The sequence below is a fragment of the Papio anubis genome, chromosome 19 (assembly GCF_008728515.1).
Source record: "Papio anubis isolate 15944 chromosome 19, Panubis1.0, whole genome shotgun sequence".
Classification (NCBI taxonomy): domain Eukaryota; kingdom Metazoa; phylum Chordata; class Mammalia; order Primates; family Cercopithecidae; genus Papio; species Papio anubis.
Window position 1 is genome coordinate 38,023,555 of NC_044994.1, and position 134,621 is coordinate 38,158,175.

The following is a 134,621-nucleotide window of genomic DNA, read 5'->3' on the forward strand; positions in this document are numbered from 1 at the left end:
CAGCTGGCTGAGAACGCAAATCTTACACTAAGAGATATTCGCTTTACGGCAAAGGTGGTACAACAATGGACAAATGCCCATCAATTCCCCTTTGTCTACTGTGTACCGCATCACCTAGAAGCTGCTGTCCTGACAGAATCACTGGAATGTCCTCTTAAAGGTGCAACAGCTTGAGAATGATACCTTGCAAAGTAGGGTTGCTGGCCCTGATGATGAGGTATTGGTGTTTATATGGCCACAATCTGGTACTGCATGTTATGACTCCAATAGGTGGAAAACAGTCTGGGAACTGAAGAAAATTATGTATACAGTGGTCCATTTCCAAGACAAAGGGCCTTGAACTGGCTTAGATCAGCAAACTACAAAAGAAACAGGATATGTGAGGCCTCTGCTTGGATAGCCAACGCCTGCTTGTTGGCCTCTGCCTTCCCCATAACTTAGTTGCCCTCAGCTGAACCAAAGCAGTTTAATCTAGGATGAAAGTTTACCAACCTGCACAATAGTTCATTTTGTCTGTTCTTGTCAGCCTGCCCAGCTATTTAGGTTATAAGTCCAATACTTGAACAGCGCCTGAGCTAGGACTGCAATGCATTGTGGGCTGCAACAAGATGCAGCAAGACAACCCTAAAAAAATACCTAAAACCTTTACCCAACAATCAACTGGCGATGTCCAGGAAGATTGTGACCCCATAATACTCAGCCTGTGAGGAACCAGGGGATGGACCTGTGCACTAGGGGATAAATTGCCTGTTGAAACTGTGCTGGGTATGCCTGCCCATCAGACACCTGATCTTGCAAGACCGTCATTAAAAGTCTCACTTGTGATGTTCTCCAGGTCTCTGAGACCATTCTTTGGGTTTGGATGGGTGAATTTGTTTCTCACAGACACCAAGAGGTAAGAGTGGTGTCTGTCACTATAGCTCCCACTGACCCACAGGGGCAATTTGTGCTTCCCATCCCTTCAACTTTAGGCTCTGCCAGACAAAAACTCCTGACTTTAGGAGGTTGGCAGGGGATACCTATACTAGGGTATATAGAAAGGGTTCCATAAAACTATGGCCAATGCCTGAGCTATTGGGATTCCTCATACCAACACACCAGCAGATAAAGAGAGGCATACCAATCCCAACAGGAGTTAGTGAGTATCATGAGAAAAAGGGGGCAAGGATGAATATATCTGGAATGCAGGAGTTTCCCTGGGGTGCTTCCTTGTGTTCCCATGCCTGGTAATTAACATAAACTGGCAATTTCAGCAAACAGGACAAAAGCCTGATAACCAGGGCTAAGACCACCTCCCCCACCACTGCCGCCAGGGAGGAAGATGCAGGTTATCCCACCAGTCAAGCAACCTAGACAAGCAGACGAACTAGCCAAGTTTAAGAGGATTCTAGAATGTCTGTGCATTAGTTCACTAGGGCTGCCATAAAAAAAAAAAAAAAAAAAACCACAGATTGGGTGGTTTAAACAACCAAAATTTATTTTCTCTCTGTTCCAGAGGCTGGAAGTCCAAAAGCAAGGAGAGCAAGGTGCAGAGTTGGTTTCCTCTGAGGCCTCTTTCCTGGGCTTGTCACTGGCAGATGGCCACCCTCTTGCTGCCTCTTCACACGCTCATTCCTTTGTAAACATGTGCTCCTGTTGTCTCTTTCTCTTCTTTTTTTTTTTTTTTTTTTTTTTTTGAGACAGAGTCTCCCTCTGTCACCTAGGCTGGAGTGCAGTAGCATGATCTTGGCTCACTGCTGCAACCTCCGCTACTGGGGTTCAAGTGATTCTCCTGCCTTAGCCTCTTAGGTAGCTGGGATTACAGGTGCCTGCCACCACACCCGGCTAATTTTTGTATTTTAGTAGAGATGGGGCTTCACCATGTTGGCCAGGCTGGTCTCAAACTCCTGACCTCAAGTGATCTGCCAGCCATGGCCTCCCAAAGTGCTGAGATTACAGGCGTGAGCCACCGCACCTGGCCTCTTCTTCGTCTTAGAAGAACACCAGTCACTAGGATTAGGGCCCCACCTCAATGACCTCCCTTCAACTTAATCACCTCTTTAAAGGCTCTATCTCCAAACATGGTCAAATTCTGAAGTACTGGCTAGCGGTTGGGACTTCAACATATGAATTGTGTGTGACGGTGGGGTGCACGATTCATCCATAACAGGGGGTGGAGGAAGGAGATGATGAATATCAATTATGGATTTAGGATTATCTCTAAGACCAGGAAATATAGCTGGTCCTGCTAACTGTTTCATTTATATGTATGTGTGTTGGCTTTTGGAAGTTGGGACTTGAAGAAGTAGTGCTAGGATGGAGTAAAATGTGGGGTATGGATGCGTCTGAACCACGTGGGGGTCAGATGCTGTCAACGTCCCATCCACATCCCCTCAGTACCTCTCAATTCCTTAAATACACAGTTCCAACTGTCAGGAACTGTGTCCCTGCCTAAGGACCCTCTCAGACCATTCTCCAGCATTGGAGACAGTCCAGAAGTGCCAGGAAATTAATGCCTCCTGGGAGTATTCGCAACCAGTGACTGACAAGAGTTGGTGAATAAATACTCCAGCTCCCTTGCGGCTTAGGTCAATATCTCCTAAGTGTGTGTGTGTTCTTTTGGGGTTTTTTGTTTTTGTGTTAGCTTTTCTGTTGCCCGTGCTGGAGTGCAGTGGTGTGATCTTGGCTTACTGCAACCTCCACCTCCCGGGTTCAAGCGATTCTTCTGCCTCAGTCTCTTGAGTAGCTAGGATTACAGGCACGTGCCACCATGCCCGGCTAATTTTTTATTTTTAGTAGAGACAGGATTTCACCATGTTGGCCATGCTGGTCTGGAACTCTTGACCTCGGGTGATCAGCCCACCTCGGCCCCCCAAAGTGCTGGGATTACAGGCATGAGCCACCGTGCCTGGCCCCAATTTTGTGTTCTGCACTGTTTCCCGGGAGTCTTCAACAAGAGTAAGCTCCAGCTGCCTGCCATGTAGCTTACTTCATAATGCATGCTTTCTTTGCCTTTCTTCTTTTCCCTATCTCATGTCCTCACTTCCATACTGGTACTTTTTGGAAAAAGTACTTGCACACAAATCCTTATCTCAGGGTCTGCTTCTCATGGAACCCAAATTAATATACCAACAGTCTATAGAATAGCTCACATTTACTAAATTTAACACATGTACTCATTTGGCTTCACTCACTTTGTACTTCTTATTTCTCTTTCAAGTGGTTGTTTCTCTAGCTATGTTTTCTTATAGGCCACTAATTCTTTCATTGTCACTACTACGTGCCAGGTGCTGGAGATACAGCAGGAAAAAGAATAGACAACGGCCCTGCTACCATTGGGGTTCCAGTCTAAAAAGGCAGACAGACTTTGAACAATTAATTTCAAAGGTGAATCATATCATAACAAGGAAAATGGAGGGGCAGGAGAGATACAGTAGTTGGATCCAACCTAGTCTGAAGGCAGAAGCGGTGTCTCCCAGAGGAAGTAACACTGCAACTGACCTCTGAAGGATTAGTGCAAAGTAGTTTGGCACCCTCTCCATTTGGCTTCCCTGACCAGGAGTTTGTCTTTTTGAAGCCTAACAATCACAAATGTGGCAAGGGGTCAAATAAAGCTTGGAAGAGCAATATGGTCAACACAAAAATATGAAACAAATCCCAAATTACCAAGAACCTTTATTTAACCTACCAAACTAAAAGAGCAATAAAATAAAAATATTTTCCATCCACAAAACAGTTTTACATCAACTACACTGACCAATACAGAGAAAAGGGAAATCCCTGAGGAACTGCCAATAATAAATAATGTACTTAAAAATAGAATGTTCTGAGTGTGAAGGAACATTTCCTGAGCCCGTTCAGTTTGGAGAAGTTTAGCCCTTTGCAAAATTCAGTTTCTCAAAAGGATATCCAACTGATGCAAGTTTCCTGCCATGAGAAGAAGCTGTCATGTTCAGTGGCACCTTACATGAAAGGTGGGGAAATAGGCCGGGCGCAGTGGCTCATGCCTGTAATCCCAGTACTTTGGGAGGCTGAGGCAGGTGGATCACCTGAGGTCAGGAGTTCGAGACCAATCTGGCCAATATGGTGAAATCCCATCTCTACTAAAAATACAAAAAAATTAGCCAGGTGTGGTGGCAGGTGCCTGTAATCCCACCTACTCAGGAGGCTGAGGCAGTAGAATCACTTGAACCCGGGAGGCAGAGGTTGCAGTGAGCGAAGATTGCACCACTGCACTCCAGCCTGGGGGACAGAGCGAGACTCTGACTCAAAGAAAGAAGGAAAGAAGGAAAGAAGGAAAGAAAGAAAGAAAGAAAGAGAGAGGGAAAGAGAGAAAGAAAGAAAGAAAGAAAGAAAGAAAAAGGGGGGAGAGAGAGAGAGAGAAAGAAAGAGAAAGAAAGAAAGAAGGGAGGGAGGGAGGGAGGGAAGGAAGGAAGGAAGGAAGGAAGGAAGGAAGGAAGGAAGGAAGGAAGGAAGGAAAGAAAGGAAAGAAAAGAAAAGATGGGGAAATAATCAATCTTCTTTCAATCAATTTGTCCATAGTTCTGGAAAAGCTACTGCACAGAGCTGGAGAGGAAACTATTTGCTCTCTGTAATACTGAAAAACTGAGAGAGCTATTTTAACTTGTCAATAACCAAAGAGTACCATTTTCTCACAGTGCACAGATGTTGTACAAAAAGTACATGACTTCCCTGCTGTTTGTGAGTGAAAAAGGAAAACCCAAATATTTGTGAAAGTGTAAGACGGATGCATTTAAAATTCTGGGGTCTAGCAAGGGAAAGATTCTCTGTGAAGACCCAAAACTGAGGACTGGTTTTGTAACTCTAAAATGATCTTGAGGAATGGAATCAAAATATGGTACTTCATTGATTCCAGGATGTATTTTTTTTTCATACTTTAGCATCTTAAATTCAAATGGGCTTGGCCACCAATGGTCTGTCACAAGTTTATTGGCAACTCCTCGACCCCACCTTCTTAGTACAACATAAAATAATGGCATGTTTTACAATCAGTGGCTCCTTAGATTAGATTAAATATCATGCTGTGTAGTTCAGTACACACAGTGATCCACATAAAAATAAATCTGACATTTAAACCCTGGTGATTTTCCCAATTGAAAAAGTGCTGGCAAAAATATTTGGCATCTTAAATTTCAGCATAAGCATCACAACTTCAGGAAGGGTTAGAGGAATAGTGATGTGGGTTAGGCTTGGGCTCTAGTTCTGGTTCTGTCCCTAATCAGCTAGGAAAACTGTAAGGAAATTAATTTCACACTTGTAGGCTTTGTTTCCTTATCTGTAAAATGAGAAAGTGTGATCAGGTGGCTTCTAAGTCTTCCAGCCAAAAAGGAAGGTAATTTTAAACCTTGCACCACTGAGGCTGTGTGTCGCCGTGGAAACTCCACAGCCAGGCTGCCCAAAGCCAAAGGAGCTACTACTGCAGCTGGTGGCTCGGAATCCTCTGCTGCCACCTCTGCTCCTCAAGTGGACACTCCAAATCCAGAAGTGGATTTCATGCTTCCCATGTTGAAAACCTAATTCATTCACAACCTGAGTAACTGGGAAAGAATAATTCTTCAGAATGGGGCAATATGTAAACTTCAAAAAACTGCAGAACTCTACTTGCTTATGTTGTCCTAAATATCTACCATAAATTTTAAATCTCTAAAAAATTATAGCAAGGGTTCACTTCAAAGTCGTCATGACTGACATAACGTGGCTATAGGTCCTGCTGCTCTGGGTGCCCTTTCCATGTCATAGAAGCACTTGCCGGAAAAAGCTCTGGTTTCTGAAAGAAAATAACAAAGAAATTTCATATGAATGAACAGTGCTTGTCAACACTCTCTCCTACCTTGAGAGTATATTCAACAAGAATAAGGGTGCAGGCCAAGGAAAACAAATAGTGAGGAATGGGTATTCCAAGCAATGAGAAATGGAATGATACCAGCATTGCTTTGTGGTAAATAATGCATACATTTACATTTTTATACATATTTTAAATTTGAAATTTTCAATCTATCTTTACCTAAACATGTTAGAATTAACAACAGGAATAGCAGCTAAAATCAGCAACTACAAAACAAATCACAAATTCCTAACTTTTCCTGTTTAAATTTTTTTTTTCTTTTTTTGAGAGAGAGTCTTGCTGTGTTACCCAGGCTGGAGTACAGTGGCGCAACCTCAGCTCACTGCAACCTCTACCTCCCGACTTCAAGTGATTCTCCTGCCTCAGCCTCCCAATTGGCTGGGATTATAGGCACCCGCCACTGCACCTGGCTAGTTTTTGTATTTTTAGTAGAGATAGGGTTTCACCGTGTTGACCAGGCTGGTCTCAAAACTCCTGACCTCAGGTGATCCGCCCATCTTGGCCTCCCAAAGTACTAGAATTACAGGCATGAGCCACCGTGCTGGGACCCTGTTTAAACTTATTTTCCAAAAGTTCACTCAAACTATTTTAATTGTTGTGATAAGTTGCTTAGTAAGTTACTCACTAAATTAGACTCCCTTCTTTAAAATTTTCTGAAATTCAGTATATGTTGTATATTGAATATGAATGTGTTATATACTCCCTTTTCTAAAATTTTCTGAAATTGATGTATATGTTGAACCCCAACTCACTGAATGGGCACAGATTCCAGTGAACTCCAGTGAAATGATATAACTCAAGTAAATGTGTTGGCACTAGCATCTTGCATTCAAACATCACACTCTTCGACTCTGAGGAACTACAGTTGTTGGGTCAAGTGGTACTATTAAGCTACCAGAATATATTCTTTACCCAAACAAGTAAGGACAGAAAAGAAAGAGGTAAAAAATAAAAAGAAACACTTAGGACTGCCAATGGCCTGCCCATTATCTACACAGTGCTCCAGAGAGCAGGTGCCACCTCTGAATTCCAAGTCGTTGATTTACCAGGTTTCCACTCTACCTTCACTAGGGCCTTGCCCCTTTCCATGAGAAAGAGGGAGGCTTATGAAACGAGGAAGAAATGATGACTGTAAAGACTAGAATTTATTTGTAGATTTGTAGGTCCGAAGTTATATACAGTTAGAGAACAGGGTACTTTATGTCTTCAAGTTCCATATATTTTATAGCAAAGTTGCTTAAATATTAAATATATTAAGCAATTATGTTAAGCAATTTAAGGACTTATGTTTAAATATAATAGAAACTAGTTGGTTTTTTTTCTTTTTTTTTTTTGACTGAGTCTTGCTCTGTTGCCCAGGCTGGAATGCAGTGGCGCGATCTCAGCTTACTACAACCTCCACCTCCCGGGTTCAAGTGATTCTCCTGCCTCAGGGTCCTGAGTAGCTGGGGCTACAGGTGCCCACCACCATGCCTGGCTAATTTTTTGTAGTTTTTTGTTTTAGTAGAGATGGGGTTTCACCATGTTGACTAGGCTGGTCTCAAGTGATCCACCTGCCTCGGCCTCCCAAAGTGCTGGGATTACAGGTGTGAGCCACTGTGCCCGGTCATTAGCTGATTATTTTTATGTAATTAGGACAAGTTGGCATCTGTCCTAGATAGCCAGTTGGCTATAAGTCACAAAGTAGGTGTTTTTAGAGGACCGGAGACAAACAATGTTTGATGTGCTCACTTTGGTGGTATAGAACACTATAGAAAATCACCCTGGAGCACTGTTAAAATCTGTTTAGGTTCATAAAGGACAGTATATGTAACCAACACCAAATCAGGAAGCGTGAGAGAGGGGCTGCTGCCTTTCTCAGTTGACTTCTGGCATCCCACCCACCCACTGCCTGCCACTTTGTCTTCTGACACTGTTATCCAGGGCATAAAGTAACAAGAAATGCAAAGACATGTAGTTCAGACGTGTAGCTCAGTCCACACTGAGATCAGGAATATGTAAGTGGACCAACTCTTTAAAACAGTTTTTAGTCAAAGTAGTAACACATTTTCATTGCAGACAAATTCAAAAACAGAAAGGAAAAACATTACCTGTTTAGGAATATATCTCTTCAGACCTTTTCTTTCCTCGTGTGTACCTATATAATTCTTTTACCCCAAGATAAGCCCATTGGGGTAAAAGAATGATACTTTATGAAGAGTTTCTTTTAGTATCGCTACTTTGGCTTCTGAGGCATTTCTTCACATCTATGAAGAATGATTTTGATTGGGAGAACGTTCCAAGCACCTCAGTGCCTAAGAAAAAGAGTCACCATGCAGTATATCTTTGCAGGTGCAGTTGGCTTAGCAGTGTTCAGTCCTTTTCTAAGAAAAGCTCGTTCAGAGCATTAATACTCTGCAGGATGACCTCTGTGATGACCTTGTGTGTACAGTGAGTGTGATATCATTTGCACTTCTTTTTATTTGACTTTTCCTCTTTTAGATGGTGGACAAGTAAACTAAAATCTAAATTACTTTAACAGTGAGGATGATGTGTGTTTTGTTGATGAGCACTGCCTTAAATCCAGGTGTGTAATAACTATAAAAGAGCTTAATAAGAGCAGATAAAGAGGGCCGGCGATGGTGGCTCATGCCTGTAATCCCAGCACTTTGGGAGGCTGAGGCGGGTAGATCACTTGAGGTCAGGAGTTCAAGACCAGCCTGGCCAACATGGTGAAGCCCTGTCTCTACTAAAAATACAAAAAACATATTAGCTGGGTGTGGTGGTGTGCACCTGTAATCCTAGCTACTCAACAGGCTGAGGTGGGAGGATCACTTGAACCCAGGAGGTGGAGATTGCAGTGAGCTGAGATTGCACCACTGCACTCCAGCCTGGTGACAGAGCGAGACTCTGTCTTGAAACAAACAAACAAAAAAAGCAGATAAAGAGTTACTATGGAATAATCAACAAAGGAAAAATAGCCTCATTTAAATAGGTATGGAGGGGTCTCCAGTCTGCTTCCAGCTGTGGGATCCAGAGAGGCATCCTGAAGGGACAGCATGCTGGCCAGTGTGCCTGCCTGATGCAAGGCCTTGCTAGTTTGTGGTGGTGTTATAAAGAAACTTCAAAGGCCTCAATAGCACAATTACCAGTCTACACGTGACTCAATTCAATAAAGGTTCTTACCATTGATGTTACTGATAGAGCAAACTGTAGTCATCAACCAAAGAGTAATCAGGATCATCTGCAAAAGGCAGAACAAAGAAAACAACAGTAACATCAATTTTTCATAAGAAGATCTCAGCCCTTCTCAAGCCAGGGCATCTCCCTTAGAGATTCTGGTGACTACCATTTTGTACGGAGAAAATAGATCTGCCAACAAAAACTATAAATGGTAGTCACTACTCCAAACCAGAGGACATTCTGGAAATCACTATGCTGACTTCTTTGCCCTCTTTCATCCATGCTCAGGTACAGTACCCACAGTAAAATCATATTTAAAAATGGACAGAAAAAGCATCCTACATTACCAAATGGTAATTCTAAAGCAATAAGAAATAAAATACCTTAAATCTTCATATTGTTCAAAGATAGAATTTCAGCCACTACATTTTTTTTTTCCATCACTAAATTTTTAGTAAACTGTTAAGTACAGCATAAGCTGAACTCCTCCCTTATTGATAGGTTTTGGCTCTGTGTCCCCACCCAAATCTCATCTTGAATTGTACCTTCCATAATTTCCACCTGTTGTGGGAAGGACCCAGTGAGAGATAATTTGAATCATGGGGGCAGCTTCCCCCACAACGTTGTCGTGGTAGTGAATAAGTCTCACAAGATCTGATGATTTTATCAATGGTTTCTGCTTTTGCATCTTCTTCATTTTCTCTTGCCACCACTATGTAAGAAGTGCCTTTCACCTCCCACCATGATTCTGAGGCTTCCCCAGCCATGTGGAGCTGTGAGTCCAATTAAGCCTCTTTTTCTTCCCAGTCTCAGGTACGTCTTTATCAGCAGCATGTAAACAGATTAATACACTCATTCTCTTGAATATGGATAGGTATATCTTTTCTTTACTCAAATAATAAATATATGTTGAACACCTACTATGTACTCAGAACCGTGTCAAGTGTTGTGGGTAATACAGAAGACAAAGTTGTACCTGACCTCGGGATCTTATTAATATTCAAGGCATACAACTAACGAGAGCTTGTTTGGAGTAGCTGCAGGGGAATGCAGCTATTTGTATACTCTTGACCAAAGACTGACCCTCCTCTATCAGGAATGGTCATGCTCTTTGAGCACGTAGCTTCGGCAGGGACGCACATGGACTGGTGAGAGAGGAAGTGGACACCCGCCTAGCCAGCCAGATGTGCCAAATCAACCCTAGCAAACAATAGGCTGACAGATGTTGCAGCCAGACTGCCCTCACATCCCATAAAACTAATAAGAAGTGCTAAGATGTGTACTTCTATCCCAGAGGTATCATAGGAGTTCAAAGAAAGAAAGAGACTACTGTGATTAGTGAAAGTTCTCATTAAAGATAACATTAAGTGACATGTTTCCTGACGTCCATGCCTTCTATAAATTGTATTTCTATGTAACCCAAGGGGAACTACATCTCAGTTCTGCTGTTCTCACAGTCCAAGTTGAAATAATCTTTTAGGTAAAATTTGCTTGCAATAAGTTTATTTTGGTATTTCAGTAACACAATTATCTTGGATAAGCTATAAAATAGACCACCAGTTATCATATTCCACTCTGTGACAAGTAGTATTATAGTAAGATTCTAATAGAGGCTCATTCCCTTGGGAATTTGATTCTATTTAATCCTTTCATTCCCTTTATTTCAAAGTTCTAGCTATTTAATTTTAAAGAAAACCCAATATAAGAATTTTATTGTTGTTTTTTGTTTGTTTTGTTTTGTTTTGTTTTTGACACAGTTTGACTGTGTCACCCAGGCTGGAGCGCAGTGGTGCAATCTCGGCTCACTGCATCCTCCACCTCCCAGGTTCAAACAATTCTCATGCCTCAGTCTCCTGAGTAGCTGAGATTACAGGCACGCGCCACCACACCCAGCTAATTTTTGTATTTTTAGGGAGATAAGGTTTCACCATGTTGTCCAGGCTGGTCTCGAACTCCTGACCTCAAGTGATCCGCCTGCCTTGCAATATAAGAATTTCAAAAGATCTTTTTTAGTGGCATACCTGGTGAGGTTTTAGGAATTGGGAGGGGTCCTCTCCTGTAAGAAATGAAAACCAAAGTATTTTAGATAAGTTCTTGTTATTTTTATAATTTTTTTACTTCTTGCTACAAGCCTATTGTACTCTAATCAGATCTGGTTTCTGCACTGGAGGGTCAAGAAAGCTCACCTGAAGCAAATGATCTGTAGCACTGACCTACGGAAATCTACGTTGCAGACGTTCTATTACGGCAAGAGGCAGCATGCACAGTGATTAGTAGCACAGAGCCTTATCCCCACAGCCTAGACTGGCAGGATTAAAATCTTAGCTGTGTGGGAAAGACTCCCTGCGTGCCTTGAACATCCACATCCTCATACGTAAAATAGGACGTATAAACAGCTCCTACCTCACTGTGGGGATTAAATCAGCTAATTCACACTAACGGTTTTAAACAGTGCCTGACATGCTTAAATATTGATAATGATCATGCAATCCTTCCCAGGCGCTCCTCATCTTTAATAAAACTGGAGTGAAAATTCAAAAGCTTAGACTGCAAGCTGACTATGTCAAACAGAAGTTTCTCTTCCCGCAGGATCCTTTACGTGAACGGCAGCGAACTTTTTGAGTAAAGGGCCAAGTAGTAAATGATTTAGACTTTGCTAGCCACATACCGTCTCTCTTGCAACTCTACTCATCTCTAGGAAGGCAGCTATGCTAACCACTATACCACCAACGCCACGGTTCTACTCATCTCTAGTGGCAAAGCAGCCATAGACAAAACCTCAGTGAGTGAGGGTGCTTGTGTGCCCATAAAACTTGATAGAGCAACACTGAAATTTGAAATTCAAATAATTCTCACATGTCACAAAATAGGATCGTCTTGACTTCTTTCCAGCCATTTAAAAATGTAAAGACTATTCTTAACTCACAGGCCCTACAAAAATGAATTTAACTCTCAGGGGCCATAGTTTGCTGACCCCTGCTTTCTACAGGCTGTAAGAGAAGTATAGGATTCATACATGAACAGTAATGATCAAGTTCAAGCATGATATACTCCTCCCTAAACTATGACTATTAAAATCCACTTAATATTTGTCCTAAAAATACTATTTCCAAAAAGCAAGCAGCCTTATTAAGCAGATGCAGTAGTAGATATATTCCAATTCTAGCAAGTCTTAGAACATTCATGATAACAATGTTTGCTAAAAGTAATTTTCTTCATGTGAAAAGCAGCTGGTTATTACCTTGCCAAATTAGGCGCTGTAGCCTTTCCTGGTGGGACTGCATTCTTCTGGGGGGAGTAGAAATTCTCATACATGATGGGTGCTAGGAGAGTCACCAAGAAACAGGACATGAAGAGGCAGGCGTCTTTCATCCTTAATGACATCTAACAAGAAAGGCTAATAGAATTGTGTAAATAACACTCCCCACCCCACCACCCCATTCACCTGGTGGAATCTGTCCAGTTTTGCGTTGATTCACAAAGTATTCAATGTCCTTCTGAATGCTGCACATTTCTAAACTCTTTCGGACTTGTTCGTACATCTAATAAAAAAGAAGGTCAATTAATAGGTAGAAGTATGTTGAGATAATTGTGACACAGCTCCTTAAAGACATGGGTTTGAGGCAGGGCGTGGTGGCTCATGTCTGTAATCCCAGCATTTTGGGAGGCTGAGGTGGGCGGATCACAAGGTCAGGAGTTCGAGACCAGCCTGGCCAACATAGTGAAACCCCATCTCTGTTTAAAATACAAAAAATTAGCCAGGTGTGGTGGCGGGCGCCTGTGGGGAGGCTAAGGCAGGAGAATTGCTTGAACCCAGGAGGCAGAGGTTGCAGTGAGCCAAGATCGTGCCACTGCACTCCAACCCCAGGCGATAGTGCGAGACTCCATCTCAAAAAAAAAAAAAAAAAAAGAACAACAACAAAAACATGGGTTTGATAGAGAGCTGACTCTTCCAAATTTTCTTGTTTTGAAAAAAGAACACATTCCAAAGTCCCAGATTCATATTAGAGCTTTTCTCTGATGCACATCTGCTATTAATTTATTTTTTTTTATTATTTCTTTTTTTTTAAGATAGAGTCTCGCTCTGTCACCCAGGCTGGAGTGCAGTGACACAATCTCGGCTCACTGCAACCCCCACCTCCCTGGTTGAAGCAATTCCCCTACCTCAGCCTCCCGAGTAGCTGGGATTACAGACGCATGCCACCACGTCCGGCTAATTTTTTTTGTATTTTTACTAGAAATGGGTTTCACCATGTTGGTCAGACTGGTCTCGAGCTCCTGACCACAGGCAATCTGCCTGCCTTGGCCTCCCAAAGTGCTGGGATTACAGGTGTGAGCCACCGTGCCTCACCTACATCTGCTATTAATATTTTAAAGATGACAGAAAATGTATCTTTGTGGCAGGACAGAAGCCTTGGCTGAATTATTATTATTATTATTATTATTATTTTTGAGACAGAGTCTCGCTGTGTCACCCAGGCTGGAGTGCAGTGGCACAATCTTGGCTCACTGCAACCTCTGCCTCCTGGGTTCAAGCAATTCTCCTGTCTCAGTCCCCCAAGTAGCTGGCACTATGCACCACCATGCCTGCTAATTTTTGTATTTTTAGTAGAGACGGGGTTTCACCATGTTGGCTAGGCTGGCTCAAACTCCCAACCTCAGGTGATCCGCCCACCTTGGCCTCCTAAAGTGCTGGGATTACAAGCGTGAGCCACCGCACCCAGCCTTGGATAAAATGTAAAAATACTGATGGAACCAAAAAGTAGATATCAAATCCTATGGCACAAAACCAATGCCACACACAAATGCAAAGACAATTACTTAAAGAAGAGTTTTCCATTCAATCCTATCGGTTTTCTGGGTGTTTAGTTGTTCTTCTAAGGTGAATGTCTCATCTAAGTGAGAGTGGCTACTCCTTAGCAAAGAAGGTTGTGATAACTTGATTTGACGCCTCTGAGATGTGGGGAGCCCATTACTATTGCTGTGTACAGGTTAAGCCTGGACAATGGACCAGCGAATACTGTTGAGGTAAGTCTGAGCCCTGGAGCAACCATTAGCCTGGGAAAGGGTCAGTGTCCTAGTACTCGGTGCTGTCCTGGAGCGACCCCATTCCAGAATGGAGCCGTGTCTGGGATGCACATACATGCTGTGACATCTGTCTTCCGTACATGAAACTATATTCGGATTCTATCTGTTCTCCTGCCCTAACTCTGAATTTACTTTGTGCCCTAACTATGAATTTCTTTTATATATATATATATATATATATATATATATATATATATATAAAGCCACCATGCCCAGCTAATTTTTGCATTTTTAGTAGAGACAGGGTTTCACCATGTTGGCCAAGCTGGTCTCAAACTCCTGACCTTGGGTGATCCACCTGCCTCAGCCTCCCAAAGTTCTGGGATCACAGGTGTGAACCACCGCTCCCAGTGGTGAATCTCTTAATGAGAAAATCATGGTGGCAAAAGAGCCAGGAGTCAGGTTACATGTTATCTGGATCCTTCTATGAACTCACTGTATGGCCTTAGGCAAGTCACCTTACCTCACCAGGGGCGAAGTGAACCAATCAGTATCTATAGTTCCTTCTACTCTAATGTATCCAACATGCACAGGACAATCCTCAGTGGATGCCTCTGACTTACTTCATCACTGGTGACACATTGTTGTGACAGCTGATTCACATGTAACCACAATGCATTCCGGAAGAAGTTTATTCGTTCACATTCTTGAGCCTCAAATGCCTACAGAAAAATAGCTACATGTACATAAATATGCAAGGAAAAGGGCCGTTCATTTTGGCTGACTGTGACTTAAGAAACAGTGTCAACCTTTAGTTATCTGTAAACTTACTGTCCAATTTAGAATACTTCTCCACCACCACTCAGGATGCTCATAAACTCATACCACAAAGAATGCAAACAAATCCTAATATAGTAACACAAACAGGCTTGGAAATAGTTCTGAGGATAAAAAGTAATGATGATCCCAGACACCAATGTTCTAACTGAGTTCCTACTGACATTTCCAAATATCTAACATCATCTCCACCTGGGCAGCCTGCCAGAGCCTCAGATTCAACATGCTGCCCCTCCCACCCTGGAATGAATGAGTTTAACTGGCAAGATGGTCATAACTGTTGATGCTGGTTGACGAATACATGGGAGGCCATGTACTTGTCTTCTACCTTTGTGTATGTTTAATTGTTTTTCCTTAATAAAAGGGTTAAAATAAAAGTCATTGCCTGAGATAGTTTTTTGGATATAAACAAATACCACCTTTTAGAAAAATCAAGCTATTCTACGAAGCAGATGGCATTCTATTCAACAGTGGATGTGATATATCAGTGTATTTTAAAAATATTGAATACCATAGCTATTTTTAACATGAATGAATTTTATATTCCATAGCTTTTATATACCACAGCCCCTTTGCCACTCTATGAGGAGAAAAGGATGGGGACAGGCGTGGCTATAAGTGGTTCTCATACTTGAATTCACATCAGAATCACTTGCAAGGTTTATTAGCATAGAGATTGCTGGGCTCTACCTCCATAGTTTCTGATTCAATTTCATATCTCATACTATAGGTTTTATTCAAAACCATAAAATTTTGAATGCCTTTTAAATTTTGCTACATTTTAAAACTTATTATAAAATAAAACAAAACTTCAAACATATACAAGCGTAGAGAGGTACAGATAGTATGATGAATCCCTACGTACTCATCACCAGCTTAAACATTTATCAACTCACAACCAATTCTGTTTTATCTATATCTCTACCAATTACCCTACTGTCTGGAGTATTTTGAAACAAATGCATTATTTCACCTGTAAATATTTTTATGTCTATATAACATAGTATAATAATTTATTAATATTACATTAGTTTTGTTATGGGATATTTCACATAGAATCAGATAGCAGTATCATAAATATCTATATACCAACTACCCAGCTTTGTCAAAAACTTCAGCCATATTTGTTTCAGATTCTGTAAAAGCCCCTGTGTGATTTACCCAGTTTCTATCGCCTTCTTCCTTCCCCAGATAGCCATTATCCTGAATTGTATCATTCTTATGCAAGTGTTTTGTTTTGTTTTGTTTTATGGGGAAGGGGTTGTTTTGTTGTTTGGTTTTGGGGGGTTTTATTTTGTTTTGTTTTGAGACAGGGTCTCACTTCGTCACCCAGGCTGGAGAGCAGTGGTATGCTCATGGCTCACTGCACCTTCAAACTCACGGGCTCAAGCAATTCTCCCGCCCAGGTTCCCAAGTAGCCTCTGCCACCATGCCTGACTAATTTTTATATGTCTTTGTAGAGACAAAATTTCACTGTGTTGCCCAGGCTGGTCTTGAACTCCTGGGCTCAAACAATCCACCCGTGTCATCCTCTGAAAGTGCTGGGATTACAGGCGTGAGCCACTGTGCCTGGCCTTTATGCAGGTTTTTACATTATATATGTATCCATAAAATGTATATGATACTGCTTTACATGTTTTTAAACCTTATTTTAAAATGGCCTCATTCTAGGCTTTTCCTTAAGAGTGTGGAGTTACTAAAGTAAAGCAGAAAACAGTGTTTTAGGAGAAGCATAATGACCCACAGTATCAGATGGCAAAGAGAGGTCAAATAAGATTAGAAACTGCAAAGGCCCACTGGCCCTCATGCCAAGGGATTGCTGGTGCCCTCCAAGACAGTAGCTGCAAGGAAGCAAATCCCAGATGCTGTAGGCTGGGGACAGACAGGACAACAAGGACTTGGAGACAGCTCCTTCAAAAAGCGTGGCTGTGAAGAAGGGTGGGGGTAGTAGCGGTCGTAGATAGAAAAGCAAGAACTACTGGGGTTTTTTTTTATTTTGGGGGTTTTTTTGAGATGGAGTCTAACTCTGTTGCCCAGGCTAGAGTGCAGTGGCATGATCTCGGCTCACTGCAAGTGCAGTGGCATGATCTCGGCTCACTGCAACCTCCACCTCCCGGGCTCAAGTGATTTTCCCACCTCAGCCTCCCAAGTAGCTAGGATTACAGGTGCTTGCCACCACACCCAGTTAATTTTTGTATTTTCAGTAGAGACTGGTTTCACTATGTTGGCCAGGCTGGTCTTGAACTCTTGACCTCAGGTGATCTGCCTGCCTTGGCCTCCCAAAGTGCTGGGATTATAGGCATGAGCCACCATGCCTGGCCAAACTGGTGGGTCTTAAAGCTAGGAAAGAGCTGAGTCTGTGTGTAAGATAACAGAAGTTGACAAATTCTCTATGTCCAAGAAGGTGGGGAAAGGCAAGATGGATGAAAAAAGATCTTGAACGAGGAAGGAATAGCCCCTTTTCCATGCTAAGAAGAAAAAAGGAGTGGGGCAGGCATGTCTGCCAACGATTCTCATACTTGAATTCACATCAGAATCACTTGGAAGGCTTATTAGCACAGAGATTGCTGTGCTCTACCCCTAGAGTTTCTGATTCTGTAGGTCTGAGGTGGGTCTGAGAACCTGCATTTCTAACAAGTTCCCAGGTGATGCTGATGCTACCGGTCCTAGGACCTCACGTTGAGAACCACTGGAAGAAAATGTGCAGGCAGGGTGACAGAAAATTAAGGAAGCTTCCAAGTTACGCTTTTTATTTTCTCTTGGAAATTGTGAGGTCATTTGCAGCAAAAGAAGGGGAGCAGCGATGAAACTGAAGGTAAGAGGAGGGTAAAAAAAGAAAAAAAAAAACCCTCCAGCCTTGCATGGTGGCTCATGCCTGTAACCCCGACAACACAGGAGGCCAAGGTGGAAGGATTGCTTGAGACTCAGGAGCGCAAGACCAGCCTGGGCAACACAGCAAGACCCTGTCTCTTTAAAAATAAAATAAATAATAAATAATTAACAAGGCATGGTGGTGCATGCCTGTAGTCCCACCTACTTCACTTGAGCTCAGGAGTTTGAGACTGCAGTGAGCTCTGATCGTGCCACTGCACTCCAGCCTGGGTGACAGAGTGAGACCCCGACTCAAAACAAACAAAAAGCAAACAAACCAACCTCCAAAGCCTGCTCACTTGCTGTCGGCGTTCCCTTTAGAGCGTATTGAGTACAGGCCAGGCTCTCCGAAGGTAATTATGTAATCGACCATTAACTGATGGAGCTATTCTATGCCTGTGCTATCCCAACATGAGACTAAAGCTTTGAGTAGTTGGACAGCATGGTCAGGATGGGAACGAGGCAGACAAGGTTTGGGGAAAACTATTCCAGTTCCTTCTATTCTTCACTTAAATTTCTGATTTCTTTTGTTGTTTGTTTGTTTTTTTGGAGAGAAGTCTTGTTCTGTCGCCCAGGCTGGAGTGCAATGGCGCGATCTTGGCTCACTGCAACCTCCACCTCCCAAGTTCAAGTTATTCTCCTGCCTCAGCCTCTAGAGTAGCTGGGACTACAGGCGTGTGCCACTACACCCGGCTAATTTTTGTGTTTTTAGTAGAGATGGGGTTTCACCGTGTTGACCAGGTGGTCTTGAACTCCTGACCTCAGGTGATTCACCTGCCTCAGCCTCCCAAAATGCTGGGATTACAGGCATGGGCCACCGTGCCCCACCAAATGTCTGATTTCTAATTTGCCCTCAAGCTCTGTAACTCTATGAGAATCGGGGCAGATCATTTCTACAAAAGTAGACTCTCCAGGTTCTGGGCAGAAGACGGGCCCCTGCCCCCCCATCTCCCCCTCCCCGCTCCCCTCCTCCATTCCCCGCCCAGTTCCCCCCACCCCATCCTGAGCAGCTTCCTGTTACACCCCCCGCACCCCCGCACCCCAGTCCTGAGCAGCTTCCCGTTACGGGTACCTCACAGGCCTTGATGTGCTCACTCTGCCACTCTTCTCGGACCTTATCCAGGGTGCTGATGTGCAGCATGTATGCTTTGTCTGCAACAGAAGGGAGAGACCTGGATCAGAAACTAGACAGGAAGATGGCTCGCAGATACCCCCACAGGCTCATCTCAGATGGCAAAAGAAACTCATCCGAGTTGTGCTCAGCTCACAAGGCCCCCAGGACTCTGAGCACTGGGAGTTATTGCATCTCTCACCCTCATCATATTTGGTGAAGCAGGTGAAGCAGAGTATCACTGTCTTTTTAAACATTGGACCAAACATTGAGAAAGAAATGTTCTAAGGAAGGAGAAGTGAAAGCTGATAAGAAACCTCAGCCAAGTTTTCTTTGTCTAATTCCACCTCAATACTTCCCATCACTTTTCATTTTCAGAATTGTCTGATGAAGGGTGCAGAGAAGAGAACTACCTTGAGCCCTAAAGGGGCACCAAGTTACTTTCGTTTCGAATGTAAAGATTAAGATCTTACATGACCACAGTTACGAGGGATATTTCCGGCAGGATATTCTGGGAATTAGGAGCTTTTGCAAACGCCTGGTTTGGGTCTTAGATTTCAGTGATAACAAGGCCTTGCAGCTTGGCTGTTTCACAGCAGATAAGGGCTACCAATACATCAGAGGAAGGACCTTATTGCAAAGCCGCTACCACATGACTGCACCATCACCACTCACTCCCATGTAAGGCAGCAAGATCTAAGCAGACAGCGGTCAGAAACGGCTGCTTCATAGCCTCCTCCCACCTTCTGGGATTCTAATACACCCTCCCTTCCTCTCTCCTCTTCTTTCCTTTCCTCCCTTCTTTCCTCCCTGCCTTCCTTACTCTCTCCCTTCCTTCCTCCCTTTTCCCCTTCTGATATCTCACTAATCCTGCTGAATATCCTTATATTCTCTCTTTAAGGTATATAAAACTCCCTTTCTCAGGGACACATTTAGGATAACATAGACCCCACTAGCAACCCTCCCCCATTCATAGGAACTGCCCCTCACCGGAGTCCTCTACTGCAGTCTTTGAAGTTGCCAGTTTCACAAAAAGCTGTGAAAACAAACAGAAAAAAAACATAGCAAGCATTGGGAATGCTGGACAAGGCTTCCATAGGCAAAACAGATTGAAAAGCAGTAACTATGAAGAGACCAGGTCTAGTGCAAGTCCTATGTACATCTCCCTCGTGAGCAAATAATTCAACGTGCCCTGCAATCTTATCAGTCTTGAAAAATATCCATAAAGCATCTTACCCAGTGTCTTTCTAAAGACACATCCAGTCCTCTCATTGCAGAAATCTTGTATCTAGATTTTACAAAGTTAAATTTGTAGTCCACCCAAGCAAAAAGCAACCTGACTACAAAGAATACATAAGCTGAGTATTTAAGAAAAATGAAAACAACTGGGAAACCCCTCCAACCTCTTATCACCCCAACTCCCTCCCTCATAGCCGTGCTTCTATCACTCTTCCCCCAACCCCCAAAAATGTGGCAGTGGTTTTTCAGGTTCAGAAGACCCCAATACGTGAAGGAAGATATTGCCAGGGGTTTAGGGTACAGGTTCATTTCTTATGAATATTCATAACTGGCTTTAGCCTGATATTGGTCAATCTCAGATTTTTTGGGTTGTCAGCCCTCCTGGGTACCTTTTCTTGTTGCTTCGGGTTCACCAGGTTGGCACTCCGGCTGACAGCCTGTTCTGCCTCATCTTTGTCCCGGCATTTCTGCTCATAGTTCTTCTTTGCCTTTGTCATTATGAACAAAGAGAAGCAAAACAAATGAACAGAGTGTAACCCTGAAATGCAGCCCCCTTGGCCCAGGAAGTCCAGCATGGACAGGGCCCTCTGATTGTCTCTAAGTCTTGGGCTCCCAGAGGGCAGATGCTTTTTTTTCTAAGTCTTTGAAAGCTCACTCTCTCTCTCTAGCCCTTTTTCAAATTATGTAATAGCGGCAACCTGATCAAGGAAGTAATAACTCCTATTTGGCAACATAAAGTACATGAGCTTTAAAAATGGACTGAAATGAGGTCGGGCACGGTGGCTCATGTCTGTAATCCCAGCACTTTGGGAGGCCGAGGCGGGTGGATCATAAGGTCAGGAGATCAAGACCATCCTGGCTAACACCGTGAAACCCTGTCTCTACTAAAAATACAAAAAAAATTAGCCGGGCTTGGTGGCGGGCGCCTGTAGTCCCAGCTACTCGGGAGGCTGAGGCGAGAGAATGGCGTGAATCCGGGAGGCGGAGCTTGCAGTGAGCTGAGATCCAGCCACTGCACTCCAGCCTGGGCAACAGAGTGAGACTCTGTCTCAAAAAAAAAAAAAAAAAAAGGACTGAAACAAAAGATGGAATTTGAAATAGACAAAATTAAGGCCAGGCACCACGGCTCAGGCCTGTAATCCCAACACTTTCACAGGCTTAAGTGGGGTGGATTGCTTGAGCACAGAAGTTCAAGACAAACCTGGGCAAAGTGGGTGAAACCCCATCTCTACAAAAAACACAAAACTTAGCTAGGCATGGTGGCACACACCTGGGGTCCCAGCTACTTGGGAGGCTGAGCTGGGAGGGTCGCTTGTGCCCAGGAGTTCAAGGCTGCAGTGAGTTATGATCATGCCACTGCACTTCAGCCTGGGCAAAAGGGTGAGACTCTATCTCAAAATAACAATAATAACAACAACAATTAAAATATTTATGTAACTCTAAAACGTGTGGTCTAAAATTTATAAAACATTCATAATCCTCAGAATGCATGTACAATCCCTTGGTTATTTGGTACCAACTCACTCTAATTCTAATGAAGCCTCTATATTCACCACAGCATGTGAACAGTGGGCAGGGTACCAATGCCATCATTTATTTTGCTTAAAGATAGTCGTTTTCCTTATTTATTTACTTATTTATTTAGACAGAGTCTAGCTTTGTCACACAAGCGGGAGTGCAGTGGTGCGATCTCGGCTCACTATACCCTCTGACTCCCAGGTTCAAGTGATTCTCCTGCCTCAGTCTCCCTAGTAGCCAGGACTACAGGCAAGCACCATCATGCCCCTCTAATTTTTGTGTTTTTAGTAGAGACAGGATTTCACTATTTTGGCCAGGCTGGTCTCAAACTCCTGACCTCAGGTGATCCACCCGCCTCGGCCTCCCAAAGTGCTGGATTACAGGTGTGAGCCACTGCGCCCAGCCAGTGTTCCTTTTTTATTTAAAGAATTCTGTTTTATGTAGTTTAAACGTAGGCCATGGTCTATCATGTGCTACCATTACCACCAGTATTATGGAAACAGTTCACAAACTATATTCATTAGTGGATCATAAAAATAATTTTCTGTTTCAACTATGAAAGCAAAGACTTTTTTAAACACCAAAGCTGCTTTATCTTAATTCCAGGAAGTAGGAAGAAAACCAACAAAGCTGTGAATCAAACAGTTAGCTAATAAATAAAAATGATGAGAAAGAATGGTTGACTAAGATAAATAAAGAAAATATGGCACATACACACAATGGAACACTATTCCACTATAAAAAGAATGAAATCCTGTCATCAGTGGCCACACGGATAAGCCTGGAGGACATTATGTTAAGCAAAATAAACCCTTTGATATACCGATTTCCTTTCCTTTGGATAAATACCTGATAGTGGGACTGCTAGATCATATAGTAATTCTATTTGTAGTTTTTTCGAGAAATCTCCATACTGCTCTCCATAGTGGCTATGCTAGTTTACATTCCCACCAACAGTGTGTAAGAGTTCCTTTTTCTCTAAATCCTTGTCAGCATTTGTTATTTTTTGTCTTTTTGATAACAGCCATCCTAACTGGGGTGAGATGGTACCTCATTGTGGTTTTGAGTTATAGTTTTCTGATGATTAGTGATGTTGAGCATTACAAAATATATTTGCTTGCCATTTGTATGTCTTCTTTTGAGAAATGTCTACCCAGATCCGTTGCCCATTTTTTAATCCAATTGTTTGTTTTTTTCTTTGCTGCTGAGTTGTTTGAGTTCTTTGCGTATATTCTGGATATTAGTCTCTTGTCAGATGAATAATTTGCATATTTTCTCCCATTGTAACCACTGTAAGTGTTCAATTCAGTGGTATTAGATACATTTATAAAGTTATGTAACCATCACCACAATCTATCTTCAAAATTATCTTTACCTTATAAAACTGAAATTCTATGCCCATTAAACAATAACATCTCAACTTCTTCTTTCCCCAGCCCTTAGCAGCCCTTTCCCTATTCTATTTTCTGTCTCCCTTTCATTATTTTTTTAATTTAAAAACATTTTTGCAGGTACATAGCAGGTTTATATACTTATGGGGTATATGAAATATTTTGATACAGGCATGCAATGTGAAATAAGCACATCATGGAGAATGGGGCATCTATCCCCTCAAGCATTTATCCTTTTAGTTACAAACAATCCAATTACATTCTTTATTTAAAAATATGCAATTAAGTGATTATTGACTATAATCACCATATCATGCTATCATCCCCTTCATTTTAGAAGATATTGTCACTGGATATAGGGTTATGTCTTAACAGTTCTTTTCTTTCAGCATATGCGATATGTTGGGCCACTTCTTCATGGTCTCCATAGTTTCTAATAGGAAATCTGCTGTCATTGGTTTTCCCTTTTAGGTTTTCCCTTTTAGTTAAGGTGTCATTTCTCTCTCATTTAGTTTTCAGAAGTTCGACTATATGTCTTGGTATGGATTTCTTTGGGTTTATCTTGTTTACAGTTTAATCAGCCTCTTGGATATGTAGGTTTATGTCTTTTGCTAAATTTGGAAATTTTTCAGCCATTATTTCTTCAAATAATGACTTAAAGCTAGGCTTTTTCAGCCCACCTTCCTTCTCCTCACCTTCTAGCATCACAGACACATTAGTGTTAGATCTTTTCTTATAGTGCAAAAAGTCCCTGAGGCTCTGTTAATTTTTTTCAGCTTATTTTCTCTCTGTTGTTCATGGCGGGTAATTTCTATTATTCTGTCTTCCAGTTAACCAACTCTTTCTTCTGTCTCTTCCATTCTCTTCTTAAGCCCATATAATGAGTTTTCTAAAATTTTGATTATTTTATTTTTCAGTTCTAAAATTTCCATTTGGTTCTTCTTTATATCTTCTATTTCTTTGCTGAGCTTTTCTATTTCTTTGCCAGTCCTTTCTTTGTTTCTTTCATTTGTTTCAAGTGTGAATCAGGTGTAGTGGCACATGCCTGTAATTCCAGCTACTCAGAAGGCTGAGGTGGGAGAATCACTTGAGTCCAGAAATTGAAGGCCAGCCTGGGCAACACTGTGAGACTCCTCATCTCAAAAAAAGTGTCTTTGTAATTGCTTGCTGAATATTTTTATAATGAATGCTGTAAAATCTTCGTCGCATAATTCCAACATCTCTGTTATCTAGATCTTGGCATCTATTGATTGTCTTTTTTTTTCCAGCAGTTTCGTATCTTTCTGGTATGAAGAGTGATATTCGATTGATTTGGGGGAATTTTTGGTATTACGTTACAACACTGTGGGTTTTATTTAAGGCTTCTGTTTTAGCTAGCTTCCTCTGCACACCACTCCAGCAGGGGAAGGTGAGGCATCATCTCATTACTGCTATGTGAGTGTGAAAGTCCAGGTTTCCCCTCCTTGGTCTCCACTGACACCACAGAGTGTGTGTGACCTAGTTACTGCTGGAAAGTGGTTAAAGTTCTCACTCTCCATTAGACCTCCTTGGACAACATCCCAGCAGGGAGAGGGTGTACGTCATTATTTCCTGGTGCAGGTGGAATCAGGGTTCCCCACATGGTTCCCACTGACACTGTGTAGAGGAGGCTCTGTTACCTCCTGGTGGGAGTGAAAGTCCTGGTTCCCTATTTGTTCTCTGATGCCACCTTGGCAGGGGAGTTGGGTGCTCTCTACAGCCTGGTGTGGTGGAAGTTTAGACTCTCCACTTGGCCTTTGCTGATGTGTGGAGGTGGGGCCCCCGTTTTTTTTATGTGGTGTTTGGCTGCAGTACAATGGTTATTTTCTAAAGTTTCTGTCCTGCTAGGCTGCCCCTTTTCTGGTCTTTTGGCTGGAGAGAACAGGCTTTTCTTGGAGCTTTTTAAAAAAATAATAATTATTATTATTATTAATAATAAAAATATTTTTTTATTAATAAAAAATTATTATTATTACTATTTTGTGTATGATCGTTGGCATTTCTGGGATGCCTGCTTCTTTGGCACTCAGCCTGCGACAAATGAGGCAAAAAGAAAGCCCAGGGAACTCCTTGTCAGGTTGCTCTTTGAGTCCAAGGTCACTAGCCAGTGTGCCTTCTTCTCTCCACCTTTCAGAGCTGTTTTTGTTTTGTTTTGTTTTGTTTTTTTGAAACAGAGTTTCACTCTTGTTGCCCAGGCTGGAGTGTGCAATGGTGTGATCTCGGCTCACCACAACCTCCGCCTCCTGGGTTCAAGCAATTATCCTGCCTCAACCTCCCAAGTAGCTGGGATTACAGGCACACACCACCACGCCTGGTTAATTTTTTTTTTTTTTGGTATTTTTAGTAGAGTCGGGGTTTTGCCATGTTGGCCAGGCTGGTCTTGAACTCCTGACCTCAGGTGATCCACCTACCTCGGCCTCCCAAAGTGCTGGGATTACAGGCGTGAGCCACTGTACCTAACCAGAAAGTTATATTTGGATAAGCCTTTCTCTTTAATTATAAAAAAGCTTGCCCCAGATTGCTTAAAATATAAAGGTCTGGGAAAAATCATCTATCAACCAACACTATTTCTGTATTACACTGACATCATTCCCTATTTATCAATTGTTTTTGAGGGATTTCTGCATCAAAGAGAAAAAGAATGCAGCAAAACAGATTGCATATGTTATCAACCTGGTAACACTTCCCTGTTATGTCCTACTCATAGAGTATCATGATGATACTTCTGTATCAAGATGGAGTCATACATGTTCTAATAACAGAGTTTGTTGTATCCAGAGTCAATAGATTCATAAAAGCTAGAGAGAGATTTCTAGCAACTTGTCCAATCTCTATCTTACCAAGCAGTTTTTAAACAAACTACTTCAAGGAAAGGTTTTTATAATTTTCTTTCTTTTTTTTTTTTTTTTTTTTTTTGAGACGGAGTCTCGCTCTGTCGCCCGAGCTGGAGTGCAGTGGCCGGATCTCAGCTCACTGCAAGCTCCGCCTCCCGGGTTTACGCCATTCTCCTGCCTCAGCCTCCCGAGTAGCTGGGACTACAGGCGCCCGCCACCTCGCCTGGCTAGTTTTTTGTATTTTTTAGTAGAGACGGGGTTTCACCGGGTTAGCCAGGATGGTCTCGATTTCCTGACCTCGTGATCCGCCCGTCTCGGCCTCCCAAAGTGCTGGGATTACAGGCTTGAGCCACCGCTCCCGGCCGGTTTTTATAATTTTCAGATACCTTAAAACAGAAAGGGATCACTCAATAAAATAGTAAGCAATCAAGATTCAAAATAGTAACAGGGTAAAATTGCAAATTCAACAAGATAAAGGTATTGTACACTATATATGTTTTTATATATTTGCCTAAAATATTTGAACTGACTTGCTATATTTTCTCGGGTTACCAGAAAGATAACCCCGTTGCATTTCCACTATCAGTGTCACTTTCAATCTTTCCAAGGCCTTAAAAAAACAAAAACATATACACTGTTGGTGGGAGTATAAATTAGTTCAACCACTGTGGAAAGCAGTATGGAGATTCCTCAAAGAACTAAAAGCAGAACTACCATTTGACCCAGCAATCCCATTACTGGGTATATACCCAGAGGAATAGAAAGCATTCTACCCTAAAGACACACACACGTGAATGTTCACTGCAGCAAGATTCATAATAGCAAACACACGGAATCAACCTAAATGCCCATCAATGACAGACTGGATAAAGAATATGTGGTACATACACACCATGTAATACTATGCAACCATAAAAAAGAATGAAATCATGTCTTTTGAGGAAACATGGATAGAACCGGATGCTATTGTCCTTAGCAAACTAATGCAGGAACAGAAAACCAAATACCACATGTTCTCACTTATAAGTGGGAGCTAAATGATAAGAACTTTAAATATAAAGAAGGAAATAACAGACACTGGGGTCTACCTGAGAGAGAGGGTGAGAGGAGGGAGAGGAGCAGAAAAGATAACTATTGGGTACTGAGCTTAATCTCTGGGTAACGTAATAATACGTACAACAACAACAAAAAAGAAAACCCAAAGCATTTAAGGTTGTTTTCCCTAAAACACTGCACTAATAAATAATAACATTTTTGAAACGTTATTTGAGTAGGAATATGTTCATACACAGCACAGGATTTCAGAAAATGTCACCATTATTCCAAAAAAGACAATAAAATGTGACTCACATCCATGGTTTTCTTGAATTGTAAGCTCTTTTGTTTATGGATGGCATCCATTATAAGCTCTGTCTGTAAAGAGATCATAAGCACTATTAATAAAAACAGAAATCATTACTAAAAACAGAAATCATTATCAATAACAGTTTATCTTGAGGGTTAAGTGTTCAAAATGATTACCCACATTTCACAATCTTCAGAAAAGAGAGACCAAACATTTTGCCCAAGGTCTTATTCCTAGCTAATAATGGGGCCCATCTTTGAACTTGTACAGGCAAACACCAAAGCCTGAACTCTCAGACACCGTGGAGAGTCACTGATCAACTCAGAGCAGTCTCTTTGGTAAAATCTGGAATCAAGGAACTTTGGTTTCAAAAAGGAATTTTAAAACTTTTCTTAAAGTGCCATTTATATTTTAAAGGGGGTCTTTATTCTTTAAGTATACATCAGCACAGTTAAATTCGGTACTTGTATCACTTCTGCAGCCCATCAGTGACACATCCATGACCATCAGGGCGCCTGGTCAGTATGGAGGAAAAAAGAGTTTGTCAGACAACTAAAAGAAACTGTTCTGTTACTTTTTTATTTTTTTATTTTTTAAGACAGAGTCTCGCTGTGTCGCCCACGCTGGAGTGCAGTGGCATGATTTCATCTGACTGCAACCTCTGCCTCCTGGGTTCAAGCAATTCTCCTGCCTCAGCCTCCAGAGTAGCTCAGATTACAGGCCTGCACCACCACACCCGGCTAATTTTTGTACTTTTAGTAGAGATGGGATTTCACCATGTTGGCCAGGCTGGTCTCGAATTCCTGACCTCAGGTGATCCACCCGGCTCGGCCTCCCAAAGTGCTGGGATTACAGGCGTGAGCCACCGCACCCAGCCCTGCTACTTTTTATACCCCATCCAAGTGAGGTAAATGCCTTGCTGGGAGTAAATCTTTTATTGTGGCTGTGCTGTTAATACTTGTTATCAAAAATAATGGTGTTAATAATAAAGATGTACCTCCCAGACATAATCGTAGTAGCTTCCATTTATCAAGCACTTACATGCTAAGCAGTTTTCATGCATCACAGCTATGTGAGTACTCTCTCCCCCATTTTCCTGATGGTACTGAAGTTAATTAACATACCCCAAAGTAACACAGTCAGCAAGTAACAGAATTGAAATTTGAACCCAGGAGCCCTGACCCCAGTACCCTTGTTTCTCACTGTTACCCTAGACTATCATTATCCTTATGATAGCTCTGTAAAACCAAGCTGTAAACAACGAAAAGACACAATAATTCAAAATGAGCAATGACACTAATACTGTGCCAAAATAATATTGAAAATACAATCCAAATGTAGTTCCTTTCAGACACACAAAACTTAAGTTTTTGTCTGCTACTATAACACACAAACATCGTTTGAAGAATTTTGAAGATATCTGAATGGAATATTGGGAATGGTCTCACTTCAAATATGAGCTTTGTGGAGTACATGAAATTCCCTTGGAGGAGCTTCAGATGAGCCCTCAGAGAATCCAGCAGTCATCTTCCAGCCCACGTGAAAGTCAGCTGCCAGGTGCTGGCCATTCGCCTGCGAATGGCGAAGACAGCAGAGACAGAGAGAATAGACAAGGTTCCAAGAGGAGCCCAGCATGAAAAGTCACATGGCAGATCCCTGCCACTGCAGTCAGGAACCTGCAGTCCACATGCATAACTGTGTCCCTCTGCCAGGAGGAGAAGCTGGGTTTATTTATTTCATAATCTTTACCGATTTTCCCAGGCTACACAGAGCAGATCAGTTAGTAACGCTGGTCTGTTCCAAGGTCTTTTCTAGTCTAAATACACATATGGCCACTGTTACAGTTGGGAGCTGCTACTGTATTATATTTTGTGGCCCCACCTAGGCCACCTTACCTGTAAGTTCTACATAACACTTGCTTCAAACACCTCTCAGGTGGCTGCAACATTCCACCAGCAGCCAAGTCTGTTCACCTCCTATCACTCCTCTCTCTGCCTTCATGGATTCCTGGCCTTTGAAACTTGGCAGGAATCTAGAAAGCATCCCTCCACCTCCCTAACCTAACAGGCGTGGACCCTAGAGCCCAAGAGGTGAGATGCTTTGCTCAAGGTCACTCGTGAGTTAGTGTCAGAGACATCAGGTCCAGCTCTGTCTGCTACACTACCTGGATTTACGTGTCCTTACGTCCATATTCACTTATAGGGTGACTTATTTGTGGTGACCCCAATAAGACAAAGGTGCCCTTTCAGAGCTCCTCAGTGTCTCTTCTGAGACTCAGACTTTCTGCTCAGACCAAATCCAGTGAAAATATGATTGGGTTTTATTACTGACAACACAAAGGAATGCAAAAACACAACAAACTCTGTCATAGGATGGGGAAAAGCAAGAGCGGGGAAAGGAAGAAGAGATTTGCAAGTGGCCCTATAACCCTGAGAGAAACTATTGGAATAGCTGCTTCATGGCCCATTTTTCTCTCTACTCACACTCAAGCTGTATTCTATTTTTCATTTTTATTTTTTGTTTTTTTGAGACAGAGTGTCACTCTGTTGCCCAGGCTGGAGTGCAGTGGCATGATCTCTGCTCACCCCCCACCCCAGTTTCAAGCGATTCTCCTGCCTCAGCTTCCCGAGTAGCTGGGATTACAGGCATGAGCCACCACACCTGGCTAATTTTCGTATTTTTAGTAGACATGGGGTTTTGCCATGTTGGCCAGGCTGGTTTCAAACTTCTGACCTCAAGTGATCCGCCCACCTTGGCAAAGTGCTGGGATTACAGTCATGAGCCACCGTGCTCAGCCTTAAGCTGTATTCTAGAAACTGGAAGCATCGTCTCTGTAACCACAGAGGTTCCTTTCTTTGGAGATGGCTCTCCACACAGGCAGCACGAAACTCTCCCATGACCATCCCAATTTCAACTGAGGGGATAAAACCATGTGGGCACCAGAGGACAGAGTGTATGATCATGTGTTGTCATTGTCATGCTACAGACAGTTATGGACTGGGGGAGAAACCTCATGACCCTCAAGTGTCAAGACCGCTGAGAATGGCTCCTACCCTGCCAACCCCCTGGGGTGAGTGTCTCACTCCTCTGTACAGCCTTTCACCCCAGTGGTTTTAGCATCAATGTCCTTCCTCCAGGAGGCCTTCCCAAGCCTCCAGATGACATTACGTGTTCCCACTGTGTGTTCAGATGGCGTCTTCCTCCTTCCCTGCATCATGTAAGGCATATCAGGCTTTACCATGATTCCTGGGTCACATCCACCTGTCTGGCCCCGCTCTCATGCTTAGTGAGAGAAGGATGACCGTGTACGCCTTGGTCACCACCTTCATAAAACATTAGCTGCGAGGGAGCACACCACGAACTTCTGGCCAGCCCTTCCAGGACCTGCACCTCCTGTGCCCTCATTTACTGAAAGAAACCAACTGATGGCTTTCCTTAAGTGGAAATGGCTTAATTTCCAAGAAGTGAAAGACCAAAGCGTGCGTCCGACCAGTGAAAAATGAGAAGTTAGCGTTGGCACATTTTCTCCAAAGTTTTATGTTAAAAAAAAAAAGAAAAAACTAGCTAAATACGGAAGTGGTAAAACCCAGAGTTCATTTTGACAGAAGTAATTACAATTTTATTAATAAAATTTGGACTTCTCAAAGAAAGCTAGCTTTGAAGGCATTTTCCCACTGTAGAGAGCACACAGAATAAAGGGAACTTAGAGGGTGGCAGGGGACTGAGCACAGGTGACTTACACAATTGCTTAACATAGTTCACAGCAGAGTTCAGGTCTAGCTTAAAATAATTTGGTCTGTGTAGCTTATTAGGATGAGGAAGTTTCAGAAACCTTGCAAAATTAACAAAACTCTCCCTGAAAGGACTAGGGCTACCAAGGGCACTGAAAACATGCAAGGAAATGATTCTCGTCTCCTCTGAGGGCAAATCAAGCGTGCACAGATTCTGGTTGTCTAAGGCATTTTTGATTCTGAAAAATTATAATTCCCCTAGAGGGGTGAGCAGTCCTGGCTATGTCAGCCAAAAGGGTCTGACCATCCAATGGGTTTAATACACATGCTAGTTCTGCTCTGAAAAAGGCTTCAGAGCCTTTTTTTCAGAGGCACTCCTCAAACCTGATACATCAAGCTTGAGAGAATATGTCAAAGCACCTGACAGAGTGTTCCCATGTTCATTTCTACCCTTCCTTCCTGGTAAAAGGCACAGCACAAGTACAGGTGTGAGATGGAAGAGGCAGTAGTGTGCTAAAGGCAGCTGGTGAAACAGCAATAGGGGTAAGGCAGGCAGGTTCTCAGGATGCTGCCTCCCATAATAGAGGCCAGTGGCCGCCAGGGAAGCTAGACCTAGACTCCAACTTAGAGCCACAGGCAAAGTTGCTGAGACTGAGGTCAGGGTAGAATCAGCCTTAACAGCTGGCTATTTATCGGATATGCTCATTGTAGACAGCAAGCTCAGGCCCAGGATAAGAAAAGGTTTTCAAAGGGACCCCCAGGAAGGGTGAAAGAGGTCACCAAAAGTCACGCAGAGCTGTGCCGGGAGACCTGGGTAGACATTTTTGGGTGCCAGATAGAGGAGAGCTTGTCTCCCATGTGAGGCCCAGGTTCCAGTCTTCAAAACTAGACACAGAAAAAAATTCTATAAGGACCCTACATGGCTGCAGGATCAGCCTGAATATCCAGTTTTTCAGGAACAAAATAGAAAAGAATAGAGTTGTGGCTGGTCTAGTCTAACTAACACTTTGATATAAACCTGGACTTCTTTTCTTGATCCCAAACATTTGTCAGTTTTGTTAACTCTTGTTCACCCTTGTCTTCTTCCATGTAGTTGGTTAGAGTAAATCTCATGAATGAAAAAGAGCCTATGTAAAGCTGCTTTGAAGACAAAAGGACTTGGAGTTCCCAGGCCTTCCGTTTTCCCATTTGTACAGTAGAGTAGTTGGACTACATTATGGTCTTCAGGGGGAGCGGGACTCTTCCACTACTTCTCCCTTCCCCTATTGCCTTGTCCAGGATGAGGAGTGTGGTTTGGGAGCCCTCCAGCTGGGATGTGCTAGATTCTACTGAAGTCAGAGGGTTTCCCCTTTCCATTCATAGTCTGAATAGTGGCAGTAGACCTGAAAAGAAGAGGAATGCAAGCTGGACCCCTGAATCCTACATGAACTTTAAAAAAGGACAACTGGCCTGGGGTATAGAAATGCATATACCCATCTGGATTGAGTCCCCACGTGGGGACTCCAATAAGTAACGTCTCAGGTCATGATTGCATGATGGTAGGAGCTGAGCTGAGGAGTATAACGAACAAACAAGCCTGTAGTTTTCTACAGGAGCAAAGGAAACACCTTAACACATATGCAAATCCAACCTTTTTCCGTTGTAGTTTTTGCTTTTCCCTGAATTCTTCCATCTTCCTGGCCTCTTCTCTTAAACTCTGTGCAAGCTGAATGTGACATTGTGCCACACTGTCTACTTCTGCAAAAAATAATTTTAAAAAATCAAAGTCTACATATGTCTGAATTAAAATACATAAAATCATACAAAATAAATATGTATATACAAAATACTGGAGTAAGTGGTAAAATCAACATCACTTCATTTGGTCACCAACATTTATTGAACCTCTCCATACGTCCAGCATTGCCCTGGCCACCAAGGTCAGAGCTAGAAAATCTTTGGCTTTGCCTCCTACCGCTAACTGTTACTAACCTAGGGTGCCCAGGACTAGGGAGAAAAGCAGCCAAAATCCCATTTCATGAAGGTTACATCCTAGGAGACATTACCAACGCCACCACAATTTCAAACCTGATTCTTCATTCTCTGTAGATGACCTCTAAGGTTCCTTCTATCTCTAATGTCTCATAAGCCTGAACATTTATAAGAAAGGTCATATGCCAAAATGTTGGTTACCAATAGTTATCTCTGGGTAGAAAGATTATTTGTGATTTTTCCCCTTATTTTTTAAGATCTTTTCAAGGAGCATGGCCTGCCTTTGTAATAGAAAAGAATAAATTCTTGTTCTAAGAAAACAAATCAAAGCATGGCATTAAAGCTAAAAAGACTGACAGATAAAGCTAGAAAGACTGAAAGATGGTCAGATTGATCGAAGAAAAAAATTTAAACTTGTGGGTATCAAAACAACCTTGAAGAAGGTTAAAAGATATATGACAAACTGGAAACATATTTGCAATTTTCATAACAAAGAGCAAATAGTTATATCCAAAGAGCTTCCACAAATCAAAAGAAAAATACATATTCCAGTATTTAAAAACCAGTTAAAGAACATGAAATTCAAAAAAGAGTGGCTAAATGGCCAATAAACATTTGGAAATATACCCAGCCTTAAAACTATTGAAAAAAAAATGCAGAACTTTAAAATGCAAACCTTTCAATTGGGCAAAATTTTTAAAGCACAAAAATTCTTGATATTGGCAAGCATGGAACAAAACATCATTGTTGGAAAAAAAAAAAACAGCGCAACCTTTCTGGAGGAAATTTGGCATTTTTTAGAAACAAAATTTTTTAAATGTAAAAGAATGAGGCAGATCTATATGAATTGAAATGAAAAGTTGTCTACGATATATTGTTAAGTAAAAAAGCAAACTATAGAGAGATATGTATAGTATAACAGCATAAAAACTCATTCATGTCTATATATATATGTGCATCTACAATTAAAGGAGAGAGAGTTGGCCGGGCACGGTGGCTCACACCTGTAATCCCAGCACTTTTGGGAAGCCAATGTGGGCAGATCACGAGATCAAATGATTGAGACCATCCTGGCCAACATGGTGAAACCCCGTCTCTACTAAAAATACAAAAAATCAGCCAGGCATGGTGATGGGCGCCTGTAGTCCCAGGTACTCAGGAGGCTGATGCAGGAGAATGGCGTGAACCCGGAAGGCAGAGGTTGCAGTGAGATGAGATCGCGCCACTGCACTCCAGCCTGGTGACAGAGCGAGACTCCGTCTCAAAAAAAAAAGAGAGAGAGAGAGAGTTGTAAATGCACAGAGAAAGGTCTGGAAAGATATACACCAAACTACTAGCATGATTTTAAAATGATCGTTTTCATTTTAAAAACAATATAAAAACATATCTGGCCCCATCCCAGAAATTGCGGATCACTGCCATGGTATAATACTATTTATGTATATGAATAAATACATATATACTATACATATATGTGTTTAATTGCATTAAACTGTCTGGAGACAATCACTGAGAAGTGAAAATTCCAGTGCTTACTATCTTCTTTGCAGCTAGTTGTCTCGTTTGAATTTTTAAGATAAATATATATATTATTTTAATAAGAAAATAAAACTTATTTTTTTTAGAAAAAGAAAACAAGTAAAGGAAAGGCAAAAAAAAATTTTAGGAGACCCAGCCTATGCTGAGGTTTGACCTTGGGCCACACCATACTTGGCCTTACAGTGCATATAAGGGACGTGAAAAGATACTGTCTCTACCTTGAGAAATGTATTCACTGACAAGTTACAGAGGGAAGAAGACACCTTCTATGAAAACGTTAAAATGAATATTGAGCTAACATTTGCAAACGTCTAGAACTACTCAGTGAGCTACAGAAACACTTTAGGCACGCGTTAAACATACTATGCTGTGTTAAAATCCTTAGCTTGGAAGGGCCAGGTATTCTGGAAAACAGAAAGCTTTAGAGGCAGGTTCTGAGTAACAGGCCTGAAGAATATTAGAACTGGATAGGACCCCTTGAAAATCACAGTGCCGGCCGGGCGCGGTGGCTCAAGCCTGTAATCCCAGCACTTTGGGAGGCCGAGACGGGCGGATCACGAGGTCGGGAGATCGAGACCATCCTGGCTAACATGGTGAAACTCCATCTCTACTAAAAAAATACAAAAAACTAGCCGGGCGAGGTGGCGGGCGCCTGTAGTCCCAGCTACTTGGGAGGCTGAGACAGGAGAATGGCGTGAACCCAGAAGGCGGAGCTTGCAGTGAGCTGAGATCCGGCCACTGCACTCCAGCCTGGGCGACAGAGCAAGACTCCGTCTCAAAAAAAAAAAAAAAAAAGAAAACCACAGTGCCAGGGTCTCACCCTGGATCGCCCAACTTCTGCTTGTCATCACATTAGAATAATAGGAACTAAATAAAAATCTGTTGACTGAATTCCAAGTTGCAGTTATAACCAAAGGCCACCAAGTGCAAATGAGAACTGAGAAATTAAGAAAGGATGCTGAGGACACTATGACTTACGTCTTCCATTTCCCCTCCAGACTCATACCAATAAATAAAAATTTCTCATACCAAGAAAAGCAAAGACGACCAACACAGGAAGTAAATGACTCCTTAGCCTCAAAAAGATGAAGGGAAATAGAACTTCACCCCAACAGAGATGAACTCTGACAATTGTGACATTGGTGTTTCCAAAGACTTTCTATTTCCTTTCTAAATTAGCCTTTACCACTCTCAAGAAGTATGATAAAATTAGAATGCCCCATTCCAAACAAGAAAATAAATCCAAACATGAGGGAACTTCCCACTGGGTTCTCCTCTTAAGACGCTGAAGGAGAGGCTGAAGAAGGGATTTTTTTTTTTTTAAACAGTCTCACTCTGTCGCCCATGCTGGGGTGCAGTGGCAAGATCTCTGCTCACTACAACCTCTGCCTCCCAGGTTCAAGTGATTCTCGTGCCTCAGCCTCTGGAGTAGCTGGGACTACAGGCACATGCCAACATGCCTGGCTAACTTTTGTATTTTTAGTAGAGATGGGGTTTTGCCATGTTGGCCAGGCTAGTCTTGAACTCCTGACCTCAGGTGATCTGCCGGCCTTGGCCTCCCAAAGCACTAAGATTACAGGTGTGAGCCACCGCACTGGGCTAAAAGAGATCATTTTTAGGACATAGCATCCTGACCCTGGGAAGAAAACAATAAATAAATAAGAATTCTTAAGGAAACAACAGGATGTGGTTCTAAAAACACAGATCTCAATGGCTGAGTACAGTGTCTCACACCTGTAATCTCAGCACTTTGGGAGGCCAAGGCGGGAAGATCACTTGAGCCCAGGAGTTCAAGACCAGTTTGGGCAACACAGTGAGACCCCATCTCTATGAAAAGTAAAAAATTAGCCAGACGTAATGGTGCATGCCTGTGGTCCCAGCTACTCATGAGGCTGAGGCTGGAGGATCGCTTAACCCTGGGAGTGTGAGGCTGCAGTGAGCTGTGACTGTGCAGCACTCCAGCCTGGATGATAGAGTGATGTCCTGACTTTAAAAAAATAAAAAATAAACAGATCTCAAACTTCCTTAGGCAATCAGCCTGTAAGATCATGAATTCAGCTGCAAATATTTTGAATTTAAGGTGCCTTTGAAACACCCAAGAAGAAATATTAAGTAGGCAACAGGATGTAAGTTCTGGTCCTTAGAGAGTTCGGGACTGAAAATATAGAACTGTACATTCTTTATGAAAAGATGATAGCTGGTGTCAGGGATGAGGATGTTTATCTAGGCAGACTGAGAAGAGAAGGGCTAGGACCAAGTTCTGAGGACCTGCAATATAGAAAGGGATAGAGAAGTAGCCAGAGAAGCAGGAAAAATCCAAGGGGGTCAGAGGGATGCTGGTTTCCAGAAGCAAGAAATGCACAACAGTGCTGAATGCTGTTGAAGAGTCAAGCTAGAAGAGGCCCAAAATTGTCCCCTAAACTTAGTGACCCAAAGGTTGCTGGTGTCCTTGGAGAGGGCAGTGCCAGGTGAGTGGTGGGGTCACAGGCAGATTAGAGTAAGAGGTGAGGGAATAGTGACAATACTTCCTTCGATGCTTACTGTAGTTCACTTTATTCCGGATACAAATGTCTGGTGATCTGGGAGAAATGGCAAGACACGCACAACACAGTCCCAAAGTCTGAAGCCCTGCAGAGATGGCTCTGGGAGAAGGAAGCCAGACTGAGCATAAGAACATACCAGGGGTTAGGTTGCTAGACAGTCTGGCAGGTGTGGGTGTGGAGGAGCACTTGGATGACAGTGTCTCCGTCTTAGAACCAAGAAGTATAGACAATTCTCTGAGGCAACCATTCTCCCAGCATGGTCCCTGGACCAGTGGCCTCAGCAACACTTGGGAACACGAGAGACACGCAGACTCCCAGGCCCCACTCCAGACTTCCTGAATCAGAAACCCTGGGGATGGGTCTCAGGAATCCGTGTCACTAACAAGCCCTCCAGGTGATTCTGATGCTAATGCAAGTGTGAGAAGCACGGCTCTGAGTAAGGCAAACACACATCAAGATGTGCAGGTGTACAGGTTCTCCAGTTCATTTCAAGCCTGCAGCACTTTGTCTCACCTTAGGAGTTGCTCTAATTTTTTTTGACCCACTATGAAACTGCTGTTCAAATTAGAACACACCTTTGACAACAGACACAGGGTTTGTCAAGGGCGGTGAATATATATTTTTTAAAAAGGGGTTGTCAAGGGCAGTGAATATATATTTTTTTAAAAATCACTTACGCTGTTTGAAGACTTCAAGGGCCCGCTTCAGGGTGCTAAAAAGACAAGTACATATATAATTTCAGTTCTGGAAATTCTCTGCACAATCTTATTATAATGCCTTTGCATGCTTCTCTCTGCCTATATCTTAACTTAGGACCTACAGACCAATTTTTGCCCATGAGCTAGAGAGACAGCAAAAGACCGAGACTTCTTAAGTCCAGTTTCCTCAATCCCAGGCACAAGAAATTCTTCAACTGTTCACTTGGGGAGAGCAATATGCCAAAACTCTTTGTGTTTCATTGTCTCCGATGATAGTATAGGAGTTATGACCCTTTCTCATAAGAATACCAGTGATTCTTTAAAGTATGACAAGGAGGCTGAGGCAGGAAAATCACTTGAACCCGTGAGGTGGAGGTTGCAGTGAGCCAAGATCGCACCACTGCACTCCAGCCTGGGCAACACAGCAAGACTCTATCTCAAAATAAATAAATAAATAAATAAATAAATAGTACAGCAATTCAAAATATGAATACAAGGCAACAAAGGAAGGGTTCAAACCTAGTCCTGATTGCCTCCTTTTTCATTAATTTACATTCATTTAATCAATCATCATATATTTATTGACCATAAACCAGGGGCCAGGCATTGTGTCAGATGTTAGTAAATCAATTGTACAAGACAGACCTCATCCCAGACCTCAGAGTCTAATGGAGGAGACAGACATTAAACAAATTGTATCCATTTTTTTATTGCTGCATGACAAACTTAGCAGCATAAAACAACACATATTTATTATCTCACAGTTCTGTGGATTGCCAGTCTGAATATGGTTTAGCTGGATCCTGTGCTTAGAGTATCACAGGCAGCAATCAAGGTATTGGCCAGGCTGCATTCTCATCTGGTGGCTTGACAGGGGAAGAATCTGCTTACTCAAGGTTAATATTTTACTTACCCTTGGCAATAAAATACCTAAGAATGTTTTAACTCTGATTATCCTTCCTAACAAGTTATAAGCTTTTAATGTCCAATATTTTGGCTCCATCTTGTTTTTTAAATCACCCAAGTTGACATTAATACCATTTATTTATAAACTGTTTAGATTTATCCATATGTGCCATATTCTTTGCTCACTATTCCTTCTTGCACTCCAGACCTTTTGTCCCAGATTCTTTTCCTTCTTCCTGAAGTATATTTTTTAGAAATTCCTTTATTGAAGATCTGCTCATAGTTAACTCTAATTTTTTGTTGGATAACATCTTTATTTTTCCTTCTTTCTTGAAAAATAATTTATCCAAGAAAAATAATTTTTCCAGGTTGATAGTTATTTCCTCTCAGTACTTTAAAGACATAATTCTGCAGTCTCTCGCTTCATCATTGCTGTTGAAAAATCAGCTGTTGCTCTAATAAATGTTCCTTAGTAGGTAATCATTCTTTCTGAATGCCTTTAGGACTTTTTCATTAACTTGGATCTTACTCAGTTTGACTGTTCTTGTGTACTTGTGAATTTCCTTTTAATTTATCATTCTTGGGATTTATTTTGCTTCCTGAATCTGAAGATTCATGGCTCCTATCAATTATAGAAAATTGTTAAGCTCTGTTGCTTTAGAAGTTTTTTCTCATTGTTTCTGTTCTCTCTTCTGGAACTCTAGTTAGGTTTGCACTGAACTTCTCATCCTCTTCTCCACGTCTCTTAATTTTTCTTTACTTTTAACCTCTGATTTTTTTTCTGTGATTAATTCCAGATAATTTCTTTTCTTTTTTGAAATGTATTTACTTACTTGACAAAAATTGTATGTGTTTATCATGTACAAAATGATGTTTTGAAATATGTACATTGTAGAATGGTTCAATAGAGCTAAGTTACATATGTATTACCTCATGTATTTACACTTTTTGTGGTGAGAACACTTAAAATCTACTCTCTTAGTGGTTTTCAAGAATATAATACATTGTTATTATTATAGTCATTGTGTTGTACAATAGATCTCCTGAACTTATTCCTCCTAATTGAAATTTTGTATCCTTTGATCAACATTTCCCCAAACCTTGTCCCCAGTCTCTCCTAATTTTTTCATTTCTAATTTTTGAATTCCCTCTTCAATTATAGTTAATGTGTTACTTAATGCATCTCATATACTGAATTTTTATTTTAAGTATTTTCTATTTTATTTATATAAGTTCTATCTGAATCCCTTTCAAAATTTCTTGGATACCTCTGAAAGTCACCCTACTCATGCTCTTAATTCACTCTTTTATTTTCTTTAAACATACTATATATACTTGTTTTTTAGATCTGTTAGTTCTAGTATCTACAATCTTTGCATGTCTAATTCTGCTATTTATTGCTTCTGTTGACACCCAGGACCACTCTAAACTAAATTTTTAGCTTAGGATTCTTCAGACCACTCTGATGAAATTTGGTAATTTGGAGCTCCAAATCTGCAAGATAACTGAATTGTAATTACAGATTCTCAGGAGATACAACCTCTTCCATCATTCATAATCAAGGCTTAGAGAGGTATCTTTCCTTGTTATCTTTTTTTTTTTCTGCAACAGAGTCTCACTCAGTCACACAGGCACCCAGCTTCTGCCTCCTGGGTTCGAGCAATTCTCCTGCCTCAGTCTCCTAAGTAGCTGGGATTACAGATGCCCACCAGAACACCCAGCTAATTTTTGTATTTTTAGGAGAGACAGGGTTTTACCATGTTGACCAGGCTGGTATCAAACTTCTGACCTCAAGTGATCTGCCCTCCTCGGCCTCCCAAAGTGCTGGGATTACAGGCATGACTTGATATCTTTTATTGAGATTTTTTTCTCTAGTTTAGCCTTTCATTAAGACATTATTTCTCTTCCGGTTTCTAGGCTTTCTCTGGGATTTAGGAGATGAAGAAAAGCTTGAATCCAGAGAGCTAAGTGAGCACTGAAAGACATCTCTGATTCATCTTTGGCCTGGAAGGATTTTCCTTACTTTCTTGACAGCATAGTCATATATTTATCTTAAGTCATTAAAATATATTTTAAACTAGCATTTTAAGTGTTTTATGATGGGAGGGCTTTCCCAGTATCTAGTCTACCATGTTGTGGATATGGAAGACCGTGATTCATTTTTCATACCTTCTCTCAATCTCCCCCATCCTCTCCCTTATAATCAACTTCCTTTTGCCCATTATTGCAGTTCTCCCCCAACCTACACTTCCTTAAGTGAACCCCCTCGGAGGTGCCTTGGCCCAGATAATTTTCTTGCTCACTGCTACTCTCACGGAGGCTGATCTCATGGAACTGTGGACTGTGCTCGCTCAACCCACCCAAACAGGGTTGGGATTTTGTTAACTCATAGTCCCCTACCACAGCAGCATAAGATCATGCATCATTTTAGATACGTGTGTGTGTGTGTATATATATATGGCATATATATATATGGCAAATTCTATTATTTTAGAAATTAAAGGCCCTGCATTTTCCAACTGGCCCCTTCTTTCAACTACCTCACTTTCCCCCTTCTATCTCAAAACAAAAGTTCTTTCTCTCTGCCTTTTCTCACATGAACACTTGCACCAGCTATTACAAATACACTAAGCAGGACAGTCTAAGTGCACATTCTCCATTCACTTTACCCATCTTATGATACAATTTTTCAAGGTGTACAATGCATTATAATAGTGTCCATATCGAGGCCGGGTGCAGTGGCTCACCCCTGTAATCCCAGCACGCTGGAAGGCCAAGGCGGGAGGATCACTTGAGGTCAGGAGTTCGAGACCAGCCAGGCCAACATGGTTTAACCCCTTCTCCACTAAAAATACAAAAATTACCCAGGTATGGTGGCACATGCCTGTAATCCCAGCTACTTGGGAAGCTGAAGCACAAGAATCATTTGAACCCTGGAAGCAAAGGTTGCTGTGAGCCAAGATTATACCACTGCACTCCAGCCTAGGCGACAGAGTGAGACTCCAGTTCAAAAACAAAAATAAAAATAAAAGTGTCCATATCCAAACAAATGCACCAATGGTCAACTGGAACTAATAAACCCACTCTTCAGTGATGCTCATTTGTCTTCAAAGTATGGGGAAAAAAAAGACGGATATTATAGGAGATACAACTGGAATTATTTCCCTATAGTGAGTCATAGGGTTGAAAGGCCAGCCTTCCAGCAAAATTGTCTGTTCCAAGTTTAAAACTTTTCTCCCACCACAGTGACTGACTGAAGGGCCCCTAAAGAGCAGCCCCATTTTCATTTCCTTTGTCATCGCTTTGTTGTCTCCCATCATCACTTCATTGTCATTCCTCATGTTCAGGACAAAATGACATTCCAGGAATGGAATCTGAACCATGGGAATGGTGGCCTAGCAACATTCACCCTCTCTTCTCCACGGTGTTCTCCCTGACTGTGGAAAAGGAAACTATTCTACAACTCTTTTAAAAAGGACGTTGGCCTTAAGCCCTAACAGGTCCTGTCACAGGCTTGAGTCTCTCAGGGTAGCCAATGAGGTGGAAGATCCTAGCTAGTCCCTGGATAAGCAAAATCATCCAGCTGGGCGTGATGACTCACACCTGTAATCCCAGCACTTTGGGAGGCCGAGGCGGGTGGATCACGAGGTCAGGAGTTCAAGATCAGCCTGGCTAAGATGGTGAAAGCCCGTCTCTACTAAAAATACAAAAATTAGCCGGGCGTGGTGGTGAGCGCCTGTAATCCCAGCTACTCAGGAGACTGAGGCAGAGAATTGCTTGAACCCCAGAGGCAGAGGTTGCAGTGAGCTAAGATCATGCCACTGCACTCCAGCCTGGGTGACAGAGTGAGACTCCAGCTCAAAAAAAAAAAAAAAAAAAATCATCTGCTGTCATCTAGAACATCTTCCTAAAGATCATGTCATGAGGTGACAAAAACAAGTCACCTAAACAGCGTTTCACTTCAGCCTTGGAAACGATCCCAGTTCTCCTATCTTATTACTACTTCCTCTCTGAGGTATACTCTTAGAAGGAAAACTGACTGGCTTTTATCAAGCAACAGAAAATAACTGTGTTACAGTCTCTCTGAATTTACCAAATAACAAGGCAAATGTCAAATATGTAAGGATATAAGAAATATCATTTCGGGTCAGATTCATTCCGCTAAGTATCTTCTGCAGGAAGTAGTAGAGAGAATATGCCCATTTTCCATCACATCACCTCAAAAGTTTCTGGGTATATTGCCAACAGCTTATGCTTTCATTAGAAACAAAAAAGTTTTTTTGGTCAACTGACCCACTTATCTTCCATGAAATGTTCTAAACCATTCTTTAATTACAGTGAAACTTGTCTAAGTTGATGTAGTTTGGACCCTTGGACATGCAAATGTTTTACATATTCAAAAAATAAAACTAAATCAAACAGGAAAAAGAAAACAATCCCTATAATTTAAAATAAACTGAAACAAATAAACTTAACTATAAGTAAAATTGGTTACATAATCACGCAGAGAAAGTAAATGTTTAAGTGACCTACATGGTCTAAGATCAAAAGGAACTGCAAAGAATGTTAAGCTTTATTCAGGAGTTTTATTGTTAGTAGCAATATTGTATTATCTTAAAATAATTTTATATATATAACAAAATAAAGCAAATAATTATACTAATATTGTCAGGTCTTCAATATAAGATGAAAGAAATACAAACATAAAATTTTAAACATTACGTAAAGCCCTATAAAGTTAAATTAGAATTGGAAATATCAGTATGAACTCATACTTTTAAAATCCGTTCCCTGCCAGGGCCTACATACAATGATGCCTCTGTGACAATGATCAACATTAAAACTGAAAATTTGGGCCAGGCACGGTGGCTCATGCCTGTAATCACAGCACTTTGGGAGGCCAAGGCAGGCAGATCACTTGAGGTCAGGAGTTCGAGACCAACCTGACCAACGTGGTAAAATCCTGCCTCTACTAAAAATACAAAAAATTAGCTGGGCGTGGTGGCAGGTGCTTGTAATCCCAGCTATTCGGGAGACTGGGGCAGCAGAATTGCTTAAACCCGGGAGGTGGAGGTTGCAGTGAGCCAAGACAGCACCATTGCACTCCAGCCTGGGTGACAGAGCAAGACTCTGACTCAAAAAAAAAAAAAAAAAAGAACTGAAAATTTGATCTCTAAATATAATTAATCACTAAAAGGAATGGAACCAAGTATTCTTGGAGAAAGAGCTGATTCCAGATTTAAATTTAAAGCATTTACATTGTTAATAATTGTAAAATCTTGGTGACAAATATGAGTAACTGCAAAATCTAGGTGATAGGTATATAGCTATATAGCTACTTACTATGCTCATTTTTAACTTTTCTGTGATTTTTTAATTTTCTTTTCTCTCTCTCTCTTTTTTTTTTCTTTTGAGATGGAGTCTTGCTTTGTCGCCCAGGCTGGAGTGCAGTGGCGTGATCTCGGCTCACTGCAAGCTCCGCCTCCGGGACTCACGCCATTCTCCTGCCTCAGCCTCCTGAGTAGCTGGGACTACAGGCACCCACCACCACGCCCGGCTAATTTTGTTTTGTATTTTTTAGTAGAGACGGGGTTTCACCATGTTAACCAGGATGGTCTCGATCTCCCGATCTCACGATCCACCCACCTCGACCTCCCAAAGTGCTGGGATTACAGGTGTAAGCCACCGCGCCCGGCTGATTCTTAAATTTTCATTTAAAACATCAAAAATATATAATTAACCAATGAAAAAATAAACCTTCCTTGTGCTAATTTCCTATGTCTGAGGGTATCAAGATTTTTAGGTTTATGTAACTATTAATATTTTCAATATCTCCCAATGTTTTCCTCCTCAGTAGTTCAATACCTTTCTTTGTGGTCTAGGATGAGTGTGTGTGTGTGTGTGTGTGTGTGTGTGTGTGTATGTATCTGTGTTGTATGTGTGTTTGTTTTAGAAGCAAGAGAAGACAAGAGCAAGGGCAATGTCCTATTTGTCCCTATTAGGGCCTCTGAGGGGACACAGATCTCTGGGCATCTGTGTTGATAGCACAGCCAGAGCAGGATACAGGAAAGTATGTTATGTGGTTAGGTCTGCAGAGAGAAAGCCTGACTTCCTTCTCCAAATCCTCCCTCAACATATTGGGGAAGGAATCTAGAACTTTTCAAATGAGTCGGACTGGCTACATAATTTGTGAGTCCTACTGCAAAATGAAAATGTGAGACCCCTTGTTTATAAATTATTAAACATTTCAGAATGGTGATAGCAGGGCATTAAACCAATTATGAAACCCTTCTAAGTGTGAGTTGCCATAGGATACCAAGGAAACCAGCCTTGTATAAGAGGGAGTGTATTCCTAACGTAGGCACCATGTCCTGGTCATTTCTGTATCCTCAAAGTATTAAATGAATGACTGAAAAATAAAAATTATGGTACAGAAATCTCACATGGGTGGTGACAACTATAAAATGATGCAAGGAAGACATGAAATTGACCTAAATGCCCACCAATGATAGACTGAATAAAGAAAATGTGGTACATATACACCACGGAATACTAGGAAGCCATAAAAAAGAATGAGATCACGTCCTTTGCAGGGACATGGATGGAGCTGGAGACCATTATCCTCAGCAAACTAAAATAGAACAGAAAACCAAATACCACATGTTCTCACTTATAAGTGGGAGCTAAATGATGAGACCACATGGACACGTGGAAGGGAACGACACACACTGGTGCCTATCAGACGGTGGAGGGTGGGAAGAGGAAGAGGATCAGGAAAAATAACTAATGCGTACTGGGCTTAATACCTGGGAGATGAAATAATATGTACAACAAACCCCCATAACACATGTTTACCTATGTAACAAACCTGCACATGTGCCCCTAAACTTAAAAGTTTTTTTGCCAGGCGCGGTGGCTCACGCCTGCAATCCCAGCACTTTGGGAGGCCAAGGCAGGCGGATCACCTGAGGTTGGGAGTTCGAGACCAGCCTGACCAACATGGAGAAACCCCATCTCTACTAAAAACACAAAACTAGTCAGGCATGGAGGCGCATGCCTATAATCCCAACTACTCGGGAGTCTGAGGCAGGAGAATTGCTTGAACCCAGGAGGCGGAGGTTGTGGTGAGCCAAGATCGCACCACTGCACTCCAGCCTAGGCAACAAGAGCAAAACTCCACCTCAAAAAAAAAAAAAAAAAAAAAAAAAGTTTTTTTAAAATAGTGCAAAATCTCCTATAGTTATCACAAACCAAAAAATACATGTGCAATTTTATATTTTATATATAATTTTACAGGTATTTTACTTAGGATAGACATTATAAAATAATATCAACACAGCCCTCTGGGCACCTCTGCTATCAACACTTGCACAGACGCCCAGAAGTCTGTGTCCCCTCAGAGGTCCTAATGGGGACAAATAGGACATTGCCCTTCCTCTTTTCTTCTTTTGCTTCTAAAACACACACACATACAGTACACACACATACATATACACACACAAGAAGCCCTTCTATTAAATTTCTAGTATAAATATATATAATATAACTCTATCATTGAAAAAGTATACATATAAAAAGACTTCAAGAAAAACTTAGACGGTATTAATAACAGGTTGTGGCTTCATAGTCCACTTTAGCCATTTTTCTGCTTGTCTTGATTTTTCACAATTGAACATAAGAAAAAAAAAATTGCAATTTTTTTAGGCCAAGTACAGAGACACGTGCCTGTAGTCCCAAGGACTTGGACAGCTGGCGGGTAAGGATCGTTTTTTTTAAAATCTTTTGAGACAGAGTCTTGCTCTGACACCCAGGCTGTAATGCAGTGGCGCGATCTCAGCTCACTGCAACCTCTACCTTCTGAGCTCAAACCATCCTCCCACCTCAGTCTCCCAAGTAGCTAGGATGACAGGCATGGGCCACCACGCCCGGCTAATTTTTCTATTTTTAGTAGGGATGGGGTTTTGCAAAGTTGCCTAGGCTGTTCTTGAATTCCTGGGCCCAAGCGATCCACCCGCCTCGGCCTCCCAAAGTGCTGGGGCTACAGGCATAAGCAACTGTGCCTGACTGAGGATCTTGAGTTTGAGTCCAGCCTGGGCAAAATAGTGAGACCCCATCTCCAAAAAAACAAAATTCTTTTTTCAACCTCCTGGTAACTCTGTCTGCTGAAGCGAAGGGGCTCCCGGGCATTATTAACCAACCTGGAAACCAGAAAAAAACTTGGTACATACTTGGTTTCAGACTGTCCACACGGCTTCTTCCTAGAGAGGCTGAGCAGATCTTTGCCATATCTCTCTTCAACTGCTGCCCTAGGGGAACAGAAGAGAAGGTTATGGGTCCTTCTCAGAGTTGACTCTTTGTTAAGACACAATGACCCTCCCCTGGAAAGCAAAACTGCACTTGTGACCGCAGAAGCTCAGATACAACACCATTCTCTAAAATGCAAGACTCCCTCTATATGATGGGGAACAACTGTGAAAAGATCAATGGCCCTCATCTCTCTGGTGGTCTTCTCCAGTTAGAAGTCCCTAACATGAACATTATGTGAACATTACAGTAAAACTGAACATTTGTTTAAGTGGAATAAGAAATGCTCAACCCTCCTCCATCTTTTCTAAGAGTGCCCTTTACCATGCTATAGAGCCCTTCATTCACAAGCAATTCAAATACGTCACTAAACTGTACCAAAGGAAGGGGAATTTCAGGAAAGAAACTCTGTAGTCAGCGTACCCTATAAAAACACTGATTGTTACTCGGCATTGCAGGGTCAGTTCCAGTACTAAACATCCTCCTTCCTCTTCCCCTCTCCCGGCTGCTTTTTGTCACCATCTCCATTTCTTGTCCCAGCCCAGCCTTATCTAAACCATACGGTTAGGACAGAGTGATTTAGGCTCATCTACCCTACTTTTTTCTTCAGATTTAAAAAAAATATGTAAGCAATAAACGAATATATCCTCACGGTAAAAGACTGCAACATCACAAAGGTAGACAGTCTAAAACACGCCAGCACCTTCCCACTCTCTTCCAGCTCCACTGCTCTCCCCAGGGGCAGCCACTGCCAAGGTTGGTAGTTAGCTTTCTAGTCCCTTTTCTCTGCATTTACATGCCCGTATCTCACATATACACATATATGTAACTTTCATATTTACATATTGAGATCATTCTATTACTAAAACTAATTAGTAATAATATTTGATGATGATTGTAACGGTGATTTCTTTCTGCAGGTATACAAATAGGAAGGATGAACAGATGCATGCAACAAATAATTTTTAAAGAATAAGACCATATGACCAGGTGCAATGGCTCACACCTGTAATCCCAATACTTTGGGAGGCCAAGGCGGGTGGATCACCTGAGATCAGGAGTTCGAGACCAGCCTGGCCAACATGGTGAAACCCCGCCTCTACCAAAAATACAAAACATGAGCCAGGCATGGTGGCCCATGCCTGTAATCCCAGCTACTTGGGAGGCTGTGGCAGGAGAATCGCTTGAACCCGGGAGGCGGAGGTTGCAGTGAGCCGAGATTGCGCCATTGCACTCCAGCCTGGGCCACGCAGCGAGACACTGCCTTAAAAAGAAAAGAGGCGCCCAGGAGCAGCGAGGTTCCACTGAGCACTTGCGTCTCTCCTCAAACCTAACGATGCCGCGGGAACTGAGGAGCCAAATGAAACTGGACGGGAGAACCGAAGCGAAGCCGAAGCGTTAGCCCAGAGCGAGGGCGGACTGGAAAGCCGGAGCGGGGCCCGGCGCGCCGCCCGAAAAGGCTGCCCCTTCATCCCAGCGGTAACCGCCGCGGAAGAGGAGAGATGGCTCCGGCTCCGCCAGCGGCACCGCCTCACGCTGGAGGAGGGCAAACTGGGCGTGGAGCGGTGCCTGGAGGCGCTGGTCTCCGGCGACATAGAAGACGACGAGATCGGGCGGCTGCGGCCTCTGCGGGGCCCGCGGGTTCAAGGATATGAAGACTTGGGTGACTCAGAAGCGGAGAATGAAGCAAAAGGTAATTTTGCACCTCAAAAGAAGCCAGTTTGGGTGGATGAAGAAGATGAAGATGAGGAAATGGTTGACATGATGAACAATCGGTTTCGGAAAGATAATGATGAAAAATGCTAGTGAAAGTAAACTTTAGAAAGACAACCTTAAGAAGAGACTTTAAGAATTCCAGCATGCCGTGGGAGGAGTACCTGCCTGGGCAGAGACTAATAGGCGGAAAACATCTTCAGATGATGAAAGTGAAGAGCATGAAGATGCTTTGTTGCAAAGGACAGGGAATTTCATAACCACAATAACTTCTCTGCCAAGAGGAATCCTGAAGATGAGGAACTGCCAGCGTTCCTCATCTGAACGTCCTACTGCTGCTCAGATCTCATCTGTGCAGTTCCATCCGTGTGCACAGATTGTGATTGTCGCTGGATTAGATAACCTGTATCACTATTTCAGGTTGATGGAAGAACAAATCCTAAAATCCAAAGCACCTATTTGGAAAGGTTTCCAATCCTTAAGGCTTGTCTTAGTGCTAATGGGGAAGAAGTTTTAGCCACGAGTACCCACAGCAACGTTTTTTATGTCTATGACATGCTAACTGGAAAATTAATTCCTGTGCATCCAGTGAGAGGTTTGAAAGAAGATGGTGAGGAGCTCTGAAGTCTCCCCAGATGGGTCCTTCTTGCTCATAAATGGCACTGCCAGGTATTTGCATGTGCTATCAATGAAGACCAAAGAACTGATTGGAAGCATAAAAATTAATGGAAGGGTTGCAGCATCCACGTTCTCTTCAGATAGTAAGAAAGTATATGCCTCTTTGGAGGATGGAGAAGTTTATGTTTGGGATGTGAACTCAAGGAGGTGCCTTAACAGATTTGTTGATTAAGGCAGTTTATATAGATGAAGCATTGCCACATCTAGGAATGGATAGTATGTTGCTTGTGGTTCTAATTGTGGAGTAGTAAATATAAACAGTCAAGCTTCTTGTCTCCGAGAAACAAAGCCAATAAAAGCTATAATGAACTTGGTTACAGGTGTTACTTCTCTGACATTCAATCCTACTACAGAAATATTGGCAGTTGCTTCAGAAAAAATGAAAGAAGCAGTCAGATTGGTTCATCTTCCTTCCTGTACAGTATTTCAAACTTCCCAGTCATTACAAAGAAGAATATTTCTCATGTTTATACCATGGAATTTTCTCTCAGAGGTGGATACTTTGCCTTGGGGAATGAAAAGGGCAAGGCCGGCCGGGCGTGGTGGCTCACATCTGTAATCCCAGCACTTTGGGAGACCAAGGCGGGTGGATCACCTGAGTTCAAGACCAGCCTGACCAACATGGAGAAACCCCGTCTCTACTAAAAATACAAAATTAGCCGGGTGTGGTGGCAGGTGCCTGTAATCCCAGCTACTTGGGAGGCTGAGACAGGAGAATCACCTGAACCCAGGAGGCGGAGGGTATGGTGAGCTGAGATCGCGCCATTGCACTCCAGCCTCGGCGACAAGAGCAAGACTCCGACTCAAAAAAAAAAAAAAAAAAAGAAAGAAAAGGGCAAGGCCCTGATGTATAGGTTGCATCATTACTCAGACTTCTAAACAGACTATTTGAAGTCCAGTTGAGTCACAAGAGAAGCCTGTCTTGATATATCATCTCAGAAAATTTCCCAAATGTGTGATAATATGTGGAAAATGGTTTATAAAGCCAGCTATGCTTAAGAGCCAGTAATGTCTTAATAAACATGTGGCAGCTTTTGTTTGAAAAAAAAAGTAAGAGGATGGAGATACTCAAACATTTTAACAATTTATTTCTATTTTTGACCATTGTAGATGTTTGACAGCATGCTGGAAGTGTTAGATAATAAGCACTGTTGTACTTCCACCTCCTCAATATTGTTTACATTTTGTTTCATTTGTGTATAACATATTCTGTTCTCCAATCATATTTCCCCCAGTTGTTTAGTCTGAACTATTTATTGAAATGAATTTGAAGCTCAATAATTGTCCTGTTATCATAATTATTCATCTCAAAGATTTTAATTTGGATTCATTTCTTGCTTGACTAAATTTTATCACTACATAATCTTTTGTCAAAATAGCTCAAGGTAGGAAAGGGGTCAGTATTCCCTGAGTTCTTTCATATTTGAGACTATTTACCTGTGGCCTTTATATTGGACTGACAACCTCACTGGTGTAATGACTGTTCTTAAGTGTTCCCTCAGAACTTGGCTGAACTTGTTCCACTGGCTTCTGTCATTGTATAGAAGTCTGGGGCCGTCCCAAATTTCCCCTGATTATTTCTGTATAGACAACTTGTTTTTTCCTTCCTGCATACTTGAAGAATTCTTTATTTAGTTCAATAACTTAGCCAGGATGTGTGTTAACATTGGTCCTTATGTAATCATAATCAGTATTGATTACTGTGTATCAGAGTTTCCTGGTTCATAGTGTGCCCTTCAGATCTATTTAGTCCTTCCTTTCATGACATTTTTCCTGTATTATATCTCGGAATACTTCCACTATTCTTTTGGGTAAATTTTCTACTTGGGTCAGTTATCCAGATGTTGGATTGGCTTTGTCTGTTCTTGAGTTATGGGCTCTGGTTCTTTGGTTGCTTTTGCCTTGATATCTTTCTTCCTTCCTTCCCTCCTTCTTTGGTGGAGGTGCATTTGCATGGCTGTTTTGGGATTTGGCTTCATCTTGCTCCTGGTACTGTGGGCAGCCCTATCTACTTGTCTGAGACTATGCAAGTGATTTCTCCTTCTGGTCTTAGACAGTACTCAGTACTACAGTTTTAGCAATAACCCTGTTTCTTCTCAGGACTCCATTCTTCGACTTTACTTCTAAAGTTTTTCCAGCTCCTGACAATGTAAAGTACACCTGAAGCTGACTCTAGTTACAGAAAAAGATGCATCTTAACTCCCTAGTAACCATTTCTAACTTTCTGAATCTCTGTTCACTATATCTATATAAAAATTTATTAACATGCTACAATGACATTTAATATTTTTACAGGTAAAAAGACATTCAGGCCATTTTCATTTTTTAAAATATATAATATACAGGCATTTTATCCTTTTATCCTCAGAATCATATCCATTAAGATTTCTTTAGAATCTTTTGTTGTTTCCAGGACGAGAAACCACTCACTCAGTCTCCTTCTTGTAAGAGGAAGGCATCATGAATCTAAACATACCATAGGCAACATCTTGTTCCCCATGAAACAAGATGTTCTCCTAGAACCTGGGAAGTAATGAGTTCCAGCAAGCATCATGGTGTGCTTTTTGGAGAAAAGAAGGAGCTTTAATAGAAGTGAAACTAGAATCTCAGCCTCATAAAACCAGGGAACAACCACTGAGGTTGAGAGGGTATTTCCCTAGTAAATGGGAAGCAATGGGTCCAGGCAGGCAATGAAGGAATTACTAGAACATCACAGAAATCATGCTTGAATAAGTAGGCCTTTATCTAGATCACCCTCCTACCACCTATCCGATTTTTTCTGTCTCATCTGATCATCAATTTGTCATTTATTGAACATCCACAATGTGCCAGGCATCATACCAGGTGCTAAGAACACAGAGATGGCTGAAATATGAGACCTGCCTAGTGGAGCTCATAATCTAGCAGAAGAGAGAGATGTAAACCAATATTTTAGTTTACTATCATGTAACAAGGGCCAGATGAAAATGTACAAAATAGTACAGGAAACAGAAGAGGCAATACCATACCTCTGAGCACTTAGCTGGCTACACTTCACAAAGCTCTCCTTAAAAACCCCAACTCCCTTTGACCTCGCTTCTCTCCAAATTCCCAGACCAGGAATAATCCATGTGCCATTTTCCCTTCAGCAACCCATGACAGGCTGGGTGCCGTGCCTCACACCTGTAATCCCAGCACTTTGGGAGGCTGAGGCGGGCAGATCACCTGAGGTCAGGAGTTCCAGACTACCCTGGCTAACATGGTGAAACCCTGTTTCTTCTAAAAATACAAAAAAATTAGCTAGGTGTGGTGGTGTGCACCTGTAATCCCAGCTACTCAGGAGGCTGAAGCAGGAGAATCGCTTGAACCCAGGAGGCAGAGGTTGCAGTGAGCCGAGATCATGCCATTGCACTCTAGCTTAGGCAGTAAGAGCGAAACTCCGTCTCAAAAAAAAAGAAAAAGAAAAAGAAAACAGGAAAGAAAGAAAGGAAAAACAACCCATGACAAACATCATCAGATACTGCCTTTTCCATCAGGTCTGAAAGCAGCCTCAGGATGATTCTCAATCTAGTGCTCCAGGTTGCCCCAAAATCAGAGTGAACAGATAAGATGAAATCCTTTTGCCATAAAACCTGACACTTAAATATTTTTCTCAATTTTACTGTATATGCTATTCACAGCACCTCAACTGAATAAGTTCATTGGGAAGAATTAGATCCAAGGGGCTCTCACAGAACATCTCGTACAGTCCAAATTTTACGGCTAAGGAAACTGGAACCTAGAAAAGTCTAGGGCCTTGAATAATATCAGCGCTGGCTAGTGAGGAAGCCAGGATTAGAAGGCCGCCCAGGTGTCTAAACTCCCATCCCAATACTCTATTTCCCATGTTGCTCTCAGCTTCCAGTACATTCTTTTGGGCACAGGTGTTCCTCCCACAAAATAGGTTGCAGTCTCAACCCCCAGCATCTTAGACTATGACCTTATTTGGAAATAGGGTCCTTGCAGACGTAATCATTGAGATAAGGTCATACTGGAGTAGGGTGGCCTCTTAATCCAGTATGACTAGTGTCCTCACAAGAAGACAATGGGCTGGGTGTGGTGGCTCACACCTATAATCCCAGCACTTTGGGAAGCCAAGGCAGGTGGATCACCTGAGGTCAGGAGTTCAAGAACAGCCTGGCCAACATGGTGAAACCCCATCTCTACTAAACACAAAAATTAGCAGGGTGTAGTTTTGCACATCTGTAGTCGCAGCTACTCAGGAGGTGAAGGCAGGAGAATCGCTTGAACCTGGGAAGCGGAGGTTGCAGTCCGCTAAGATCATGCCGCTGAACTCTAGCCTGGGGGACAGAGTGAGACGCCATCTCAAAAAAAAAAAAAAAAAAAAAAAAAGACATTGTGAAGACACAGGGGAAGAACACCACAGGATGATAGAGGAAGAGATGGGAGTTATGCAGCTGCAAGCCAGGATATGCCAAGGATTACTGATGACACCAAAAACCAAGAGAAAGGAATGGGACACCTTCTCCAATAAAGCCTTCAAGACAGCAAGATTCTGCCAACATCTTGATTTTGGACTACTGGCCTATGGACTTGTGAGAGAATAAATTCTGTTATTTAAAGCCATTCAGTTAGAGGCAATTTGTCCCAACAGCCCTAAAAAACTAATATGGTACATAATGGCTTCACAACTTTACCAGCTAATGCATGAAGGAATCTGTCATTCCCATCCTGGCAATCTGTCCTCCTTAAGGCTGTCCTGAGACATAGCCGACACAGTGAGGGTCCCGGAAACAGAGCTGTAGCCAGGGCAGGTTGACCATGGGACGTACAGGAGCTTATGGGGAAGAGTACAGAGTCCCAAGGCACCGGGGCTGTGGATCCCCAAGAGCATAGGTATAGCTGCTAATCTACAAATGGTGAAGAATTCTGGACATAAAGGCGTTCCACAAGCATGCTTCCCTCCTCCCTACTCAGGATCCTATCGCAGCACACAATTAAGAGAACTGACTTGGCTGCCAAGTTCCTGTTCTCCTTCAGAGAATACACCCAACTTTCTCAAGAGACCATTAAGTAAAGTGGAAAAACCACCAGACATGAAGTCAATAGGAATCCCAGCTTTACTACTTACTGATATTATAATCTTGGGCAAGTCATTTAAATCCACTAAACTTCAGTGTTCTTGTCTGTAAAAGGAAGCTAATGATATATTCCCTACTTGGCTTCTACACTTAATATAACAATATTAGTAAAGGTTATGGAACTTGCCTAAGATCAGTGGGTACCATTTACTCACTATGTATTGTGTACCAGCTACTCTACTGGGCACAGTGTACTGGTTAATAGCAGATTCCAGGGCCCAAATTTTCTAGGTTTGAAACCGTATCTACAGCTAATTAGCTGTCTGACCTAAGGCAAGTTCCGTAGCCTCTCTGAACCTCAATTTCTTCAATTATAACATAAGGATGAGAAAACTTACCATACAGAGTTTTTATGAGAATTAAATAATACATACAAAACACATTGTAGCTTCCATAGAGTAAGCTTTCAATAAACAGAAGCTATTAATATAATCTCATTTAATCATCCCTAGCTACCCTCTAAGGTATGATTAACCTTATTTTTATAGTTCTCATTTTCTGCTCATATCAGGAGCTCATTATATAATATTTCGCCACATCTGGGCATCTGAGGGTGGGAGAGTCCATGGGCTTGGGCTACCAGTGACAGGATGGCTTCATTTTAATTGTTAACCAGCTGAAAGAGTTCAGACTAAAGTCCTATGCAGAATGTTTCCTTTAAAGAGAAATAAGGTCGGGTTGCTCACGCCTATAATCCCAGCACTTTGGGAGGCTGAGGCAGGCCAGATCACTTGAGACCAAAAGTTCAAGATCAGCCTGGCCAATAGGGAGAAACCCCATCTCTACTAAAAATACAAAAATTAGCTGGGTGTGGCGGTGCACACCTGTAATCCCAGCTACTCGGGAGGCTGAGGTGCAAGAATTGTCTGAACCCGAGAGGCGGAGGTTGAAGTGAGCCGAGATTGCACCACTGTACCCTAGCCTGGATGACAGAGCGAGACTCTGTCTTTAAAAAAAAAAAAAAGGGAGAGAAATGAAAGAAGAGGAAAATTTGACCTGGACTTGGAAGGATGGGGAGAATTTACTTAGGCATCAAGGAAAAAGGAGGACTTTCCAGGTGGGGAAATACTGAAGTAAAGAGGTACAGGCAGAGACATCCAAAGCATGCTCACCAATAAACCCATCTGGCTGAAATAGACAGAATGGGTATAATGAGTGAGATTGTATAAACAGAAAAGAGAGGGAGAGTGTGTCTGTGCTGGGAACTAGCCCATCTCCTCAGATCGCCACCAGCCCTTTTGCCGGTGTTGATGAATCATAAACACAGGGGTTGTATGAGACCCCCGTCCTCACCGCCCCTCCGGACCATTCTGGGTTCTGTCACTTTCTAGATTCCCCTGGTAAATTACTTAAACCTCATCTACAAAGCTACACTTCTGTTCCAAGAAACCTTATGCAGCCAATATAAGTACCAAAGGGATGTGTAAGCCTCAATGTTATGGTTATATTACGTAACTATTCAGATGTTGGCTGTGGTTGCCAGCATCACCTCTATTATTGTTGTGCTTTTCCAGCTGACAGAAGGGTAAACCAGATAAATTTACAATTCACTGATGGAGTGTTTGTTACTGTGTTTTGTTACTTATAGTATTATTTAATTATATATTAATTTAATTAATATCAATTTTGATTTAATATTATTACAATATTAATTGTTAATATGTTACAATATTAATTGTATCAATTTTAGTAGTTATTAACAATTATTATAACAATGTAGTAGTTATAAACAATTATTGTAACAATTGTTAACAATTATTAATTATTAACAATTATTGTAACAGTTGTTACAATAACCCTGTATGTTAACTGTTCTCATCCTTATGTTACAATTGAAGAAACTGAGGTTCAGAGAGATTATGGCATTTGCCTAAGGTCAGACAGCTAATAAGGGGTAATATGGTTTCAAACCTAGGAAAGTTGGGCTTTGGAATCTACCCTATGCATCTAGCAAGCCTTCAATAAACAGCAGTTATTATATAATCTCATTTAATCACCTGTATCTACCCTCTGAGCTAACTTTATTTTTATATGTCTACCCTGGATGCAAGAATCTGCCCTATGGGTGGCAAGAAAGGCAGCCTCCCTGTCCCTCCAGAGCAGCACATGAGCGGCTCCTTGCACTGGGGTGATTGTTCTGTCCAACCCCACGGAGTGCAGATGAATTTACTGCAATCTGTCTGGGTACAACCAACGAAAAGGGTATTTCCTAGTTCCCGTAATGGAGGTAAAATGTGGCACGGAGGGGTGCAGTGCTGGGTTCCATCCAGGGAAGAGAAGGGCGTGGGAGCTCACAGGGAAGTATAGTATCTCCCCCTTCCCCTTGCCACTAAACTGCCAGAAATTCGAGAGGCCCATGGTAGGACTTTGACACTTTTGGAAAGTCTTAAAAGTACCCCATTAGATATAGGGCATGTTTAGCCATGTACCATATAAAAGTGTTATAAATGTATGTGTATTAAATTTGATGAACTCAAAATAATAAATAACGTATGACATTGGACAAGAGGTGGTTGTTCAAAAATAACTATTACATATAACAGTCTGTTATCTTTGCCCCTGTATTGGTGTGTGTTTGCCTCTTGTCTCTAAGAACCACAAATATCCCAGGGTTCTACATGTAATTTTTGTTTGTTTGTTTTTTGTTTTTGTTTTGAGACGGAGTTTCACTCCTGTTACCCAGGCTGGAGTGCAATGGCGAGATCTCAGCTCACTGCAACCTCCACCTCCTGGGTTCAAGTAATTCTCCTGCCTCAGCCTCCCAAGTAGCTGGGATTACAGGCATGCGCCAGCACGCCCAGCTAATTTTGTATTTTTAGTAGAGATGGGGTTTCTCCATGTTGGTCAGGCTGGTCTCGAACTCTCAACCTCAGGTGATCCACCTGCCTCGGCCTCCCAAAGTGCTGGGATTACAGGTGTGAGCTACCACGCCCGGCCTCTACATGTAATTTATGACAGCTCAGTCATATAATGTTTAAGACTCAAGGAGGATGTTTCAGTCATATTAGATTATGGCACAAATGCAGCCGACTGAGTCTCAGTTCCCACAAGCATCCTGCACCCACCTGAACAAGAGGAAAGCTGGACCCCCACGCCTGGAGGACTGTCCTTCTGCACATGAATTACCCTTGAACAGGACACAGTGGAGGAACAAACACACAGCCTCAATGACAGCAGCTTCCTTCCTGCAAGCGTGCCACAGGAACAGAGGCCCAAAGCCAAGCAGGCCACACACTCAGGGGCTGCATCTCCACGCCCAGGGCATGCCTATCTGACACACTGATCTAATGCCTGCAGATTCTTCCCCAGAATTGGAAAGCACAAGACTGACTTCTTTTTGCTATAAAACCCATGGGGGGAGAGAGAACATATACTAGAAATACAATATAAATAATAATTTTTATTCTCCATATATTTCCTACTCTTACGTATTTTTGTGAATCGTTTTTAAAAGTGAGACCTTAGCTTTGGGGTCCTATTTGGACTAGTGTTTTTCAACTGTGGGTCACGACCCATTTGTGAGCCATAAATCAATTCAATGGATTATGACCAGCAATTTTTTTTTGAAAGACAGTATCTCACTCTGTCACCCAGGCTAGAGTGCAGTGATGCAACCAGAGCTCACTGCAACCTTGAACTCCTGGGCTAAGTGATCCCCCAACCTCGGCCTCCTGAATAGCTGGAAGACTAGCATTTCAAAATTAAATACAACCGGATAAATTGACAGGGTAGTCCTGTTTCATTGTTTTGTTTATGCATGTGTGTACTGGGTGGCTGTGTAAAATATATTTTTTTGAGGGTCATGTTCAAAAAAGTATGGAAGCCACTGATTTAGACAAACCCCACTGTATCAGGGGACCCTTGGATGGTCTTGCCAGGCAGTCAGTGCCTGGGGTCCTGAGCCAACAGATACTTCCTTTCTCTGCAGATGTATTCCAAGGCCATTTCATTCCCAGGAGGACATTTATAGAAGTCATAAATGGAGGAGGAACAGAAAAAAGCAGAGTCCTCTGCAATCTCTAGATCCTTCATGCTCATGAAACTCTGTCCTAGCACTGTTGAAGGAAGGAGGAAGCCCACCGCCAGTGTTTGTAAAAAGAAAGACACACTTTTTAACTGGGTGTCAACACTGTCAACCATCTTGGGTAGAAAAGAAGGGAACTGCTCCCTTAAAGGGGGAGGAGCAGCGGCCAGCTCCACAGCGCTGACAGTAGCCGAGCCTCTCTTGGTTCACCCCTCCTCAGGCCTCCAGGTCCTCCAGACCTTTGGGATGGCTCAAGGAGACAGGCCTCACCACCCAAGGGCTGGGCAACCAGTGTGAGTAAGTTTGATCGTTACCAAATTTTCTCTTGAGTAGAAAGTGAGAGAGTTGACCAAAAACACTTTGATGTCTGTATCTCTGGGTTCTGAGCCTTTCACTTACTGCCTTACAAATAGAACTTGTTCATTGATTTGAATCTTGGCAAGGATCCTGATCTTTGGCCCCAAATCCTCTTAACATATTCTTTCATCCAGAACCTCTGTAAAATGGAATATTCTAGATGAGTAAGTTTCCACAAAACTAAGTTTTGTGCTTTTTTTTATCTTATCCATTTTTAAAAAGAAGATAAGAAAATCCTCTAAACCATGGCAGTTCCCCATGGACCACCATGCCCTGCCACCCCCAGGAGCGTCGTGATCGGCTTCACCGCTTTCCCACATCTCTTCATCCTGCTGGTCTCTGAGCTGCGCTCTGCCTCCCACTAACCACGTGGGCCATCTGATTCCCACCTCGAGCGTGCTGTTCTCCCAGATATTCAGGTACTTCTTCACCTGTCAAATCCATCTCACCCTCTGAGGGCCACCAGAAGGACCTACTCCTCCGTGAAGCCACCCCATCCTCTATTTTATTTCCTTCTTTCTTTACCTCCCTCCCTCCCTCTCTCCTTCCTTTCTCCTTTCCTCTCCTTTCCTACTTTGCCAATCTTCAGCGGTCTCCTCCTCAGTAGTCTAAAAGCTACATCATGGGGTCTTTCAGTGTTATTTGTAACACAGTATTAAGTATGTTTTGTTTCTTATTATAATTCATTCACAGTTTCATCATAAATCTTATGTGTCAAACTTGTTTCTAAGAACTTTAGGACAGAAGTATCATGTACTTCTCGGGTATCATCCCATAACCTAGAGCAGAGGGTCTTCAGAACCATTAAACACAAATGAAAAATAGGAAATTGTTCCTTGTCGGTGTGGAGACATCTTGGCCCACCCTCTTCAGAGAGGACAGGGCATCGTACCTTTCTTTTAGAAACTCTTCAAACTCTTTGCAGTTCTTGCGGCCGTTGTTCAGATGCTGGATAATGCTGTCGTAGCCGACGGTGCTGAGGATGTCTGCACTCTGGGGGAAAGACAACATAGCATCAGACCAGGAATGGAAGGCAGCCCCAAGGCCGGAGAGAAGATGGGGCAAAAGAGGTGAGAAGCTGGCCATAGAATGTTGCTGACTCACTTTGAGATGGTGCAGGGACCCCCTTAGGAGCCTGTCAGGCTTCTCCACCCTCACCCTGGAGATGAAGGAACATGTTTCAGTTCCTTCAAGGAAAATTCCAGGTATCTAGCTAGCCCTGCAACCAGAAATTAGGGAAGTGAATGAATAATCCACCAAACAAGCCACCCAAGTAAGTCAGGATCACAAGATATTTGGTTGCCTATAGAAACAAAGATAACATCTTTACATACATCCTTGAGTTGTTTTTCAGAAACCAGGACTCTCACCCGATGACAAATGCTGATCACAGTCATGTTGACCTTCGACAGACTGGAACCAGGAAACGGATAAAGAAGTTCCAGAAATTCCTCAGCCCCTAACTTACTTTGGAAACCCCCTCACTCCTGCCTTTAAAAACCCTTGCTTATAAGCCATCATGCCCCTTTTCCTTGCTTGGTGCCCTGCAATAAATGCCTTTCTTCCTGTAACTGCAAACCTTTGTGTCAGTGTTGGGCTTTGCTGTGCCCAGTGAGCAGATTCAAGTTTAGTTCAGTAACGCTTTACCTCCAAGACACCTCCAAGCCGAGAAGAACAATGCAAGAAGTAAGAACACATGTTGTGTGAAACAGTTTTTTAACTGATGAGACTGAAGGGCCACAAAACAGGAAGTGACAGACGAATCACAGGCACATGGATGAGGGAGCTGGCTAGGCTGAGGTCCCTCTGTGGATCCTCTACTCAAGCCCAAAGTCAGGCAAGGAGAGGGAGAAGGAGCTGGGCACCCAGGCCAGCCTTCTGTCATGTGCTTCCTTATACTGCCGGATGGAAACTGACCTACGCTACAGGACCATGTAACCTGGTGCTATACAATTTTTCTCTGTCCTTAAACTTGCCACTGAACTTCACCCTGATAGCTCTTCCTACCACCAGTTAGCACTACTGAGGGTCAAGGGTATCTCTGCAAAAGACAAGCAGCTCTAAGCCAGGAGCCAGGAACCAGGATTCAGGAGTGGGAGAATAGGGCTGTCTGTCCACTGGGAAGCATGAAGCATGCTCTCTGTGGTCATTGGCCCCAATTAGGGGAGAAGGACTATATATGTGTGTATAAATATATATATATATTTTTTTGTTTTGTTTTGTTTTGTTTTTGTTTTTGTTTTTGTTTTAAATACAGAGTCTCACTCTGTTGCCCAGGCTGGAGTGCAGTGGCACGATCTTGGCTCACTGCAACCCTCGCTTCCTGGGCTCAAGTAATCCTCCTGCCTCAGTCTCCTGAATAGCGGGGACTACAGGATGTGCCACCATATCCAGCTATTTTTTGTAGTTTTAGTAAAGTCAAGGGTCTCGCCATGTTGCCCAGACCGGTCTCAAACTCTTGACCTCAAGCAATCTGCCCGTCTTGGCCTCCCAAAGTGCTAAGCATGAGCCACCATGCCTGGCCAAATTTTTAAATTAGCAACTTATTTATATTTTATTCTACTGTGCTCTCCAAGGTTGAAGGGACCAGGCTAAGTCCCCCAACCAGCAGCCTCAGATGCAGCACATTTTAAAAATCAAGCCAAGTCCCCAAACCAACAAATCAGTACATTAAATAACACTCCAAAGTGTTCCCTAAGGAGGCTGGTTCCCTAGTTTCCACCCCCAAATGCATACAATGGGTTGTCTGATTCAGACCATAGACCCTAAGAGGTTGGTTAGCTGGCCTCTGAATGTGCCCTGGGGAGTTTTGAACTCATCCACCCCATCCCAGCCAAGGCAAACCAACCCTTCCCAGCCCCAGTTTGCAGAAGGAAGTGTGGTTCCGTATGGGATAAGGGTCTATATATATATATATATATACACTTTAAGTTCTAGGGTACATGTGCACAACTTGCAGGTTTGTTACATATGTATACATGTGCCATGTTGGTGTACTGCACCATTAACTCATCATTTACATTAGGTATATCTCCTAATGCTATCCCTCCCCGCTCACCCCACCCCATGACAGGTCCTGGTGTGTGATGTTTCCCACCCTGTGTCCAAGTGTTCTCATTGTTCAATTCCCACCTATGAGTGAGAACATGTGGTGTTTGGTTTTCTTTCCTTGCGATAGTTTGCTCAGAATGATGGTTTCCAGCTTCATCCATGTTCTTACAAAGGTCATGAACTCATCCTTTTTTATGGCTGCATAGTATTCCATGGTGTATATGTGCCACATTTTCTTAATCCAATCTATCATTGATAAACATTTGGGTTGGTTCCAAGTCTTTGCTATTGTGAATAGTGCTGCAATAAACATACGTGTGCATGTGTCTTTATAGCAGCATGATTTATAATCCTTTGGGTATATACCCACAGACACTTCTCAAAAGAAGACATTTATGCAGCCAACAGACACATGAAAAAATGCTCATCATCACTGGCCATCAGAGAAATGCAAATCAAAACCACAATGAGATACCACCTCACACCAGTTAGAATGGCGATCATTAAAAAGTCAGGAAACAATAGGTGCTGGAGAGGATGTGGAGAAATAGGAACACTTTTACACTGTTGGTGGGACTGTAAACTAGTTCAACCATTGTGGAAGACTGTGTGGCGATTCCTCAAGGACCTAGAACTAAGGATAAGGGGTTTCTAAAGATACCTCCCTACCCAGCCCTGGACACTAGAGAAGCAGAATTTCTCTCTTCCATTTGCTGCCACTTATGATGGCCTCGTTGAGCAGACAGCAGTCCCAGAAAGACCCAGTGGGACCCAGGCCTGGGGCTGATTTCAACTTGGCACCCTAACAAGCCATTTTGCCTTGCACTTTTTAAATGGATGTATAAAATCATCAAAACTTTTATAGATTATGAATCTAAGTTAGAAATGTTTAATTCTATGCTTTGTAACTGCTGTTTGAGCACAAATTTAGACCTTAGAAAGCCCAAAAAACAGCTTCCACCAAAGCCTCATTTGTCCACTGGCCTCCTCCATACATGCCCCTCTGTCTTAGCCAGGAAGGCATCTAACTGCCCCTGAAATACAGCACTCAGCAGCGGCTCTAAGATGATGCTAACATTATCCTCTCCTGAATTCAGATATAGCCCCTCAATTCCCAGGTTTTCCCGAAGACTTCTCTGAGTAGCCCCATTACTCCCTTCTCTAGGTTCTCAGAGTCCCTAGCATCTGAATTTGTTGTTTGCTATCATGCCTGTGAATACCTTTCTGTCCCAACTCTACTGCAAGTGCTTGCAGCTTCTTTCAAGTTTTGAACTACCCCTGCACCCCCTCCCAAAAAATCTATCTTAATATTATTCACATCAAAGGCCTACAGTAAAATTCTGGAGAATGAAAAGGCCTATTGTGCTTGCTGCCAGATGCATTAGAAGAGAACAATGAAAACAGATTCCTGAGTGATGAATGAATGGGTACCAAATGGTCAGTGTCAAAACCGGTTTGTAGACAGGAGTCTTTGCTCTTCCCAGAGAAAGACACTGAGCTTCCTCTTTTCTTTTCTTTTTTTTTTTCATTTTGAGACTGGGTCTCACTCTCTCACCCAGGCTGGAGTGCACTGGCTTGAACATGACTCACTGCAGCCTCGATCTCCCAGGCTCAAGCAATCCTTCCACTTTAGCCTCCCAAGTAGCTGGGACTACAGGCACACTACCATACTTGGCTAATTTTTTTTTCTTTAGTAGAGGTGAGGTCTCACTATGTTACCCAGGCTGATCTTGAACTTCTGAGCTCAAGCGATCCTCCCGCCTTGGCCTCCCAAAGTGCTGGAATTGCAGGCATGAGCCACCAAACCTGGCCCCTTTTTCTTAATTAAGGATGTGGATACTCTTTGAGTGGGATTGCGCGAGTGGAACTAGGCCAGAGTTTCCTGGAAACACAAACCAAAACCACAGACCTCCCAGCTGCCAGCCTTTAAAAAAATCAGAATTGCTGCTTCAGAGGAGTGGCTGGACTACAGAGGCAGCCAAGAAAGGAAATCCCCAGGAGAAAAGAAAGAGTGCTGAAGGCCAAGTTAAAGTGGTGGAGGACTTGGTCTGGAAACTCCTGCCTATGTTACTCAGAGAACACAGGTGGTAAGTTGATTGACAAAAATAAGCATAGAAGGGCCAAGAAAAAGGGCAAGACATCCTCTAGCATATACTATTTGGTATCATGAGTTAACATCTTTTTAAAAAATCATTTAACTCCTTGAAGGGCATCTGGATTATGCCGAAACTATCATCCACAGTAGTTTCCATATTAATACTATTTGAGAAATGTCTGTTAATTACATATCAACTAATATGAAGTACTAAAAAGTTTACAAAGCCAGCATAAGATAGAGTTCCTGCAATCAGTTCCTACCATTCATTTAGAGAGTTAGTAAAAGACATGTACATAAAATAAACATGTGTGCACAAGGAAAATTAGAGACTAGTATATAAGACTATACAAAGAAAATATATAATGGATGCAGTAGACAGGAAAGGACAGGATAGAGTCATCAGAGAAGAGAATAAATAAAATTTAAATTGAGCCTTTTAAAACTGCTAGCACTGGCCAGGCACAGTGGCTTATGCCTATAATCTCAGTACTTTAGGAGGCCAAGGCAGGCGGACCACTTGAGGCCAGGAATTCAAGACCAGCCAGGTCAATATGGTGAAACCCCATCTCTGCTAAAATACAAAAATTAGCTGGGCGTGGTGGCGCATGCCTGTAGTCCCAGCTACTCAGGAGGCCGAGGCAGGAAAATCTCTTGAACCCGGGAGGCAAAGGTTGTGGTGAGCCGAGATTGTGCCACTGCACTCCAGCCTGGGCGACAGACAGAGACTCCATCTCCAAAAAAAAAAAGAAAAGAAAATAAACAGATATCTGAAAAGCCCTATATGTTTAAGGAAATCGAATACGTAATTTGACACTTTCCCACAAAGAAAACATTAGACCCAGATGAATTCACTGTTGAATTCTATCAAACATTTAAGGAAAAAAGTAACACTAATTACATTCAAACTCTTTCAGCAAATAGAAAAATACTTCTCAACTTGTTTTATGAGACTTGCAAAACCCCGTTACCAAAAAAAAGACAAGCGCATTATTTTTTAAAATAATAGAGAATATTACAGAAAAATATCTCTCATAAACAGAGATGTAAAAACCTTTGCCAAAAAGTATAACACATTATGATCAAGTGGTAACCCAATAACACAAGTTAAACTTTTTTTTTTTTGAGACAGAGTCTCCGTCTGTCGCCCAGGCTGGAATGCAGTGGCACGATCTCGCTCACTACAACTTCTCCCTCCTGGGTTCAAGCCATTCTCCATCCTCAGCCTCCCAAGTAGCTGGGGTTACAGGCACGTGCCACCACACCCAGCTAATTTTTGTATTTTTTTTTTAGTAGAGACAAGGTTTCACCACGTTGGCCAGGCTGGTCTCAAACTCCTGACCTCAAGTGATCTACCTACCTCGGCCTCCCAAAGTTCTGGGATTACAGGCATGAGCCACCATGCCTGGCATAGTTTAACTTTTGAACGTCAATTAATATAACTCACTATATTAACAGAAAAATATAAGAAAAGTCATATAATCATTTTACAAGATGCAGAAAAAGGATTTGAAAAACTTCAATACCACCTCACAACAGAAAATCAACAAATCATTAAGAGAATGGAATGTCCTCAATCTGACAAATAGTATCTACAAAAAGCCTATAGCTAACAGCCTACTTAAGGTGAAAGACGGAATACTTTCTTCCTAAGATTAGGAAGGATGTCTGCTCTCACTACTTCTTTTTTTTTTTTTTTTTTTTTTTGAGACGGAGTCTCGCTCTGTAGCCCAGGCTGGAGTGCAGTGGCCGGATCTCAGCTCACTGCAAGCTCCGCCTCCCGGGTTCACGCCATTCTCCGGCCTCAGCCTCCCGAGTAGCTGGGACTACAGGCGCCCGCCACCTCGCCCGGCTATTTTTTGTATTTCTTAGTAGAGACGGGGTTTCACCGTGTTAGCCAGGATGGTCTCGATCTCCTGACCTCGTGATCCGCCCATCTCGGCCTCCCAAAGTGCTGGGATTACAGGCTTGAGCCACCGCGCCCGGCTGCTCTCACTACTTCTATTCAACACACTGAATGTCCTAGCCAGTGCTAGGCAAGTAAAAGAAATAAAGGACATACATATTGGAAAGGAAAAAGTAAAACTTCCTTATTTGTAGACAACATGACTATGGACAGAAAATTCTAAGAAGTTTACAAAAAAGTTACTAAACCTAGTAAGTTTAACAAGGTTGCAGGACACAAGGTCAATACACAAAAATCTCTTGTGTTTCTATATACCAGTGGCAAAAAAGGAAAGAAAAAAATGTAAACATTTATTTATAATGGCATAATAAAGATAAAGTATACAGGGATAACACAAGAAGTTTTACAAGATTTCTTCACTGAAAATTACAAAAGGTACAGCTAAAAGAAATGGAAGAAGACCTAAATAAAGGTAGATGTATACCATGTTTGTGGATTGAAGGAGTGAATATTGTTAAAATACTAATTTCCCCAAATTGATCTATAGATCCAACACAATCCCAACAAAATCCCGAAAGTCTTCTCTGTAGAAATTTGCAAGTCAAGACTAAAATTTATAAAGAATTACCAAGGACCTAGAATAGGCAAAAGAAGAAAACAATTTTTAAGAAGAACAAAGTTGGAGGACTGATACCACCTGACTTTGAAACTTTTTTTGACCCGGGTGTGGTGGTGCACACCCCCACCTGTAGTCCCAGCTCCTCAGGAGGCTGAAGGAGGAGACTCGCTTGAGCCCAGGAGGTTGAGTCTGCAGTGAGCTTTGCACCACTGAACTCCAACGTGGACGACAGAGCAAGAGCCTGCCTCAACAACAACCGAAAACCAACTTTTTTTGAAGCTATGGTAATCGAAAAAGTATGTACCTTTCAGAGGACAGACAAAGAGACCAATGGAACAGAATAGAATGCAGAAATAGTTTTTTTAAAAAAAAAGTTTAACCTGTGTATTTCCTTTATATATGGTCAACTGGCTTTCAACAAAGTTGCCAAAGCTATTCAATGGGAAAATGGTAGTCTTTTCAACAAAGGCTCTGGAATACGCAGGCTCTGGAGTAGCAGGCTCTGGAATAACTGCATAAACTTGCTGGGGGGAAAAGCCTCTACTCATTCCATGCTGCAGGGCCTCTGATAACTTATTTCTATGCTCCTTTTCACCTCTTCTATCCTCCCATGGCCTCTGGGCAGAAGGGTAAGGAGTAGAGGGGAAGCAAACAGCACCTGCAGTCTCCAAAGCCACCGTCAGGGTTACAGGTCTTGCTGCTGAGCATCCGCACATCTAGTTCTGTGCTGCTTCCCCAGCCCGCTCCTCTTATGATGTCTGCTATACAACCTCTATAGACATGGGCTCCAGGGATTAGCAGGCTAGAATCACTCAGGCAGCTTGTTAAACATGCAGACGCCTCAGTCCCACCCCAGCCCTGCTAATTCTGAACCTGGGGCGGGGCACGGCAGTCTCTACCTTTCTATACACCTTCCAAGTGACTTGGAATGCAGTTTGACAACTGTGGCCATTCAAAATACAAAAGACTAAAAGAACCATCATGGTTCCTGCCGAGAGGAGCTTATAAGAAGAAGAAAGCAGGATGCAAGCCTGTGAAAATAAAGAAGACTACAGAATGGGGAGGTGAGAGAATGACTGTCAGAAATACAAAGAAAAGGCCAGAGAAGACCCTCCGTGGTTTGCATTTCATTTTTTAAAAAACCTCCAATCTTGAGTAAAACATGCAAGTTGGCAATGATGGCTTTTGGAAGCCCAGAGAGCCCCACTAGAACAGGGAGGAGGCCAGTTACTTTGCATCTCATACAAAGGCTGCAGTTTATTTGGTGCCTGGGCATAGGGTGCATAAGTGCGCTGCACTTTGCATTAAAGAACCACATGTTCCACAAGCACAGTGAGACAGGAGCTCTTTCTATGTTTTACAGATGGAGGAAACAAAGCACTAGGAAGCTTTACTTATTCGCTTTCCTTGTCACTGCTTCCAGCCACTATGAAAAATTTTAATTCTTAACTAACAATATTATCCAAATCTCTCAGTTATTTATTAAGAGCTATAAAACAGTAGACTTGGGATAAAGACCACAAAGTTCATTTTACCTCCCTATGCTGTCAACCTTGATCTTTCTTTCCTGTTTACTTACCACTCTATGAGGTAAAACCAAATGGATCAAATTCTGCATATATGGATTATCATTAATTAATATTAATAATTATGTCTAGGGCCAGGCACGGTGGCTCATGCCTATAATCTCAGCACTTTGGGAGGCCAAGGTGGGCAGATCATGAGGTCAGGAGTTCGAGACCAGCCTGGCCAACATAGTGAAACCTTGTCTTTACTACAAATACAAAAATTAGCCAGGCATGGTGGCACGCACCTGTAGTCCCACATACTCAGGAGGCTGAGGCAGGAGAATCACTTAAACTCGGGAGGTGGAGGTTGTGGTGAGCCAAGATCATGCCACTGCACTCCAGCCTGGACGACAGAGTGAGACTCTGCCTTAAAATAAAAAACAAAAATATGTCTAATATACATTGAGTACTTGCTGTGTGCCAAATAGCATATCAAGTATTTTGCATGGAATATCTTGTTGAATCCTTACCACAATGCTATTACATAGGTATCGTTATTAAATATCTTGCTATAAAGGACAGGCCATTGAGGCTCAAAATCTATATTTTGAAACAGACTATAGTCTGAATTTTTAAACCACTCAACTACATAGCTTCCCTTATTTGAGGAACAAGGACCATATCTAATTCTTTGTCCATTAGTCCATTTCCTTGCAATTCTAGATGCAACACACCCATGCTTTCGTGCTACACTTCGGTTTGCGTGGCAATTCTACCATTCACACACTATGTGACGTTGAGCTAAAGACTCAATCTCTCTCACTGCTAATTTACTAGACTGTAAAATGGGGAATATTGGAAGGATTAAAGGAGGTCACATGCTTTGAGTTTGTCAACTGCTTCAAGAATTAAAAGAATGAAGAAGATAAATTTGGATTTTTCAAGACCAGGCAGGTTAGCAAAAAAGAATGTGTTTGGATCCTGTGAATTTTTTCACTGAAAGCAAACAATGGTGAAATAAACGTAGTCTGTTAGATATTCAAAAATGTGTGTATTGTCATCTGGGAAGGAGTTGGAGACGTGTCAGATATACCTTAGCAAAGGATATGAAGATGACTGTTAGCACGTCAGTATGTTCAGCCATGTTCTCCCAAGCCTAAGGTCAAAGTCACTATAATGGTTGTGTCCCTCAACCTTCTTAAATAATGGTAGTGGACACTGCAGATGAGCATGAAATTCCGCCCCAGTTCCTGCTTTAGTGTTATTCCACAAACCCACAATCTGCCCACCTCGCCTCCTACAACCCTCAAAAATCCTTGGCGTCATCTAGGCTAGATCCACACTTGACATTTTCACATGTCTAAATGTCCCTACCCTCAAGTCAGCAGGTCATTTAAAAAGGCAACTTCACTCGATTCAAAATAAGTTAAGTGAAAGTAGAACCTCAGAAAACATGCAACCCAAGAACACATTAGAAAAAAAAAAAATCGAAGAATATGTACAACCCAAACACTGAAAGTAATTTTCTTCTTAGCACTTTTCTACATTTTCTAAACTTTCTACAATATACTTACACTGTGTTTATAATCTGAAGTCTTTCTCCCTACCTCCATCCCTTAATGGCAAATCGAACTTTTTTGTTTATCGCACATCTGTTCCCAAGCCACACTGAAATAACACATGATCCACAGCAACAACAGAAAACAGGGAGGGGCCCAATGAGGAAACTGGAGATTTGTAAGAATTTCTGTACCAGAAAAAGTAAACGGGACTAGATAGACAGAGGTCGGAAGACAGTATTCCAACCCAGACAAGACAGAGAAGGAAGTACACAAACTTTTCCAACACAATCCTAGAACTGAAGCCCCACGCTCTCCATCAGCAGGGGCTGAAATTGGAGCTGCCTCAGAGAAATCGGCAGGGTGTTTGGAGGTCACTGGGAACCCAGCCAGTGACCTGCCCCACTCCAGGAGGAAGCAGAGCAGCTGGTTCTGACATTTGTGCCAAGGTTGCAGTTGGTCCGAGGACTCCACCCCGCAACAGGCGCCTAATGTGGGCATGAAAACCAGAACAGCAAAGGCGCTGTCCCCAGCAGTCTTCAAAGCTTCCCCAGTAAAAAGTTACAGAAAAAAAGGATAAGCACAGCTCTGAGGCCCTCTCAATGCCCTCCACTTCCTGGGCAATGCCTTTCCCAACTTCTCACTACAGACAGAGATAAAAATATCAGAAACTGTTAATACAAGTATCTACTTAGAAAACCAGAGATTAAAGTGAAAAACTGGGAACAAAATATAAATATACAAAAAAGCAACAGCCTTCTTATATGTCAACAATAACCTTTTAAAATGTAATTTAAGGGAGGCCAAGATGAGTGGATCACAAGGTCAGGAGATCGAGACCATCCTGGCTAACACGGTGAAACCCTGTCGCTACTAAAAATACAAAAAATTAGCTGGGCGTGGTGGCAGGTGCCTGTAGTCCCAGCTACTCAGGAGGCTGAGGCAGGAGAATGGTGTGAACCCAGGAGGCGGAGCTTGCAGTGAGCCGAGATCGCACCACTGCACTCCAGCTTGGGCAACAGAGCCAGACCCCGTCTCAAAAAAAAAAAAAAAAGGGGGTAATTTAAAATACAAAGATCCTATTCAAAATGCCAACAAAATCTTTAAAATGCCTAGAAATAAGTCTTTTTTTTTAAGTGAAAACAAGTTCATTAGAAAAGTAAAGGAATAAAAGAATGGCTACTCCATAGGCAGAGCAGCCTAGAAATAAGTCTTTTTGAAGCAATACTACCAAACATTGCCAAAGAACACACAGAAAGACCTCAATACAGCCTAGAAATAAGTCCTAGATGAAGATGGGAAAATCCAATATCGGAAAGAGTCAATTCTACCCAAATAAATCTAGAAAGTTAAAACAATTCCAATTAAAATCAAAATTCTGGGATTTCTTTTTAAATTTAAATGATCAGCCACCACACCAAGCCAACTTAAGTGATTTTGGACACGATATTTTGACTACGTACTCCTAGCCAAAGATTTTTTTAAAAAAGTACAAATATGAAACTCTAGCTTGTTTTCACAACGGTATGGTTAGCAATTCTGAAACTGCTTATTGTGGATAACAGGAGCCAGGTTTCTCATAGAAAAAGGAACAGTGGCATGCTGGAGCTGGCTTACTTAGTAAGAATCAATTGTACACATCTCTTTCTAATTCTCCATTCAGTGATGTCATGTTGCGAGCTTGAAACTGGCCATGGAAGGGAGCTTTTATACCATGAATGCTGGCAAACATTGCCTATCAGGCTTTTTATCCACTGGAGAACCAGTTGTTAAACATCTGCCAGCACACCACTAGAAGGAAATGGAAACTACAAGTGAAGGAAGGCTAGAGTAAACCCTGTGATGTTGAAATGGAATTGGAGGTGTCATCATACATAAACGTATTTCCTAGCTCTGTCTGTTGGGAAATCCTGGAAACATACAAATTGCAATGAGCTTCCCTAGAGCACAAATCTTAGTTTCTTTTCTTTTTTTTGAGACGGAGTCTCACTCTGTCGCCCAGGCTGGAGTGCAGTGGCTGAATCTCAGCTCACTGCAAGCTCCACCTCCCAGGTTTACCCCATTCTCCTGCCTCAGCCTCCCGAGTAGCTGGGACTACAGGCGCCCACCACCTCGCCCGGCTAGTTTGTATTTTTGTTTTTTGTTTTGTTTTGTTTTTTGTATTTTTTAGTAGAGATGGGGTTTTACCGTGTTACCCAGGATGGTCTCGATCTCCTGACCTCGTGATCCGCCCGTCTCGGCCTCCCAAAGTGCTGGGATTACGGGCTTGAGCCACCACGCCCAGCCACAAATCTTAGTTTCTAAATATTATTCTCTGCTTAATGGAACCAGGACTCTGGAGAAACGGCAGATTCCAGAACTGGGGCAGGGAAATTACCTATTAAGCCTGTAACATTTTGTTCCAGTTAACATGGAAGTGCTCAAAGAATAATGAGGATATATCAAAGGGAAATAGGATCCAGTTTAAAGGAGCTTCCCACTGTCCAAATCTAGGACAATTTGGACATCAAGATTAATAATGATGGTAATGGTTGAGCATGGTGGCTCATGCCTGTAATCCCAGCACTTTGAGAGGCCAAGGCAGGCAGATCACTTGAGGTCAGGAGTTTGAGACCAGCCTGATCAACATGGCAAAACCTCTTCTCTATTAAAAATACAAAAATTAGCTGGGCATGGTGGCGCATGCCTGTAATCCCAGCTACTCAGTAGGCTGAGGCAGAAGAATCGCTTGAACCTGGGAGGCGGAAGTTGCAGTGAGCCGAGATCATGCCATTGCACTCCAGCCTGGGCGACAGAGTGAGACTACATCTCCAAAAAAAAAGAAAAATAAAAGATGGTAACATATTATAATGCATTAAATAAAATAAGAATCCATGAATCCACACTAACATGGTGGGGAGGGGAGACTTCCTTACAGTAGAATGCCAGTTTTATTATGTAGATAGAATTAGAAAACCACCATACAAAGATTTATACATGAATGTTCACAGCAGCTCGATTTGTAATAGCCAAATACTTGAAACAACCCAAATGTTCATTAATAAGTCCAGGCTGAGTGCGGTGGCTCACGCCTGTAATCCCAGCACTTTGGGAGGCTGGGGTAGGTGGATCTCTTGAGTCCAGGAGTTCAAGACCAGCCTGGGCAACATGGCTAAACCCCGTCTCTACAAAAAATATAAAAATTAGTAGGCCGGGCGCAGTGGCTCACGCCTGTAATCCCAGCACTTTGGGAGGCCAAGACGGGCGGATCACGAGGTCAGGAGATCAAAACCATCCTGGCTAACACGGTGAAACCCTGTCTGTACTAAAAATACAAAAAATTAGCTGGGTGTGGTGGTGGGCGCCTGTAGTCCCAGCTACTCAGGAGGCTGAGGCAGGAGAATGGCGTGAACCCGGGAGGCGGAGCTTGCAGTGAGCCAAGATTGCCCCACTGCACTCAGCCTGGGCAACAGAGCGAGACTCTGTCTCAAAAAAAAAAAAAAAAAAAAAAAAAAAAAAAAAATTAGCCAGGCATGATGGCACAGGCTTATAGTCCCAGCTACTCAGGAGGCTGAGATAGGAGGATGGCTTGAGCCAGGAGGTGGAGGTTGCAATGAGCCGTGACTGCGCCACTGCACTCAAGCCTAGGTGACAGAGTGATACCCTGTCTCATAAAAAACAAGTCTACGAATAAACAGTGATATGTCCATAAAAATAGAATACTATTCACTAATAGAAAAGAATAAACTATTAATACATACAACAACATGGATAAATCTCAAAATAAGTATAAGTGAAAGAAGCCAAGCGAACAAAAGTACTTACTTTGCTCCAATTTTACAAATTCTAGAAAATGCAACTAATCTATCATGACAGCAGATCAGTGGCTGCCTGGGAAGAGTATAATGTGGAGGGAGAGATGTCAAAGGGCCATGAGGAAACTAGCAGGGGGTAATGAACACGTTCACTATCTTCATTGTGGCGATTTCATGAAGGTAATACACATGTCAAAACCTATCAAACTGGCCGGGCACAGTGGCTCACACCTGTAATTCCAGCACTTTGGGAGGCCGAGGCAGGCTGATCACCTGAGGTTGGGAGTTCAAGACCAGCCTGATCAACATGGAGAAACCCCATCTCTACTAAAAATACAAAATTAGCCAGGTGTGGTGGCACACACCTGTAATCCCAGCTACTCAGGAGGCTGAGGCAGGAGAATCGCTTGAACCTAGGAAGCAGAGGTTGCGGTGAGCCGAGATCACGCCATTGTGCTCTAGCCTGGGCAACAAGAGCGAAATTCCGCCTCAAACAATAACAACAACAACAAAACAACAAAAAAAAACCTATCAAATTATACACTTAAAACATGGGTATGTAACTATATGTCAACTGTTCTTCAACAAAGTTGGGAAAGAATTTTAATCACCACTTGGCAACTGTCTTAGCAATAATTGATTAAGGCAAGAATTTTTCATGGATGTTAAGACTAATGGATTTAGTATGCATTTGAGAAGAAACTGGATATTTATGTGGTTTCAAAATATTTCCCCTGAAGATACTTATTAATTATAAAGGGGGAATCAGTAATTTCACAATTGAGAAACCTAGAAAGCAACACTATGCTAGGCTAAATAAGAGCCCCTAAAGATGTCTATATCCTGGTCCCTAGGACCTGTGAATATGCTTCCACACATAGCAAAAAGGACATTGCAGATGTCATTAATGTCTTGGGATGGGAAAATTTCCCTGGATTATTCAAGTGGATCCAACCTATTTACAAGGGTCCTAAGAAAGAGCCAGGAGGGTCATAGAGTCAGGGTAGGAGATGTCAATGACAATATGGAGGCCAGAGAAAGAGATTTGAAGATGCTACACAGCTGGCTTGAAGATGGAGGAAGGGGCCATAAGGCAGTGAGTACGGGCAATCTCTAGAATCTAGAAAAGTCAAGAAAAGAGATTTTGCTCTACAACCTCCAGAAGGAGCCAGCCTTGCTGACAACTCGATTCTAGCCAAGTGAAACTCATTTTGGACTTACGACCTCCAGGACCATGAGTAATAAATTTATCTTGTTTTAAGCATAAGTTTGTGGTAATTTGTTATAGCAGTAACAGAAAGCTAACACTACCACCTTAACCAAAGGATCAAAGTTACCACCACCAAGTAACAGGGCAAATAAACATCACGTGTCTCCTGTTACTGAGATTAACACAGCATCACTCCTGCTAAGGTCCTCCCAAAACACATGGCCTGAATCTAATCATCAGGAAATGGACAAACTCAAATCAGAGCACATCCTACAAAATAACTCTCCTGTACCCTTCAAAAATGCTAAATTCATAAAGACACATAGAGACTGAGGAACTATTCCAGGTTAAAGCAGACGGAGGAGACCTGGCAGCTAAATGCCACATGGAATCCTGAATGGGAAATGTTTTCTTCTTTGGTTAGAAAGGACATTATTTGAACAACTGGGGAAATTCGAGTCAGGTCTATATATTAGCTAATAGTCTTGTATTGATGTTATTTCCTGATTTGTCATTGTATTGTGATTGTGTAATAAGAAAATATCCTTATATTTAGAAAATACACATTGAAATGTTTGTGGATAAAGGGAAATCATGCCCATGTCTTTACTTTCAAATGGTTCAGAAAAAAGCGTGTGTGTGTGTGTGTCTGTGTGTGTGTTTAGAGAGAGATAGAGAGGGAGAGAGACAGAGGGACAGAACTTTTGAGGAATCCAAGTGAAGAGCACAGGAATTCTTTCTACTATATTTACAAGAGTAAATACAAGAACAGAAAACCAAATACCACAAGTTCTCATTTACAAGTGGGAGTGAAATGATGAGAACACATGGACACAGACAGGGGAGCAACACACACTGGGGCCTTTTGGAGAGTGGAGAGTGGGAGGAGGGAGATGGTCAGAAAAAATGACTAGTGGGTACTAGACTTAATACTTGGGTGATGAAATAAGCTGTACAACAAACCCCCATGACACAAGTTTGTTACCTATGTAACAAATCTGCACTTGTACCCCTGAACTTAAAATAAAAGTTAAAAAAAAAAGATATTCAAACAATGTAAAAAGACATGACAAATAGGGAGGAAAAAAGAGCAAGAATATTTAATCAAAGACTAATGTGCGTAATGAGCCCTAAAAATCAATCCCATAAAAATGAACAACCGGCCAGGTGAGGTGACTCACGCCTGTAATCTTAGCACTTTGGAAGGCAGAGGCAGGTGAATCAAGAGGTCAGGAGATTGAGACCATCCTGGCCAACATGGCGAAACCCTGTCTCTGCTAAGAATACAAAAATTAGCTGGGCGTGGTGGCATGTGCCTGTAATCCCAGCTACTTGGGAGGCTGAGGCATGAGAATCGCTTGAACCTGGGAGACGGAGGTTGCAGTGAGCTGAGATCACGCCACGGTACTCCAGCCTGGTGACAGAGCAAAACTCCGTCTCAAAAAACAAAACAAAAAAAAATGAACAACCAATTTTCTCAAGTGGGTAAGAGATATAAACAGGCAACACTCTAAAAAGAAAAAGGGTTGATAAGCAATTTTTAAATAAGAGAATCAATATTAATAATCAAATAAAGGCAAACGAGAAGATATAATTTTTCACCCATCAAATTAGGAAAAGTTGAAAATTTCTAACATTGGCAAGGAACTATAGGGAAATACTGTCAAATTCTACTGGTAGAACTGCACATTGGCATAACTTTTTGAGGAGGAAATTAGCAATATCCATTAAAATTTTAAATATGTATAGCCTTTGACGATGAGGAGTTTATCCTACAGAAATAACTACACAAACATGAAAAGATTCATACACGAGGATGTTCAGTGCAGCATCATAATGACAAAAAATTGGCCAAGTGCAGTGGTTCACAGCCATAATCCCAACACTATGGGAGGCCAAGGTAGGCAGGTCACTTGAACCCAGGAGTTTGCGACAAGCCTAGGAAACATGGCAAAACCCAATCTCTACAAAAAAATTTAAAAATTAGCCAGGCAGAGTGGTACACACCTGTGGTCGCAGCTACCTGGGATGCTAGAGATCGAGGCTGCAGTGAGCTATGACTGCACAACCACACTCCAACCTAGGCAATGCAGTGAGACCCTTTCTCAAAAAATAAAATAAAATAAAAATGATAACAAAGAATTGGAAGCAACCTAAATATTCAGCAATAAGGATTATTTAAATAAATTATGTATGATCACTTGATGAAAAACTGAACAGATATTAGAATAAAGCAGAATTGTATATATTAACATAACAAGATACAACATACTAGGAGAAAAATGAAAGTTACATATATGAGCCCATTATAAATGAGCCCATACTTGTTAATGTACAGGTCCATTATATGTAACTGCAAAGAAAAGAAAGGGACACACCATACATGTACTAGTGACAACCTCTGTCTTCAAACAGTTCAGATTCTGTTTTTGTTTTTGTTTTTGTTTTTTTTGAGACAGAGTCTCACTCTGTCACTCAGGCTGGAGTGCAGTGGTGCAATCTCGGCTCACTGCAACCTCCACCTGCTAGATTGAAGTGATTCTCCTGCCTCAGCCTCCCAAGTAGCTGGGACTACAGGTATCCACCACCACGCCCAGCTAACATTTTGTGTTTTTGGTAGAGACAGGTTTTCACTATGTTGCACAGGCTGGTCTTGTACTCCTGACCTCAGGTGATGCACCTGCCTCAGCCCAAAGAGCTAGAATTACAGGCGCGAGCCACCGCACCTGGCCTGTTTGGATTCTTATAACAAAAATTGAACATAAGGCCGGGTGCAGTGGCTCACACCTGTAATCCCAGCACTTTGGGAGGCCAAGGCAGGAGGATCACTTGAGGACAGGAGTTCAAGACCAGCCTGGGCAACATGGTGAAACACTGTTTCTACCAAAAATACAAAAATTAGCTGGGTGCAGTGGTGGGCACCTGTAATCGCAGCTACACGGGAGGCTGAGGTGGGAGAATCGCTTGAGCCCTGGAGGTGAAAGTTGCAGTGAGCCAAGATCGTGCCACTGCACTCCAGCCTGGGCGACAGAGCAAGACCCTGTCTAGAGAAAAAAAAAAAACAATTGAACATAAAACTGAAAACAACACAGATTATTTTCTACTATGTATGTTGAGGTCATGGCTTTTTAAAAGACCATTATCCCTGGAAACTTAACATAGAAGGCATAAGAGGCAGTAGATTTCAATGTTCAGAAAGTTGGTTAATGTTTGACGTTACCCATCTAAACATCAACATGATCCAAATCCCAGAAAAACCCCAAATCCCCGGGGACATGAGAAATGCAATTCACAATTCCATTGAAAGAGAAAACCTGAGAATTGAAGTAGGTGTTTTAATTCACAAACATTCAACCACCTCTGAGTGTATTACCAAAGTTAACGTTCAGACTTTTCCAGTTAATAAAAAACAAGTTGAAGTTCTGTTGGATATCCCTGAGAGGTAAACAACCACATACATCACAGGGTCAAATTAGTGATGCATCATATTACTGGGTAAAATCAGTGATGTGTCCAAGATGTGTGAAAGGCAGACCCCACGGGTCTCCTCCTGATCCATGGCATTCCCTGAGAACCCCCGGGCATGCCCAAGACAGGAACGGGGAGGCAGGCAAGTGCCAGGAAGTGGCTATACCCAAAACTGGAACTAGGTCCACAAATATGGGACCAGAGGAACAGAGTGAGACACCAAACCTCAGCAGCCCAAGAAAGCAACCCAGATCAAACAACAAATGTGCTGCCACTACTGTCAAAAGCAAATAAAGAACTAGGAGTTAGGAACTTGAACTAGGTCAAACCCAGGGGAATGTCCAACATTGCTTCACCAGCTGACTTGTGTTCCTTCTCACTACAAGTACAATATTCGGGGCCAACCCACAGAAATTCCAAACAGCTTCTGACTACTATGTCACACCCCTACCACAACACAATTTTGAAGGTCTTTGATCTCTATTAGCCAGCCTCTAGTCAAGCCAGATAAGCAAAGTGTAACAAATCTTGAAGGCTTATGACACCATATAACTGTGAAGACCTAACCACATCCCTGCAGAAGTAAATGCTAGGATGCATTTCACAGCTGCTAACTGGGGAACCTTGGCTTATCTCTTTATCCCAAGAAATTGCAAGTTAATAGAAAATGTTTAATGCTAATTTAAAAAAACTTTTTCTAAGGTAAAACCTAACCTCAGTGCATTCATTCCCATTCAGTTTCTTCCATCTTATCTATCTTCAAACCCCAAAGCATAATTGGAAGAATCCTCTAAAACAAATTCCCTTCCATTCTCCGCACTTGGATTTTCCCAGACAAAAGTAGATTTTTAGTTTGTAACACTTTTTGAACCATAAATGAATCAGTGTTCATTATCGATTAATCAGAAGGTACAATTACTAAGATTATCCCATCTCCTAAATGTTCTAGGTAATCAAAGAGTCTATTTACTTTTCTACAGTGCTCTAGTTGTAGAGTGCTAGGATATCAGAGGTAGAGTACATCTTGGAGATCAATCATATCATTAATTTCCATTTTTTTACAAATGAAGAAAGAAACAAGCATGGATTACAAGTTGACCAAAATCTTTAGACTCTTAATATGAACAAAAATACATAAATACAAAAAAGTAATCTCCAAGTTTACACATCAGACAGATTAACTTTGCCTCCGACAAGTAACGCCAAGTGTCCGTTGTTTATTCCAAGAACTTTTCACTCTCCGTGTCTCAGTGGGTCAGCCTTCTCCAATCCTTGAAATATGTGACTCTTGGCCGGGCGCGGTGGCTCAAGCCTGTAATCCCAGCACTTTGGGAGGCCGAGACGGGCGGATCACGAGGTCAGGAGATCCAGACCATCCTGGCTAACACGGTGAAACCCCGTCTCTATTAAGAAATACAAAAAACTAGCCGGGCGAGGTGGCGGGCGCCTGTAGTCCCAGCTACTCGGGAGGCTGAGGCCGGAGAATGGCGTGAACCCGGGAGGCGGAGCTTGCAGTGAGCTGAGATCCGGCCACTGCACTCCAGCCTGGGTGACAGAGCGAGACTCCGTCTCAAAAAAAAAAAAAAAGAAATATGTGACTCCTGTTTCTACTTACTCTTTATAAAATTGACATTTTGTGTTGTCCTTGAGGTTTTTCCCCAAAGTTTTCACTTAAATTAAGTTTTAGATTAAGCTTATTTTTAACTTCACTTCTGCCATTTCACTGAGGCAAGCCCAAGTTCAGTTTACTTCAGGTCCATAATTCATGGGAATGAGAATGTTTTATATATTCAAATTTCAGAATTAAGCAAGTCTTAAATGTCAGGATTTTAGAAGCGACTTACAGGAAGCGTTTCTTTCAGTACATGTTCATCGAAGTCCAATGCCTTTTCTACTTCTCTAACTTGCTGATTTTTTACCCAGCTTGATCTAATGAACATCTTGCATGAGTTTTGAGTACAGCAGAGTATGCAGACATCTTGATGTGAAACACATGTGAAAATGACATTCAACTCAGCCAGACCATTAAGTCTCATTCATTGAAACTAAACCTCAACCAAACTGAGTTGAAAACTTATGCCTACACAAACTTGCACACAAATGTTTACAGAGGCTCTATTCCTAATTACCAAAAATTGGAAGCGACCAAGAGCCTTCAATAGGTGAGTGGATAAACTGCTACATCCATACAATGGAACATTAATCAATGACAAGAAGAAATGAGCTATCAAGCTACAAAAAGACATGAGGGAATCTTAAATTCATAGCGCTAAGTAAAAGAAGCCAGTCTGAAAAGGCTACACACTGCCTGACTCCAACTACAGTCATATGTCACTTAACAATGGCAATATGTTGTAAGAAATGTGTCATTAGGTCATTTTGTCATTTTTTGAACATCACAGAGTGTAGTTACACAAATCTAGATGGTGTAGCCTACTACACAGTGAGGCTATATGGGATGGCCTATTGCTCCTAGGCTATAAACCTGTACAGCATGTCACATTGTTGAATATTGTAGGCAATTGTAACACAATGGTGAGTGTTATGTATCTAAACATATCTAAACAGAAATGTTACAGTAAAAATACTTGTATAGAGGATTTTTTAAAATGGTACATCTGTATAAAGCAGCTCCATTATTATTTTATGGGACCACCATCATATATGCAGTCTCTTGTTGACCAAAACGTCATTATGTGGCCCGTGTCTACATACGACAATCTAGAAAAGGCAAAACTATAGAGACTGTAAAAAGATCATTGGTTGCCAGGGGTTTAAGAGAAGAGAGTGATGGATGAGTAAGTGGAGCACAGGGGATTTTTAGGGCAGTGAAATTACTCTGTATGATACGATAATGGTGGATATATGACATCATTCATTTGTCAAAACCTATGGGACACAAAGAGCTACCCCTAATATAAACCATGAACTTCAGTGAATAATAATGTATCCATATTAGTGCATAATTGTAACAAATATACCTCATTAATGCAAGATGTTAATAATAGGAAAAATAGGGAGAATAGATGGGAAATCTGGGCTTGAGTTCAAGTTTTCTGTAAACCTAAAATTGCTCTAAATAATAAAACCTACTGAATTTTTTTTTTTTTTTTGAGACAGAGTCTTGCTCTATCTTGGCTCACTGCAACCTCCACCTCCTGGGTTCAAATGCTTCTCCTGCCTCAACCTCCTGAGCAGCTGGGATCACAGGCACGTGCCACCACACCCAGCTAATTTTTGTATTTTTAGTAGAGACGGGGCTTCATCATGTTGGTCAAGCTGGTCTCGAACTCCTGACCTCGTGATCTGCCCGCCTCAGCCTCCCAAAAACCTACTAATTTTTAAAAATTGTTGAAAATGAGGCGACAGCATATTTTAGCTTTGTCGGTAATTAACAGAAACAAGTTTTTAGTGACTTGATCGTTTCAGCAAATTGGCTCTTGTCAACTGATTTTCAGCAATTTGGCCCATTCCTGCTTCCTACTGAAGTCACACTGGTCTTCTGTTCCTCCAACTGATCCTTTCCAGCCTTACCGTTCTCTCGCCCCTTTCCCCAGTCACCCACAAGGCTGGCTTGACCTTACCACACCTCAATTCAAACGTCATCTCCATAGAGAAGTCCTCTATGGTCCCTCTGTCCCTCATACACATCCAGTGCCTCTCCCTCCCATCACTTAATGTGGTAGGCAGATAACGACACCCTTCCCCAAAGATGTCCAAATCCTAATCCCTGGAATTATTAATAATTTGTTACTTTGTATGGCCTCACTCTGCAACCCAGGCTGGAGGGCAGTGATGTCATCACAGCTCACTGCAACCCTGACCTTCTTGGGCTCAAGTGATCCTCCCACCTCAGCCACCCAAGTAGCTGGGACTGCAGGTACATGCCACCATGCCCAGCTAATATTTTGTAATTTTTTGGTCGAGGTTTCACGATGTTGCCCAGGTTAGTCTCAAACTCCTAGGCTCAAGCGATCTGCCTGCCTCGGCCTCCCAAAGTGCTAGGATTACAGGCATGAGCCACTGTGCCCAGCCAGTGCCAACACTTGTGATTGTTAAGGCTAATAATGCCCATAGACAAATCCTCTCCAAAATAACTCTAACAGTTTACCCTGCCACTCATAATGACTAAATGTTCATTTCCTGCACCTTCCCCCAGTGAAACATACTGACACTTGATATACTTTTTAAAACTTGCTAAATTTAATAAGCAAAACTGTATAATGTGGATTTTGTTATTAGTAGTAAAGTCTAAAAGTTCTCCATATTTTTACAATTTACTTTTAGACTCTCATTTGTGTACTGGAAAAATCACTTTTAAAAAAGGATAAGGAAAATAAAGGTAGAGAAAGCAGACAAACAAGCTTCTACTCCACGGGAAAACCGAGTATTTTTAGACTGTATCTTTCTTGTTTAGTAAGCGCCTAACTGAACTGCAGGTGCATTTTCTCACCAGCACAGCTTCTATAGGAGCCTCAAGCACAAACCTGCCCTCTCCCTTCTCTCTCTACAGCAGAGGTGGGCTCCCCACAGCTCCCGCAGCCCTGGAGGGGCTGGGATGATGGGGAATCCATGCTGGGTCCGCTTCTTATCTGCACGTGCTCCCTCGGCAACGTAGATCCCTTAGCCGTTCTGGGAGTCTGTAGGAATTCCCTTTGCAAAATGGATCATCACTTATGTTCTCCCAACTCCCCTCTCCAGGCTCTCCCTGCCCACCCCAAATCCATGCTTCCCTCTGTTGTGCCCTGTGCTTCCTTAAAGGGCTTATTGGTCCAAAACGTCACCCTCCTCCAGGGCCCCTACTAGGGTGAGGCACGGTCGTGCAAATGCAGCGTTCAAGTCTGTCTTTCTTTACAATTTTGAGGGGCCAGGCGTGGTGGCTCATGCCTGTAATCCCAGCGCTTTGGGAGGCCAAGGTGGGAGGATCGCTTGTGGCCAGGAGTTTGAGACCAGGAGTTTGAGACTAGTCTGGGCAACATAGCAAGACTCTGTCTCTATAAGATATTTTTTAAAATAGCAGAGCAAGGTGGTGCACACCTGGTCCCAGCTACTCCGGAGGCTGAGGCAAGAGGCTCACTTGAGCCAAAGAGTTCAAAGCTGCAGTGAGGTATGGTTGCACCACTGCACTCCAGCCTGGGCAAAAGAGTGAGACCCTGTCTCTAAAGAAATAAAATTTTGATATTTTGTTCCTTGCAGGGTTTTTCTCATTAACTTTGATTTTTTTAATATTACATTAAAGAATAATTTATCTTGGCCAGATGTGGTAGCTCACACCTGTAATCCCAGCACTTTGGGAGGCCGAGGTGGGCAGATCACTTGAGGTCAGGAGTTCGAGACCAGCCTGGCCAACATGGCGAAACCCCGTCTCTACTAAAAATACAAAAAAAATTAGCTGGGTGCAGTGGTGGGTACCTGTAATCCTAGCTACTTGGGAGACTGAGGCAGGAGAACTGCTTGAACCCAGGAGGTGGAGGTTGCAGTGAGCTGAGATCAGGGCACTGCACTCCAGCCTGGGCAACAGAACAAGACTCCATCTCAAAGGAAAAAAAGAATAATGTATCTTGACTACGGATGGTTTTTTTGGCACCCCCTTAAATTTTACATGCAAGGCAAGTGCCTCAGCCTAGCCCTGGCTCTGCCTCCCTCCCACTCAGCAGAGACCCCTCCCTGCCTCCACAGGGACTTCCCTCACAGCAAAGATTGCTTGGTCACATGAAGGTGCACGTGACTTCACCACCCCCTTTCTTGGGAGACATTTAAAATATTTTTTCTTTTTCTTTTTCTTTTTTTTTTTTTTTTTGAGACAGAGTTTCGCTCTTGTCACCCAGGCTGGAGTGCGATGGCACAGTCTCAGCTCACTGTAACCTCCACCTCCCAGATTCAAGCGATTCTCCTGCCTCAGCCTCCCGAGTAGCTAGGATTACAGGCGAGCGCCACCACGCCTGTCTAATTGTTTTGTATTTTTAGTAGACATGGAATTTCGCCACGTTGGCCAGGCTGGTCTCAAACTCCTGACCTCTGGTGATCCACCTGCCTCCATCTCCCAAAGCACTGGGATTACAGGCGTGACCCACTGTGCCCGGCCAAAACTAGTTTTTCTTAATTTACAGAATATCTCAGTGTTCTACAATGAACACATTAGCAAAAAAGAAAAATCAAAAATCACCCATAATTTTTAAAGCCAGGTAAAATTTCTATTTTTATGCTTTTAAAAAAAATACAAAACTCTGGGTCAGAGGAAAGGATGGCCTGCTAACCTGTCATTCCTTAGCATGATAATAAGCACACTTCTTCAACACCTCATGTAGACAATTACACTAGTCTACCTGTATAGGATGGGGGACCCCTGGAAAAGACTCTGCAAAGATCCTCTATGAGTAATTTACCCCTGGAGGTTGGGATTTGAAGGCTAAGGGAGGGAGTTTTATGTTTTTTTACTCTATATACATCTGTATTGTTTTGATATTTTACAATAAGCAGGTTACATTCCTAGCTTTTGTTTTGTTTTGTTTTTTGTTTTTTTGAGATGGAGTATTACTCTGTTGCCCAGGCTGGAGTATAGTGGCACGATCTTGGCTCAGTGCAACCTCCACCTCCCGGGTTCAAGCAACTCTCCTGCCTCGGCCTCCCAAGTAGCTGGGACTACAGGTGTGCTCCACCCCATTCAGCTAATTTTTTTTGTATTTGTAGTAGAGACGGGGTTTCACCATGTTGGCCAGGCTGGTCTCGAACTCCTGACCTCGTGATCCACCCGCCTTGGCCTCCCAAAATACTGGGATTACATGCATGAGCCACCGCACCCTCCTACATTCCTAGTTGTTTAAGGTACCAATAAAAATGAAAAATAAATGGCTCATGGAATCCATAGGCGGTTCTCTCTGCTTAAAGGCAGGGGTGCTGAGGAGAGGTCTCGCTGCAAGATAATTGTCATTAGGCAGGTCCTGTCACCAGCGGGGTGGGACCCTCTGTGTCCTCAAGGGAATGGTTGTGGCCTTGCCACAGGCAGGTGGCCAGGACCCAGGACCCAGGACCCTGGACACTGCCTAGGAGGCTGGTCCACTTCCATCTGGGTCTGGGTACAAGTTGCAGGTTTGGTAATTTTATTCTATTCTATGGTCTGAACAAGCATACTTGCTCTTCTTTTAATACATTAGAGGAAAATCCTCTTAATTTTTTTTTTTTTTTTTTTTTTTTGAGATAGGGTCTTCCTCTGTCGCCCAGGCTGGAGTGCAGTCAGGTGATCTCAGCCCACTGCAACCTCCACCTCCCGGGTTCAAGTGATTCTCCTGCCTCAGCCTCCTGAGTAGCTGGGATTACAGGCACACACCACCATGCCCAGCTAATTTTTGTATTTTTAATGGAGACAGGGTTTCAACATGATGGCCAGGCTGGTCTTTTTTTTAAAATTTAAGACAGAGCCTCACTTTGTCACCCAGGCTGGATGGAGTGGCACAATCTCGGCTCACTGCAACCTCTGCCTTCCAGGGTCAAGCAATTCTCCTGCCTCAGCCTACCAAGTAGCTGGGATTACAGGTGCCCACCACCATGCCCAACTAATTTTTGTATTTTTAGTAAACACATGGTTTCGCCTTGTTGGCTAGGCTGGTCTGGAACTCCTGACCTCAAGTGAGCCGCCTGCCTCAGCTTCCCAAAGTGCTGGGATTACAGGCATGAACCACTGCTTCTTTATTTTAAAAGTTATGCTTATTTTGTTATTGAAAAAATTTAAGTATAGATAAGCAAAAAGAAAATAATTTTCAAATTGCCTAAAATTCCACAGAAAACAATAGTTAATATTTGCTATGTAATCCTCATATATTTTCCTAGTGACATATGACTGTCTTCATATTTTTTTTAATAAAAATGAGGTCTAGGCTGGGCATGGTGGCTCACACCTGCAATACCAGCACTTTGGGAGGCCAAGGCGGGTGGATCACCTGAGGTCAGGAGTTTGAGACCAGCCTGACCAACATGGTGAAACCCCGTCTCTACTAAAAATACAAAAATTAGCTGGATGTGGTGACTGTTCTCTCAGAATCGATCACAATGCCCTCTAAATGGATGCGGTCTTGTACACTCAGACTTTACGTGGCGGGGGAGGGTGCTGGTCTTTCCAGGCGTCCAGCTTCCCCATGCGAGGCTCCGCCCAGAGGACTAGTTTCTTTGCCCTCTGAGAGCAGACAGGCTTCTATAATAACTTGCTGAGCCCTCTGACCTTGGGCCTTTCTGCTTAGTTTCTGCAGGGAAGGGCCATGTGCTCACAGGCAGGTGCCTTGTAGTCTATAGTACTCTATCCTTGATATCAATATTACGTTACTAATTGACAATGACATGTATAAAACAGCAGAGATGAAATGGTCAGTGGTTGGCAGATAAGAGGGAATGCACCAATAGATGCACATTAATAAAAATCACACATGAGGCTGGGCACGGTAGCTCACACCTATAATCCTGGCACTTTGGGAGGCCAAGGCGGGCAGATCGCTTGAGGTCAGGAGTTCAAGACCAAACTGGTCAACATGGTGAAATCCCATCTCTACTAAAAATACAAAAATGGCCGGGCGCAGTGGCTCACGTCTGTAATCCCAGCACTTTGGGAGGCCGAGGCAGGCGGATCACGAGGTCAGGAGATTGAGACCATCCTGGCTAACACGGTGAAACCCTGTCTCTACTAAAAATACAAAAAATCAGCCGGGCGTGGTGGTGGGTGCCTGTAGTCCCAGGTACTCAGGAGGCTGAGGCAGGAGAATGGCGTGAACCTGGGAGGCGGAGCTTGCAGTGAGCTGAGATCGCACCACTGTACTCCAGCCTGGGTGACAGAGTGAGACTCCGTCTCAAAAAAAAAAAAAAAAAACAAAAATTAGACAGGCATGGTGGTGTGTACCTGTAATCCCAGCTACTCAGGAGGCTGAGGCAGGAGAATCGTTTGAACCTGGGAGGTGGAAGTTACACTGAGCCAAGATCACACCACTGCACTCCAGCCTGGTCAACGGAGCGAGACTCATTTCACAAAACAACAACAACAACAAAAATATATGAAGTTCATGAGCAAAATTAGGCTGCTTTGCACCGAGAAACAATAGCTCTAAGACAAAGGAAGCAGATGAGATGGAGATTCAGAGGACCTGGCAGGAGCATCAAGGTCCCTTATCCACAAACTTCCTGCCCTTGCTGCCCAGGAAAAGGCGATACCAGTCTGCGTCAGCCAGGGAGAGGCCTGCCAGCCAAGACAGTGGCCCTGGGCTGTGGCTGGTCACAGTCAAGATCAACCACTCTTATGGGCAGGAATTAGACAAGAACACTGATTAAACAGTTAGGCCCTAACACAGGACAGGTAGATGAGGAAACCTGAGCTTGGGACAGACAGTCCACAGGACAAATCAACAGTGCCCAGACCTGGCCATCTGCGAAAGCACTGACAAAGGCCTGAGTCAATACTTTTTATTCCTGAGAGCTTAGGTCTTTTTAAACCCCTAGTTCAGGCCTTGTAGGGCAGGATCTGGATCTCCTGGGACAGAGAAAACAATCTCTGTATTTGATAATAAGGGCTCAGAGCAGATTCCAAGAGGTGGGGCCGCCAAAGTTGGGAGCACTAAAGGGACTTAGATGCCCATATTTCTAGGGTTTTCAAATATTTGTGGCCACTTATGAAATTATCACTTCCAACAGCTATTCTTTCAATAGTAATGTTCAAATAGAAGCAGAGACCAAGCACTACAGGGCAAGTGTAAAGAGGACACACCACGGAGACTGCTTTCTCTGGCAGTTCAGCTCGCATGCCTCACTCAGTAAAACTAAGCTCAGAAGTGAGTTAGGCTCCCGCCCCTTAGAGGGCATGCGCTTCAGGTAGGGATGGGGTCTCAGTCTCCCTACCCTGAGCAGCTTATTCAAGTCTTCCTTGCAGCCTTCCAGCCCTGTGCCACACCATCCCCTCCCTGAGAGGTATTCTGAAAACCAAGATTTCTCCATCTTGTTGCATGCCCAGTGCCACTTTAGCACTCTTCAATGACTGGTACCCTATCGCACCCATCCAGCCAGACTTGTCCCAGAATCTTGCCATGGTATGCCGGGCACGGTGGCTCACGCCTGTAATCCCAGCCCTTTGGAAGGCCGAGGTGGGCCAATCATGTGAGGTCAGCAGTTCAAGACCAGCCTGGCCAACATGGTGAAACCCCATCTCTACTAAAAATTAAAAAAACTAATAAGAAGAAAAAAATAAAAATAATCTTGCCCTGGTAAACCACTCTTTTTTTTATTTTTTGACAGATTCTCGCTCTGTCACCCAGGCTGGAGTCCAGTGGCGCAGTCTTGGCTCACTGCAACCTCTGCCTCCCAGGTTCAAGCAATTCTCCTCCCGAGTAGCTGGGACTACAGGCACATGCCAACACGCCCGGCTAATTTTTTGTACTTTTAATAGAGATGGGGTTTCACCGTGTTAGCCAGGATGGTCTCAATTTCCTGACCCTGTGATCCACCTGCCTCAGACTCCCAAAGTGCTGGGATTATAGGCAGGAGCCACTGTGCCAGGCGGGTAAACCACTCTTTTTAGCTTGAAGGAGAGTAGGTCAGTCTGTTTCCCATTAGTATCCTACATCTTTGTTTGCTTCCTTAAGAAGAATATAGGACCCTGAGGGCAGGAATCCACCTTCTCCTCATTTTGCAGGTCCACACACATTTCTGACTTATGCAAATGTCAGAATACATAAGCCCTCGTACTCAAAAGACAGTATTTTTAGTGAGACAGAGTCGTGCTCTGTCATCGAGGTTGCAGTGCAGGGGTGCAATAACGGCTCACTGCAGCTTCAACCGCATGGACTCAAGTGATCCTTCTGCCTCAGCCTCCTGAGTATCTGGGACTGCAAGTACTGGCCATCATGCCTGGCTAATTTTAAAAAGTGTTTTGTAGGGACAGGTCTCACTATGTCGCCCAGGCTGGTCTTGAACTCCTGGACTCAAGCAATTCTCCCACCTTGGCCTCCCAAAGTGCTGGGATTACAGGCATGAGTCATGGCACCCAATCAAAAGACACATATTGAGTAAAACTTGGACCATAGAAAACCTTGATGTGTAATAGAAGACATCACAAAACATTAGATCAATCAACTTGACTGTATAAAGTGTTTTCAAAATCCATATACATATATCATTTTACAGATGAGGATGCAAAGCTGAGGAAAGCTGAACGATTTGAACAGGGGCACACACATGTTTCTGCTTGAAAGGAGCCAAACTGGGAATCAAACCCAGGAATGTCCAGTGCAAAAGCTTGAGGGCTGAGGACTGCCTCTCACTGTGTCATGCCTATACTGAATGTTAGAACATGTGAACTACACACACACACACAGGCACGCGTATATATACAAGAATATATATTTTAAAGTATGCATATAAATTTGCAAGCAAAGCATGAGGACGAAAACAAAACTGTTTGTAAAAGAGGAATTACAAGATAATAACCAAACATGCGCTCTCCCTGGTGATAAAAACGCAAATGAAAGTTGAGTAAGGCACCAATTTCTGCTTATTAAATGAGCAGGAAAAAAGACAACAGCTATGATTGACAGAGTGAAACTAGAATCCTCAGATATTATTGGGAACACTGAGAATATGCCCACTCTTTAGGAAATCATCCTGGTTCTACACATCAAAAGTTTTTCAATGTCCTCCTGTTAGTTAATGGTTTTTTCACTCATTCAGCAGGTATTACTGAGAATCTGTCATGTGCCAGGCATTGAACCAGGTGCCACTGGAGTAAGCAGACAGGAGTGCGGGTCCTCACTCCAAGCGCAGCCATGCCAGCCCTGGAATGACCAATTAGGGGCTTGTAGACGAGAGAGTAATAAACCTCTTCCTTGTCTAGGCCACTGTTGTTTTGGGGTTTTCTATTACTTGCAGCCAAACTGAATCCTATTTACATAGAAGGCAAGTGAGCTTTCACCGGCTGCTCTGGTTTCTTTTTTCTTTTCTTTTTTTTTTTTTTTTCTTTTTTGAGACAGAGTCTCACACTGTTGACTAGGTTAGAGTGCAGTGGAGCGACCTCGGCTCACTGCAACCGCCCCCTCCCAAGTTCAAGCGATTCTCCTGCCTCAGCCTCCTGAGTAGCTGGGACTACAGGCACCCACCACAACACCCAGCTAATTTTTGTATTTTTGTTTTTTTTAGTAAAGACAGGGTTTCACCATGTTGGCCAGGCTGGTCTCCAACTCCTGACCTCAGGCGATTCACCCGCCTTGGCCTCCCAAAGTGCTGGGATTACAGGTGTGAGCCACCCCACCCAGCCCTACTGTCTGGTTTCTTAATGGAGTAGAGGCAAGATTACCAAAACACAGTAAGAATGTGGGAGAGATGTGGAGGTTTGAGTGGAAAAGGCATGAAATTATCACTACAGACAGGGAAAGAGTGATCTTATTAGAGAAACATGGTAAAATGGCTGGGCAATTATGAGTTCTGTCTTGAGTTTCCAGAAATAAATACTTAAAGAATCCAAATTTTAAATACCTTACATGAATGACATGCATCACATTCTTCATTATAGAAAACACTGGGCCAGGTGCAATGGCTCACGCCCGTAATCCCAGCACTTTGGGAGGCTGAGGCAGGCAGATCACCTGAGGTTGGGAGTTGAGACCAGCCTAACCAACATGGAGAAACCCCATCTCTACTAAAAATCAAAAATTAGCCAGGCATGGTGGCACATGCCTGTAATCCCAGGTACTTGCGAAGCTGAGGCAGGAGAATCGCTTGAACCCAGGAGGTGGAGGTTGCAGTGAGCCGAGATCGTGCTATTGCACTTCAGCCTGGGAAACAAGAGCAAAACTCTGTCTCAAAAAAAAAGAAAGAAAAGAAACCTCTGGAAATTACATAAATGCCAAACAGTGACAGAATAGTTGTATCACTTACAAAACTTTTCTAAATAATTGTTAGGAAAAGTAGATAGCAATATATAAAATAAAGTTACAATTTTTTTTTTTTTTTTTTTTGAGATATAGTCTGGTTCTGTCGCTCAGGCTGGAGTGCAATGATGCGATCTTGGCTCACTGCAACCTTCGCCTCCTTGGTTCAAATGATTCTCCAGTCTCAGCCTCCCAAGTAGCTGGGTACAGGTGCCTACCACCATGCCCAGCTAATTTTTGTGTTTGTTTGTTTGTTTGTTTTGAGACAGCGTCTCACTCTGTCGCCCAGGCTAGAGTACAGTGGTGGGATCTCGGCTCACTGCAACCTCCGCCTCCCAGGTTCAAGTGATTCTCCTGCCTCAGCTTCCCGAGTAGCTGGGACTGCAGGCACCCGCCACCATGCCCAGCTAATTTTTGTATTTTTAGTAGAGACGGGGTTTCACCATATTGGCCAGGCTGGTCTTGCACTCCAGACCTTGTGATCCGCCTGCCTCAGCCTTCCAAAATGCTGGGATTACAGGCGTGAGCCACTGCACTTGGCCAATTTTTGTATTTTTTTAGTAGAGACGAGATTTCACCATGTTGGCCAGGCTGGTCTCAAACTCCTGACCTCAAGTGACCCACCCGACTCGGCCTCCCAAAGTGCTGGGATTACAGGCATGAGCCACCGTGCCCAGCCGAAGTTACGATATTTTAATTAAAGCAGTAGAATACAAGATAGTACAGATACTATAGGATTATAATTATGCATGGAGGAAAAAAGTTGGGAAAGTACCAAATCACTAATAATATATATTTTAATAACCTTAATTTTATGTTAATATTTAAAACTATTGGCCAAGCACAGTAGCTCATGCCTGTAATCCCAGCACTTTGGGAGGCCAAGGCAGGCAGATTGCTTGAGCTCAGGAGTTTGAGACCAGCCTGGGCAACATGGTGAAACAGCGTTTCTACAAAAAATACAAAAAGTAACCAAGCATGGTGGCATGTGCCTGTGGTCCCAGCTACTTGGGAGGATTGCTTGAGCCCAGGAATTTAAGGCTGCAATGAGCTGTGATCGCACCACTGCACTCTAGCCTAAGTGACAGAGCAAGACTCTGTCTTAAAAATAAATATTTAAATTAAATAAAAACTATTGTTTTAAAATTTCATGTTGAGACTCATCTTCTTGAGTAGCTAATAATCTCTTAGAGGTGAGATGTTGTGTGTCTGTCTCTCTGTGAGCCCACAGCAGCTACCACAAAGCTGGCACTCAGACTTCGCATAGACATTTGCTGAGTTGAACTGCCTGAGATTACATGGGAAATGGAGAAGAAGTTCCTGTCTTCAACAAGTTGCTGTGTTTTCTCTGTTGGGCACAAAGTCTCTCACCAGAAGGTGAGCCCCACATGTGTGGGCTTTGTGCTGCACCCCTTCTTGAGTATAGGGCTTCTAAAGAAGCCAGAGCCCATCCTTGATGATATTATTCTCCTCATGCAAGACCACCAGCCACTTATAGCAGAACAGGTTCTTTGAAAGGGTGGAACAGGCCAGGCGCGGTGCCTCACACCTGTAATCCCAGCACTTTGGGAGGCCGAGACGGGCGGATCACCTGAGGTCAGGAGTTCCAGACCAGCCTGCCCAACATGGCAAAATCCCCGTGTCTACTAAAAAATTAGCCGGGCGTGGTGGCGCATGCCTGTAATCCCAGCTACTCGGGATGCTGAGGCAGGAGAATCGCTTGAACCTGGGAGGTGGAGGTTGCAGTGAGCCAAGATCTCGCAACTGCACTCCAGTGTGGGCAACAACAGTGAAACTCCATCTCAAAAACAAAAGGAGGGGGTGGTGGAATGACACTTCCCACAAAAGGCAGTGTAAAGACAGAGATTTTACCCCATTTGCTGCCACATGTCTTTCTCACTGTTGCTTCATTTATTCACTCATTCCTTCTGACACCTGCTGAGTCTGTGACTTTGCCCAGATACCTGGCTGGGTGCCGGGGCTACAGTGCTGAACAACTCAAGCACACCTCATGGAGCTTACAGTCTGATGGGAAGCAGATGAGAGAGGTAATGATAATATCACGAATGTGCCTTATGCTGGGGGCACAGGATGCCTTGAGAACAGGCAGCAGCAACAAGTTAATTGGTTAGTTGGAATGAGAGTTGAAATGCAATGGCACAACCTCAGCTCACTACAACATCCACCACCTGGGCTCAAACCATCCTCCCATCTCAGCTCCCGAGTAGCTGGGACTACAGGTGCGTCCCACCCATGCCTGGCTAATTTTTGTATTTTTGGTAGAGACAGGGTTTCGTCATGTTACCCAGGCTGGTCTCGAACTCCTGGGCTCAAGCAATCTGCCCACCTCAGCCTCCCAAAGTTCTGGGATTACAGGTACCACCATGCCCAGCCAATATTTGGATTTTTAAAGTATATGCTTTAGTTACTTTGATTTTAAAACAAAAACAAAAACAAACTTTTATGTTAACTTTTCTCATCCAAAAAGGCTCTATGTCCAGATTTTGTTTTAAGTACTTTTTTCATGCTTTTTTTTTCTTTTTTTTTTTTGAAATGAAGTCTCACTTTGTCCCCCAGGTTGGGGTGCAGTGGCACCATCTCAGCTCACTGCAACCTCTGCCTCCCAGGTTCAAGTGATTCTCCTGCCTCAGCCTCCAGAGCAGCTGGGATTACGTACCCACCACCATGCCCAGCTAATTTTGTATTTTTAGTAGATACAGGGTTTCACTATGTTGGCCAGGCTGCTCTCAAAGTCCTGAGCTCAGGTGATCTGCTCACCTCGGCTTCCCAAAGTGCTGGGATTACAGGCATGAGCCACCACGCCAGGCCATTTCATGCATCTTGTATATATTTCTTTTTTAAAATCTGACCAATGGATTCATGTCACATGTTAATGTATTACAATAAGAATTTTTTTATTTTCTTTAAAAAATAGGTCCTATGCCTCTCTTATTAAATGTTTAAGATAAACAAGAGAAAAGGTTTTTGACGGCCGGGCGCAGTGGCTCACGCCTGTAATTCCAGCACTTTAAGAGGCTGAGGTGGGTGGATCACTTGAGGTCAGGAGTTTGAGACCAGCTTAGCCAACATAGTGAAACCCCGTCTCTACTAAAAATACAAAAACTAGCCGGGTGTGGTGGCACATGCCTGTAATCCCAGCTACTTGGGAGGCTGAGGCAGGAGAGTCGCTTGAACCCGGGAGGCAGAAGTTGCAGTGAGCGGAGATTGTGCCATTGCACTCTAGCCTGGGCGACAGAGTGAGACTCCATCTCCAAAAAAAAAAAAAAAAAAGGATTTTTGACAATTATTTTAAAGCTAGCTCCCTCCTGCTGCTCTATGAAGAATGTATGGGAGAGTGGGTAATTGTTCATGACTCTATCTTTCTATCTTGCCTTTTGCCACTAGGCAAGACAATAGGAAATAGCCTTTCTGGTATGTTTCTAGGGACCAGATTGTCAAATTAAATTTGGCCTAAAGCTGCCTCCATAAATAGCAAGCCACAACCTAACTTAGTGTGTAAACAAACCGTAACCTAACTAAGAGTATATTCTTGTAACAAGTAGCTGGGTCTCTGCCAATCATAACAGGGGAGCTTTCAGCCAATCCCAGGCTGCAGACTGCCCAGTCAAGTCCAAATAAGGCAACCACCCAGCTGTAACCAATCAGGCTATTTCTGTATCACCTCCTTTTTCTGTCTGTAAGTATTACCTGCCCACTTTTGCCTTGTGGAGGTCTCTGAACCTTTACTGGTTCAGGGTGCTGCCTGACTCATGAATACTTTCTTTGCTCAGATAAACTCTTCTAAATTTAACTAGCGTGAAGTTTTTCTTTTCATAAAATCCAAGAGAGTATTTAAAAATAACAGCAACAACCTAAACATTGTACAAAATACACTATGGGGTTAGCATGGAGAGCCTGTGGTGTTAACCTGTATTCTTTATTTATTTATTCTTTAAAGCAGCCTCCTATATTTATCTAGAGCACTGTACAGTCAGCTCTCTATATCTGCATCCATGGATTCAATCAACCACAGATGAAAAATAATCCAAAAATTAAAAAATAAAAATATAACAATTAAAAAATACGAATAAAAAAATACAGTGTAAACAACTATTTACATATCATTAACATTGTATTAGGTATTATAAGCAATTTGGAGAATATTTAAAGTATACAGGAAGATGTGTGTAGGTTATATGTGTGTAGGCCAGGCATAGTGGCTTACACCTCTTTTTTTTTGAGATAGAGTCTCGCTGTGTCACCCAGGCTGGAGTGCAGTGGCATGATCTTGGCTCACCACAAGCTCTGCCTCCCAAGTTCATACCATTCTCCTGCCTCAGCCTCCTGAGTAGCTGGGACTACAGGCGCCCGCCACCACGCCTGGCTAATTTTTTTGTATTTTTAGTAGAGACAGGGTTTCACCGTGTTAGCCAGTATGGTCTCGATCTCCTGACCTCGTGATCTGCCTGCCTCGGCCTCCCAAAGTGTTGGGATTACAGGCATGAGCCACCGCGCCCGGCCAGCTTACACCTCTTATCTCAGCACTTTGGGAGGCCAAGGCAAGAGGACAGCTTGAGGCCAGGAGTTTGAAACCAGCCTGGCCAATGTAGCAAAACCTAATCTCTATTTTGAAAAAGATAAAAGAAAAGAAAGGACTTGAATATCCATGAATTTTGGTACCTGCAAGGGAGTCCTAGAACCAATCCCCTGCAGATACCAAGAGATGACTGTATAGAGAAAAGCCATTGAGCAAAGCCAGATGCAACATCAGTTCAAACTCTGCTAAGGCTCCAGAATGACAAGATTCCAATCTGGTCAAAGGTTTGGATGAGAGAGACAGCCCCGTATTGACAGCAGGGCAATGAGCCAGTTCAGACAGCCCCAAGACTCGCCCTAGTCAATCCCAGGGAGAGATAAGCCCTGCCCACTACAGGAACAGGGTTGCTGAAACAGCAACTAGGAAGTTGGTCTACACCAAGAACCTTGGGAATCAGGAAGGTCCAGGAAAAATAAGTATCTACAGGAGGTTCAGGGACGATTTGGACCTCACACCCAAGTGAAGAGGCTGGAAATCGCCAGGGGTGAAAGAACACTGCCTTCATCTACCCCTTCCGGAACAGGTCCCACTGTCACCCGTGCACACCCATATCTGAAGGACACTGGTGTCTGATCATCCCAAAACTGGAATTTCTCTCATTGTGGCCTAGCTGTTTCCCTGGATCTTTGGAAATCATGGTCACTGTCTTATTCTGACAAGGTACAATCAAAGTTAACCAAGAGAAAGTATACAGCACCGCTTAACCAAAGTGCCACAAAGAAGGTATACACAGGGAAGGGTGGGAGCGAAACAACACACAGGTGTGCACCAATAGCAGGCAAATTCACCTGGGGCCAATCCTAGTTTTACTCATTTATTTTAAAATGATTTTTAGAGACCCTGCCTCCTTAGTAGCTGGGACTACAGGTGCATGCCAGCTCCAATCCCAGTTTTAAACACTGATTATTCTCTTTCGAAGCAGATTCATCGAAGGTTTCCTTAAATAAACATTTTCATGAAGCATTTAAATACATTCATTTATGAAGTGTGTGTTGACTCATACCTTTTCAGGAACACGTACAAACATGTTTGACCACAGTCCTCTCACCTTCCTTGGAATGTCCCTCTCTTGGGCCTGTGATAGCTCTTTCCTGGTTGTATCCCTTCATCCCTTTTTCTATTTCTCTGTCCCCTTTCTCCTCCTTCATCAATAGAGGCATTCACTAAGAGAGCTTCTTTGTGGACTTCCGATCTCTTCATTCTTTCTCCTTGAATAACCATCACTCACTTCTTTCACTTGTCACCTCTGCTGCTGATAATAATAGCTGGCAACTATAGGTGCTCTCTGTGTGTCAAGTACGGTACTAAACTCTCAAGTTTAATCCTCCCAACAGTCCTATGGAGTAGACACTGTTATTATCCGCATTTTTATGTACGGAAAAACTGAGGCTTGGGGGTGGAAGCAGGCTGCCCAGGGTCACCTAGCTAGTAAGGGGCAGAACTGGATTCAAACCCGGGCAGCCCACCTCAGAGGCTTCACACTGTTAGGTGAGCTCTCAAAACTGGACATCCTTCCCAAGGTGCGGGGCCATCTCCACCAGCCCCTCAAACCCGGCGTGTCACCCACCAGACATCAGAGAGTCCTCACTGACATGTTTTACTGGCTGTGAAGATATTAAAATACTACAAACTCTGCAGCCTGGAACCCTGTCTTCACCCTGTCACCCTCTCCACTAAGACCTCCCCATATCCAGCATCCCTGGCATGGGGCTGAGAGGTGGAGGCTGGTGGGAAGGGGCTTAGCACCCTCCTGGCCTTGGTCTTGCCAGTGCTACAACTATGGCTAAATACTGAGGATTGTGTTGTTTGGTTCGGTTTGTTTGTTTGTTTGTTTGTTTGTTTTTGAGACAAGGTTTCACTCTGTCATCCAGGCTGGGGTGCAGTGATGTGATCATAGCTCACTGGAACCTCAAACTCCTGGCCTCAAGCAATCCTCTTGCCTCAGCCTCCCAAGTAGCTGTATCTACAGGCATGCGCCACTATGCACAGCTAATTTTTAAGATATTTTTGGAAAGACAGAGTCTGGTTATGTTGTCCAGGGTGGTCTCAAACTCCTGGCCTCAAGCAATCCTCCTACCTCGGCCTCCCAAAGTGCTGGGATTACGGGCAAGAGCCACTGTGCCTGAACTACATACTATTAGTATCACGTCTGCCTCCTTCTCCTTCTGTCTCCACAAACCAGTTCCTCTGCTGACTTCCTTATTTCTGGGGCCCACATCTCATTCCCCAGATTGCATTATACAGAGCCTTTTTCCCACAGTGCCTGCCATGGGACTCCACCGTCCTCCATTCTACCCGAAAAACTCGCAGGCCTCTTGTGAGAGCCAGCTGTGGTGCCCTTGGTTCCTCTGTGAGGCTGCCACCACCCTGCACCCTAGGGTGAGCAGTGCCCCAGGAGGACCTCACAAACTCCAGTGAACGGACTCACAGGCAGAGTCTAAACTGTGTCCCTGAGGTCCCCAGGCAGGTTTCTCTACCCTGCAGCCCATGTAGGGTAGAGGGACCATCTAGGCAGCTGTGAAGCTACCTGGGTGGGAGGCAAGCAGGAGCCTAGGTAAGGAGTCAGGGCCCCTTGGCAGCTGTGGGCAATTTTGAGGTGTGCGGCCTCCTGCTCTTGTCTTAAAGGGATGAGGACAGCTCCTCTGAATGAGGGGGCATGGACCTTGAGGGGCACCTGGGGAGTGAGAGGACAGAGGGAAGAGGACTGGACAGAGGAGGGGGACAGGCAGACCTGCTTCCTCCAGGCTGGGCTGGCCCTACCGGGCTGGGGTACCCCCTGCAGCTCATAGGGTCTCCCACACCATCAGCCCACTGTGGGACCTGGAACGGATGGACCGGGGCAATGGCTTGGGGAAGGAACTCAGGAAACAGGGCTGTCGGACAGGGCAAGCTCCAGCAAAGGGAAGCCCTCTACGCTGTACGTTTCCTGAAAAAGAAGATCCCGGGGGGCAGCTGCTGCTGTCAACCCGGCAAAGCTCACAAGCCCCCACACCAGATTCCCAAATCCTCTCATGGCTCAGCTCCAGGGGCCGGCAGAGACTGTCCCTGGACGGGTCTCGCCTCCCCAAGGGTCTCTGCTTCGCTTGTGAGAGGAGGGGTTGATATCCTGACTCTAAGGTGTCTCGGCTCTCTGCGTCCTCAGGAGCACGTGTGCTGCTGGGGGCGCGGGCGGCAGAGGGTGGGCCCCGGAGTCCGAGCCCCCGGGACTCGCGGGCACGCGCGCTGGCCTCCCGCCCGGGCCGGGCCCCGAGCCCCGCGATCCGCTGTCGGCCCCGCAACTTACCCAAAAGTTTCCCTTGAACAGCGAGCGCGTCATCGCGGCGAGAGTGGGGGCGCAGAGGAGAGCCGGGCCGCAGGTGGCACCGCGTGGGGAGGCCTGACTGCCACTGCCCGCTGCCCCGCAGGCTCAACTTCGGCGTTCCACACTCGCGCAGGGAAGCCGCCCCCGGGTCCTAAACCACTCCCGATTGCGATAGCCGCCGTCTGCGCTCTGCGCTCCCCGCGCGGGACCTGGGCGGGACCCGTGGCGCTCACCCGGCCAGGGGCTGCAGCCAGCGCCGGGACCCAGGCCCATTTAAAGCCCCACAGCGTCAGGCGACGATCAATGTATCAGCCCGAAGCTAGCTGCCTCCTCCTGGAAGCCTTTGAGGATTGGAAATAACTGGTCCTGGCTTGGGCTCCTGCGCACAAGACCCCCTGGACCGAATGAAATCCAGGCTCTGCGGGGTGATAGAAGGGATCTGATCAGATGGTGGTCGCGAGGACCCGGTGTAAGCTCCAGAAGGCCTGGGAGCCCATAACGCCCGCAGTTGCTAAAGGTGTAGACGCCTTGGCGTCACGGCGGGTCACGGCGGGCCCCACAGGCACCTGCTGCAGATCTTCCCCTGGTGCACGTTTCATTTTTTATTTTACTTTTTGATGTTGCAGGTGTTTTTAATGAATGGGGTCACGTTTTAGTCTAAAATGTCATGGAGAGGTCATCGCTGCTGTTTCCCCTTGACTCTGGTTACTTTGTGGTGTCCTAACAGGACCTCCAGGAGCTTAGCTGCTCTCTGACTCCCTTTCCATTATCAGGAGGCAAGACCCTTCCCTGCCCATTCCACCCCAGCAAGAGGGGCCCAAGATTCCTTCTTCTTCTCCCTCCAGTCTTCTACCCTCACAAATAAAACCCCTCTCTGCATTGTATTAGATTGGTACAAAAGTAATTGCGGTTTTTGCCATTACTCTTAATAGTAATGCAGGGCTTATGACAAAGTACTCCCTGGTATGACAGGCCCCAAGCCCAACCTGAGGCCCAGAGGGGTTGAATGACTTGCCCAAGATCACAGTTTATTTAAGGGATGAAGAGCTCAAGGTTAGAGCTCTGCCCTTCTAAAGAGGCAAAGACAGACATCCTTCCTGGGGCAGATCCACCCCGGACAGAGGAATAAGTGCTCAAGGAGGGGAGGATAAAGGTCAAGGTTGCCAAGACTGGCACCAGCCCAGCCTGGAGAAGCAAGCGTTCACCCCTGGAGCAGGTTCTAGTTACGCCCAGACACAGTGAAAGGGCAATTGCTAGAGTGATGTGAAGCACCTCGAACAAGTTCTGCTCCATAATACTGCCGCCAGCGCCACTCAGATGAACTCCCAATAAAGTCATCCACAACTGCAAAGACGGAGAGGTGGCTTCCAGCCACCAAGCATCTCCAAGGGATGCATTCATTTACCTACTTGCTCATATCCTTTGAAAGCAGTGAGATTAGAAGGAAGGCAGAGAAGCCTGGCAGAACCATCAAGGGGCAGCAGAGGACATGGTAGGCAGTAGGAATCTTGGCTTAACTGCAGAGGTAAGAAATGGCACTAACTGGGGGCACAGAAGCGGGACAGTTGGAGACACCACTAAGGTTTTTCCTAGAAGTTTTAAATATTCTGGAAAATAGTTTAGATGCAATTCTAATTGTCACATTTTCATGTTTAATACATGTATAATTGTTAAGTTATTAGAACGTTTCACAAGCTCTCACAGTACATTGTGCTTGATTTTCGCGACTCAGACCCTAAGCTCCCTGAATTTTAACTCGCTTCCGCCATCTGGTGACGAAGTTTGTAATTGTAAATGGTCATCCTCGCTGCTGGAAAATACTCTTCATTCCTCAAACATTTAAGTTAATCTCTGGGGCAGGTATTGTGAGTAAAAAGACAAAGTGTGTGCTATATCCAAGGGGTATATTTAGGATATTTTACTAACTTCTATGGTTTGAATGTTGCCCCCTCCAAGAATTCTTGTTGAAACTTAATCTGAAATGAGACAGTTTTGAGAGAGATAGGGTCTTTAAGAGGCGATTGGGTCACGAGGGCCACTAGTCCCATTCATGGATTAATGGGTTAGTAGATTAATGGATTATCAGGGGATGAAACCAGTGGCTTTATACTTTACAAGAAGAGGAATAGATGGTTGGGTGCAGTGGCTCATGCCTGTAATCCCCGCACTTTGGGAGGCTGAGGCAGGTGGATCACCTGAGGTCAGGAGTTCAAGACCAGGCAGGCCAACATGATGTAACCCCATCTCTACTAAAAATACAAAATTAGCCAGGCGTGGTGGCACACGCCTGTAGTCCCAGCTACTTGGGAGGCTGAGACAGGAGAATCACTTGAAGCCAGGAGGCATAGGCTACAGTGAGCCAAGACCGCGCTACTGCACTCCAGCCTGGGCGAGACAGAGTGAGACATCATCTAAAAAAAAAAAAAAGAAGAAGAAGAAGAAAAAGAAGAGGAAGAGAGGCCTGAGCTAGCATGATCAACCCCCTTGCCATGTTATGCCCTGTGCCACAGAGTCCCCACCAGCAAGAAGGCCCGCACAAATGCAGCTCCTCAACCTTGAACTTTTCAGCCTTCATAACTGTAAGAAACAAATTCTTTTCCTTTATAAACTGTCAGATACTCTGTTATAAGCAACAGAAAATGGCCGGGTGCGGTGGCTCAAGCCTGTAATCCCAGCACTTTGGGAGGCCGAGGGCAGGCCGGATCACGAGGTCAGGAGGTCAGAGACCATCCTGGCCGACACGGTGGAAACCCACGTCTCTACTTTAAAAATACAAAAACTAGCCGGGCAAGGTGAGGCCTGTAGTCCTTCTCGGGGAGGCTGAGGCAGGAGAATGGCCTGAACCCGGGGCCGAGGCTTGCAGTAGGCTGAGATCGGCCACTGCACTCCAGCCTGGGCGGCAGAGCGAGACTCCGTCTCAAAAAAAAAATAATAATAATAAGCAACAGAAAACATATTAAGACATTAACAAAGTTAATATTATTATAGCAATTATGAAATTATTTAATACATTTAAGACAAATCATACATTTAAGATAATCACTGTGAGTATTTTGGCATAATCTCTTTCAACAATATATATTTGCATGAGTAAGTTCTTATTGTATATAAAATGTTGAGTCTAGCTTTTTTAACTTAATATTTCATAAGTATTTTCTAAAATCACTAAATATATTTTTTCTAACAAAAAGTTTGATAGAACATAGGGCTGGCCACTTTATAAGCAGACAATCTTGCATGTAAAAATTGAAAATCTCTGTGAAGGGCTGGGTGGGGTGGCTCACACCTGTAATCCCAGCACTTTGGGAGGCCGAGGTGGGCAGATCACTTGAGGTCAGGAGTTCAAGACCAGCCTGGCCAACATGGTGAAACCCCGTCTCTACAAAAAAATACAAAACTTAGCCAGGCAGACGTGGCACAGCACCTGTAATCCCCCCTACTCGGGAGGCTGAGCCAGGAGAATCACTTGAGCCTGGGAGGTAGAGGTTGCAGTGAGCCAAGTTTGCACCACTGCACTCCAGCCGGGGTGACAGAGCCAGACTCCATCTCAAAATAAAATAAAATAAAAATCTCGGTGAAGAGAAATTTGGCCATGTGATCAAAATGTAAAATGCCCCTACCTTTTGACCCAATAAGTCCATGTCAAAAAACCTACCGTTCAAGTATATTCTTACATATGCAAAGTAAAATATAATACAGTTATTCATAGCAGTGTGGTTATTTTGGAAAAATATACTTGAAATAATTAATGTCCATCCATGGATTACTAGCTCAATATATTGTCATATATTGATCCAACGAAGTCATATTTAGGCATAAAAATTGAGGAAGCTCTTTGCGTATTGGTATGGAACAATCATCAGATATATTAATAAGTAAAAAACAAAAGGCAAAACAAGCTATCACTAGAGTGAGAAGAAAAAAGAACACACACACACTTTCAATGGTCCCCTCTGAAGTGGGGGTCTGGGGCCTGAGAGATAGGAGAAAGAGAGCAGAAGAGAGCCCTACTTTTCATCCCGTGCCCTTCTGGACCTTAGAATTTATACTCTGTGAGTTTATTATAAACCCAAAGAAAACTCATCAATATCATTTTTAATTTTTGCATAACTTCCCATCAAGTGGCTATACCAATATGTACTTAGCATTTCCCTAATGCTTTTGGAAATATTACTGTGATAAATATCTTTTATACAAATCATTGTTAAAACTACTCACAGTGGAGGCCAGGTGCAGTGGCTCATGCCTATAATCCCAGCATTTTGGGAGGCTGAGGTGGGTGGATCATTTGAGGTCAGGAGTTCGAGACCAGCCTGGCCAACATGGTGAAACCCTGCCTCTCCTAAAAATACAAAAATTAGCTAGGTGTGGTGGTGGGCACCTGTGATCCCAGCTACTTGGGAGTCTGAGGCAGGAGAATCGCTTGAACCTGGGAGGCGGAGGTTGCAGCGAGCTGAGATCACACCACTGCATTGCAGCCTGGGTGACAGAGTGAGACTACATCTCAAAAAAAAAAAGAAAAAAAGAAAAAAAGAAAATTACTCATAGTGGAATTACAGGTTAAAGAATATAAATATTTTTAAGGTTCTTGAAATATATTACCAAATAGTTTTCCACAAAAGTTGTTTTAGTCTATACTCTCAGTAGTGTACAATGGTGTCCCTGCCTTTCCAGAAACATTGGATAACATCATTCATAATCCTTGTTATATGATCATGGAAACGTTCTAGTGCTGTAAATTTGCATGGTTTTTATCACTACTTGATCAGGTTTTTCATACGCATGTTTTTTCAGGCTATGCCATCTTTTGGGAATTGTCCTTGTCCTTTGTCCATTTATCTCTAGAAGTTTTGTTAGTTTTCTTTTTTTTCTTTTTTTCTTTTTTAAAGCCAATCAAATTTAGTAGTGGGGGACAGTACATCAACTTTAGTGACAATAATATTAATAAGTTCTGATAATCCACTACCATTGGACCAGTCAAAAGTTGTGTTGCTTTTTTTTTTTAACCAATTTGCCTTTTTTGTTGCAAACATGTCTTGCTCTGTATTTCACGGCCTAGCACGCTATCTAGCACATCATAGGTGCTCAATAAACATTGATTTAACTGAATTAAATTAATTTGTATTTAATTAGATTTTGCGGGGCCCAGTTTTCATGTTTATACAACCCTATGTATTGACGTCCTCTGTCATTTTTTCCATTGCTTCTTTTGTTTAAAATCCCTTCCCCATCCAGGATCAGTGCAACACAGATGTGACTTGGAAGAACCTCGGAGCAGTCCAACCTATCTCGTAGTTACAAGGACTTGCTGACTTCAAAAAGTAAGAAATCATCCCACCCAACCTGTACTCATTACCTACCGCTGCAAAATACATTACTTCAGAAATTGCAGCTTAAAACAAGAAACATTTATTATTGCCCACAGTTTCTCAGGGCTAGGGATTTTACAACTGTGTGAGTCTGGCTCAGGGTAACTCATGAAGTGGTAGGCAGGCTGTCAGTGGGGCTGCAGTAGGCCTGAGCCCCACCAGGAACTGGAGAATCCGCTTGGAGCTAATTCCTGTGGTTGTCTGCAGCTGCTTGCTGGCTGTTTGCCTAAGGTAAACGTCATAGTGGCATGGGCTTTGTCATAAAGCTGCTCACAACATGGCAACCTGCCTTCCCCAGAGCAAGGGATCTGAGAGAGAAGGAAACTCAGGCAGAGGCCATGTTATTTTTATAACCTAATCTCGGAGCCCTATTTCAGGCCATGTCACCAACAAGCGGCAGGAGTTCCTACCTAACCCAGACCCCAATCCTGGGTCTGAATGGAGATTCCCATGCAACTCAGATCTGTGAGGCACTGCTGTGTCTCCTCTCTGCCCATCAGTGGTCACCCACGCACAGCATTAACACTGCTAGCTGAAGTCCAGGTTTTGCTTTGGGGAGGAACCCATACTCTTGTCAGAATGCCCTGGTACAGTGAACTAGCCATGCCACTTAGAAATTCCATGGCAGGAATGCAGTGGAGTGCCATGGAGTGCAGTGGCAATGATCTCGGCTCACTGTAATCTCCACCTCCCAGGTTCAAGCAATTCTCCTGCCTCAGCCTGGGACTACAGGTGCATGCCACTACGCCCAGCTAATTTTTGTATTTTTAGTAGAGACAGGGTTTCACCATGTTGGTCAGGCTGGTCTCCTTGAGTTACGTTTTTATGGATATGTTGTTATACATATTCCAAAATTATTTTGGATCCCTAAAATTCTCATATGCCTTGGTATGTTATCATGTAATTATGGTAATTGTTTTAAATTATTATAGGCACAAAAATAACCAAATTTATTTGTCAACTGTGTGTTTAACTGTGACCATTTCAAGTCATTTCCACAGTTAAGTGCTTAGATCCAATGCATTTTCTAAAAGCTCTTTGCAAGCAAGTAAAATCCTAAAGTGTGTCTTCAAAGAGATTCATGGAAAGGATGGAATTGACGTTGACAAGCACTCTTGAATACAGGTTTCCGGTAACTTAGGATCATATTATTTGGACTGGATAAGAAGTCTCAGAACTCTAATGAAGAGACTGCCTGGTTTATGAAACTGGTAATACAAGCAGGATAAAAACTAATTGAATATCAAGAAAATAATTTGCCATATTTTCATGCCAAATTAGTCAGAACTGAAATTGTTTATATATGCAATTTGAATGAACACTTATGGTCCAAATCATATTACCTATGATAGCCCATTTAATAAATAGTGCTATGCAACTGAATTAGAGAAACAAAATTGGTATTTAGGAGGATACAGGCCAGGTATGATGGCTCATGCCTGTAATCCTACTGCTTTGGGAGGTCAAGGTGGGAGGATCACTGAAGGCCAGGCAGAGCAACATAGTGAGACCTCAGCTATACAAAATATTTTTAAATTTTTAAAAAAGGGATATAAATTCAGTGTTAAGCATGGACTCATGGAGAGCCTAGATGGCCACCTGGTCTTCCCTGAGTCCTTAAAGCTTCCATTATTAAAAGCTCTGCAATCTACGGATCATTATGGAAGGGCTAAAATAATCCAAATAATGAGTATGCGTGTGTGTGTGTGGTGACTGTCCTAAATCACTAAAATGGTTTATGACCAATATTTGGTTTGTTACATCCATCCCATAATCCTGGGAAGACAATCAAAACTTCAGGTACATTTCTGCTACCTGAGGGGCTAAACATTTACAGAGGGATTTCATTGAATTGCCATTTTCAGAGCACATTTTCTGGTTCTTTTCTGCTTTCCCATGCAAGAAGGCTGATGCTATAAGAGTAGCTAAAGGGTTATTAGGAAATATCTCTCCTTCATGGGGCATGTCCAGAGAAATCACCAGTGACAAAGGTACTTGTTTCACTGGACAAGCTGCAAAACAGCTAGATGAAGTATTACAGATATAAAAGCACTATACAGGCCAGGCATGGTGGCTCACGCCTGTAAATCCTAGCACTTTGGGAGGCCAAGGCGGGTGGATCACTTGAGGTCAGGTGTTCGAGACCAGCCTGGCCAACATGGTGAAACTCCCTCTCTACTAAAATACAAAAATTAGCTGGGCATGGTGGTGTGCACCTGTAATCCCAGCTACTTGGGAGGCCGAGGCAGGAGAATTGCTTGAACCTGGGAGGTGGAGGTTGTAGTGAGCTGAGATTACACCACTGCACTCCAGCCTGGGCAAGAGAGCGAGACTCCATCTCCAAAAAAAGGAAACAGGCCAGGCGCTGTAATTTATGCCTGTAATCCCAGCACTTTGGGAGGCCAAGGCAGGCGGATCACCTGAGGTCAGGAGTTCCAGACCAGCCTGGCCTACATGGCAAAACCTGGTCTCTACTAAAAATACATAAACTAGTCAGGCACAGTGGTGGGCACCTATAATCCCAGCTCCTCAGGAAGCTGAGGCAGGAGAATTGCTTGAGCCCAGGAGGTGGCGGTTGCAGTGAGCCAAGATTGTACCACCACACTCCAACCTGGGTGACAGAGAGATTCTATCTCCAAAAAATAAATAAATGAATAAAATAAAAGCAGTATACAAAGCTGACTGAATCAACTGGTCAAAGATATTGCAGATTGATTACAGTCAGATCCATTTCCAGTGGAAAACAGAAGTTGACCCTTTATGAAATAATCACTGGAAGGCCTATGCTCCTAATAATAGAAACTTGTATATCTTCAGCTCCTAAACTCTGATAAAACTAGATGCTGCGAGGCTTTAATGCATTTTGCCAAAATGTATTTTTACTATGTAAAGGAAGCTTTTCATGTAAAGGAAGCTTTTCATGATCCGTCAGCTGAGGACAATCAAACCCTTTATGAGCTAGAACCTGGACACTGGGTCTTCTGGAAACCATCAGAGAAAGACTTCCCTTTCCAAACACACTGCAGCCAAACTTCAGGACCTCAAACCTTAGATCTGTAATCTCACAACTTAGAAGGGACTTCAGACTCTTACAACTGTACACACCCAATGCAAATCTTAAGGTAAAGCTAACTAGGTAAATTTCTCCCCAGAGACAGATGGCATCCTAGATGTGGATAGCCTTCCCAAGATCACAGATCAAGATTTCTCTGCCATCATATGACTCTTAGCTATTAACTTTTTTCTTGCTTATGCCACTATGATGGAAAAATGGTCTTATGCACCCCATGGGGTATACTTTTGTGGAAGAATTTGCAGCCGACTTTATACATGGGCAACTTTATGCCTTGATGGATAGAAGACAAAGGGCCAATGTGAACTAGGAATGTTAATGGTATATTTGTTGTCCCATCATCAGTCAGAAATACAACATTGGTCCACTCTCTTAACTTACATCATAGGTTAAAGAGGACATTGTCAGGAGGCCTTCACCATTCTGTATGGGCATTATTCACTAGGTCCCTTTTTCCATGGCTTGGGGTAAATGTAAATGAGGCCATGATTTAAAATGTATCATTTATAATAGGCTCTATAGCAAATGCTACTGCAAAGGGTATGTTTAGACGAAAGACTTCTTTCAATTATCTTTCTAAAGTTGTACTAGGCCAGAAGCAGTGGCTCACGCCTGTAATCCAAACACTTTGGGAAGCTGAGGTGGGAAGATCACTTGAACCCAGGAGTACCAGACCAGCCCGGACAACATAGCAAGACCTCATCTCTACTAAAAATAATAATAAAAAAATTAGCCTGACATGGGGGCACGTGCCTGTATTCCCAACACTTTGGTAGGCTGAGGCAGGAGGATCGCTTGAGCCCAGGAGATTGAGGCTGCAATAAACTATGACTGTGCCACTACCCTCCAGCTTGGGCTACAGAGCAAGATCCTGTCTCAAAAATAAAATAAATTGTACTAGATCTCTAGTAGTCTAGTGGTTAGGAAAAAAATTAAGTTGTACTAGATAACACAATTGCTCTAGACTACCTACCGGCTGAACAGGGAAGAATCTGTGCAGTTGATAACACTTCTTGTTGCACATGGATGAATACATCAGGCATTATAGAGACTCAGTTGCAGAGGATTAACAAACAGGTTGCTTGGTTAAAATGAGTGGACTCTTCATTTGGCTCATTCTTTGATCTATTTGATTTTACTTAGTTTGGTTCATGGCGCCCCTGGGTAAGGAGCTTACCCCAAATTATTGGTATTATTCTCCTGATAGTCATAATAGTAGTCTCCCTGCTGTGCTGTATTCTCTCAAAAGTTTTCAATGTTTGCATGTAGCCATTCACAGAATGTCAAATGGCCTTTGACTGGAATGAGAAAATATTCAAAAAAATAAATGTGACCATCAGAACACTGTAACCTATAAATGATGTGCTGAGATTGGAAACTCAAAACATAACTGGGAGTGGCACTAAACACCCTATGTTTTAGTCACACTGTCACCTAAGTGAGAACCTGACCAAAAGGGGGGAACTGTAAACAAAATTATAGGAGGCCATTGTTTTGGACTGAGCTCGTGCACTACGTCCTAAGAGACCAGACCAAACCAAAATGAAGTAACTCATGCTAAATGCGACATAATACAACTGAAACTTTAAAGGAGGCGGATATATCCCACAACAGATCGGGGGTTTTGTTGTTGTCGTTGTTTTGGCTTCTGAAAACACGAGATTCCAACATAAGAAGTCTCATCTGCTCTCTAACCTTTACAAAACAGTAAACCACCTTTGTAAGGTGGGAACAGTAATCCTTGTACCCACCTTACAAAGCCCACTGTTTTCGCTCTTTCCCAGTGGGATTTGAGACCAAATAAATACATTTACAATGGTGACAGAGTGACACCAATGCCTAAAGTTTTGGTCAACATCTCAATTTTGAGAAATGTCAGTTTTAAGAGGTTGACCACAAGAGGGTAATTGGAAATTGTTTAGGCTAATGCTGCCTCCATACTTAAGTTTGACCTAAGTTTCTCCATACATAATGAGTTGTAACCTAACTGGATGTGTAAACAGACTATAACCTACTCTTGCAACAAGTACGTGAGTTTCAATCACAGCAGCCATGCATCAAGCAGTTACAGGCAGCCAACTGTTCAAATCGTTTCAAATAGGCAAATGTCAGCTGCAACCAATCTAGCTGTTTCTGTACCTCACTTTCATTTTGTTACATCCTTTTCCTTTTTCTGCCCATAAATTGTCTCTGACCATGCAGCAGCACTGGAGTTGCTCTGAACCTATTCTGGACCTGGTGGGACTGCCCACTTCAAGAATTGTTCTTTGCTCGATTAAACTCTGTTAAGTTTGTCTAAAAAGTTGTTCTTTTAACACATATAATCCATATACTGCAAGCAGGTTAAGTCACTGTTCCCAAAATAAACTATGTTCCTACTTTCATTCCTTTGTGTATGCAGCTAGGTCTACCTAGGTCAAGAATGCTCTTGACTTTCATTCTCTGCTGTCAAAATCTAACTGATGTTATCATACATTGAATTTTTTTTTTTTTTTTTTTTTGAGATGGAGTCTCTGTCATCCAGGCTGGAGTGCAGTGGTGCGATCTCAGCTCACTGCAACCTCTGTCTCCTGGGATCGAGTGATTCTTCTGCCTCAGCCTCCCAAATAGTTGGGATTACAGGCGCCCGCCACCACGCCCAGCTAATTTTTGTATTTTTAGTAGAGACGGGGTTTCACCAGTTGGCCAGGCTGGTCTCAAACTCCTGACCTCAGGTGATCCATCCGCCTTGGCCTCCCAAAGTGCTCGGATTATAGGCGTAAGCCACCGCGCCCAGCAATACACTGAATTTTTTAAAAACCTGTGAGTCTACACTGATACAAGAAAGCTTTCCTTTGAGAAGAATGCAGCCATTAAATGGAGAAAATAAGTATAAAATCACCATTTTATAACTCCCAATGTTAAAACTACTTCAGGAAAGGATCGAATATATCCTATACCATTCAGTGAAATGTGTTTGGGGAACAAGATATTCACAAATCCCAAAGCATTACCCCAAAGAATACTTATTACAAAAGAAAAAAATGTATCTTGTCACATGTGTCCCTACCAAAAATGTTTATCTTGAATCTGAATCTCTAATCAAATTCAAAATGTGATACTGTGTAGGACAACTAGTTGACTCCTCAAAAAATTCAGTCATGGAAAACAAAAGACAACGAATGGGGTATTCAAAGATTTGTACTTAAAGAGACTAAAACACACAAAGTAAATGTCATAGGTAAATGTGGCTTTAACTCTGGTTTTAAAAAGATAACCATTATAAGATTCTAGGAAGCCGGGTGCAGTGGTGCCAGGGGCAGTAGCACATGCCTGTAGTCCCAAGTACTCAGAGGGAGGTGGATGAATTGCTTTATCCAGGAGTTTGAGACAGCAAGACACGATCTCAAAAAAAAAAAAAAAAAAAAGCTTGGGATACAATTAGGGAAATGTTAATATGAAGTGCATATTGCTGAATTAATTTTCTTAGGTATAATAATGGTATTGTGGTTATTTAGAAGAATGTTCTTACTCTTGGGAAACAAAGACTGAATTTTTTTTTTTTTAAGATGGGGGGTTTCGGCCAGACACAGTGGCTCACGCCTGTAATCCCAGCCCCTCGGGAGGCCGAGGCAGGCAGATCTCACGAGGTCAGGAAATCGAGACCATCCTGGCTAACACAGTGAAACCCTGTCTCTAATAAAAATACAAAAAAATTAGCCGGGCGAGGTGGCGGGTGCCTGTAGTCTCAGCTACTCAGGAGGCTGAGGCAGAACTTGCAGTGAGCAGAGATCGTGCCACTGCACTCCAGCCTGGGCGACAGAACGAGACTCCGTCTTTTTTTTTTTTTTTGAGACTATAGTCTTAAAAAAAAAAAAAAAAAAAAAAAAAAAAAAAAAAAAGATTGGGGAGGGGGTCTCATTTTGTCACCCAGGCTAGAGTACAAGAGAATGAATTTTTTTTTTTTTTAAGACAGAGTTTCGCTCTTTCCCTCAGGCAGTGGTATGCTCACTGCAACCTATACTTGCTGGGTTCAAGCAATTCTCCTGCCTCAGCCTCCCAAGTAGCTGGGATTATAGGCACCCGCCCATCACACCCGGCTAATTTTTGTATTTTTAGTAGACATGGGGTTTTGCCACGTTGGTCAGGCTGGTCTCAAATTCCTGACCTGATGTGATCCACATGCCTCGATCTCCCAAAGTGCTAAGATTATAGGCATGAGCCACCACACCCAGCCAAGACTGAAATTTTTGAGATGAAGTGTCAAGATGTCTGGAACTTACTCTCCAATGATTCACCAGAAAAATAATAAAAGAAAATGCACCAAAATATTAACAAGTGGTGTATACTGAAGAAGGGTAAATGGATATTAATTGTACTATTCTTTCCATTTTTCTTTAGGTCTGAGTATTTTCATAAAGTCAGTCAAGTCCGGCAGCCTTGTAACTCTTGCCAAAAGTCAACTCCTCCATAAATCCCTTCCTAGTTCTACCAGTAAACATAGATCTTTTAATCCAAATGGCACTTTGTAGTGGTTACTCCATCTTATTTGTATTTCTATGTAGCAATTATACAGTATTTACAAGTCATGATGAATTGGTCTTTCGTTCTCCCTCCTCCTCCTTACTCCTAGGTTAGGTAAGTTGCTGATGGACTCCTTTTGTCTCTTACTCATCTTTGAATCCTTTTTAAGTGTTCATCTCATAGGTAATGCTCAATTAATAGCTGAACTAAGCACTACTTTAGATATGCTTACCTTAATATTTCTTGCAATCATACATTATAGAGCTGAGACGCTAAGAGACTTTCAGGAGAACAAAAAAGACAAGACCTTATAGTTAACAGTTTTTAAAAAACAAGTCTGAAAGCCATAAAACTTCGTATTTCAAAGGTCAAGAGCCTTCTCAAACGTTCACCACCCCCAGTGATAAGATAAATGCACACAGACACAATTTTATAACAGTCACTTGGTTGCCACATAGAAGGACCATTTGGCAGTGTATTTAGCCCTGGTAAAAACAGCCAGGTGCCTATGAGGTCTTCTATATCAATAGTCTCTAAGTACTTAGTAAAAAGCAGTATTTCAATCTCATGGTTCATTGCTGTAACAGAAAGGGCTGGATTCTATAGCTCAGCAAAGGCACCGGGCAAAGGACTATGCAGTTTTAGAAGAGATCTTGAAGTCTTCTAGCACAACTTTTTTTAAGAGTCAGGGTCTCACTCTGTCACCTAGGCTGGAATGCAGTGGTGTGATCATAGCTCACTGCAACCTGTTTCAAACTCCTGGGCTCAAGTGATCCTCCCAAAGTGCTGAGATTACAGGCGTAAACCACTGCACCTGGGCTATCATATTTTTAAAAAATATCAGGCCGGGCACGGTGGCTCAAGCCTGTAATCCCAGCACTTTGGGAGGCCGAGACGGGCGGATCACGAGGTCAGGAGATCGAGACCATCCTGGCTAATACGGTGAAACCCCGTCTCTACCAAAAAAATACAAAAAACTAGCCGGGCGAGGTGGCGGGCGCCTGTAGTCCCAGCTACTCGGGAGGCTGAGGCAGGAGAATGGCGTGAACCCGGGGCCGGAGCTTGCAGTGAGCTGAAAAGGGAATCCCGAGCCACTGCACTCCAGCCACAGGTGACAGAAGCCGAGACTCACGTCTCAAAAAATATCCACATCGAGGCCAGGCAGTGGCGCCACATCTAATCCCAGCACTTTGGGAGGCAGTGAGGTGGACATCTAGTCGAGAGTTTGGAAACCAGCCCTGACCAACATGGTGAGAGCACATCTCTACTAAAAATACAAAACTTAAAAGCCAGGTATGGTGGTGCACACCTATAATCACAGCTACTCAGGAGGCTGAGGTAGGAGAATCGCTTGAACCCAGGAGGCGGAGAAGGCTGCAGTGAGCCAAGATCACGCCATTGCACTCCAGCCTGGGTGACAAAAAGCGAAACTCCGTCTCAAAAAAAAAAAAAAATCACATCAGACCAGACCAGTAGTTAACATTTGGAATTTGATTTATAATAGACAAACATGGTTATCTTCATTTGAGAAGTTTATTGAGCATTTATGTGCCAGGAGTGGGCTAGGAGAGACAGTCAACAAACAATACATATTCCCAGTAATAAATTAATTCCAATCCATTAGCCACTCAAAAGTATTTTTCTCCATAGTAATCACCACTGACACTAGGTATAAAATGCTCTAACAGGCCGGGCACGCTGGCTCACCCTTGTAATCCCAGCACTTTGGGAGGCCAGTGGATCACCTGAGGTCGGTAGTTTGAGACCAGCCTGACCAACATGGAGAAACCCCATCTCTACTAAAAATACAAAACTAGCCAGGCGTGGTGGCGCATGCCTGTAATCCCAGCTACTCGGGAGCCTGAGGCAGGAGAATCGCTTGAACCCAGGAGGCGGTGGTTGTGGTGGGTAGAGATCGTGCCGCTGCACTCCAGCCTGGGCAACAAGAGTGAAACTCTCCAAAACAAACAGAAAAACAAAACAAAACAAAAAACACCTCGAAATGTGCAGAACCTTCTAACTAAAAGTAACTTCCTTATTCCAGAAAAGGCAAATCAGATCCAGAAGTTATTTCTTGAGTAGACAGCTAGAAAGCAAGAGTCAAGATCAGAAATGACCAATTGCTATCGAGTTCAGTGTTCCTCTAAGTACTGAAAAGGACTTATGAGTACTTTAAGGGCTCTCCCTTTCCTACCAAAGATATTGGAACCCATATATGTAAATATATTTTGACTTACTGGAGACAAAGTGATGGATAAAAATGAAGTTTCGGTATAGCAAATCTCCATCAACAAAATTAAATGGCAAGGGAGAGGGAACCCTAGGAAAAATATTTTAGAACATGACCATGCATGATCCCTACAGATAAAAGCCTTTATAAATCCGTCTGGCCAATATGGTGAAACCCTGTCTCTACTAAAAATACAAAAATTAGCAGTGCATGGTGGTGGGTGCCTGTAGTTTCAGCTTCTCGGGAGGCTGAGGCAGGAGAATTGCTTGAACCTGGGAGGCAGAGGTTGCAGTGAGCCGAGATCGGGCCACTGCACTCCAGCCTGGGTGACAGAGAGAGACTCCATCTCAAAATAAATTAAAAAAAAAAAAAGGTTAACACAGTAAGAATGAGCAAAGGCTATGAAAAATTAAAAGTAAATAAATAAATAAATCAGTAGGCCGGGCGTGATGGCTCACACCTGTAATCCCAGTACTTTGGAAGGCCAAGGCGGGCAGATCACAAAGTCAGGAGCTCAAGAGCAGCCTGGCCAACATGGTGAAACCGTCTCTACTAAAAATACAAAAAATTGCCGGGCGCAGTGGCTCAAGCCTGTAATCCCAGCATTTTGGGAGGCAGAGACAGGCGGATCACGAGGTCAGGAGATCGAGACCATCCTAACATGGGCTAACATGGTGAAACCCCGTCTCCACTAAAAAATACAAAAAACTAGCCGGGCGAGGTGGCGGGCGCCTGTAGTCCCAGCTACTCGGGAGGCTGAGGCAGGAGAATGTCATAAACCCAGGAGGCGGAGCTTGCAGTGAGCTGAGATCCGGCCACTGCACTCCAGCCTGGGCGACAGAGCGAGACTCCGTCTCAAAAAAAAAAAAAAAAAAAAAATTTAGCTGGGTGTATTGGCATGCGCCTATAATCCCAGAGACTCCAGAGGCTGAGGCAGGAGAATCACTTGAATCCGGGAGGTGGAAGTTGCAGTGAGCTGAGATCACGCCGCTGAGATCGCACCACTGCTCTCCAGCCTAGGCAACAGAGCTAGACTCTCTCAAAAACATAAATATATAAATCAGTTTAAAAAAAAAAAAAAAACCGCAGTAAGGATGAGCAAAGGTTATGAAAAGTTAGTAATAGAATAAATATAGTAGCTGTTAAAATATTAAAAGATGGTCGGGCGTGGTAGTTCACACCTGTAAATCCCAGCACTTTGGGAGACCAAGGCAGGAGGATCACTTGAGCCCAGGAGTTCATCATCAGCCAACATGGCAAGACCCTCTCTCTAGAAAAAATAGAAAAATTGGCTGGGTATGGTGGTATGTGCCTGTAACCCCAGCTACTCAGGAGGCTGAGGTAGAAGAATCGATTGAACCTAGGTGGCAGAAGCTGCAGTGAGCTGAGATCACACCACTGTACAGCCTGGGTGAGGGATGGAGACCCTGTCTCAAAACAAACAAGAGATACTGCCAAGTTTTCATAATCCTATGCATTCTATCTTCTCAGCTTTTGTTCCCAGCAGATTTTTTCGTTTCCCTGGGAATTTTAACTGTCGTATTATTTTCCTGCCTACAGTGCCTCTTTATGCAGGTACATCCTCTGGGCAGAGAAACCAGCTATGCTCTTCGGTATTATCAGCCTGCCACATACATCAAGTTTAGGAATTTTTCTTAAACACAAAGCATTCTAGAAACTTACAAAGAGCAGCTAGGTGTGGTGGCTCACACTTGTAATCCCAGCACTGTGGGAGGGCAAGGCAGGTGGATCACCTGAGGTCAGGAGTCCGAGACTGGCCTGGCCAACATGGTGAAACCCCGTCTCTACTAAAAATATTTAAAAACTAGCCAGGCATGGTGGCGGGCACCTGTAATCCCAGCTACTTGGGAGGCTGAGGCAGAACTGCTTGAACCCAGGAGATGGAAGTTGCAGTGGGCCGACAGGGTGCCAACTGTACTCCAGCCTTGGTGACAGAGACTCTGTTTCAAAAAAAAGAAAAAAGAAAAAAGAAACTTAAAGACCTCAGCCTTGAATTATCTAGCCCAGTTGACTGTACCAATATTCAAGTAAAATATATCAAGAAGCATGTTTACCAATTTCTCAATTTGATCTTGGTTTTAAAGAATAACAAATGACAGAAACAACTACACATTATGGAACCTTTATTTTTCACGTGATTTCTGTACATAAGGAGTATGAGAGTAACCCTTTTACAAATGGAACTAATTTACTAGAACAATGGCAAAATTGAACTGGTATTTGATGTGAATCCACAGGAGTTTAAGCTTCAAATCCAGCCAAGAACTTTGTTACAATCTCTTTCAGCTTTGCGTCTGATTCTTCTGAGATCTTTCCATCAGCCCTATTTGGAAATAAAAGCAGGTCATAAGTTCTGACCTGGACAAAATTTTAATGACTAGCCTAACTACAGATTTGAAAATAATTTTCACTTTGTATCTTAAACATAACTTTACAAAAACAGGCCAACAATTGCATTCATACCTGATAGTACCCAACAGGGCTTGGTGCTGGCTGATAACATGAGACAAGAAAGCATTCTCAAACTTTGTAATCTTGCTGGGCTCCAGTTTATCAAGATAGCCCCTTACACCCGCATAGATAACAGCCACTTGTTCTTCAATAGCCATGGGAGCTGGAAAGATACAAAAAGAATGCCAAGTGAGTTGCTCAAAGAAATGAATGCCATGTTACCAAAGTCAGGAAAACTTACTTTTTCTCCAATTCCTAACATGTCCCTGGAAATTATCTATTCTTCACAATCTCAGTGACCGAGAGCTCCACTTAATAATCCTTCCTCCCTCCCCCGACAGAAAACAGTTATTTCTTTTTTTTTTTTTTTTTTTGAGACGGAGTCTCGCTCTGTCGCCCAAGCTGGAATGCAGTGGCCGGATCTCAGCTCACTGCAAGCTCCGTCTCCCGGGTTTACGCCATTCTCCTCCCTCAGCCTCCCGAGTAGCTGGGACTACAGGCGCCCGCCACCTTGCCCGGCTAGTTTTTTGTATTTTTTAGTAGAGACGGGGTTTCACCGGGTTAGACAGGATGGTCTCGATCTGCTGACCTCGTGATCCGCCCGTCTCGGCCTCCCAAAGTGCTGGGATTACAGGCTTGAGCCACCGCGCCCGGCCAACAGTTATTTCTTATATTTTCAAGGCTTGAAGTATAATCTTTCAGTATAGTCCATAAGCACTGTTTATAATCTGACAGTATTAATACTGTTTTGGGTATAAATATTTTGCTGAAATCACTTGACAAAATAAAAACATATTAACTTTCTTTTAAATCTGCCAAATTACACATTCATATAGCCAAGTGGGGGAGGGGAATCTAACAGGCCTTAATTCCTGAAAGGCAGACATTATACTTCAGTTTTCCTGGTTGTGAAGCCCCTATCATTTACATTCAAATGACAATAAGAAATGTAGTTTGGGCCCGGTGCGGTAACACACCTGTAATCACAGCACTTTGGGAATCTGAGGTGGGTGGATCACTTAAGGTCAGGGGTTCGAGATCAGCCTGGCCAAAACAGTAGAGGTTTTACCATTTCTACTAAAAACATACTCCAGCCTGGGTGACAAAGGGAGACTCTGTATAAAAGGGAGGGAGGGAGGGGGGGAGTGAGGGGGGAGTGAGGGAGAGGGGAGTGAGGGGGGAGTGAGGGAGGGGGGAGGGAGTGGGGAGGGAGTGGGGAGGGAGGGGGGGAGTGAGTGAGTTAGTTTGGGGCTGGGAATGGTGGCTCACACCTGTAATACCAGTACTTTGGGAGGTGGGAAGATGGCATGAGGTCAGGAGTTCAAGACCAGCCTCGGCAACATAGTGAGACCTTGTCTCTAACAAAATATAAAAAAAATTAGCCAGACATGGTAGTGCATGCCTGTAGTCCTAGCTACTCAGGAAGCTAAGGCTGCAGGACTGCATGAGCCCAGGAGTTCAAGGCTGCAGTAAGCTATGATGGCACCAATGCACTCAACCCTGGGTGACACAGCAAGACACTGTCTCTGTTTAAAAAACAAGGCTGGGCGCGGTGGCTCACGCCTGTAATCCCAGCACTTTGGGAGGCCGAGGCGGACGGATCACGAGGTCAGGAGATTGAGACCATCCTGGCTAACATGGTGAAACCCCAACTCTACTAAAAATACAAAAAATTAGCTGGGCATGGTGGTGGACACCTGTAGTCCCAGCTACTCGGGAGGCTGAGGCAGGAGAATGGCATGAACCCGGGAGGCGGAGTTTGCAGTGAGCAGAGACCGTGCCACTGTACTCCAGCTTGGGCGACACAGCAAGACTCCGTCTCAAAAAAAAAAAAAAAAAAAAATACAGGGCCGCGCACGGTGGCTCACGCCTGTAATCCCAGCACTTTGGGAGGCTGAGACAGGGTAGATTGCCTGAGGTCAGGAATTCAAGACCAGCCTGGCCAACATGGTAAAACCCCGTCTCTACTAAAAATGCAAAAATTAGCCAGGCGTGGTGGCTCATGCCTGTAATCCGAGCTACTTGGGAGGCTGAGGCAGGAGAATCACATGAATCCGGGAGGTGGAGGCTGCAGTGAGCCAAGGTCACACCATTGCATTCCAGCCTGGGCCACAAGAATGAAACTTCGCCTCAAAAAAAAAAAATCAAAAATCAAAGAACAAATGTAGTTTAAGTAAAAGTGCCTTTGATGAAAGATAACAGATAACACCACATAGTACAGGCTGTGATATGTGATGTAGCTCTGTGGGCCTGGGAAGACCTTGATACACAATAGGAACCTGACCAAACGAAGAAAACAACAACTCACAATACTGTCCTTGCTTCAGCAACTCAGTTAGACGCACACCACGACTCAAAAGCTGTTGAGTGGCAGCATCGAGGTCAGAACCAAACTGGGCAAAAGCAGCAACCTCACGATACTGAGCCAATTCCAGCTTCATGGTACCTGCCACCTGAAATACAGAAATTACTGTACTGTAACTCAGTGACACAGAGCACTATACAAATATAGTTAATATATGAACACTTTAAGATGCTAATCTAATGATAGCCCCCTTCCTGCCAAGTGAGGCAAAATTACCTGCTTCATAGCCCTGGTTTGGGCAGCAGATCCGACACGAGACACAGACAGACCAACGTTAATGGCAGGGCGGATACCTTTGTAGAACAATTCTGTTTCCAAGAAGATCTATAAGGTAAAGAAATACGCATGCTAGCAAGCTTAAAGAAAGAAATCAGCTATCTTCAAATCTGTCATTATGCCAAAAAGCTGAAACTCAAAACCTAACAATGCAAAGCGTCAGTCCCCCAATCTTTCATGACCTGAACAGACCTGCATGTTTTATTGCTGCAATTAGGAGACGTGCATGAGATGAGAAAAAAACATAATAGTCAACATCTTTATACTGAAATATATACAAATGAAGAGATATAATTTCTATTTGATTCAAAATTATCTAATAGGGAGAACAGTAGTGGTTAAAAATGAAACAAGAATGAAACACACTACTCTATGAAATAACTGGGTGACAGATACGTTGGGTTTCACCATGCCATTCTGCTAACTTTTCTATGTATTTGAAATGTTCCACAATAAAAAGTAAAATGCATTTAGCAAATCAGTTAATATACCATTAGTCTAAACCAATGCCTTAGAATTATCCAAATCTTTTTTTACATTTATTTTAATCATAATATAATACCTGTCCGTCAGTGATGGAAATGACATTCGTTGGAATGTAAGCAGACACATCACCAGCCTGTGTTTCTATGACTGGCAAAGCAGTCAAGGAGCCACCACCAAAAGCATCGTTCATTTTGGCTGCTCTCTCCAGCAACCGGGAGTGTAGGTAGAACACATCACCAGGATAGGCCTCACGACCAGGAGGACGGCGCAGCAACAGAGACATCTGACGGTAAGCAACAGCCTATGGTACAAAATAGGTTTGTGAAGTTGACCTATTAAATAGAAGTTGCATATGTGAACTTTCACTGCAGTACAAATAAGTAGATTCTAAAAATATATTTCCTTTGACCTGTTTGGATAAGTCGTCATAGATGATCAAAGCATGTTTGCCATTGTCTCTAAAATACTCTCCCATGGAACAGCCAGAGTAAGGAGCCAGGTACTGAAGTGGGGCAGCATCCGAGGCTGTAGCTGACACCACAATGGTGTACTTCATGGCATCTGCGGAGAAAATACATTTTATGTTTTACAATGTTATCAATATTGTGATTTTAAATTGGAGGCTACTATAAAAATTACCCAAGTGCCAGAAGTATTTACTATTAAGAGTTAATCAGGCTGGGCGCGGTGGCTCACGCTTGTAATCCCAGCACTTTGGGAGGCCAAGGTGGGTGATCATCTGAGGTCAAGAGTTCGAGACCAGCCTGACCAATATGAGGAAACTCCGTCTCCACTAAAATTACAAAAGTTAGCCGGGCGTGGTGGCATGCGCCTGTAATCCCAGCTACTCGGGAGGCTGAGACAGGAGAATCACTTGAACCCGGGAGGCAGAGGTTGCGGTGACCTGAGATCGTGCCATCGCACTCCAGTCTGGGCAACAAGAGTGAAACTCTGTCTCAAACAAACAAACAAAAAAGAGTTAATTAGAATCAAACAGCTTCCACTTTAAAGAAACCAACAAAACCTTTAAATGTATTAGTGTTTTATATTATTTTACTTACTGATTTGTATTTAAAAGTTCAGCTCATTAGGGAATAATTAAAATATGTCTTCATTAAGGAGAAGCTATTCTACAATTAGCAGTAATAGGACTTGAGATAATAGCAACGGGACTAAATTTCTTTTACTACCTGCATCTGTAAGTCTCTTCACCAACTGGGCAACAGTGGATCTCTTTTGACCAATAGCAACATAGATACAGTACAGCTTCTTCTTTTCATCAGATCCATCATTGAAACGTTTCTGGTTAATGATTGTGTCAATAGCAATTGAGGTTTTCCTTTAAAAAGATAAAGTAAACATAAATCTTCCTAAACTTAAAAGGTAAAATTTTACTACTATTAATCCTCATATTACATTCTAATGTCCCCATTACCATTTACCATTCCAAGACTAAAATGTAATCCTTCCATTGAGCAAATTTTAGTTAGCACTTTTAATATGCTTTTGAGTCTTTACCCAGTCTGTCGGTCACCAATAATCAGCTCACGCTGACCACGACCAATTGGCACCAAGCTATCCACAGCCTTAATGCCAGTCTGCATTGGTTCCCGCACTGAAATTCGAGGAATGATACCGGGGGCTTTCAGACCAACTCGCCTACGGGTCTTGGAACCAATTGGACCCTGTTAAAAAAATGAAAAGAAAAACCCTAAGCATAATCAGTTCTGATGTTTGTTAAAAGCTGCAACTATATCTAATCAACATTAAACCTACCTTTCCATCAATAGCATTACCAAGAGCATCAACTACACGACCCAACAGCTCCTCACCAACTGGAACGTCCACAATGGCTCCTGTCCTCTTCACTATATCTCCTTCCTTAATCAGTTTATCATTTCCAAACACGACAACACCAACATTGTCAGGTTCCAAGTTCAAGGACATACCCTGCACAAAAGACACAACTGAACATCAACGAAGCTGAATGGGCACTCCTCCTCATACACCAATACTACCCAAGAAAATAGCTGGGGGGGGAAGCAGTATTGTCCTTTTCACCTGGTTTATTCTTTAGTACTTTTCCAACTAAATAACCCTCTCTGATTAAGACTTTTAAAATAGCAACATATTCCCTTGAATAATCTTAGGACAGCACATTGATAAGCCTAATATGCTATCATATCCTCAAATAACTGCTACAGAAGCAAAGAAATTGGACAGGTTAATAAGCTTTTTCCACTGCATTTTCTCTGGCAATGACTCTTGGGCTGGGTGATCAGTATGAAATAAAGTGATGGAAATCTTAAGACAAATGTGATTATCATCTTTTTTATGTGTGAGAAGCTCCATAAACAGTTTCAAAAATTAACTAATCAAAACCTGTACTCTTTGGGTTAGTAGAAAGTGAAATTAAAAGCTACCTAACTGAAACCAATCAAATACAAATTTTTCATAACCTAACAGCACCAAATCACCTCTCATCATTATAACTATATTTTAGATCCTTAAATCATGTCTGAAGCAAAAAGGCTATTCCAGGAATAGTCTGGTCAGTAATGAAAACTCTGGAGAAGTACTTGGAGTATCATGGAATATCATTACAGGTCCAAAAACTGTAATCTACATCTCTGATGTTCAATACAGCATCCACTAACCACATGTGGCTATTTAAATTTGTCAAATTTAAAAGATGAAAAATTCAATTCCTGTCACACTAGACATATTTTACATGATTAATAGTGATAGTAGGTACCATATTAAACAGATGTATTCTCATCACTGCAGAATACTATGTATGTCCAATACTATTGGACAGTATTGTTCTAAACACTTGGATTTTTTTTTTTTTTTTTTTTTTTGAGACGGAGTCTCGCTCTGTCGCCCAGGCTGGAGTGCAGTGGCCGGATCTCAGCTCACTACAAGCTCCGCCTCCCGGGTTCCCGCCATTCTCCTGCCTCAGCCTCCCGAGTAGCTGGGACTACAGGCGCCCGCCACCTCGCCCGGCTAGTTTTTTGTATTTTTTAGTAGAGACGGGGTTTCACCGTGTTAGCCAGGATGGTCTTGATCTCCTGACCTCGTGATCCGCCCGTCTCCGCCTCCCAAAGTGCTGGGATTACAGGCTTGAGCCACCGCGCCCGGCCGACACTTGGATTTTAAAAGCTAAAAGGGGAACTCGGAATTAATTTGTTTCGACTTCACCTTTCAAAGATAAATACTGTATACTGAAGATGTTAAACTGGCCAATGTCTTACAGCTCATGATAACTTTGGGCTCTGTAATTAAGTCTTCCACATCAAGTGGCTCTTTTTCCATAGTAGACATTAGCAAGAGTATCAAGACTATCTTTTCCCATATCTGTGTGTCTACTAGACAGTTCTACTCTCTAGTTTATCCAGATGTCATCCTCTGCTTTCCCTAACTCCTACAACTTATGTCTCATACCACTGACAGATGAGACTCAACCCAACAGAAAGTAGACTTACATCATTAGAGAGCTTCTGATAGCTACACCAAAACTCGCCTTTGAACAATAGGTCTACTCACTAGAAATACAAAGTCACGGACTTCCAACTTTCCACCAGAAAAATTCTGTTGAAGTTATCAAATGCTTTGCTTTTGTATAAAATAATCTTAACAGCAAGAAAGAACAGACTTGAACTTCTTGGATTTGCAGTTAAAGTTTACTCAATTTTATATTTTGGAGCCAGTGGCTATAAGTTATGTATAAATCAGTCCCTAGAGTAAAAAAACAACCTGGCAAATTCAAACCCTTAAGTTTATTCTCTTTACGATATATGATAATAACAAGAAAAAAAATCTGAGGCACATTGAGACAAAGTTTTTAAAAAATCTGACACAATCTCTGATTCACTAAATGAATAACTGAGGAGACTTAGATACCAAAATCTTATTTTATAATTTACCTTTAAGCCTGAAGAAAACTCTACCATTTCTTCTGCCTGAACATTCCTCAGCCCATGTACGCGGGCAATACCATCACCAATACTTAAGACACGCCCAGTTTCTTCAAGGTCAACAGAGATATCAGCTCCAAGAATACGCTCTTCAAGAATAGAGGACATCTCAGCAGTCCCTATGGAAGACAATTCAATTCAATTCAATTACAAAAATTATCTGGGCCAGGCGCGGTGGCTCACACCTGTAATCCCAGCACTTTGGGAGGCCGAGGCGGGCGGATCACCTGGTCAATCTCAAAAAAACAAAAATAAAAAATAAAAACCAACTGTGTGTCTTTAACACTTTAACAAAGTGTGTCTTTCTCTTTCAAGGCACACAGGGTAGTATAGGTGGTATTCTTCATCTTAGCATATAGGGGTCAGGTGCAGTTGCTCACGCCAGTAATACCAGCGCTTTGGGAGGCAGGCGGACCACTTGAGGCCAAGAGTTCCAGACCAGCCTGGCCAACATACCGAAATTCCATCTCTACTTAAAAAAAAAAAAAAAATTAGCCAGCTGTGGTGGTGCATGCTTGTTAATACCAGCTACTCGCGAGGCTGAGGCAGGAGAGAATCACTTGAACTCAGGAGGCGGCGGTTCCAGTGAACCAAGACTACGCCACTGCACTCCAGTCTGGGTAACAGAGCAAAACTCTGTCTCAAAACAAAACAAACAAACAAAAATATCCCAGCACTTTGGGAGGCCAAGGTGGGCAGATCACCTGAGGTCAGGGCTTTGAGACCAGCCAGGCCAACATGGTGAAACTCTCTACTAAAAATACAAAAATTAGCCGGGTGTGCTAGTGCGCGCCTGTAATCCCCGCCACTAGGGAGGCTGAAGCAGGAGAATCACTTGAACCAGGGAGGTGGAGGTTGCAGTGAGCCAAGATCCCACAACTGCACTCCAGCCTGGGCAACAGAGTCTCAAAAAAAAAAAAAAAAAGGCCAGGCACGGTGCCTCACACCTGTAATCACACCACTTTGGAAGGCCAAGGCAGGCGGATCACCTGAAGTCAGGAGTTCGAGACCAGCCTGGCCAACATGGTGAAACTCCGTCTCTACCAAAAATACAAAAATTAGCGGAGTGTGGTGGCGGGCACCTATAATCCCAGCTACTCAGGAGGCTGAGGCAGGAGAATCACTCCAACCTGGGAGGCAGAGGTTACAGTGAGCCCAGATAGTGCCAATGCACTCCAGCCTGGACAACAAGAGCAAAACTCCATCTCAAAAAAAAAAAAAAAAAAGAAAAACATATATATGCTGAGTGTGTGGGGGTGTGTGTACACATACACGTATACATACACACACTCACACATACATATTTAACCTTTATTTTGAAAGTCCATATCCTCATCTCCAAAGAAATTCCCCAACCTATAATGTCTTCCTATGCTCACCTCCCCATTTCCCTACCACATCTGTAATGTGCAAGTTCACAGATTGCCAAATACCTAGCAGCTACTGCCTTTGAAAAATAAAACCTATCATTAAGAACTTACATGTTTTCTGGCACAAGTATACATATGTAATAAACCTGCACATTATGCACATGTACCCTAGAACTTAAAGTATAATAAAAAAAAATAATAACAACAAAAAAAGAACTTACATGTTTTCTAACGCTTTTTCAAAGAGGAAAAAAGAAGTCTTTCACAGGTCAGAAAGATTCCATTACCTAGTATATGGTCCTTCCGTTTCTACCCAAGGGCCATTATCAGAACAAAGAAGCTGTACTAACATCAAAAGAAAAACATGTAACTGTAGTTCATTTGATTATAACAAGAGAACCACAACAGGGCTAAATGGCACATAATGGTTTAAGAACCTGAGAGTGTATACAAACTAAAGAAAAAACTAACAAATGAAAAACAACCCACAACAGTTACATGATAGGCCGGGCGCGGTGGCTCAAGCCTGTAATCCCAGCACTTTGGGAGGCCGAGACGGGCGGATCACGAGGTCAGGAGATCGAGACCATCCTGGCTAACACGGTGAAACCCCGCCTCTACTAAAAAATACAAAAAACTAGCCGGGCGAGGTGGCGGGCGCCTGTAGTCCCAGCTACTCGGGAGGCTGAGGCAGGAGAATGGCGTAAACCCAGGAGGCGGAGCTTGCAGTGAGCTGAGATCCAGCCACTGCACTCCAGCCTGGGCGACAGAGCAAGACTCCATCTCAAAAAAAACACCAACAAAAACACAAACAACCCCCCCTCACATGATGTATGTAATTTTGATCTTCATCTAGTGTGATAATTTGTATCTTCATCTAGTAAGTGCAGTGTAGACTGAGAAATAGTGACTTACCAGTCTTCTGAAGATGAGTGTTAGAGGCATGGAGGTTCCTTGCAGCAATGAAAGATGAACCCAAAGCATTTCTGGAGACCTAGTGCAAAAGTATTCTTAAAAATTTGAATTTTAACAGAGCCTTTATAAAACTGACAAGCTTAAACAAATGCCAGCTTAGTATGATCAAAGTACTGGTGAAAATACTTATTATATATAAAGCATTTTGTTTAAAATGTTAAATGAAATAAAGTACCTTTTGATATATGTGAAAACCTTTTATACAGCTCCTAGTACACAGTAAACACTCACATATTTTTAAAATGCAGTCTGTATTTTATCACTACTTTTTTGAGACGACTCACTGCATCCTCCACCTCCTGGGCTCAAGCAATTCTCCTGCCTCAGCCTCCCGAGCATCTGGGATTACAGGGGTGCGCCACCACCACCCGTTCAACTTTTTATATTTTTGGTAGAGATGGGGTTTCACCATGCTGGCCAGGCTGGTCTCCAACTCCTGACCTCCAGTGATCCACCCGCCTCAGCCTCCCAAAGTGCTGGGATTACAGGCGTGAGCCACCCCCGACTTATTTTTATTTTTTGGGACAGGGTCTCACTCTGTCACCCAGGCTGGAGTGCAATGGTGCAATCACGGCTCACTACAGCCTTGACTTCCTGGGCTCAAGTGATCCCACCTCAGCCTTCCCAGTAGGTGGGACCACAGGAGTACACCACCTGGCCAGGCTAATTTTTCTATTTATTTTTTTTTGTAGAGACAGGATTTCACTGTGTTGCCCAGACTGTACAATAAATATATATATATAAAATATATAAATATATAATATATAGATTTAAAATACATATATATATAGTATAAATATATATAAAAATGCATAAATATATAAAATATATAGATATAAAATACATAAATATACATAGTATACATAAATATATAAAAATACATATATATACACAAATATATATATTATATATATAAATACACACACACGCACACACATATATACACATACACATAATCTTTTTCCCCCCCAGACGGAGTCTCACTCTGTCACTCAAGCTGGAGTGCAGTGGCAAGATCTCTGCTCACTGCAACCTCCACCTCCCAGGTTCAAGTGATTCTCGTGCCTCAAGCCTCCTGAGTAGCTGGGACTACCAGTGACCACCACCACGCCCCGTTAATTTTTGTATTTTTAGTAGAGACAGGGTTTCGCCAGGTTGGCCAGGCTGATCTCAAACTCCTGACCTCAGGTGATCCACCCACCTTGGCCTACCAAAGTGCTGGAATTACAGGCCTGAGCCACCGCGCCTGGCCTTGCAGTATTTTAAAAAGCAACTGTTGGCAGGGCGCGGTGGCTCACGCCTGTAATCCCAGCACTTTGGGAGGCCACCAAGGCGAGTGGATCACCTAAGGTTGGGAGTTCGAGACCAGCCTGACCAACATGGAGAAATTCCGTCTCTACTAGAAATACAAAATTAGGTGGGCGTGGTGACACATGCCTGCAATCCCAGCCACTCGGGAGGCTGAGGCAGGAGAATCGCTTGAACCTAAGAGGCGGAGGTTGCAGTGAGCCGAGATCGCGAGATGTCCCAGCCTGGGCCACAAGAGGAAAACTCCGTCTCAAAAAAAAAAGCAACTGTTAACAAAACCTAAGTGTCTTTCCCTTTAAAGGTACCCAATTTTTATTATTTTGACTTAAGATGTCAATGTATTTCCAATTTTACTTAAAAAAAAAAACAAAAAACTCAACAACAAGCGACCAGGCACGATGGCTCACGCCTGTAATCCCAGCACTTTAGAAGGCCGAGGCAGGCGGATCACCTGAGGTAAGGAGTTCGAGACCAGCCTGGCCAACATGGTGAAACCCCGTCTCTACGAAAAAATACAAAAAGTAGCAGGGCATGACGGTGGGTGCCTGCAATTCCAGCTACTCGGGAGGCTGAGGCGAGAGAATCGCCTGAACCCGGGAGGCGCGGGTTGCAGTGAGCCAAGATCACGCCATTGCACTGCAGCCTGGGTGACTGAGCGACACTCCGTCTCAAAAAAAAAAAAAAAAAAAAAAGCAAACAAAAACCTAATAAACGCTAGAGTTAGATTAGAAACTAAGAGTTATGGGATGTGGACTTATTTTACTCTCTCAACAAATCCTGCAGCCACCTGGAACTTCCTTTTGTTTCTTTCCTTCAAGTTTTAAGGCTGCGACTGGTTACTGTCAATTCTGAAGCTACCACCTTCCATAGGAGCCAGATGAAAACCGTTAAAAATGCTTTTTTGTTAACAGAAAACCATGATGCTACCAGCAGTTGTTAAGGCAGCAAAACAGCCAACATGTTTATTTCAACTTTCAAATTCAGATTACTTTTAAAACAAAAAAAAAGTGTCAGCGTCAATGCGTTTACACTGAAATGTTAATTTCAAGGGAAACAACCAAGGGCATTAACTCTTACAGCCATTTTCCAACCTTGTTCTCTTTTACTTGAATTCTCAATCACTAAAAATTACTCAAAACCAGGTGGAAAACTCTAGGACAAATTATTTAAACACGTTCAAGTGCCACAAAGCACACTCTCTTGCCGGAGAGACAATTTAGAAACCAGCTTCACTGCTGCCACAGTGCTGGCCACATGAAATGGTTCTTTGCACCTGCACGATGTTTTCACGGTCGTTTCGTATTCAGCACTAAGAGAAAGCCTACTTAAGTATTCCAAACACCACCTCCATTTACTCCTTTCCTCTAAACTGAGCTCCACGCAGAGGTGAAATGCTGCTGACCTTCACACAATGTCAGACTTCCATGACTAGCTTCAGCAAGAGCTGACAGCAGTTTCCTGACCTTCAGCAGGACGCGACCCTAAGAATCCGCCGAGGAACCTCACCGATTCGGAAAAGGCCTCGGAGAGCTAGCGCCCAAGCCCTGACCTTCACCCAAGACCCTACTTCTCGGGCCGCTCTCAGTCGAAGACAGGAATCTTGAGGCCTTCTATCTGGACACCGTCGAGTTCACTGTCTGCCCTGTACCATTCTGCCTCACTCTGCGCAGGCAGCGAGCAAAAGGGGACCTCTGTTGCCCGCTCTGCACAGCCCCAAAGCCACGGGTGCAAGATGGCGGCATCCGCCACAGCCCCTCGCCCTCCTGCAGAAAGAGCGCCCGAGCCGGCGCACCACCACCCTGCAGCCCCGCCCGGCCGCCTCCACCATGCCGGCCCTCGGTGCTCACCAGTCCGGCCCGCCGAGGGAGGGCGCGGACCACGGCCGCAGCAACGCGTACGGACAGCATCTTTGCAGTTTCTCCGCAGGCGTTACCTCTGCAGCCGCAGCCTCCGGACTGACTGGGACAAAATGGCCGAGCCGCAAAGAAGGTCAAGACAGCCGGCCCACCTGACCCGGAAGTACTGCCCCTCGCGTTCACCACCGCTCTCCCCCGCCCCCCGGGGCCACTCTGCATTTTTTGGCAGGTTACTTATTTTTTAAGTAACATTTTTAAGTTTAAACCTCAAAATGAATGATTAGATATATTCCAGCTTTGTTCTGGCATTCGTTATACATTTATTTTTGTCTTTTGGGTCGACCTTGTGGTTGCCCCAGGTGACCACGTGGGTAGCGGAACCTGCTAAGCAGCAGTTCCCAGGCCCCATCCGGTGCTAGATGATGAGGGCCTCACCCCGTCTGGGGCCCGGCAGTCTTGAGGACCAGGGCCTTTAATAGTGTCGGTAGTGTTAGACCGCGGTTTAGCACGAGTAGCAACAGTGAACAGCTAAACCCCGGGACTGGCCACCAGCAGGGCGTCTCCCACAGAGCCCTTTAATCTGCAGGTCGCTAGCCCCACCTCAGACCCTCTGAGTAGAAAATTTGGGGCAATCTTTATTTTTAACAAACACCTGCACTGTTCCAGGTGATCCGATCTGCACTCAGGTTAAAGATTCCCAGCTTTTTTAGATTCATTCTAAAAGAATCCTGTCAGTGAATTAGAGCAAACTGTTTAAAAATCCTAATAACTGGGGGAGGGAGAGCATCAAGATAAACAGCTAATACATGCGGAGCTTAATACCTAGGTGATGGGATGATAGGTGCAGGAAACCACCATGGCACACGTTTACCTATGTAACAAATCTGCACGTCCTGCACATGTATCCCAGAACTTAAAAAAAAAAAAAAAATCACAAGGAGGCCTAGTACAGCGATTGCCAGTCCTACTGAGAATTGTCCAGAATCAGAAGTCTTACACCAGGACAGGACAAGGACTCACTTTTTCCTCTGCCAACATCTAGTTTCATGCCATTGGGAACTCTACTTCTTCATTTGGACTAAAAGGGAGATGATGAAAAAATGCTTTCTATGCTTACCCCGATGGGCTTTTTTTTTTCTGCACATAATTACTATACTGAGATTGTTGTGATATATGCAGGATTTGTGTGTATGTGTGATGCTGGTTATGTCATAGTGGAGACTTATTAACGTTGCCTTCACTTTTCTATTTTTTCATTTATTTTATTTTATTTAAGATGGGCTCTCACTCCGTTGCCCAGGATAGAGTGCAGTGGGTTTATCACCATTCATTGCAGCCTCGAACTCCTGGGCTCAAGCAGTCCTCCGACCTCAGCCTTCCAAGTAGCTGGGACCACAGCGGTGCACCACCACACCTGGCTAATTTTTTTGTAAAGCCAGCAGGGGGTGGGGGTGTCTCACTATGTTGCCCAGGCTGGTCTCAAACTCCTGGCTTCAAGTGATCCTCCCTCCTCAGTTTCCCAAAGTGCTGGGATTACAGGCGTGAGCCACCACGCCTGGTCCACTTTTCACTGTTTGGAGAAGCATTTTCAGCTCCATCCCCCAAATCCTGGCTTACACCTAAAACCTGAATTTGGGTGAGGCAAATGAATATCCGGGCTACGAGGGTCATCTCCTGAAACATGGCTTGTAAGCATGTAATTGGCCATCCTTTTCTCTAGCATTCTACTAACTTTTCAAGGTGAGCCATGGGGAAATAGAGCAACAATTCTCCTGGGAATCAGGGGTAGAAAAAGGCTGTCCAAGTTGGGTGCAGTGGCTCACACCTGTAATTCCAGCACTTTGGGAGGCCAAGGTGGGTGGATCACCTGAGGTCAGGGCTTTGAGACCAGCCTGGCCAACATGGTGAAACCCCATCTCTACTGAAAATAGAAAAATTAGTCAGGTGTGGAGGTGGGCACACTGTAATCCCAGCTACTGGGGAGGCTGAGGCAGGAGAATTACTTGAACCCAGGAGGCAGAGGTTGCAGTGAGCCAAGATCGCACCACTGTCCTCCAGCCTGGGCAATAAGAGTGAAACTCCATCTTAAAAAAAAAAGAAAGAAAGAAAAAGGCTATCCAAGTAAAATAAAATACAGAGACGAATGCTCCAAATTTAAAATATTTAGGAAGCAATAATTGCCATTCAGGGCATACACACAAACAGGGTGGTCTTTGGTATGTCAGAAGAACAAAGAGATGGTTAGAGGTTTTATTTTTGCAAAAGAGAAATGTAGCCAGAAACAGTGGCTCATGCCTGTAATCCCAACACGTTGGGAAGCGAAGATGAGTGGTTCACTTGAGCCCAGAAGTTTGGGGCTGCAGTGAGCTGTGATCACACCAGTACACTCCAGCCTGGGCAACAAAGCAAGACCCTATATCAAAACAAAAAACAAAAAAAGAGAACTGTTGCATATTGCTCTTTAAGAAAGTTCATTGTCACTAGTAAGGTTTTGGGGAGCTGGCAAGTTTTGATTGGCAAGTGATGGCAACTAGGTAAAATGATTCTTAGAGTCACTGCAGGTTGTTTTAGCAGTTAATTAGATAAAACTGGTTTAGGTTACAGCAGGCAGTTTCAGCAGTCAGGCTTGCAGATAATTACATTTTTGGAGCAATGTTATGTGCCCTGAGTACTTTTTTTCCCTTACCTCTCGAAACTGTTTTAGTTGGGGATGACAAGAATGACCCAATCAACTTTCACAAGCTAACAGGAAAAAATATAGTTTATAAAAACAACAAGGCTGGGCGTGGTGGCTCACACGTTATCCTAGCATGTTGGGAGGCCGAGGCGGGCAGATCGCCTGAGGTCAGGAGTTCAAGACCAGCCTGGCCAACATGGCAAAACCCCGTCTCTGCTGCAAATTCAAAAATTAGCTGGGGGTGGTGGCGCACGCTTGTAACCCCAGCTACTTGGGAGGCTGAGGAAGGAGAATCGCTTGAACCCGGGAGGTGGAGGTTGCGGTGAGCCAGGTGGAGGTTGCAGTGAGCCGAGATTGCGTCATTGCACTTCAGCATGCACGATGGGAGTGAGACTCCATCTCAAGACGACAACAACAACAACAACATTAGCCAGCATGGTGGCTCACACCTGTAATCCCAGCACTTTGGGAGGCTGAGGCAGGTTGATCACTTGAAGTCAGGAGTTCAAGACCAGTCTGGTCAACATAGCGAGATCCCCACACCCCCTGCCCTGTCTTTACTAAAAATACAAACATTAGCTGGGCATGGTGGCACATGCCTGTAATCCCAGCTATTTAGGAGGCTGAGGCATGAGAATCACTTAAACCTGGGAGGTGGCGGTTGCAGTGATCACTGCACTCCAGCCTGGACAACACAGTGAGATTCTGTCTCAAAAAAAAAAAAAAAAAAAAAAAAAAACAGGGATATTTTGTAAAATTTGTAGTGATAAAAGTGGACACAAGACATAAAGATAACTTTTTTTGCCCCATACTGAAGGGCTGCACCAGTTTATCTGAAATTTGGTTACAGAGCAGAGATATATTTAGTTTTTGTTTTGTTTTGTTTTTTGTTTTGAGGCAGGTTCTCACTTTGTTGCCCAGGCTGGAGTGCAGTGTCTCAATCTCTACTCACTGCAAACTCTACCTCCAGGGTTCAAGTGAGTCTCTTGCCTCAGCCTCCCGAGTAGCTGGGATTACAGGCATGTGCCAACGTGCCTGGCTAATTTTTGTATTTTTAGTAGAGATGGGGTTTTGCCATATTGGCCAGGCTGGTCTTGAACTCCTGACCTCAGGTGATCACCCGCTTCAGCCTCCCAAAATGCTGAGAATATAGGCATGAGGCACTGTGCCCAGCCAGAGCAGAGATATATTTGAAGCAAAAAGAATAAGCAACACAGGTTGGCTGTGGCGCCTCATGCCTGTCATCCCAGCACTTTGAGAGGCCCAAATGGGAGCATCACTTGAGGCCAGGAGTTCAAAAACAGCCTGGGCAACATAGCGAGACCCTCTTTCTACAAAAAAATACAAAAAGTTAGCTGGGTGTAGTGGTGCACACATGTAGTCCCAGCTACCCAGGAGGCTGACGTGGGAGGATTGCTTGAGCCCAGGAGTTCAAGGTTGCAGTGAACTATGATCACCACTGTACTCCAGCCTGGGCGAAAGAGCAAGACCCTGTCTCTAAAAATAAAATAAAATAAATAATAAGTAAGCTTGGCTTGCTAGTAAGTTTCCTTTGAAAAGAAAATCATTTTAGGCTAAGCGCGTTGGCTCACACCTGTAATCCCAGCACTTTGAGAGGCTGAGGCAGGCATATCACTTGAGGTCAGGAGTTTGAGACCAGCCTGGTCAACATGGTGAAACCCCCCACTCTACTAAAAATAAAAAAATTGGCCATGCATGCTAGCACAAGCCTGTAATCCCAACTACTAGAGGGGCTGAGACAGGAGAATTGCTTGAACTCGGGGAGCGGAGGTCACAGTGAGCCAAGATCATGCCACTGTGCTCCAGCCTGGGCGACGGAGAAAGACGCCATCTCAAAAAGAAAAGAAAATGCCATGCGCGGTGGCTTACGCCTGTAATCCCAGCACTTTTTTGGGAGGCCGAGGAGGGCGGATCACGAGGTTGGGAGTTCAAGACCAGCCTGGCCAATGTGGTGAAACCCCATCTCTACTAAAAATACAAAAATTAGCCAGGCGTAGTAGCACTTGCCTGTAGTCCCAGCTACTTGGGAGGCTGAGACAGAAGAATCACTTGAACCCAGAAGGCAGAGGTTGCAGTGAGCCGAGATCGTGCCACTGCACTCCAGCCTGGGCGACACAGCGAGACTCCATCTCCAAAAGAAAAAAAAAAAGAAAAAAAGAAAATCATTTTAAATATGCAAATGACTTAGGAGGAAGATATTTGGTGCTACACCTGATCCACAATTTGATATTAAAGCACACTTGACAGAAAGTTGAGTATATGATCCTTCCTTTAGCTATCCTCTTTTCCTAGTAACACAGTACCCAATAGGAGGTTGCTGATGGCAGTGTGGAGACCAAAACACTCAAATGGAGCCAGAACGTTTCAGTCACCTTCCAACTCCACTACCTAATCTTGATCAAGTCATTTAATCCTTGTGTATATGTTTTATGTAAAAATGGGTAAAATAATACGTGTCCATTTATTTTACAGAGACCCTGTAAGAATGAAACAAAAATATAAAAACATATTAAAAAGTTACCTTGCTATATAAATATATATGAAGAACCTCTCATGCTGTTTAAATACAGGGTGATGGAGGGAGGAGACTTAGGGAAGGCAAGAAATGAACTGAACAATGGCTGAGCAGCAGTGACAGTACCAGCAGATCGACGCCGCTAAAAAACATTTTCCTGGCCGGGCGCGGTGGCTTACGCCTGTAATCCCAGCACTTTGGGAGGCTGAGGCGGGCGGATAGCCTGAGGTCGGGGGTTCGAGACCAGCTTGGCCAGCATGGCCCGTCGCTACTAAAAATACAAAAATTAGCCGGGCGTGGTGGCACATGCCTGTAATCCCAGCAGCTACTCGGGAAGCTGAGGCAGGAGAATCGCTTGAACCTG

The 134,621-nt window shown here is 43.2% G+C and overlaps 2 protein-coding genes and 1 pseudogene across 7 annotated transcripts; 1 reads left to right on the forward strand and 2 right to left on the reverse strand.

The window, feature by feature from the left end:
• Window positions 1-4,861: 4,861 nt before the first annotated feature.
• Window positions 4,862-98,997, reverse strand: PSTPIP2 (proline-serine-threonine phosphatase interacting protein 2). Of its 6 annotated transcripts, none has more exons than XM_003914341.5 (15): window positions 98,767-98,980; window positions 59,676-59,776; window positions 46,816-46,893; window positions 37,661-37,695; window positions 32,561-32,667; window positions 27,205-27,267; window positions 20,483-20,581; window positions 19,845-19,890; window positions 18,816-18,895; window positions 14,659-14,757; window positions 12,453-12,549; window positions 12,249-12,330; window positions 11,029-11,063; window positions 9,011-9,068; window positions 4,862-5,767 (listed from the first exon to the last, which is right to left on the reverse strand). In XM_003914341.5, exons 1-14 carry the CDS (start codon window positions 98,797-98,799, stop codon window positions 9,019-9,021), a joined length of 1,005 nt encoding a protein of 334 aa, XP_003914390.1. In that variant the 5' UTR covers window positions 98,800-98,980; the 3' UTR covers window positions 4,862-5,767; window positions 9,011-9,018. The 6 variants fall into 6 exon arrangements, with proteins under 6 accessions (XP_003914390.1, XP_031514669.1, XP_031514666.1 ...); XM_031658809.1 differs by lacking the exon at window positions 98,767-98,980 and adding an exon at window positions 59,888-60,968; XM_031658806.1 differs by lacking the exon at window positions 20,483-20,581 and having other exon boundaries at window positions 98,767-98,997.
• On the forward strand, window positions 48,077-51,446 carry LOC103879709 (annotated as a pseudogene).
• Window positions 98,998-116,086: 17,089 nt separating the features above from the next.
• Window positions 116,087-129,212, reverse strand: ATP5F1A (ATP synthase F1 subunit alpha). Its single transcript, XM_031658810.1, has 12 exons — window positions 129,036-129,212; window positions 125,821-125,899; window positions 123,485-123,654; window positions 121,335-121,508; window positions 121,077-121,243; window positions 120,749-120,897; window positions 119,968-120,119; window positions 119,635-119,859; window positions 119,013-119,120; window positions 118,740-118,884; window positions 116,444-116,594; window positions 116,087-116,303 (listed from the first exon to the last, which is right to left on the reverse strand). Exons 1-12 carry the CDS (start codon window positions 129,093-129,095, stop codon window positions 116,222-116,224), a joined length of 1,662 nt encoding a protein of 553 aa, XP_031514670.1. The 5' UTR covers window positions 129,096-129,212; the 3' UTR covers window positions 116,087-116,221.
• Between the last annotated feature and the right edge of the window lie 5,409 nt (window positions 129,213-134,621).

Bases quoted from the DNA above. Each gene is read 5' to 3' on its own strand.
- PSTPIP2 (XM_003914341.5), bottom strand. From the start codon at position 98,799: ATGACGCGCTCGCTGTTCAAGGGAAACTTTTGG. The intron at 37,696-46,815 runs GTATGTACCAAG...TTGTCTTTTTAG, and splicing joins TGTGGACAGTCTGAAACCAA to CACCCTGAAGCGGGCCCTTG. The intron at 12,550-14,658 runs GTAAGTCAGAGG...CTTTTTTATTAG, and splicing joins AATGTGTCACCAGTGATGAA to ATGTACGAACAAGTCCGAAA.
- ATP5F1A (XM_031658810.1), bottom strand. From the start codon at position 129,095: ATGCTGTCCGTACGCGTTGCTGCGGCCGTGGTCCGCGCCCTCCCTCGG. The intron at 116,595-118,739 runs GTGAGTTGTTGT...GTATCTTTCCAG, and splicing joins GCTGAAGCAAGGACAGTATT to CTCCCATGGCTATTGAAGAA. The intron at 116,304-116,443 runs GTATGAATGCAA...ATTTCCAAATAG, and splicing joins GCCCTGTTGGGTACTATCAG to GGCTGATGGAAAGATCTCAG.